Source organism: Onychomys torridus, chromosome 5, assembly GCF_903995425.1.
Source record: "Onychomys torridus chromosome 5, mOncTor1.1, whole genome shotgun sequence".
Classification (NCBI taxonomy): Eukaryota; Metazoa; Chordata; class Mammalia; order Rodentia; family Cricetidae; genus Onychomys; species Onychomys torridus.
The window spans coordinates 17,625,476-17,769,654 of NC_050447.1; the positions used below are offsets into that span (position 1 = coordinate 17,625,476).

Consider the following 144,179-nt stretch of genomic DNA (forward strand, 5'->3'; position numbering starts at 1 on the left):
CAGAGCAAAGACAGGGACAGAAAATGAGTCCTGATCACTTGTTTGGGATGTTGGCACAGCTGTGCCTGAAGCTAGTCTTGTCCCTGGACTCTTCAGTTATACAAGCAAATAAATTCCCTTATTTTCCCTAAGCCAATTTGATGGGAGTTTTTTATCTCTGGCAATTGAGAGTCCTAATTAAAACAGGAATGGACAGAATAATGTGTTTTGTTAATTTTGTTTTCTTTAAAAACCATCTACTGAGCACCTGCTGTGGGCTTCTAAAGAATTAGAAAGCATTGTCCTTCCAAATCACTGAAGACTTGTGAGCAACAAGGTTCAGAACCACTTCAACTTAGAGCAAAAAGAGACATTTGATTCTCATTTGATATTCCAAAGAGGCTGAAATGATGTACAGAGAAAGATAATTGTGGGGGTTGGGGCTGGGTTTTCTTGAGGGGAGGGGAGGCTGTGTTGGGGCTAATAAGTTTGGCATTTCTTTTCCCTGAGTGAGATGGATCTGAGCCTAAATGCTTAAGTGTGAGAGTTTGACTTAAACTTGAAAGTCTTGGCCAATATTGTGACCATTTCAGGGGGCCATTGGGAAATGGGAAATATAAACAGCTCCTTTTTCCCATTTTCTTTGCATCTGGTTGGGTTTGGTGGACTAACCGGCTACTTCTGAGGCTAGGTCAGACCAGCTGCAGTCACTGTTCTTAGCCTCTACAGAAGCTGGTAAGAAATGCCTGACTCTGTAGCTACATGTTGTATTACTGATGTCACATAAAAAAGAACCCATAAATCATAAAAGCATCTGTTGAGTACCCACCTTGTGCATTAAAGGGACACAAATATGGGAACTAGACATTGTATTCCATGGATTTGAAATTGGCATCGACTAGCATAACAAATTAGACAGCCATCAAGTGCTTATTTGTGAATTCATTGACATACAAAGGGCTGGCTCAGGAGATCAGAGGGTATGAACCCTAAAAGTGTTTGCATCTGGAACAACCTGTTCCTCATTAGGCCAGCATGAGGCCAGATGGAATGTCCACCTGATATAGAGTTACAGTAAAGAAAGCACCTAGGGATTATATTGGGAGATACAGTCCAGGGGTATGGGGAAGGCTCCATTTCTTACACTTGGAAGATTTGGTCATCTGAGGGAACTGCTAGGTCTACCTTTGGAAGCTGTGAGGTGATTGGGTGGGCTAGATTTCCATAGCCTCCCAGATGTTCGCAAGGCATTGAAAGATGAGATGCTAAGGTTCTGTATATTGAACTAAAAGCAATTTTTGCTTACATTCTTAGGCTTCTCTGTTCAGAAGTTGGGACAGCAAGATGAATCAGCAGGTAAAAGCATTTGCCACACATCTTCATGATTTTTCTATTGCTGTGATAAAACACCATGACCAAGGCAACTTTTAGAAGTATTTGATTGGCCTTACAGTTTCAGAGGGGTAGAGTCCGTGATGGCAGAGCAAAGGAACAGCTCACATCTTGATCTACTAGCACGAAGCAGAGATAAAGTGAGTACAGGGAATTGTGTGAGCCTTTTGAAACCTCAAAGCCTGCCTCCAATGATAAGCCTCTTTCAATAAGACCACATCTCCTAATTCTTCCCAAAATAATTTGTCCACCAACTGAGGACAAAGTATTCAAGTATATGAGCCTAGAGAGGCCATTCTCCTTCCAGCCACCACACCAAGCAAACCTAATGATATGAGTTTGATTTCCAGAATACACACTAGAGAAAACCCACTCCAAAAGTTGTCCCCGACTGCCACTTGTTCATATGTACATATGCACACCCATCAATACCCATCACACACTAAAAACAAAAAAACAGATTGGTCATCTGAAAAATCGGAAATTAAAGCAAAGACTGAGTAACTAGCTGCACTATTCATTGTGTTAGGTGATGGAAATAAAAGATTTCCATGTGATTTTCTCAGACTGAAGTTTTCTTGAGCATGTCATGCTGTCACTATATTCTCTCAAAGACCTGACCTTTACACACTGCATCATCAGAGCATATTTTAGAATGTCCTTCTTTACCCAGTCAGTGGTCCAGTGCATATTCAGCTGCCCTTTCTAGGTGTTCAGCCCATTTTCTAATCTTCATCAGGCTGATTGTTAATTACTTTTACCTGTAATTTGCTGAATCACCTGCTTTGGTTTTTGCTGCATATAGTCTGCTACACATCCAGCATTCAGAATGATCTATTTTAAGCACAGATCAGACCCTGGCATTTACCATTTTCCAGTGTTACCATTTCTCTCTCTGAGTAAATCCTATATCCTAATAGTGGACTAGCAGAGTCTATACCAAAGGTTCCCACACAAGCAGGACGTGAACAGAATGTATAGAGGCTTAAAACATACCAAGTCTAAGCAGCACTAAAAACCAATGGCATCTGTGCTTGGAGCTTTCTTTTTTCTTTTTTTTTTTAAGATTTCCAAATGATTACTTTGTATAGCATTATCCTGGAGAAATTTGAAGATACAAAAAAAAAAAAAAAAAAAAACCAACAACCCAGAAAAAAATGGTGTGTTGAGCTCTGTGGACACACAGACCCACATCTCTCAGCCATAGCCCATCTTCTTCTCCTCAAGTCCACCCACATGTGCTGTGTGTGTCAATAGGGATCAAGTTCCAGATCTCACATCCATAACGGTTTAGGATAGAAAATGTAAACATAAATTTAAAATAATAAAATGAACCTGAACCTGAGAGAACTACACAACACACAGGAGTGCACACACACACACACACACACACACACACACACACACACACATGGGGGTGGGGATAAACAAACAAAAAATTGATGACTCCCTTTTTAGCCACATTATAATGAGAGTGCCCCTGAAGAAAAGAGTGAGCAGCTGCTGCAAGCCACCACTCAGCTCCACCCTCCACAATATTCCTTTCAGCCTCCCACTTGGACCTGGTCTACTTTTGTTCCCACCTTTTTTCTCCAGCCAGCCAGGCTGCCTTGCAGGGTCTGGAATTGGACACCAGGAAGCCCTTGAGTCAGTTCTTGTTGCCTAGGGTGTTCTACTCCCAGCAGCCGAGGGACTTGCTTCTTCTTCCTTGCCACTGTTTCGGGGAGCCCTTCTGACGACCCTAGCACACTTGCTCACCATTCTGCCTGCACTCCTGTACCCTCCCTATATCCCTGCTTATTTCTATTTATAACATTTCACTGAGTCCTCAAATACAGAATTAATGAAACTGTATGCCCTATCAGAATATAACACTGTAAAAAAGGCAGCCATGTAAATATTTGCTGAGTGGATGTAGGAGTGAATGACTCAATTGGGTAATATTATGCCTGTATATGAGCCAATGAAATGATGGGGATAAAGGGGAAGAAGTCAGATAAATAATCTATTTCATAGAGCCTACACAGAAGCCACAATATTAAGAAGCATGAAAAGATGAGAATATTAATAGGTAAAGCATTCACAGTGAATTCATAGTGGAAGCTGTAGTGCTTGAAAGAAATCCCTAAATGCTGCGGTTACATAGAGAGGACAACTGTTTCCTTTTATTAGCAGTCCCTTGGGCTGCTTGTACCATGGAGGGAAGTCAGGTTGGTAGGACTGCACCATTGTAATCAAACCGTTACAATGCATAGGCCAAACACAGCAGTTCCTAAATACATATGCATATGTTTGTGTGTGCTAGCAAGGAAAAGAAATGTCAGAGCATCAGAGTGAAGCCTAAATGAGCAAAACCCTAAGCATCCTTGCTCACTAAGCCATCCCATTCTCCTCCTCAGGGGGAGCTGATTCTGGAGTTCATTGTATGCGTTGCTATTCTCGTCAAATCAGAAGCATTGTTGGCCGTTTTCCAAGCCCAGGAAACAGTGAGACAGCTGAGAATCTCTGAAAGGCCTTATCTACAGTCAGGCATAAAGATACTAAAGCCACACTTCACTACTTTCCTCCTCCAGAGCCAGAAGGCCACATGGAAGCATTCCCTTCAGGAAGGCCTACCTAAAACAGGTTATTTCCATCAGGGCTTGCAACACTAAATACCAGTCTCTAACATAATGAAGGAGCTTATTGTCACTCTCTCACATCTAAGGCACAAGATGTCCTGCCTGTTGTGGCCTGGCCAAGGGCATTGTCACTAGGATACTGAGAGATGGACTCGGACTAGTAATGTTCCCCAGGTGGTCATGCATTCCTCTGCATCAGAAATCATAGGAACATGAGCGATGTTCCGACAGTAAATAGACTTTGTACCTCACAGTCCTGATAGTGAAAATCAGAATGGAAGCCATGACTGGATAAAGCCTCTAGTTGTCAAAGCCTACCAATTGTCCTATGTCTCAAGTAGAGTTCAGCTCAGGAAGAGGGACCAAATGGAAGCAAGGATTCCTGTGCCTCTCCACGTGATTTTAGAGAAAAAGATCAGGCACTGGAGAGATGGCTGAGTCTGGATGCCCAGCACCCATCCAGAAGACCAAGCACAGTGACTATGCCTGTAGAATCCTGCTGGGGTCTAGAGGTAGCAGGAGCATTGTGGCCTTCTGGACAACTAGTCCTGCCCAGTTTCTAAGTTCCAGGATCAGAGTTCTTGTCTCAAAAAGAAAAAGAAATAATTGAAGAAGTGATTGAAGAAGACATGACTTGGACCTCTGACCTAAATGCGCGCGCGCGCGCGCGCGCGCACACACACACACACACACACACACACACACACACGCACACACACGCGCACACACACACGCACACACACACGCACACGCATGCACCGAATACAAATTAAAAAGGCCACCACTGAAGCCATTTGTTCCAATGCTCTACTGTCTCCTGCTGTGTTCAAGAACAAAGAGCTGTTTTGTGAATACAATTAAAAGAAACTTTTCAAAACTTAAAAGGTGAGTTTTCTTGGGGGCAGTTTTGTAGCTTGGTGGCCCGTGAGGGATATACACTCACCCTTTTTTTCCCACTAGGAAGAATAGTATCTAATGATCATATCTTCTAAATTCATCAGTTCTACCCAGAAAGATGACAGTGAACATGTGCTGATGTGACATCTGTCAAAATTTGGGCTAGTATAAGTGTCCTTTCCTGGTTTGGAGAAACTTATCACTACCCAGAGTGTCCTGTGCTTTCCATCTTTTGTAAATGATAAATATTGCTATCCACATCTCCCTGTTCATGTGGGTGGTCTAATGAGGTTGGCTTCTGAGGACTCACGGGTGACTACAGAGCTTGCTACCAAACCTAAGGGGAACTGATTTCACCAGGAATGCAAGAAATAGAACCCAGACAAGGTTTGTAATTCTGCCAAACCTTGAATGAGTTTGTAAACATCATCATAAAATATGTTACCATGTTTACATCACATCGCTTTTTATTAAGGACTACTGTGGAAGTATGAGCAGAGCCTACTTCTTAAAATATTTTTATATAATAACTATGGCATTCAATTATACAATAGTAATTGTGCCTAACTGTACCAAACCCCAGTCTGTTTTACAACTGCTCCTCACACTGAGCTCACAAACTCTACATAAACACCATCTGTATGAAACATAAAATCCTTTGCTGTTCTAAGAACACAGGCATATCAAATGTAGCTTATTAATTCCGTGGCCATTTTCAGGGCTGATGTTTGAGTCTCTACCAACCACCTCACCCAGATGATCTCCCATGCTGTGTGCATTCTCCCTTTGGCTTATGCTTGGAGTAGCAAGACTCATTGCAGGGACCGTGACCCAGGTGTGCAGAATCTTGGCCCACATTTTCAGTTTTTGTTTTGCATTGAATGAATTTTGTTCTGCAGAGTTTGCTAATTCCTTGTGTTTGGGGAGTGAGGGAGGAGCAGGGAAGATAAGGACTTAAAGCTCCCCAACAGTGGTGCATCCTCAACATCCCTTTTCAGAGTGCTGGCAAGGCTGTACTTCTAGAAGTCCTCAGATGCAGTAATTTTACATAATTTTATTTTTTTAAAAAGAGGGTAACATCTAAAACAAAATTCTGAAAAGTTCTTGTCCAAGACAACTAGGAACTTCATTCAAGAGGCTGATCTAGAGAAGAACTGAGCATCGTTTGCCAGCAGCGTACAGAATATAGATGTAGGCACAAACTACAAATAAACAGAAACATCTTAGCAGGAAGCAAGTCAGCTGAATCCACCAAAGATCATTTGTGCCCATTCTTAAAAGGCATTGTGTTTGAATTGGCTGCTTGTGTCTCCCAGCTTGTGGAACCCAGGCTATTATTTCTGGGCTTTTTTAATGATCTAGAAGCAAATAGGGATCATCAAGATTTAGCATATTTAAATTTTGTAACGTTTTGTTGACAGAAGTCCTGCTCTCCCTGCCAATCAAGATTCTTAGGAGTTAAGCTAAGTAGCTCTTTTGATTCTTTTGCAAGGGGAGGGGGCAGGGTAGAGAGATGATAGAGCTAAGGCAAAGCTGGTTTTATTTGCTGTGTGAGGATACTGTACCTAAGCATGGAATTAGGTTCTGCTTTGGAAAGAGCTGTGGTTGGACTCATGTTTATTGGCTAGAACATTCGGAACATCATTAAGAAGTTGCCAGGTAGGTATGCCAGCGCTTGGGCATGGTTTATGAAAATGTTATTATGGACAAAATGGTGCCATTTCTTCCAGGTAACTGTCCCAACATTCAAAGATGGATGTCTTAATTTGGCATCCAAAAGCACACAAGAGGTCAGACTGTAGGTAGGTAATTTCCTCAGATGCTGTTATTTGTCCCCGGGGGCTCCACGTGCTCAATACCAATTACAGAGGAGAGGATTAAGAACAGGGGAGAGAGGGTGACGCGGAGCACAGCAGGCCTGAGTAATTTGGACTAAGATCTTGTGTCAAATTTGCAAATTACCAATTAAGGCAGGTTTAGGACATGGCATCATTTTCGCTCATTGTGACAAACTGCAAATGAAGGTTCTCTCTACATGTCAGAGGGAAGACAGAAGTGACATGTAACAAGGAAGGCTATCAAAAAGCATCTTTCTTGGGAACAATATATCCTTGGATGCAAGGCAAACTGACTGGAAAGAAAATGTAGGGCAGAAATCTGAAAATAAACCCAAGACCCAGATCTCAAAATAACCATTACAGTGTTGAGTCTAGAAAGTCACTCAAAGACTGTGTAAGTGAATGCCCCGAATATTTGCTCACAGAATGTTCAGGACTGGCATTGCATGGAGGTATGTTTAAAATTCAAGTCTACTCAATCTTGGCAAGTAACCAGTTGCAAGGTAGTTTCAGTGCTTTATTTAAAATCAAGATAATAATAAAATGTGTTGACAAGAGACATATTGCTTTTGACAAGTAAGTAGCTGGGTCAAATACACCATACCCAGCAAGATCATGGGTTTCTCAGAGATGGAGGGTGGTGCAGGGCCGATGTTCACCATTCCCAGGGACACCTATTCCCCCTACTCTCCCACATTAAGCAGATCAGTTCCCTGGGCTCCTTAAATCACGCATAACAATGCATACCCACTTGACTCTCACCATCTTCCTCAACACTTACTCTTATACCTGGGAAGCAATATATACTCTGCCTTGGCATTGGCACAGCACCTAGTGTCCCAATACTTGAATACAAGGCAAAGCCATTTGCCAGAATACAAGCTAATGATAGAAAGACCCTGTGGTAGTGAAAACAATCCGACTGGAATGTATTCACACCAAAATGAAGTGCCATGTGGCACAGTGCCCCACTGAGAACATGGGTTAGGTGGCGCTTGCCCTGGCTTGCTGCTTGCCTAGCCATGGGGAAAACATGGATTAATTACTCTGTTTAGTGTTATGATGGATTTCTGTCACCCATCTACACCCACAAGCACACGTTACACATCCTACACCCTAATACATAACACACATACAGATGCCATGGACAGTCAAGCATTTGACAGCAAATGAAAGGAACAGGACACTAGAGTGAATTTCCATTCTAGTTCTATGACTTTTGTCAACAGATATGGGAACAAGCCACCAGCTCTTCTCTGTGCCTTGGTTTCCTAATGTGTTATGTGTTCACTCCCACTTCACCTGGCTGAGAGATGGAAGGAGTCATTCATGGTAAATTGCTTTGGAAAGCACAACCTGTTATACAAGTGCTAGGGATAACGAGGCACTTTACAAAAGAGCATTATCGTTTGCATCCACACTCCATTCTCTATCTGCGAAGGTTCTTTTTGAGATTAAATTGAGACCATAACCAGCACCCCACAAACCCTAGTGCTGCCTGAGGTTTGAAGTAGCAACAAAGCCAGGTTTTCTTCCCATCCTTCCTTGTGCTGGAGTTCAAGCGACAGGGACTTTTACCAGCAGTGGAGATAGCTTTCTTTTCACAGCACACTCGAAAAATGATCTCTCTTGATGCTAACATAAGGATAAGGCCTATTCTACTGTGGCCACCAAAAAAAAATATGCCTTGATTTGACTTTCGTGGTGGTGGTGGTTGTGCACCTCAAAGAAGAGGGTGGGAGGGAACATGGAGCCATGTGAAGAACCAAATATTGAGGAACATTTTCAAATGGGGAGCCTGGTCAATTTTTCTTTCAGATTTTAATGCCAACTGAATCACACCCTTTTAGTATTCAATCCCGCCTTTCTCACTTGAACACCTTCAGAGCCCAAGTTCAACACAATTCCTCAGCAGATGGTCAACAAATGTCACCCCAAACTCCCTTTCCAGTGGTTTCTCCTAGCTCACCTTCCCAAGAACAATGCATGTTCACATCCCCTGCTTTGCAGTGCCTGGACTTCCAGCCTGAGTCGTCCCCCGCCACCCCCTGCTGCCAGACTGGAGATGTCTCCTCTTCTAGGTCAAGACCTCCATCTTGGCTTCTGACAGCCTCCACAAGCCCCAAAGGCATCTCCTAAACATCACAAATTACATGCAGCTTTCTCCGGTACCCTAGCCAATCACAATGTCTCCCTTTCCTAATGAGAATTTTCATTTTCTCAGATTAAAGAGAAAACCACACACATTTGTTTGATGTCTCTTGTTGGCACATCTAATCATTCTGTGTGGTGGTACCTTCTTTGCCCCAAGGGGGGAAATTGAAAACTCCACTGAAGGATAGCCTGTTATGATTTTTTTAAATCTTTATTAGGGAAAATTTCAAACATATACTGAGTAAACAGAAGGTGCTATTTATCTCTGCCTTTCCTTTGGGACCCATCACAGGGTTCTGCATGCTGTAGAAGTAAATTTAAGTAATTAGGGCCCAAGGCAAATGGAGCTGTCTGCCTGCATATCTGATTCCACATCTCCCAGGTGACTTAGTGTTTCCTCAGTAACACACACCACCACCACACACCTGTAGGCTTGCAGTCTCCACAGATGAAACCCATCCACCTGCTTCAGGATACAGGGAACACGTGCATCTTTGAGGTTAGTTTGAAGGATATAGAGCAAAACTCACATGGTTAAGAATATTTTTTAAGAAAATCCAAGTCTGGCTGAGTAACACCCATGCCACCTTTGAGGACCAACCTACACTTCTGAGAACTTCTGCTGTATCAAAAGTGTAGGTTTTTTTTCACTATATGTTTAGTGCTGACAAAAATCACTTTTCAACTGTCTTCCAGTATCTGCCCACCCCCAGCCTCAGATTCTTAAGTCTGTTATTTTAGAATATTCTTTTAAAGTTGTGCATACCTACCCATTAGTTTTAATACTTTCTCTTCCCACTCGTGTGTGTGTGTGTGTGTGTGTGTGTGTGTGTGTGTGTGTGTGTGTGTGTACATACTACATACTTGTTTGTGTGCTAAGGAGCAATATAATCCTTAAAGTGAACCAGACTTCTAGAGTGATGGATTACATCTCCATGCCGTGTCATATGCAATTAACTCAAATGGACTGTACAGTACATTATTCTGCTAGTGCACAGAAGATCAATAAGTATGAGGGAACTCCACCCCAGCCCTCCACTTTCCCATCCGATTCTAGTAAGTCTGAGACGGATCATGCTACTGTGGTGTGTACACCGCAGCTAAGGCAGGCAGGTGGTGCATAGACACCATTCAAAGTTGGCCTATTCAGTCTCGACTCCTCTAAGGCTCCATTCATGCATAGCAAAACACCATCTGGTCCTATTTTGCCTCCAGCAATCACAGCTGACCAAAAACGATAATAACAGCTGTTGCAAAACAAAAGCCAAACAAAGGGGGTGGGTGAGGGGGAGGAAAGGTTAGATTGAAGTCCAGTGCTGAAAATGCTCTGTGAAGTGAGAGCGGAGAAGAGACCGTTCAGATGTCTGGAGCCTGCTGAGTGGACAGGACAGCAGAGGACTCCTACTTCAACTTGAGATATTAATCCATCTGTCTCGAAAGCCTTCAGACTGCTGTCAGGTGGTAATATTTGCAGAAATTATGCTGCATGGAGGCATTTAAGTTTCTATTCTTTGAGTCAGGAACTAACGACCCCATGTCAGCTAAAAATGAAAAGTCCTTATGCTCTTTCATCAAACGGCCATACAGGTGAACACAGAAAGGAAACACAGTTAGCCACAGTAATAAAATAATATCCCCACAACAGGGGAGAGATGAGGTATGTGTGATGGAGATACGGTTTGGGGAGGGGAGACTCTTGACATCCCTAGAACACTTAAGGAGTCTACCCAATAGGGTACCATGCTTCTCATACTGGTTTTCATCCCCTGGATTTATTTCTGACCTGCTAAAGAAAGAGTACCAAACCTTATTTAGAGGCAGAGACAGAAACCAGTCACTCAGTCAAATGAAGAGTAAGAGCAGTGAATCCTGATTAAAACAAGTTGGTAGCAAGAGTGGGGAACTTGTTACATGATTCCGGTCTTTTGATGTTTTAAATACATACTTTTGCCTGGTGATTAATTTTTTTTTAATTGTAATTCAATCATCTTTTTCTTCCCCTGGAACTGACCATCAGTAGCTTTATATAATTTGATGAATGTGATAAAACTCTAAGATTTACATATTTAAAAAAAAAAGTCATGTAATAACTGCAACAACACCTGCCCCTAACGGCAAACAGTTGCAAACAGACTTCACTTGCAATTAAGCCTCATCACTAGTGACATTTTTTTCCCCGGCAATACTTCATGGGTTTTCAAAATGACAATTATAGAACTAAGACACAATTACTGTCACATGGAGTTTAGCAATTAATTTTGAAGACATTTGTCTAAAGGTCCCACCACAGACTAGCAAATGGTTCTTACTGCCATGTAATGTTGGTTTCCCTTCAGAGGCCCTGTGAGCGAGCCCTGGCTTGCTCCTGATGGGTCTGCTGCAGGCAGCGCACTGCTTTGCAGAGCACAGTTGGCCCCTTGTAGACGTGGTTAGGCACCTTTCTAAGACTGTTTGAACACTGATACCTGTCAACTAATACATCTTATGAAAAGCTCCAATTTAGACATAAATTTTTCTACAGCAAGAAGCCTATAAATTTATAATCAGAATCTCTCGCTGTTCAATATTTGTACATAATACAGAGTATGAGAGGATTATGAAATATTGAAAGCAAAATTCATTATTCATAACCCACAACATACAGTAAATATTCTTTGAAGTACAACAACTTTAAGGAATCCATATTCTATTATTTTTTAGTGTCTTGCATGCAGTGGTAAGGGATGCTGCCATGCACACACTCATTCCTTTCAGATTAGGATTCTAGTCAGGGTTGACACTTGCTGTTTTTAATTTTCATTTTATCATAAGCAGTTTAAGACTGTTGCCAGTGGTAATTTGCAATTTTTATCAAGACCTCTTCATTACAGCTCCTGACAGGACAGATGCTGTAATTAATCATGCAAGACAACCGGGGATCATGGTCACACAGCTCTCAAAGGGAAGCCACCACAGAGCAGAGAAAATGGGGGGGTATGGGCACTGAAATTCTTATTTTGGCCTCAAAATTAGGACCCACCATTTATTTTAATAGAAATAATAACCCAATGGCAGCCAGTTCTAGCCCCGAGCAGAAGATAACTGCTTTCTGCCTTAGATAAATATATTTGTATCTTACCTGTATTTTATTTGTAAATAACTTGTGTCACATTTGTATCTTAACAAATAGGTAATTATAAACAAACAAACAAAAACCCAAACATTCCCCATCTCTTTTCAGGGCCCTGGTATCTGGCTGTAAAATCCAAATTCTTAGTCATGAATATTGTGTTCCCGGTTGAAAAGGGAGGATGATGCTCAGCTCAAGCAGGCCTGGCCGGGGCCATGTTCCCCATCTTAAGGTAGTCAAGGGACCAAAGGTAAAATTTGACATTCCATTTTATTTGAAAAGTGAACAGTGTCCTTGCCCTTGCATCAAAATACAGTCCACAGATTTTACTGAAATGTGTTTATTCTATAGCAAGATAAAAGCATTTTGTTTTAGTTAAGCAAAATACAAACAACTTAATTGCTGCTATCATAACTCATAAAAAAGTATAAAACAGCATAAAAACACAATAAGCAATGTAGCAATGAATGGTTTATGTCCCCAGTGTTTAGGTTAAAGCCTGGTTTAGGAAAACTTTACAACACAGGAGATGAAACTTACAACTTGGAAAGAAAATATTTACATCGATTATTTCAGATGTAGTGTGCCTTTGAAATATTCAAGATTCTACCGGTATTACATCATAATAAAAATTCTTGCTTTTTCTTTTTAAATCTTAACTTCTGTAATAACTGTTTCATTTAAGTGCATTTCCCTTTTAAAAATACAGTGTTTTTATTTTTCGAAACTTGTCACTCAAAACACGTAATATAGTATTCACAACTCTTCTAATTGGAATGAACATAATGGGCTAACAGTGGCCACAGATTATTGTCACAACATATACTGTGGTTTGATTCAGAGAAGTCATGGATACAAAGTAGAAGTAAGTAAATAAGTCAATAATTGAATCTAATCACTTGCTTTTTTTTTTCTTTTTTTCTGGAGAGATTTAGAAAAAAAAAATAAGAGCTTTGGCAAAAGTCTGTGATTTACATTAATTTTTTTCATGACAAAAAATGCCATCAACTATTCACATCATACAAATGTTTGTATGAAACTGGATCTTCATATTTCAGGTAGTTACAAGTGTGCTTTGTACTTAGTATTTATTTTAGGGCTTCAGAAGTTCAAACAGCCTGGGAGTATGGTTCACTCACTTCTGGAGAAATAAGGCCAATTTTTTTCTATGACTCAGAAAGGCCAGTTTACAGTCATCCGTATGTCCCAGGATTCATTAAATGGTTTGATTCACATATTGTAGGTATAGCCTGAATAAATAAAAAAAAGGCAGCACATGACAGAGCGCAGCTTCCTTGTTTAAAAACAAAGTGATGTATAGTCAGCTAAAAGATGCTTCTCAGCTACACTGCAGTTCTTATTGCCTATCTAATAGACACTTGAGAGGACCGTTTTGATCTGTTACACACTGCTGCATAACGAGAGTCAACTCACAAGTTCCAGTCTGCACACCTTCCCTCCTATGCCTCTCTCCTCGGTGCACTCCAATCTGAGTGCCTCATGCACCTTAGAAAATACTGACCTGCGGTAATACTTGAGTCTGTGTCTGGGACTGGATTTGAGGCTGGTGCTGCTGAGAGGCTGGCTGAGGGCTGCCGATGGCAGGGATGGGGGATGTGATCTGGGAGGTGACTGGGGAGTGCTGCCGGGGAGAAGGCTGAGACTGGTGCTGCATGTGCTGCAGTTGCTGCAGCTGAAGATGCTGCTGCAGCTGCTGCTGCAGCTGCTGTTGGTTGATCTGCTGCTGGAGATGCTGCTGTTGCTGCTGCTGCAGGTGCTGCTGCATGTGGTGCTGGAAATGCTGCTGTTGCATCTGCTGCTGAATTTGCTGATGCATTTGGTGCTGCTGCAACTGCTGCTGCTGCATTTGCTGCATCTGCTGCTGTTGCTGCTGCTGCTGCTGTTGCTGTTGCTGCAGCTGCAGCTGATGCTGCTGGGTTTGCACCGAAGAGCTCACCTGGGTGGAGGCTGCTGAGCCAACCATGGCCGTCCCCATGGAGCTTATCAGTGGAGCCCCAATGTTCGAGGGCATATTGGCTGCGATGGTGACCGATGTGACGATCTGGCTCATGGGTAGTCTCATGGTTAAGGGTTTGGGAGCGATGGACCTAGGGAGCGACTGTGGGAGAGTCTGAGGTGAGGCGGGGACTGTCCCATGTTGAGACAGTGGTGTGTTCAGAAGGAGGGACGATGTCAGATTGGTTGATGCCAGAGTCTGCTGGACAGAACGGATGGTCTGGGCTTCTGCTGATTCAGCAGCAGCCTGCACAGAGAGAAATAAAGTTCTAGAATGTTATAATCTACAAATATATACTATATACACTGACTCAGAAAACAGCCACCGCCATTCATGGGGCCCTGTCTCCGCGGCCTTGGTCATGCGACTGTTAAAGCACTTCTTGAAGGCAGAGTCAAATCCGCTCAGCTCCACAGTGAGTCTGGGCTGGTGTGGTGCCTTAAGGGATGGCGCACCCTCCCACTCACTCTCCACACCTAGAGCCATCCCAGAAAGACAGATCTGTGGCCCTGCCTCAGTCAGGAGCCAGCTCACTGTCAGCGTCGACCTGCAGGCATGCCACTCCTTCAATCAAACAGAAGAGTGGGTGGGACTCCATTGGAAGGACCAGTCAGCTACCCGGATTCTCTGATAAAGCTTATCTTTGTATGTCCCCGGGGCTTGTGATTAGTTGTTACACAACATTAACCAGGGTAAAAGACAACTGACACGTATTTTAAAAGCAACAGTACTTCATCATTGTAAACATGCTAGCCTCCCTTCTGAAGCAACACTGTGGAGAGACAGTGGATTACAGCTCTACCAATGCACATCTCCGGACCTCTGAGCATGTGCAGTCACTCACGTAGTTCTCAGTTCTCCTTCTACAACCTGGCACCATGTGCCACTGAACTTGATATGAGACGCTCTGATCTGAGAATTAATTCATGCACTATGCATTCAGAACTGTATTGAGTAACAGCAAATACCACCAGACACCAAGTTGCTAGAAAAATGTCAAAACCCCAATTGCATAACTTTATCACAGTGGCCCCTCAAACATAAGAAAAGCATAACTACATTCTTCAAAGACAGCCAGTGGAAGCCACTCATGACCTTAGAAGTGTTTTGGGTTTAACAACTATTTTCAAAGACCTGCAGAATTCACCGATGAAGCCATATGTGAAGAAAGAACATTAAAACTTCATATAATACAATAACCCATTAAACAATGTTGGTAGAGCAATTCCATTTTGTGACCAAAACACACAACTCTGCAAAAATTTCTTTTACACATGGAAAAGCAGTTGAAATGTTTAACCTTAAAGACAGTTTCACCCTTCATTTTTCATAAAATCAGTATTTTTCTGCTTTGTTTGCTTGACTGGTTTTGGTGGTGCTAGTGGAACCGAGGGCCTCCTACATACTAGGCAAGTACACCACCACTGAGCTATCTCTACATGCTTTGGGGATTGGTTCTTTGAGGTGGGGGGTAGTAGAGGCCACTACAGTGCAATCAAGTATCACGAGACATCTTTAATGATTTTAAATATTTACTTCTGCATTTTTGCGACTCAGATTTATAAACTTCTGCTACTGGAAGGAACCTGAAAAAGGCTCCTATAGAGCCACCCAGTGCATCTGATGGCTCTGGTTCAACACACGATTGTGAAGCAACACGCTTCCATGGGCAGTGTTCTCTTGTATAAAAACCCAATTTAACTGTCACTGCAAGGTCCCAGTTTAGAGGCTTGGGGGAAACAATGCTATGGACTTGCAAAAGTATCTTCATACCTCCAAATGCTCATGAACCAGATTCTCTTAATTACTCTAACAGGATTTGGTTTATATCCATCCTCACCGTGAAGGCAAGTCTGGGAGTCTTCAATTGATCATCTTCTTAACTTTCAGAACCCTAAACAGATCCAGTTCTACAGAAGCGTGGTACAGCAGCCACCCTGTACCACTGGATGCTGCCTCCCTGGAGGTCACTGTGTCACTAACTACTTCACTCTTCGGGTCCAGGTTGAAGTTCTTTCTTCTAAACTCATACCTCAATTATTACTTTAGTTCTTTTCCAACTACCTAAATATAAATCATAGGACCCTGTGCATATCATTTACCAAATTTAAGTCAGTAAACAGTGTTGTAAACGGACCCTTTTGAAATTCTGTCTTTTGGGCGAAGAGTCATTAAAGTACATTTGGAAATAGTTGGGAATCCTGACTCTAGTCCCAATAGTGTAAGTTACCCTTCTAGGTCGGCCACAGACTGCAGGTTCCTACTTGTGTTTCTATGTCCCTTTCAGATAGTGGTTCTCGGTTTACATTCACACATGGTCACTTGCTCACTCTCCAGGGTCACCTATCCTTGCCTCTGGGTACCCCAAAGGCAGACTGGTCCACTTGAGCAGGACACACTGCTGCTCTCCCCAATGCTCCCACCTAGTCATCAACTACACCTCTATATGGTTGTGTACACAATGCCCACAGCCCCCAGAACCTACTTTCCATCCACGGCACATCTGAGTTCAGACTCAGTGTATCTGCCAGTGTGCATCTTCCGGAATCTCAGAAAATGTGTTCTGCTCTTGCTCTGATAAATGTTTTCTCTCTAATGAAGTGGGCAGTGTCCCGAGAGCTGTCAACAAAGGCAGGAGGCCCTCTGTTGATCGGATTCAGAAGAGCCGCCAGTGGTGGATTGTCATACAAAGAAGAAACAACTCAGATGAAAAAGAGAAGAAAGGGACGAAGCCCTTTCAACGTGGCTTTGAGGCCTTATGGACTCGAGATAACAATACTGATGAAATGGAATTGGCTTCTCAGAAGAGAGGAGTCTGCTGCAAAAACCTACTAGTCCGAATTATTCGCCCCAGAGCCCATCTAAATTCTAGAAAGGCAAAACTGGTAAAGTAATATAGGAGCTTAGCTCTGGTGTGACTCAGATATAGAGTGCTTGCTTGGTGGGTGTGAGCTCTGGGTTCAGTCACGAGGATGGCCACAGAGATGGACAGATAGAGCACATATTCCTTTTGGATCAAGGGGATAATGACCTAGACAGGAGCTGCTCTGGAATATTAATGCCTTGTAAAATACATCACTGTATATTCTATGTATAATGCATGTACTTTGCGTCTTAGTATTTGGAACAGGATTTTATTTTAAATAATCATGAGACTTATTTATTTATATGATGTGAAACAAGTGGTCAAAAATGCACCAATGCTGATTACGATAATGTAACCACCAGAGAACTTACGGTATGTTCAGAAATGCCTGACAAGCACACCTCTAGCTTCACACCGAGGACATTAACCCACCAGATCTGATTCCTGACATGCGCAAAGAACAAGGGGCTATTTAAAATAGATCTATATGGCTACAAACGCAAATAGAAAGAACAGCAAATCCATTAGCAGTAATTCAGTCTCAGCAGCTTACAGAAGCCCCTACTGTCCACACTATCAGGTGAGTAGTGAGTGTCTAACGGAGCACTCTTAGGGAGCCACACAGAAGTTCCCAGCGCCCGAGGATGGCTCCCACACTGCAGCAGGCTTACCTTAGAAACGAGGCTGGCCCGGTAGGCAGCCAGGGCCTTCAAGTATTCTTTCTTGGCAGCTTCTGTTTTCCTTTTATATACCTATTAAAATAAGATCACAATTAGCACCACCCTGAGGCTATAAATTCTTTGCTATAAAACTGCTGCACAAATTAGGTCACATAAACAGAACTCACCTAAAAACCTGGTCTCCTTGGCTTTGGTTTTTTAAATGTTTCACACACACACACACACACACACACACACACACACACACACACACACACACGTTGAAATAAAAAGCCCTGCCACCTACACCAATGCCCAAGTTTGATGTTTACAGTTGGAGGGGAGAATGATCTCAGGTTACCACTGAAGGCCTCATACTAGACCATGAACAAGCACCAAGGACCAGCTTTCTGCAAATGGCTTAAATTCTAGCAAGGACTAGGTTTCTCCATCAGTGTCAATGTCCCCTCACACGCTCCCCCCCCCCGCCCCCCGCCTTAAACTTCACCAAATCAGAGCTTTAATGACAAACTACAGGGGCTGATGAGATGGCTCAGCAGGTAAAGGTGTCTGCTGCTAAGCCTGACAGAGCCCAAGTAGAAGGAGAGAACTGACTTCCTGAAAGCTGAAAGCTGGCCTCTGACCTCCACACATGCTGTGGCCCCTGGTACAAAACACATTCACACACACAATTAAACAAAAGAGAAAAGATGGAGCCATCCCAATCCTAGGCTTCTTTTGGAGAAAAAAGGAGAAGTGGAAGTCATAAATAATAAGAGATGGGAGACTGGCATACAGACAGACGTAAGAGAGGAACCTACATACTGGTGCGTTGCACAAGATTTGGGCTGCATTTTTCTTAAATGATCTGATGGCTGGCTGTTAGAACAAAGTAAGAAACTTTCCAGAATATGTTAAGTTTGGGGTACAGTTTCCTAGTTCCGTAGAATTGCATTTTGAGAATAGAAATTGGTGTGCTGTGTATGGTAATACACTCACGGCAAGCCAACAGGCACATTCAAGAGTTGCACCATCCCAGGGAACAAGGTACCAGAATGAGTTCATGATGCGCACCCCTCCACTCCTCCCTTCTGAAGCAATCATTCTGTTTTAGCACTGATAGAGTCTATTCTTCCACAGATATATAAAACTATTAAAGGTAATTGGAGTTTTATGCAAGCAGGGGAGGACCAACTCCAAAGGAGCCTGTTCTTCCCTTCATTTGTGCTGAGGAGTTGAAGAGAGGAGCAGGCCCCCGAGGAAGTATCTCCCACCAGCATGGCTAATCTCTGAATACCTCTCACACTACCTAGTTTTAAAATGAACTTGGAATAAAATTTCAAATGCCCAGTGACAATAATGAGACATGCAGAGGCAGCTTCAAAGTTTGGAAACACACCAGGATAGCACAAGGATTCAGAAAGATGATCAATGGAAAAGCACCCAGGATGGAGCTAATCCCTTTATAGGGCCCTTTCTGAACAAAGGGGAAAATTCCACATTATTTAAAATGAAAAGATTATCATCAAAAGTTTATGCTTGCAGGCTACTGCCCACATTTCTTCCAAATCTCCTGTGAACCAATTTTGAACATGTAGCCATAAGTTGACTAGAAATCAATATGAGTTGTTCGGGTTTTTTTACGTATGTTTTAATTCCATAGCTTAGATGAATGGGCTTTCTTAAGAAGCAAACATATTAGATGTAAGATTATTCTGGTAGCTTTTTGAATATTTGTCCATGATAGATGCTTGTCTTACCTGCTTTTGCTCCTCTCCAAGGCTGTCCCACATAGATGCTACAATTTTGGAGACCTCTCCAAAGGTTGCATTGGGGTTTTGACCTTTAATTGCAGCCTGTGTGTCTCTGAAAAACAGGGCATATGCTGACACTGGCTTCTGAGGCTCATTGGGATCTTTCTTTTTCTTTTTCTTTGGAGTCTTGGGCTTCTTGCCAGAATCTGGGGCCGTTCTTTTCTCTCCAATGGCCTGCAAAGCAGGAAGAAAATACACCGCCTAGAATGAACTTGCAGAGAATGCAGCAAGGCTTCCTCCAAGCCACAGTCACTCTTTGAAGGTTTTGTTAAGGATCATCAACAGATGAATCACCACCAAAAGCGGGGGAGGGGCAAACTTGCTTAGAGTTAACTGGACAGCAGAGATTAGCATTTAGAACACTGATTAATGAGACCCGGAAGTAGCTTTGGTATATTCGCAACATATGCTTTCCATGGCAATTATGAGTAATGAAAGCCAGAACACTGTACCACGCTACGCTATCTATATACAATGCTACAGACGCACACATGAGCCCAATAGTTCAGAGGCAGAGGGTTTACAAGGAAAACCTAATAACATTTTGGATGTAGATCATATTCTGATATTTTAAACAAGGTCCCCTGCCGCAGTTACATACCATCTGTATGAGTGGTCAGAATTGATTTTCTGTATGGCTGATTTTTTTTTACAAGAAGGTTGCTGTGCTAATGAGCCTCTGGAAGTGCAAATAGAAATTAGCTGTAATCACTACACTTGCACAAGAAAGGAAAGGTCACCTTTATTTCCTAAAATAATAACTTTCTAAAGGATAAGATACCGAGAAATATAAAAATGTCAAAACCACTTTAACTGGAGACAGAAAAGAAATAAATACCCATCGTAACATTAACAGCCTGTAAAAGAACACCAGCTGATACTTAAAATCACCAAGACTAAGGGGAAAGCTACAAGAAAGCTATTCATTACACAGGATAAGTAACTCTGAATGGAACAGCTCTCAACAGAGACATGGTCACAGTGTAGACTCCAAGTCAGAACCCTACATATGATCTGGGTAGACATCCAAATTAACACACAGCCACACTTCCTATTCATTTTGTCCTATCACTTGATGTTTATTTACTATTGTTTATTTTTATTTTTATGTGTATGGGTGTTTTGTAGGCATGTATGCTTATACACCACATGCACACACTGCACATGGAAGCCAGAAGAGGGCACCAGATCCCTTGAACTTGAGTTACAGAAGGTTGTGAGTAGTCATGTGAGTGCTGAGAACTGAACCTGGGTCCTCCGCAAGAGCAGCAATTGCTCTTGACCACCAAGCCTTCTCTGCTGGCCCTATCTCCTGCTTTTTATTGACCACATTATCATCACAGGGATACATCATAGAAGGAAGGTAAATTACTTACCAACCTCAGCTTTCTCTGGCCTAGAATACAGTACAAGCACACTGAATATATTTGTCGGTGGTTATTTTCATCAAGAATCCTCAAGTGTTTGGCAAAATCTGTTTAAAAGCCAGACTCAGGCCCAATGAACAATAATTGACCCAAGTTACTAACAAATTAGATTTTAATGATCTTGAATCTTAATTCAAATATTACTGGAGTTTTATAACTTTCTAAGTGGAGGTCATTTGGAATTTACTCCAATTACTAAAAATTCTTAGGGAGGAACATAATAGCAGTAACTTTTCTTGAGAACACTGAATATTTGAACCTTTGGGAACTACTGGCTGCCTTCCAGATTGTACTGTTTTTAAGTGACAGCCACATCTATAAAGCATACAAATTGGACTCACTTCCTTTCCTACTAAAAGGTCAGTCTTCATAACTTCCACAGTTAATTTGATAATTCTGCAGATGCCACAGTCTTTTTTTCTAAGTTTTCAGAGTAAGCAAGACTTGTTTAATTCTACCCAATGATCTAAGGCTTGATGGGGAACCAGACACCTTCCAGTTAGACATTTTATGGAAGCCAGGTTTTCTCTCAATGCAACAAAGATAAAACAATACAGCTTCAAATGGAGTCTAAGTCTAGCAGTGCTAGTGTTAACAGTATGCTTATTTCCCATGCAGTTCTTCTTCAGTAAGGAGAAGTGGATCATGTCCTCTGTAAAGTCATATTCAAAAGTCGGCACGTTCTGAGGTCACTCTTGGCAAAGTACAATTTGTCCTAACCACCCTTACTTTTTAAGACTAAACTAGAAACGAAGAATTCCACAGTTTAAACAACAGATCAGGATAAAGGCTCTTAAAAAACAAAAAACAACAACAAAAAAAAAACCATGAACACTTTTAGTAGCTGACTTCAAAAGGTTGAGAATGCTAGAAAAATATCTTTGACAAAAAGTTATATAATGATCACTTAATCCTCATTTCTCAGATAAATGTGACAAACTGGATTCTTGGCCTTCACATAAACCTAGACCCTCACTTAAAGTGGAGTAAGGCAGGGAGGGGTCTTATGGACAATTTCTGTTTGACACAGGACCTGAGTGTAGTCAAGTGAAGGGAAGGATTCCAGCCAGATCTGAAAAGTCAGAGCTGGCTAAGCAGCCACAGCCTAGGCCTCTCTTCCTTCACCACAGGCAAGTCTCCATGAAAAAGGCTATCACTAACTCTGCATTGGTCAGCTCTGTGCCCAGCTGGGTGCTGACCAGACACCGTACAACCAAACACTCCACTTTAAATTCCTTTGCCTTCTGCAACATCATTCTAGCCTCTCTCTTTTCCTCATCTCTCCGTCTCTTCTTCCCTTTGCCAGCTAAGATAATGATGTCCAGAGTTCTGGCTGTGACTTACTCCTTACATTGTCTTACACATGGTCTCAGACTCCAAAGTTCCAGCTCCAAAGGGCTTGAGGTCCAGTCTCAAAAGCCAGCACCCCAAACTCCCCCCACTGCAGGCCCAACCCATCCATGCTGGCTCTCAGGCCAAAATACACTTTATCCTTTCCACTGTACCATCATATTCGTGATACAGCCTCTTCAGCACCCCTCATTGACCTGGTATTCCATGCCCTTCTTTCCTCTGATGAAAATAAACAAGCCATCATGGCAGGCTCTTCTAATCCATCTCCTTCTCTCTTGACCCTCCCTGTGTACTGTTTTCTACAGACGGCCAAAGTGTTTCTTCTAAAACATCAATCGGATTATGCCATCCCTGCACACAAATGATCAGTCCTCAATTACCAATGGAAGACCACACCACACACTGAATCCATTTCTTCTATTTCTGTCCTCCCCTGTATCAAACTTCATGGCACACATAAATGGAGACACACTTCCCACTGCTCCTCATTCTTCCCTGAACTAGGTAACGCTGGCCCCTCTCTTCTGCCTCACAAACTTTTATGCATCCTCTCAGACCTAATTCAAATACAACTTTCTCAATAAAGTCTTCCTTAATTCACCCTCCCAAGCAGAAGGGATTGTAATCTCTGCATACTGGTGGCATCAGTTAGGTCACTGATCATACCTGGAACTAGTCTTAACATTGGTACCCCCACCCCAGCTTCTTAGAAGCCTTTGCCCCACTAAACCTAAGAAAACTGACAAGCACAGAACAGGTCCAGAACACACCATTAGTAAAAGCATAATGGGTAATCTCACATAACATGTACCATCACAGTGCTCATTTTCATTAAAGTTACCCATTTGGGCATTCAGAAAAGTCACATCTGCAATCTATGTGTATTTGGAAGTGCATTCTCCAGGACAAAAGCAAAGGCATAGAATGATGCAAACCCACCAAGTGTCCATCACTGAGAAATAGCACTTCTGAAATGCGGCCAGCCAACAAAGGGATGAAACTTGCTCATATCAGCAACAGAACCCAAGCTTTCGAATTTCTGAAGAATCTAGAATATTCAGAAACCTAGGATAGACCCTTCCATTTGCAGACCAGGACAGTTAAGCCTCACAAGACTTAAGGGATTTGCCTAACGTCTTACAGCTCTTGGAGAACTGATCTCCCAACTTTCGCTTCAGCACCCTTTCACCAAAAATTGTGTGTGAAGAAAAAAAAATTAAACCACCATCAATTGGAAGATTTCTCCAAATCCATGAAGAAAAAGGAGGTGATATCATCAATGTGATCTATAACATGAGCAGGTGCTGGTCCAGCTCTCTGCTAGGCTCCATACTAGGCCAACTCTAACTTACCCTGTTTGCTTCATCAGCATCCTCTTCATTGATGGAGCTGGAAGGGGAGGGAGTGGCTGATTTGCTTGCTGGAGGTGAAGGAGATGTGTGGGGTACACTGGCCCCTCCCAAATTCAAGCCCAACTGTGCACTGAGCTGAGACTGGTTGATGGTGGTCAGCTGGGCAGGAGGCATGATCCCAGAGCGAGCAGCATCGGTCATATGGACAATTGACCTCATGATCAAGGAGGGATCCTGGCGGTACTGTGACACTTGTGTGTGGCTCTGATCCTACAAAGATAAGAGTGGAGGGGAAAGAAGTTGAGTTTTCCCAAATAGCAATGAACTTGCAAGGTTAGTGACTCTGTAGGTAGGTCAGAGCCTTTGCAACTTTGACAAGATATTCAGATGCACACCACAAAGATGAAAGGCCAGAAAAACAAAATGCAAAGATGCAACCCAGCTGTCTTGCTGTTGTATGGTCCTTGGATCACTTTTCTTAAAACATGATTTTCCAAAGGAGACCAAACCTTTAAGGGGTTCACCAATGAGTCTGTGTTCTTCTCATACTCAGCATAATTCCATGACCCTCTAGCCCACTGCGTGCGAGGAGGACCCATCCTCTGGTTTACCCTTATGGAAATGTAAATTCCCAGAGGAGAATTGCCAGGGAGACATGGAACTATGGCTTCACAGAGCAGAATCTGTTGGTGGTAAAGAATTCTTTCCATGCAGCCGTGTGCTTACCAGGGTCATCGTGATTCTGAAGGATCAAGGGCATCTGGAAGTCGGTCAGTGTCTTGGCTTCCACACCAGTGCTTTCATTTAAACCCACTTTGTTTCTGTTTTCTTTTGTTGAACCCACCATGATTTAATGTCATAATACTTCTAAAAATATTCAATAATAGCAGGTGGGGATTGCCCCATCAGCATTAGTTTACTGTGAAAATGATTTCCCTGACTTCAGAAGTAGCCTGCCTTGTTTGGGGAGTTATATAAAGCCATTAAGGCTATTACTGCCTCCTTCTCTTTCCTTCCTTTTTAATACCAAAGAAGGCAAAATAAAGACATGCGTTCCCAGCCACTTCTTTCAGACCTAATTCTCTTGACGCCAGGTGACCTGGAATCTTATTTTATAGACCAGGTTAAGGATTCCTCACTGTCCCTCTTTGGAGTCTTTCTGATAAGGCCTTTTTTTTTTCTTTTAAAATAAGCAGAACTGTCAATAGCTACATTGAGCTTTCTCAATTACATAGTCTTCCTGCCACTAACCAAGCAGCCATGGCAAAGAAAACTGGCTGTATAAACGATGACCTCATCATGCTACAAAGTGTTAGGAAGCTTTTTAAAGCAGCGAGTTAGATTGGTGTGTGCTGACCTAAGGCTGGGTTTCTCAATATTGGCTCTACTGACACATTGGACCATATAACTGGAGGTGTAGACTGTGTCCTCTGGGTTCTGTGGTACCTCTGCAGCATCCTCAGCCTCCACACACTAGAACTAAGCAGCCTCCCTCCCCTTTGGAAATGCTTTTGGAGGACAACATCACTTCTGTGTGGTGACTAGTGAGCTAAAGTGACATCCAGGATAGGAAAAGATAAACTTGGGGATAACTGTAGGAAAAAAAAGTCCCTCTTTATTTCTTAAAAAGTGACCTTACCTGTTAATAATGGTGACAATACAGGCGATAGGATTAGAGCAACAAGAAGGGGTCTTAACTTCTTCATATAAATGTAAAATGAATATATAAATATAAGACACAACAAACAGACAGGCAAAACAAGTGAAAACTGGAACACAACTCAGGCAAAACTGAACAGAACACAAGACGGTTCAGTCACAGTAATGCTCAAGTTTAATAGTTTTTGTTCTGTTTTGTTTGAAACAGGGTCTCATGCAGTTCAGGCTGACCTCAAAAATCACTATGTAGCCAAGGCTAGCCCTCAATGTCGAATCCTTGACTCAGTCTTCAAAGTGTTGAGATTGCAGGACTTTTCCCCCTCAGAAACCCTTTCCTTCATGTTCTTTTGAGGCACCACCGTCCCTTGTTCCCTTACTTCTAGTCTCAGAAATAGGTAATTGATTCATGCCATTTTAATTGCCTCGCCCACATATCTTCTGGGATGTTTTCTTATTCTTTTCTGCCTGGAAGTTTTAAAGTTGTTTTCAAGCAACTTCTGGAGTATACTTAAATACATTTAATTTTGACTGAGTAATAATACCTCAGTTGCTGGGCGGTGGTGGTGCACACCTTTAATCCCAGCACTCAGGGGGCTGGGGCAGGTGGATCTCTGTGAGTTCGAGGCCAGCCTGGGCTACAGAGTGAGTTCCAGGAAAGGCACAAAACTACACTAAGAAACCCTGTCTCGAAAAACTTAAATAAATAAATAAATAAAACCTCAGTTAACAGGCATGGCCATGTTAACTAAGTCTGATTATGAAGCTTCATCCTCCAAAGGAGTCACCTGCCTCTCACTGTTGCAATGCCTGTGAAAATCAGCCCAGACAGATGCCTACTGACTGGCCACCAAAACCAGCATTTGATGGATTCTCATCAGCAAAATGGCAGCCAAGAACCAAGCGCTCCTGACAAAAGCTCCCTGTCACTCATACCTTTACTATGGAGCTGGCTGATGGGGCTCTCCTGCTGGGGGACTGGCAAGAAACCCTCCATGAGTGTTTCCTGGGTGCTAGCATCTGGGCTATACTCAGCATGTGTTGTTTCCTAATTTAACCCTGAGACTGGGTGTTATTACTGTACCAATCCTTAGACAGACATGGGTGAGTCCTGGGCCAATAGTCACCGGCTAGCAACTCTTGTTCAATAGAAAAATGGTGCTCTAATGAGCTATGCTGCCCTAAGGTTGGATGGCGCCAGCAAAAAGTAAAGAGAATGGGCCCTGGGATCTCCACCACCACCATCCATTTGTTTTCTAAACTGAGTTCTCTAATTATATTTCATTTAAAAAGACAGTGTTCTTCTGCAGTTGGGGAATTATTGTGAGGAATATTGGTGGCAAGGCCAAGGCTTTGCCAAAGCATAAGTCTTCGAACCCAAGAAGCTGTTGACCCATTTTTCATTATCTCCCACAGGACAAGATACCAAGAACCCTCTGGAATGTATTCAAGGACTCTCCAATTCACAGAATCTACTCATCAGAATGTGCCAATATTCCTCTGGCTCACAACCACCCTATCACAGCTTCCTATGTTGGAGGATTCTCATATAAGATTAGCAGTCCTGGTGCCTATAGACTACCCAACTGACTCACAGTGTAAAGGGTCAAGCTTCTGTAGGGCCACCAATAAGTAACAACTGCTCAGAAGACATTGAGCCTCATCAACCCCCATCATTTTCTATTAAAAAACTAATCTTTTAAAGATATCTAGGCTGAGGATGTAGCTTAGTACTAGAGTGCTTATCTACCACAAAAAAAAGAAAAAAAGAAAGAAAGGAAGGAAGGAAGGAAGAAAGAAAGAAAGGAAGGAAGGAAGGAAGGAAGGAAGGAAGGAAGAAAGAAAGAAAGAAAGAAAGAAAGAAAGAAAGAAAGAAAGAAAGAAAGAAAGAAGAGTTCTTAGGACTCCAGATTTAAAAAAAAAAACCAGTCACTTCCTTTTAAAAGTTCATATTGATCATTTAATGGGCACCCATTCTGGTGCCCGTTAAAACTAAAAACTAGGGGGTTGGAGATTTAGCTCCATGGTAGAGTGCTTACCTAGTAAGCGCAAGGCCCTGAGTTCAATCCTCAGCTTTAAAAAAAAAAAAAAAGAAAGAAAGAAAGAAAGAAAGAAAGAAAGAAAGAAAGAAAGAAAAAGAAAGAAAGAAAGAAACCTAAAAACTAAAAAATCAAATGTGATTCTCTTACACGTTCAACAGAAAAGAGGATGGTGCATCCTATTTACTGTCACTAAGCCCAGGACAGAAGAATTGGTATGTACTTCTCCAAAAGAGTTCGTAGCTTTTCCCAGTAGGAATAACATAACAAGGAAATGCATAACCAAAAACAAAGCCCAATGAAACATAACATGTTTTTATAAATCATTTCCTCCCTATAAAATTAGGCCTTGAAAGTCTTATCAGTGATCAACTTATATGAGCAAAATAAGCACTGGACTGTAAGAGATCTCTGTTAGTAACACGATTTGAATGCCAACAGCCTTCACAACATCTATCTATCTGTCTGTCTGTTTATTTATGTTGTGGTTCTGGGTTCAAACCTAGGATCTCACTCAGTTTAGGCAAGGGCCCTAGCACGAGGCCATATGTTCACACAGCTCTTGAGAAAAAATCATGTTCCAGGTCACACTGAGGGTGACAGCACAGAGCATGCTCACGGATGCTGGGGGTAGAATTAGCCAGGAGAGGAGACACAGGCCAGGAGCGGACAGAAAACAACGGGCCAGGGGAGATGAGGCAGGAGGATGGCAGGATTCCTCCTTGACGAACAGCCCCAAGAGCTAAGGTACAAAAAGAGACAGAAATCAACAGCTAGGGAGAGGAGCAGAGCAGAGTGATGTGTGGAGATGCAGGGCTCAGAGCAGGATGCAGCCCTGCACAGCTGAGCAGAGGCTGCCAACACATGGCCAGAAACAGCGGAACCCTTAGGCTGCGGGGTGGATATTGGCTAGAAAATGACAGATCTGACAGACTGGTTCAGGACATCTGGATGGCAGTGTACAAGGATGGCACTAGACATTCAATAGTGTCTCCTACCTCGTACAATTATTCATTCCAATAAATATGAACTGACCACTCCTCGTGGGCAGTCCAACTCCATTAACTTGAGGTGTTCAGTATAAATATTCAGGTAACCATCTCAATCTATGTTCTTAAAAGAACTCAAGGATTAATATCCAACTGTAGGTCACTGGGGATACTCGGGGGTCCTCATAATCTCTTATAGGAAAGCATTGCTGGCCATCTACGGGCCTGAAGTACCATACATCTATATGGCTCCCAACAAAAGGGTCGCTGCTCTGAGGGGTGCTCCTGCCTGTACCTGGTCAAAGGGTCTCTTCATTTTGTAACCAAGAGGCTAACCAATGGCCATTTTCTCAGCAGTCTCATGTTTTCTCAGTTTGCCAAAAAAACTGCCTATTATTAAATGTTAAACATTTAAGTTAATTGTTTTTTAAGATTTTATTTTTATTATTTAAACTATGCATGCGTTCGTGTGTGTGTGTGTGTGTGTGTGTGTGTGTGTGTGTGTGTGTGTATGTGTGTGTGTGTTTAGGAATGCACACGTGAGTGCAGATACCTGGGCAGACCAGAAGAGGGCATTGGATCCCCTAGAGCCAGAGTTACAGGCTTTTGTGAGCCACCGACTATGGGAGCTGAGATTCAAATTCCAGTCCTTTGCAAGAGCAGTAGACAATCTTAACCACTGAGCTATCTCACCTGACATCCAACCAAACTGCTCAAATGTGGATAATTTGTATTAGTAAAGAGATGTCTCATCACTAAAATAATAAAACACTCAGCCCACAGGTGCTGAGCCAAACACCAGATAACTACCAAGAAGAAGAAGTCATAATGTAGGGTCCGTAAAACCTAGGACCTGCCTAAGTTTATGGCCCAAGGTCTGTTTTCCCTTACGTACAGACAAAAGAAAGGTGTGAAAGAAGCATTATCTCCCAAAAAGATTTTCGCCTTGACTAACCAACGCCAAAAGACAACCGAGAGAACCTTCCTGACTATGTAAGTCCTCACTACACAACCATGATTGCAAATCACACACAGGACTATGGTGGTCCAAGGGGAGGGGCCAGGTGGATACAGTGTGCTCTCACTTCCTGAGTCCAGAAAACTCAAATCCCATTCATATCTCAATCTTGTTCACTCTTCAGTATTGAGCAGCAATTTATCTTGGAAGAAAAAGAAATAATTCCCTTAGTATTTATTTTTCCCAAATGCAACCTATAGACTTTTACATTTATTTTTTCCTTTAAATATTACATATTATTTTTCTATCTTACCTACTTATACTCAAGAAATAGTACTCCTCCCATCTCATCATAGAAGACATTTTAAATTTCATATGCAAATGTATTTGTGTCTTCTATCTGTAGTGTCGAGTAAATATTCTCTATAACAACTCAACATCAGGTTTTCACACTGGAGGACAGCATCCAATTAAGAAGCAAATAACCCAAATATGAGGGAGTGTGACTAAATAGATTTCCACTGAGCCAGTTTTTAATCAATATTTCCTGAGAACTGGAATAATTAAACAATTATCTGTAATAAATATGACATTGTATTAAAAATACCAGAGTAACTACAAATATGAAATATAGGCCAGCAATTTTATGCTCAATTATTTAGTCATGTCCTATACCAATGTTAAAATTTTATTTATAAATTAACAACAATCAAGCAAACAATTATGCTCAGCCAGTAATATTTCTAACCCCATGGACCATGAAGCAAATGCCACTAAGCAAGCCAATGAGAATCACAGAGTCCTATTTGACTAACTTTATTTTTAAGATTTATTTTTCTATGTTCAGTTATGTGGGGGTTGGGGAGTATAGGCACATGAGGGCAAGTGCCTTTGAGGTCAGAGGCAGCCAATTCCCTGGAATTGGAATTAGAGGTGGTTGTGAGCCATCCAATGTGGACGCAGGGATAGCAGGGGCAAACTGGGATCTTCTGTAAGAGCAGTATGAGCCCTTAAGGGCTGAGTCATCTTTCTAGCCCCCATCCCACCAACTTTCCACATCTACACTGTTCAATTTTACTTAATCACCACTCTTAGGTTTATGATCTCATACATGATCTCAGGTTTACAATTTACCAACAATAAGTTCTATGCAAAACAGTCTCAAGTCTCATTTTAATTAACGGTTACTTTGCAAAATAAAAAATTTTAATTTTTTATCAAGCACTGGATGGCATGTCACTCTGGTCGCCATGATGCTTCTTTGTGTTAGCTGAGTCAGTGCCAGGCTTATTTCCTTTCATCCTGTATTACATTTTTAAGGAGGAATCCCAACTGTTTACACTCTAAGTTTCCTTCCCTTCAATTTAGTGCAGCAACCAATAATATAATGAATATTATAAGTCAAGTCTTATAATGAATAAATACGCTTTCACTGTCCCTTCATTCCTTCAGATACCGACGAGATAGAAGAGCTCCAGACCCAAGGCCAGGCCACAGATGCCAACAAGTAGCAGCAGGTTCCAGCCTGCCTGGAGGGGTGGGTTAATGGAAATCTGGCAAAGGCCACCTACCATAAGATGGCAAGTGCTGTGACAGTGAGGATCTGAGATAAGCACAGAGTGATTTTTCCTCTAACACATACTGCACCATCATTCAGGCTGATCCCGGAATCTGAACTTTATAAAATGATGCCTCTGCAGTCCCCCCAGCACTGATAAAGTCTGGCAACACTTAATGGTAGATGATACAAGCTACAAAGAAGAGACATGGAAAAAAGTTGACCATATCACTGTCGAAGAACAGCTCCCTCTAAAACTTACCAATCAAGTCAGCTGCCATGCCCGACATTGTACAACAGCCAACTGCAATGATTAGTTCTGAGCACATGCCTACTTTTACAGATAACCTTAAGGCTGACCTTAAAGGCAGCATTAGCACCCATACGATGAGGGTCAGTGGTATTTACAGGCCAAACAGAAAGGATGTTTTAAGCACTGGATGGTTCCAGGCTGTCTGCTTCACTGGGAAGGGCAATAGTAATGCATGTGTATCTGCTATATTTGGCAGCTGGTCCAACATGGAGTAACAGCTACATGCTAAAAGGTGTCTTTCGTGATAGCCATCTTTAAGCATTCAGACTGTGAGTTTTGATATTACAGGGAGGAGGCACTGATTCTTTTTAAAAAATAATGTTATAAGCAGTATAATCCATTTCTGGTTATTAATAATCAATAGAGCTTAGTAGGTGCTCCATAAGTTTTTGCTAGTGATTAATGTACTTTGATTTCATAATTCAGACTTTTGACAGCTGAGGCCTTGTCCACTAAAGGTGAGGGATCTGCTACTTTTTCATTGTTAACTAACAAGGAAAATGGCCTTTGACAGCAGTTCCGCTTAAAATACACAGGCTCAGCGATCATTCAATCTGTATGAGAACTCGGCAGTCCCCAATGGCTGAGTGGTAACCATCCTCTGGAATTCAGTAGCTCAGCCTCTGTTGACAATGGCAATGAACATGTTCATAATAATAAAAAGGGCTTGTTTTAATAGAACGTTCCACACATTAAACACATTAATGACCCATGAAATAACTGTTTTATCTGTAGCACATTAAGCGACATTACTAAAAACAATGTATTAATTGGTAGTGCGCTATTTCTTTGAATGTAAGTTTTTTCTCCTTTGAAAGTATAAGATAGCAGGGAAATCATTTCACAGACAAAAATAACTTAATCAAAATTAGAACCATGCTAACTGTGTGAAGAAAGAAAAACTCGTAAAATAAGCTCGGTAATTTTAGACATGTCATTGCAATACACCCCCACTTTTCCGATTATACATGCTATCTACCTGGGTTTCGAGTTAAGCATGTTATTATTAGCATGTGAAGTGCTCAGACTCCTTAGCCTGAGTCTTTCCACGGCTTTTTTTTTCTCTCACCTGAACAGATCTAGACACTTCATACTCAAATGTGTTTCTGTCACCCCCCCCCTTTTCAATTTTCGACCACTACCTTTGATGCCTTACAGCACCAACACAGCATTTTACACACACACACACACACACACACACACACACACACACACACACACACTCACGCTAACTATCACAAATAAACCCAAAGCAACATCAAACACAACACGTAGGCCCTCTACACAGGAACTATAATGCAGGCAGAAAATGTGTGTGAATTATCAGTGTGTTTTATAAATTCTCTTTGGGGGGGCATACAAAATATCAAACTAGAGACAATTACTTCACTGTCTGTTTCTCAGATATCAAAGGGAATTTGGAATTCATCAAAGCTAACCTTCTGTTATGTACAACAGGCTGAGCTGAAAGGAATGTTAACAAGTTCAATTTTCATTCAATCAGCAGTACTGCTCTCCGAAATGTTTCATTGCAGGAAAGAAATAAAAATAATCTATATGGTAATTATGAGAATGAATCCCCCAGTAACTTTCAGCTACATGAAAGGTCAGTTCTATTCAAGATATTTTATCAGCCCCCTGCACATACTCCTGTCCTGTCATTTTAAATCTGAACAGCATTTTATTTTCCCATTTACAGCTACCTGCAGAATTAAGTACTTAAGCCAAATAAGAAAAAAAATAGAAAAAAAAAAAAGAAAAAGAAATGTTGAATGCTGGCAAAGGCTATAATAGCATAGAGATAAATCGTTCATCTGCTCTCTCTCTCAAGCCTCTGGGGCTGCAGATTTTTCTTCTCCTGGTGCACTGTGGGTATTCAAAACTTGTTCAACATGATTTCATTTCATTTCAGGCACTGCCTGAGAAAACTAAATTACAGAATCAATCATACAGAAGGTCAGATTGAGACTTCATTACAAGTATTGCATGCTTGCATGAATATCTTTCATTTATGACTGACCCAATATGTCACAATAGCTGTCTAGTAAAAATAATCCACTTTCTGAAATTGATGTACTACTGATGTCGGTGCTACTCAGCAGGCTGGGCAGATTATGGAGAGGTGTTAAAAAAAAAAAAAAAAAAAAAAAAAAACCCAACCTTTCGAGCTTCATTGTCGGTTTTCAGAATTGCAATCTTTTTTAGATTAAAATAACTTCCAGATGATCAGCTAAACTGACAATAATGCTTAAAGGTAACAAATTTTTAAGTAAAATCTACTGTTGCTTCCGACCTGCCCAACCACATCCTATTTTAAAACCTCTGTGTCCACCACAAGCAAATCAAGGTTGTTCTTTGAAGCTCCAAATGCCCTGGACATTCGATTTTTCAGGAGTTCTCTTTTGATTACCAGAGGGATATTTGCATATTCTGAAATGTGCATGCTAATCGTCAGACTCTTGACTTTCCTCCTTTTCGAGTCTGCTTTCTGTTTTTAAATATAATGGCATAAATTTAAGGACGATAAACATGTTGTGCTTGTTGCCAGCAATAATGCAGCTAATCAGCACTGTGACAAACTGGCAGTCTTTCTACAGCAAAGCCGACGGAGCTCTGAGGAAAAGCTGGTCCGATATGACATAAACAAACTGGCTTTTCTTCTTATATGATAGGCTTAATTCACCACAGCAATCCTTCACAGACAGCCATATTCATTTGGATAATAAAGCTTGTTACACAAGGTATGAAATATCCCACGTGCACTTGGATGCTGAATGTATGATGTATACAGTGTTATTTATTATTTCTGTATTGACCTTCCTACAGAAAATCTCAGAGGAGGCTTCTATGATGTAGCCAGGAACTCAGTGCCCAGAGGGAGATAGAGAGGAACCTTGGCATAACCTATTTTTAACCATGCCTCTGGCGATTCTGAATTCAAGTTTACAGGTGAACATGTCAGGAGTCCACAGAACAAAGCCAACGACACATTGTATTCATCATAAATCTGTCCTGGTACATTTTATTTTTTCCAACATTTGTGATTTAAAATCCCATGACATTTTTCAAGGTGAAATTCTAGTAGAATTTCCAACAAGATTAGTTTGCTTCAAGCCAAAATAAATAGCATTCAGGTTGAGCGGAACTTCAAACCAGTAACCATAGCCGTGATGAGGTCCATGTAAACACAAGAGCCTGCACTTAAAGTACTTATACTTAAAAAAAAAGAATCGATGGAATAATTGAACTGCTTTAGTGATTAGCCATACATTACAAAGAAAAGCATTAAAAATTGAGTCCTCGATTCCAATGCCAGCCCGGGAAAGCATTGTCTTTAAGTGTATGTGAATATCATAATTATTTTATGATTCCATCTTTAGTTCTTTCCAATATAGTAAATTCAATTGACCATGAAATGAAATTTCATAGTCAAAATGCCTCCTTTACACTTTTTTATAGCAGCAATAACAGTTTTATAGCTTTGAGGCAAGGTAATTCATCAGATGTTTAATTTAAAGGCAGATTCTTATATTACTAATAAATATTTACCAATTTAATAAAGTACACATTTTAGCATATATTATATGGGCTTTTAAGTATTTCTGCAACTTGAATGAGCCTGGCTGAGCATCTATAAATATGGCCAGCCATAGTAAACTCCCTCAGTGACTAAACACCCTTTTTATCTTTATTATTTTTCAAGTACATTACAAGCTAGACTGTAGAGGAAGATAGAATCCTCCATTCCAGTGTCAAAGGAACAAAAACGTAACAAAGTCCACAGGAAACAATTATTTGTGATTTCAGGGAACATTAATGAATACTTAATGACTATTTCCTGCCTGCTCAGTGAATTCTTCTCTGACCAAAAAAAAAAAAAAAAAGTAAAAATGAAAACCTTCGTGTTCAGCTCAAACACAAAGATCACAGGCAAAGAAAATTATGTTGCTGAAATCCTATTTGGGAAAGTAATCTCACATTTCAGAAAGCACATTGAATCTTTGCACTGTTAATCCACTACATATTTTGCAATCATATGCTGTTATCTGGGGAATTAAAAATGAAACCGATAAACATCACTGGCATGGTCTTAATGCACAGAGAAATATGTAAACAAGCAATAGGATTTGTTTTTGTTATACCAACACATCTGTCTCATTTTATCAGGGTTTGGGGGAAAAAGAGCCCTATAAACTGTTAATCTTGTTTTAAGACAACTGGTTAGTACCTTACCTCCACAGACACAAATGCATTATTATATACTGTGCTGAAATAAAAAGACACAATCCCAGCAGAAGAGTTTAAAATACTTGAGCAGATTTACTCCGGCGATTGCTGACTATAATTGCGCACTAAGAAAAATAGAAATAAAATTATCCTGTTAGTAATCTTTGCTCTCTAGAGTGCCTTATTGGATGTTTGTGACAATAAATAACACAATTAGGTGTATTTCACACAGTAACTCAGGCTGTTACAAGTAGATTTTCCCCTTTCCTCTGTATCAGTTTGATATTTGATTCAACAGAACAAACCATGTACCATACACATTATGCTCTAATTAAACAAGTTAAAAAAAAACCTGGGCACCTAAGATGGGCTTCCATATTTAAAGGCTTGCCTGAGTAAACTCCCACTTCAAGCACACCTCTACATTGAAACAAAGGCAAGGGAAGACCAGCCACCTCTAAAGCAGTGAGCAGTCTCCCTAAAGTTCTAAAGAGAAGACTCTTGTGGGCCATGAGTCTGGCAGTCAATCACCCAATACCAGATAGCGATCTAGTATTACCTATGTTTAAAGGGCAATCAGAGTATATGAGTGTCCATCAGCAGACAGGCATATCTGTGAAATAGCCCTTCAGCTCCATACCATGTGAGGACAAATGACCAAGAGTAGTCATAGGTAACGTAACGACTGGGTTGCTTACCATATGCAGCCCATTGCTATGAAGTACGCCATCTTGCTCCACCAGGTTTCTTGAGATTGTAATGGAAGGAAGATCCAGGCTTTGAGGGGGAAACTGGGGTGTGAACTCATTTCCCTGGGAAGGCAATGGATCGCTGAGAGCCTGAAAGGGTAGCAGTACATCGGGCATGCCCAGGGTGGGGTCCGATTCTGGAGGAGGCGTGATTGGTGGAATTTCAAACTCTTCATCCCCAAGGCTTGGTGTGTGGAATGTCTGCTAAAAGGAAACAAAATGCAGACACCCTCACATTCAGTTCCTGTATTTTATCCCTCCTTAGAGGGAAAAAGAGAGACTTCCCATGAAAACATTGCATATCTAGGCCAAATATTTATTTCTCAGATGAAAACATTTTAAACACAGATTTCCATATATAAAGTTTTGCTGATCATTCTGATTAAAGATTTAAGTCTCATTATCATATGGTTTTAATGGAGTATCAGTATTAACAGTTTTTTAATGCGTACTTAATTAGCAACATCTGTCTTTGTTGTTAGTTGGAGCATCAGCGACATTAGATTTGGCTATATAACAAATTGCCACTTTATTGATATGTTAGTGAAACAGCTCAAATCGCTTACACGATCCACATGCTTCATAAAACGCTGACGATTTTGTGGCATGCACACATACACAACATTAACCCAGGAGTGAACATTACACGTGTTTACTTTCTGCCACAACCTATAAAACAAATAATACTAAATTTGTGGTTTGGTTTTTAAATTTCTCTTTATTGGCATATTCCCAAGTGTGCTAAATGCTTGTATGAAGATTGTTACTATGTCATGCAACATTTTCTGTAAGGACTATTGTGGCTCATATTAAAAGATGCTGGTGCTTTTATTGAGACTATAAGGAAAATTGTTTTCTTCTACATGAACATTTCCATATGCATTTATCAGAACCCTGTCTACCAGGCTTCAACTTCTAAAGACTACCTAGAGAGCGCAAAGCCATACTGATGTAGCTGCATTAAGCATATGACATGGGTGCTGTCTGTTCACTTAGCCAAGGTTATATCTTAGGACCTATGTAAATCTTAGTGCGTTGATTTTCATGAATGATGCTAATGTCCTTACAGGCTGTGTTTTAAAGTGAGGTCTTGGGTCGCCTTGCATTCGAACTACAGTAACCATCTTTCCTGTACCACAATGGGTCATGTGGGAGAGAAGCGAACCAATATCCAGGACTATTATTGTTGTTATTATATATATATATATATATACACACATACATTTTGGTGAGGCAGAGGGTTTGGGGGCCACTCAGATACCTTTTTTTATTCCTAGCTAAGAGGGCCACAGATGTAGTTCATTTATTATTAATAGTATTTGAAAGACTGAACTGGCATGGGGTAATTGGAGTCTGCTATTATTGATAAAAAGACCTAATTAAGAGCTGAAAAATCACCATTCTTCAAACGCTTAATGACGATGCTATATAACTACCTGAAAGGAAAGAGAAACAAACTCAATGTAGGGGTAGGGTTCAAAGAAAAGCATTTTTTGCACACAGAACCTGACAAGCATTATTTGCAACTCATCAGAAGGAAAGAGCTAATGAACTGAGGGAATTGATAGCATGGCAAGTGGCCACCTTGAGGACGTGGTTGACTCAATAATGTAAAAACACCACAAACTCGTAGAGCATTTGAGAGCCAGAATGAAGCAGTTGATATTCTGACATGGGCATTCTTGCAATGATACCCCACCCCCATGTCAGCTTCTTACTGTGGTACCCTGAGTTCTTAGCAACAAAGGGATGAATTGGCCACAAACGCGGTTGGCTAATGAACGTAACCCTATGGCTGCATTCGCTGTTATTTTGGCACTAATGTGGTCTAGTAACAGATGCAACTGTAATTTGTGACTCATTTGCTACCCCATTACTGCTTAATGAAATCTAACATATCACATTAACAATACGGATAAACACTCATTCTTGATATGTGGCATTTGGCTGTTTTCATTACCACTGTAATTAACACTTGAAATATTATTTCAATAAATATTTAAAGTACTTTAAAAATGGTCAGAGTAATCATGGCACAGAGAGAAAACATGAAGCTAATGTGTGAATTTCACACTTACAGCACCTTGGTCCCCATAGTGTTATTTGCAGGACATTGTCCATGTGAAGAAAACTGGTTTCAGGCACGATAGGCTTTACAGCACGCCAACCTAAAGTCTTCCAGAATTAGTTTGCACTCATTAAAATGTTAAAAAAAAAATACAGATAAATTTACTTTTAATGCAGTGATTGGGAAATTAGATGAGGGCTATAATGTGGCACATTAGCGTTCACTCCGCTTTAGTTTTTGATCATGGAAAGATGCAGTGAAACCATTACATAAGACCTTAAACTCCAGTATACAGCATATCTCAGGCCAGGCAGTTAAAATTAAAGAGCTTTTCAATTTTTTTTTATTTTTGTTAAGGAATATATAGACATGTTATATATAATGTGTCCTCGTGCAAAATTTTTTAAAGACACATTAATTTTAAGTTAGAAGCTATATATGTCTACACTGACCTAATAAAACAATGCAGTGAAATATTAGTGCAATATGTAACCAAGGAGATGCTAAAATCTTAACTACCTTTAAAGAGAGGTAAAATATTACATATGAAGTCTTCCACAGAGAAAAGAGAGATAAGACATCAAATTTAATATTAAGTACTGCAAATCTCAAACATTGTTTTCTGAAAGAATACAAGTCACCACAAATCCCATCAACAATGAAGGACATGGACTTTTGACCAAATTAATCATTTAGCGTTTATGTGATCAATTTTTACAGATATTGACTTTCCAGTGTTTACCTTGAACACGTTAAAGTAGTATGTGCATGGTTAAATACCATCTGTACTGAAATGTTCAAAACATTTGTTCCTTTTGATAAGAATGCAAATCTGGAGAACTGTTGTATCAACATATAACAGCCGACGTCTGACACGGTGAATTATCACAGCTGGAATTAAATTGTTTCTGAACAGCTGCTGGCAGCACAGCTTTCATCAATGTTTGATTCAAATGTAGGGGAAAAAAAATCCCACAGAATGAAACATCATGTTGTCCTTACAGATGGGGTTTGTGTTCATTATCCCAAACAGCACAGCAGCCAGTGCCAAGCAAACACTATTCCTGTCTCTAAGCTGTCTTCTGGTTGGAAACATGATGGTCACCGGAAAATGATTAATCTACAAAGACCCTCACTTCTCGAGTCTCCACTTACACTAATAATTTTTAGACATTAATTTCTTTCGTATCACTTGCTCCCCTTTATCAGGATCATTTGCAAAGCCATTATTATTTTCGGTCCTCTGGGGTCAAGCTAGTTCACACTCCTATATTTGAATGTATTTGGAAAAAGACTTTTTATTGCCTGAGCCACAGAGGAACTGTTCCATTTGGATCCATTTCATACTTCTGTTTGTTCTTGTTTGAAATGTTAAATCTCATACAATCTACCCTTTCAGGAAAAGGTTTTCTTTTTCTTTTCTTTTTTTTTTTTTTAAATCAAGTATCTTGAGGTGTTTTGTTTGTTTGTTTGTTTGTTTGTTTTTGTTTGTTTGTTTGTAAAGCATGCCAATGAGGCCAGACAAAGGTGGAAGCCTAGTAAAAATAGCAAGAAGATAATGTTATCCCATGTACAACCACAAACTAGCACAAAACAGGAGTTAATATGGCGCTGCATGGAGAGCCCATCACCCAGAATTCCAGCTACACCCAGCGACAATCACATATTGGACCACATCTATTCATTGACTCAGACACTCAATAATTTCTCATTGAACATCCACTATTGTGGTCACTATGCTAGGAGGTGGGGTTCGAAATACTCATTGTACATCACTCTAGAAACCATAACCCTGTCTGCCATACTTTCCTGAGCCATGGCAATCAAGGAAGTTACCCTTAGAAGGCTATGAAGCAAAATACTTTCTATTCGAGTTTCCAAACTAACTAGTTATCTGCTTAGACATTCAGGTGTGTGTGTGTGTGTGTGTGTGTGTGTGTGTGTGTGTGTGTGTGTTTGTGTGTGTGTATGCACATGCTTTCTATTACACATTTATTACTGTTTGTGCATGTCTTTTTTCCATCAAGAGACTCACTTAAGTTCCAAATGTTAACAACAGTCTGTGGACAGTGATAAAGCCTTGTGGAGTTATTTTCTTTTCCAATAGGCTTTTCTCATTTTCCTCTAGAGTTGTTACCTTGCGCCACAGGAGAGAAAGAGAAATTCCATGCCTTGCTTTTCCCTTCAAGCCTATTAAATTATCTCTACAACACATAAAACATGAACAACACCCACCTCACTGGCAGCGAAGAAGGCGTTGTTTGCCTCAGCCATGTTCATGTAGTTAGTATTTCCAAACTAAAAACAAACAAACAAACAAACAAAAACAAAAAAACATTAGTTTATGTTAATGGAAGCAAAGTAAAACCTGTGGTTGTTTATTTAATACTAAGAAGTGATTTGGAAAGAAGGTCAGTGTAATGGGGTTCATGGGCCAAACTAGAAATAGGAAACTGTACCTTCTGTCAGTCAGTTCCTACTGCCGCTGGAGTGCGGAGCTATGCTGTCGATAATTCTAGAAAACAGTTGCATTTCTCCCCAAGACTGTTAGTGAAAGGAGACCATTACAACCGTTTGGCTGTCTGGTCACTAGTGTGCTGTTTATTAAGCTGGCATTTGTCAGAGATGGGAAGCCAAGCAGTTCCCAAGAAAACCCCTTGGACATGTCTTAAAGCATGCTGGAGTTTCATCCGTCACTTTTCCAGAACAGGTGTCACAAGTGTGGGCAGATTAAAAATGTGAATTAAAGGGATACAATTCAATTTTCGAGACTCAAATTCTATGTTCTGGTGAATGGGGTGTGGTAGGAATGTAAATAAGTAAGACTGAGGAATATTTCTAAAATCTCCAAGTGGGGCTTACTGCCATATCTAGCTCTATCAGAGCTACTGAAAGCTGTGTTATTTAATCTCTCCATGTAACATTAAGTGCAAAGAGGTTTAGAAAATAAGCAGGATCCTATGAACACAGCAATTTTGACTTCATTCCCTAACACAATGGCCCGTTCATATCATCACAAACAAGACTGTATCAGCATTTCAGACCTAAGCTCTCTACTTACAGGGACCTGTTATCAAAATGTAAAACTTGGATTTGGGCAGAAATATATTTTTAGGTTCAAATGGTCTAGGTAGGCATATTTCGTTGCTTTCAACATTCTGCTATCAGTCTGGCAATATGGGAAGGCTCTGTGGGCATAATTATCTGGAGCTGTGTTATTTTCATGATGTTTAAATGGTAAGCGAACATCCTTGAATAAAGTATTCTATCCATTTCATTTAATGCATCAAAAGAAGCACAGGTGTGGTCTCCAAGGGGTGATGTGTATATAGTTATTTTCTAATATATATTAAAGCTAGCAATTACATTAAAGTAAAAGTGTAATTTTCCCAGGAGATAAATAGGTAGATCAAGGGGTGGTTGGATGAATGGGTGGTTGGATGGGTGAACAGATGGACAGTGTTAGAAATAGATACATAGATACTCAGATATATATGTAGACTGATAGAAGGAACAAATAGAAAAGAGATAGGCAGATATGGAAAACACATGTAATCCCTCTCAATACCACTCATGTCAGAGAGGCTCTCGGTCGGATTCTGAACCTGCAGGAAGCAGGATTGACCTGCTACATTTTATCACATCAGGGAACCAGGAACTAAGCAAGATTTACAGGAAAAACTCTTAACGGCTGCAGAGTGCTGTTAAGGTCTACAGAGGCAACAACAACTACCACACAACACTTGAACACAACACAATGAGCTATCAGACAGGCTCTCCTCCAGCACTCCGGTTCATTTGGGTGAATGTCTTTAAGAATTTCTGAAAGGTGTACTCATTAGCCCTTAAAGAAGACCTTTATCTGGCTTGTCTGAAGGCATGTGGTTTCCAAAACATACGCTTGGGTGCACAGATGAACACACACGTCTCCATTTTTCTACAGTGTGAAAAATATGTCAGAACAAAACCCCATAGGCTTCTGTTGTACTTTTTTTTTCACGAAATGCTCAGGCCTATAATCAAATATGACCCATATCTGAATCTATATGGTCCATGTTCCAATTCTGCCCCTCCCCCAACTGCCTGACAGCCAGTATCACAACTTTAACATTATTTAAATGTTGGCTTTGTTGGGGAATTAGAAATCCATTTAAGGCAAAGAGCTCATTATCAGAGAGTATTTTTTTTAAGATTAAACTCACTTATTATCTAATAGCACCTAGAACAACAAAGGAAAATAAAATGGCCATTAAACTAAAGGCCTAAACAATTCAAAAAAAAAAAAAAGAAAGAAAGAAAAAAGAAACAAATTAAGCTCAGAGTGAAATAAGAACTGGGTTAGAAATCCTCTTCAGAACAGTTAGTATGCGAATGTAATTACTGAAGAAACTACAGCTAATCAGCTGTGAATTGTATCCATTAATTAGTATTTGCCCTGGAGAAATGAGAAAAATCAGTAACACTGGTACCACAGCAGTGCTGATGAGCCGCACGCGGCCGAGGAGCTGCTGCGTTTAGTCAAGCAGGTGGCTCCAGCGGTCCACATAATTTGAAAAGCTCTCACCTGGAGGGGGGAGTGGGAGCGGACAGAACACTCCTTGCCTATCTCTGGTATCTGCATAAGGCCTTAATTAATGGCTTTTAATTTGGAAGCACTTGGTGACTGGGAGGGAACAGTTATAAATCATTTCAAGTAGAAGGAAGGGTTTCTCTTCTACCTGGGGTAGAATATGTCCTGTTTAAAAGGTGCCTTCAGATGGTGGCTGGTGGCAGGAGATGGCTTTTCTTCTGCACAATAGAGCTGTAGGGATGTAGTTACACCACCAACAACAACAACTACAAACCCATTCTTTCTCTGAAATCCCCATTTCACAGAGTGCTGTGTATTCTTTACCAGCTACATCCAGCCATTCCAGTAGCCAAAATGAAAGGAGTGGTACTTAGGAATTTCGTTTTCGTTTGCCTGTTTGCTTGAGACACAGGCTTGTTGTGGAGTCCAGGCTGCCCTCAGACAGTTCCTAATCATCCTGTCTCTGCCTCTTGAGGGCTCAGGCTCAAGGAGTGTGCCCCATGTCCTTCTATTTGTTTATCCATCTGAGAGCGTGGCCTAGGGGTCCTGCTTTCTTTTTCGTGTTTGAGAACAGATGGGATTCTGAGAGGGAAAGTGTTCCTTTGGGGTAGAACACTAGCATGCTGACCTAAGAACAATTAACTTTGAGTTGTGTACAATTAAATTGAGTTTATGTGCTAAACATTATACTACACACACCCTCCAGGTCTAGGAGAAAGGAGCCTTAACTGGGCTCCCCACTGCCATACACCGGACTAACCATGCCTGGCGTATTAGAAGCAGCCCAGTATTTGTTGAAAGGATAAAAGGCTGATCCAATCAAACCTAGGTGACCCATAATCACCCCTGTTACCCAAGGTCATCTGTCAAATATTTTAATTAATAAAGAGTGATACCCGTGGAAGCCTTCAGTACATATTTTTTCATTTCATTTTCCAAAGTGGGACTAAATGCAATCCATTTGCCCTAACAGCCAGCAAGACAAGAGTTATCATCATACGTATTTCTTCTAGGTCAGCCGACCGAGGATTGCAAGGGTCAAGTTACCTGCACCAGAGGATGTGAGCATGCATAGCTGGCATCCCCCAGCCTCACCCTCTGCATTCCTCCCATGCCAGGACCCATATACACTTTCACTTGGTGATCAATTCAAATTTTAAACTTTACTAAATCTATTATTCCAAGCTGGAATTTCCCAGAGTGTATTTTAGTGTTCCCCAAGTCTATTACAATGTTCCAGAAGGAAAGGGTTCCATAGTCCAATGTATTTGAGAAAGTTTTTTGTTGTTGTTGTTGTTGTTGATGTGCCTCAATGCCTTCTATGAATCTAAGGTCTCTGAATTCTTGGTTTGTTCAATCTACAAATAACTATCTGCCACCTGTGCTAAGGCATTGTGTTAGGCCCGGGGACACAATGGTGACACAAATGGAGTTCTCATGGACTACTATTTTTTTTTAATGGAGGCCACAGATACCTTCCCTACCCTCCAGCCCACACCATCCAAAAGAAAATCACTAACCTGTTGATCTCTCCTTTTTTTTTTTTTAACCTCACAATAACCAAGCTCTTCAGGAAGCCTTACTGCAAAGACATTGGCAATGCTATTCTACACTCCCCCACCACCACCACTCATACGAAAGCTAATCCTAAATTTACACTGTAGCAAAATCTACACACTTAAAAATCAACTTCAAGTTTCTAACTTTCCCATCCTAGGTCACCTTAACTTGGTCTAGCTCCAAATTTTTGAGCTTATAGCCTCCACTGACATTCCTCCAGAGGCCCCCTACTCGGTCATATAAAGGTCTTGATGCCTTCTCAAGACTAAAGCAAAATATTCTGAACAAATAAGATGAATAAGGAGAGGCACTTAATTACTGTGACAGGCACATGAAAACATCACCCAAGAAAACATCTCATTCCTGATGTCGTAACAAGAGTACACGTGTGGGACTTTTAACCTTCACAAGGAGTACAAGGAGTAACAGTTAAGGCCTTATCGACATTGACAAACTCCATAGATGCTATCCCAAAGACATCATCCCCAAATATATCAGTATAAAGGATAACCAAATGACTGTGCACGTGGAGACCCTGCCCCTTAACGGGCTCAGAAAAGAGCCCCCCACTCAGAGGTGGGTTTACTTCTGCTGTATGAGGAGGAATACGGCTTCGGCAAACACCATTTATGAAGAACATCAATTTGAAGGGGGGCTGTGGGATTTTGTAAAAATGCATCAAAGAACATCATGCCCATGGCCCATGTAACTGTGTGAAGTGCCACAGTAAATTAATGCAGATTGCAAAGTCTGGCTTAGCTAGCCACAAGCTTGGGACGAAATAGAACAGCAGAGACAAAACCCCATCTGGAAGCACAAGGCAGATCCTTGGGCTTGGCCAGTCCACAGCATCGCCTCCACCCTTTTGAAGAACTGTATAGACTTCTAATAAAGCAGCATTAGCAATGGGATCTCAAACAACAGCTAAATGGCACCAATAGATAAATAGTTTAAAAATATTTTAATAGCTAAAAAAAAAAATAAAAGATAATCCTTCAAATTCTCTTTCCTCATTAAACTTGTTAGCAGACAACACCATCCGATTTGATGCCTCACCCAGACATCTGTCGAGTTACTTACACAAACAAACTGTAGTTATGGACCCCATGTGCCAGGCCTGGCCATGTGACTGAGCGGGCAGCAGGTGAAGCCCACTCCCTCTGGATGGTTCTGATAACTATACTCTGGGAAAGGTCTGATGATATCAAGCTGAAATCCCACTGAGGGTCAGGAGCTCACAGGGAAACAAGGCTGACATGAGAAACGGAGGCAGTGCAGATGTCCACCATGGGCGGATCTAGAGCACCCTACCAAGAAAGCAAGAATGATGAGAGCACAAAGACCATCTACAGTGTCCCCAAAGGTTGGGGGCCAAACAGAAATATGGAAAAAGACTTAGCCACAATGCAGAAGTGATGTGCATGGCATAGACACTTGTGCATCCCTAGCTTTTGAATTCTGGTTCCAGGCTAGGTTTGTAAGCATTCCTGTCACTGTGACTAAGCTCCCTGACAGAACAGCTTGAGGGAGGAGAAAGGAGGAGAAACTCATTTTGGCTCCTGGTTTCAGACTGTGAGGGGAAGATGTGGAGAAGCAGAGCAGAACACATCATCATGGTCCAGAAACACTGAGAAACAGGAAGTGGCTACTAACAAGGGCCTGCCCCCAGTGTCCTACTTCCTCCGTTTAGACTCCACCTCCTAGAGTTCCTAGTACACAACACACAATGGGGTACCAAACATGTAAAAAATGAGCCCGTGGGCAATACTTCCTATTCAAACATAAAAACATTTGCAGTATCCTGACTAAGCTGGGATGTTTGGTAGGCTTGGTGTCTTAATTGCATTTTCATCTTAGCATATTTTCAATTTAGAATATCCAAATTGTGATGTTTTTGAGCTATGATATTTTTCAATGTAAAGTTTATCTGCAAAGGGCATAACTACCTATACATATATGCACACACAATACTAGAAAATACAAGTATATGTACATATATGCAGAGAAGCACACACATATGCATAATTCTACATACACACATATACATGTGCCTTTTGACAAGCTGAAATTGCCCAGATATCTTCTGCTGAACACCAGAAAGTGTAAGGATTCATATATTCAACACTTCGACTTGGATGTCAGCAAGCATTTCAGGAATATATCCAATGCTGAACCCATCTGCTCCCCCAAGCCTGACTTTTGCAGCCTTTTCCATCTCCTTCAATAGAGATCTGCCTCAGGCCAAGTCATTCTTGAATCTATGCTTTTTCTCCTTTCTCCCATCAAATTATCAGAAGATCCTGTTGGCGCATCTTTCTAGTTAAACTCAAGCAGACCACCTGTGTCCACCTCCATGGCAGACCACCTGGGTCCACCTCCATGGCAGACCACCTGTGTCCACTTCCTATGTCCACTTCCGTGGCAGACCACCTGTGTCCATTTCCTATGTCCACTTCCGTGGCAGACCACCTGGGTCCACCCTATGACCCAGCCCTGCCTAAGCCCATTGTCTTTTGGCTGCAGGAGCCTCCTAGCAGGTTATCCCTATTCGATCAAACTTTCAACAGACTACACATAACACTGCCACAGAGGCCTTTGTCACCCCTGTTTAAAACTTCCCAGGGCCTTTCCATTGGCTCAGGGAAGAGAATATATATTTGTAACGGCCTCTGCTTCTTTTCTGGCACCATGCCAACATCCTCATTGTTCATGATGGCCTCCTTGATGTCCCAGCAACAACCCAGACCTATGCCCACCTCAGGGCCTTTACACTGGCTGGCCCTTTCATCCGGATCATTGTCCCTCCAAATGTCCCCATGGCTTATTCATTCCCTCCTTCTGAGTCTTCTCTGGATGCCCCTTATCCAATGACAATCACGTTTCTGTACAGCCTCCATCTCCACCACTCTTGGTCCTTCTTTCCCTACTTCAGCATTCCCATAGACACTTCCAACATCACACAGTCCAGTCACCGCTTCTTTCCCTCCTCTCCTAGAATATAAGACCAGTGAGGGGACCATGGTGTCTCTTTGTTACGCAACAGTCCTATTGCCAAGAAGAATGGTGAACAGTAGATGCTCAACAGATCTGTTCTGAATGAGCCAATGAACTCCTGGGTGAGAAGCCACAGTATTCTCCAAGCCCCTTGGGCCTGAAATTAAAAAGACAAGGAGGACCCACCACCATTGCTGTCCCCACACAATATCTACAAACAAAAAAGCAGAAAGACGGAACCATACACTCTAAGAAGTAGTGCTCCAGACTCTAGAGACACCCATCTGGAGAAACACTGGTTCTGGAAAGACACTATGGGGCTGATCTGTAGCCACGCTTAGCAACAACTCAGTGCATTTTCAAGCAGCAGCAGGGAGTTTTTAGAATACTCAAAATGCAAAGATATGATGCATGCCTGATGGGACAGAAGTGCAATCAGACTCATCCCGGACCTGACCGTTACAGGGTGGACTGAAATGTCACTGTGCCTGTGAGTGCAGACAGTTACCGTGTCCACTCCAAAGAAAAGATCCATATATTTAAAGAAAGGAAAGATTCAGTAGTTTAGAAGGGTAGGGAAGGCTGTTGGGCATGGAACCACCGGTGGCAAAATGCAGACTACTATGACCAGATGCTCTCAGGCAGGCAGAATGCCAAGAGAAGGGGCCAACCATCTGATGTCAAAGGGGAAAGGCTTCAGGTATTCAATTTAATGGCTGATTTTTTTCTAATTTGAAATACTTTCTTCTGAAGAAGTGTTCTTTGGTCTAAATCAGTGCTATTCAAAAGGTGTAGCCAAGGACCAGAGACTAATCTAATGCCTGCTCCTGCATGCAAATTACCTGACCTCACCATGGACTGACTGTACCAGATCTTAAGGCCATGGGGCGCTCGTTTAATATTTCCCCCCCTCAGGGACTGTACAGCATGTCAGTATTTGCCTAGTTCATTTTAGACTAACATTTTGAATTTAAAAAAAAAGAATGAAACCTCCTTTTTTCCTCTCCCACCCTACATTTTTGTTTGTTTGTTTGTTTGTTTTGAGATGGGATGCCAATGTGTAGTATAGGCTGGCTCCAAGTTGGCCATTCCCCTGTCTTAGACTCCTGAATACTGGGCTAATAGTTGTGTCTTACCATGCTGGCTTTCAAGATTTTCTAAGCCTCTAGAATGAGCTAAGGGAGACGCTGGGTAGCATGTTGTTTTGTTGTCATTTACAGCGATACAGGAGTTTGTCACCTCTCACCTTTCCCACTTACAGGAAAAGGTCACCATTTGTGAGGTGGACACCCACCTAACTCTCTTACCCTCACCACCAGGACAGCCAGAAACATCCGGAGCTGTATGAAGAAGGCAAAGCAAGTCTGCTGTCAGAGTTTTAGCGAGTGGCGTGGCCACACAAGTGGCGACAAAACCTAAACATATGGGCGCAACTCAAACACAGAGGCCTTTGGATTCTCATGATCTGGACGCATCTGAGTTTGTGAATCGCACAACCATCTGGACAAGTTAACAGTGATGGGGGGAAGGACATACATAAATACACACACATATGTGACCAAAGAGATGAAGGTTTCAGATTCGAGGGAGTTTTCAGCCAAAGTGGAGCAATCATTGGGCTGGCCAATACACCCTCACCCATATTTCCAGAGTAGAAAACTGGGAGACTAGTGTCCTTAGACACACTACAGTGAAAGTGTCAACAGTTACACAACCCTGTGAGCAGGTTTTTTTCATGGTCCATCTATGTGCCTCCCTTTCCTCCCCCACATCTGAGTACTCACAAGATGCCCATTACTAGGACTCATATGGGGAACGTATTCCCTCTGTGTAGAGGATGAGAAGGACATATGGCTGTTGCTTGTAGAGGGAGGACAGTGTGGCTGAGTTGATGGGCAGGAAAATAAGACATCAATGGGAGGACCAAACCAGCAACAACTGGTCATCAAACTCAGGGAAGAAAGAGTCAGAAGGAAAGAGCCACTTAAGGGGGAAAGACTTGAACTCAGGAAGTGGGCAGGAGGACAGAGAGCCCCAGGCAGGGGTGAGTGAGGTGGGCAAAGCTGTGGACCTAATCACACACAGGGCTTGTTTAAAAATCAAAGTAGTCAAGTGAGCAGGGAGAGGGCAGGCAGGCAGGCAGGCAGGGGCAACGGAGGCCAACTTTAGTATTCTTAAACGTTTTCAAAAGGGGAGGTCTTTGAACCATTCTGCTGGGAGGGGGAAGGTACCTCTCTGTAAATGCACACTTGCATATATACATCTATGTACATCAATAATCTGAGGCACACAAAAGTCATATTGAAAGAGACCACAAGGCTGGGGACATGGCTCAAGGGGAGGTATCCTCCTACCACGTGCAAAGGCCTAGATTCTATTCTTAGTACGACAAAGAAAAGCAAAAACAACACAGGAAATCTCCAAGGCTGGCATGAGGGTGCACGTGTCAACAGTGCCCATGGACAGGTGGCAGGGAGAATGAAACAGGAAACACTTTACCACCAGACTGTCTGGATCCCAGACCCACCAAACTAGCTGAGGGATAAGTTCAAGATCCTAGCCAAGCTATGTGCAACTAGGTACTTGTACCCTCCATGGACTTCAGTTTTTCCAACTATAATACCCAGTTAAGAGGTCAAAAGCCTGGTGAGGCACTGAGAATTAAATGGGCTAATGTATAAAATGCCATCTTTCTTAATCATGCTAGTAGTAAGTGGAAAAGCCCCAAATGATCAAGACTGACTCCCGTGGCCCCTGTGACAGCCTAAGAGAGTTCACTACTTAAAAACTCCAATGGCAAGGCTGGGGAGATGGCTCATCAGGAAATTCCTTGCCACCTGGGCTCAAGCACCACGGATCTGAGTCCTGATATGAGTAATCACAGCAGGGGGGGGAGGGCAAAGAAAGCCACCTGTCATCCCAGCATGCAGGAAGTTGAGACAAGGAATCCCTGGAGCAAGCTAAGTAGCCAGGCTCGTCAGGATGGCAAGCTCCTGCTTCAGCAAGAGACCCTGTCCCAGAATAACTCAGGGAAGAAACCCAACATCAACCTCATGCCTCCACACATACACTATCACACACACATATACTCACGTACGTACATGCCACCTACACACATAACTTAAAGCAAAAGCAACAAAACAATACAAAAAATAAACATGACTTCCCTGTGATATCCAGATCAAAATGCAAATTCCGTTCCAGAGTAACAAGCTGCTACACACTCTAGCTGCTGGAGCCTCCTTTAGCTCCTTCTTAGAGGGCTGCTCTTGCCAGCCGGCTCCAAGCACATTGCCTCAGATGTTCCCTGGTCCCTTCCCTGAACCAGTGTACCTACTGCTCCTGGCCTGGATCACTTTCCCCTTTTCCTTTATCTAAGCTTCTGCCCTATATCCACCCCTCAGCGAGGCCTCTCTCTAGTGAAATCCCCTGCGTCCTGCACACCCAGCTTCACTACCCATCCCATGACTCCACTTTCTGTCTTGTTGGAGTCAAGGGTCACTCATCATAAACTGACTCTTCTGCACTTGATGTCTGCTTAATCCAATGGGGGTCTGTGGTGACAGTGATGTTTCTTTTCACCACAGGGTAACGTCTGGCCCACAACAGGTGCTCAGTGTATGTGTGGAATAGATGAACAAAAGGGTGGACTAGAGAGACCTCAGTTCAAATCCCAACTCTGCCATTTCAAACTGGGCGCCATCAGGTGAGCCTGTCCTGTTATCTTTATGATTTCCTCATTTGTAGGGAAGAAAGGGCAGAAGTTTGTGGGAATGGACTGTGTCAGGGGAATCAGGGCAATACCAAACTGCCAGCCAAGGACCTCAATCAGAAAGAGCCGCCAAGGGGGATAAAGGAATTCAATAACCTGAGTAAAATGAGGTCTCGTTGAGCTACTTTATGTAATATTTATTAGTAGACCATTATATAAGAGAACACAATAAATACTATGCTAAAAATAAGTTCTGATTTCTGCCCAAGACCCTGCTCATGGGAAAACAAGGTACACTTCTCCATGTTGGGAATAACATTGGGTATGTATGAAAGAGCTCTCCTTGGAAAGCTCGGGGGGAGGTGTACTGAGAAGAATCATGTGGGTGAAGTCTTAATGAACCTGTAGGAACTTGCCTGGGAAGTAAGAGCATACTTGGAGAGAAAGATACTGAGGAGAAGCTCAGTGTCATAGTGGTAGACGGGGCATGTCAAGAGATGGGAACACAGCATTCATGGCAGAAGCAGACCTGGTACAGCAGCCTGTGCCTGTGTACTAATGCAAGGGCTGAGCCTCCACCTCGGCAGGGATAACGGGAGCTGTGTGCATGTCTGTAGGTGCAGAAAGACTGAACATGGAAAGAAAAGTCTGCCCACAACAGAAGAGAAAATGCAGACTGTTATTTCCAGATGTTAGGAGTATTCAGGAGGCTGAGGCAGGAGGAACTGCTAGTTCACCCCAGCCCGGGCTATGTAGCAAGATCCGATCTCAAACAAACAAACAAACACCCATAGTACCTATTCTGTGCCTCTTCCATAGTATTTGCAAATGAAAGGGCCTCTCCCAGTGACAGCAAAGGATAGAAGAAACATGTATGATCTGATTTGCGTTTTCCGAGGCTCGCCAAAATTACAGCAAAATCTGCCATTAGTCCTGAAGGGAAAGATAGCTGCTGGGTCTGACATTGCTACAAGAACTAGGAAGACCCCCATCTGTTTGTCCTAGAGATGTGAAGTTTACATGCAAACTTCTAAAACCAGCAGGATTCTTGGACTGAGAAAGAAAGGGCTGTGACCTATGATAAATATTGGCATCACTGCTAGGAAAAACTAGTTCTCATCTACCATGGGCACTTAGTGTAAATTAGTTTTCAATAAATTGTTCCACTGTGTGCACACATATCATCTTTAAAGATGCTCAGAAAACACCTCCTTAGAAACACTATCTATCATGATACCATCCCACCCCTGGCTGGACTGGATTCTTCTTTCTTCTCCTCTAAGCTCCAAGGCAACCTGTGCATCACTCTACACGGTGTTAAAGTAGTCTATTGCAGTGCCTGTCTCTCTGTTGGACTCCTTGAGGGCAGAGGCTGAGCCCATCAGAGCCAGGCCCACAGGAAGTCCTCAAATGATAATGCCCCAGCCTAGGAGTGGTTAGGGATGTTACTAAGCCACTTATTATTTTCCCTTTCCATTGAATGACGAGTATGAGTCAGTCCACATCAAAGTCAGATGAACCGCTGCTATTGTGATATAACAAAGTAGAAATGAAACGTCAAAGAAGATAAAAATCCAGGTTATTTTCCTTCTACTGTCAGACTTGGCAGTTTCTCCTGCAATCAAATGATTAAGGAGCTCCAGCAGTCAGGGGGGCGGGGGGGGGGGGGGGGCGGCAGGCAGATCTCAGTGAGTTCGAGGCCAGCCTGGTCTACAGAGCAGAGCTATTACAGAGAAACCCTGTCTCATAAAGCCAAAAACCAAGTAAGTAAGTAAATAAATAAATGACCATTTTCTGTAAAGAAACAAAGGTCTCTAAAGGAATATTTACACCGAGGACCCTTAGCAAGTATCCTGGTCATTATTTCCTGTAGAATACGAAATTTCAAGTTATAAAAAGAAATAATAAACTCAGCAAAATGAATCTCTGTATTTCTAAATGAAGAACTAGTTACAAATGTCTTTAGTTCAGTGACTCAACTCTACTAACCCATGGGAAGCATCTAAATATGATTTAGTGTGAGTGCCAGAAAAGCATCAATGGCTTCCTACATGGTCTCCAGTCATTGACCTCTGAAGTCTAAGAGTTGATGTTCTGTAGCCCCCATCTGTTCAGCCGTCTAAACTACAGACATGTAGATAACATACAGATAAAATTATATAATTTTATATATTATAAGTATATATATATATATTAGCGACTCTCACCAGGAGCAATTATGTTCCCAGAAAGTGTGATGTGTCTGCTGTTTACTTAGAGGGTGGGAGCGGGGAAGCTGCAGCAGAGCTTCAGGACCATCGTGTCCAGATAAAGAGTGGCTGAGAAACCCAGACCAGGACCCCTCCACCCAGCAAGCATGAATAAAAGACGAAAGGTAAAGCATTAAAAAGATAAATATTACAGAACTATCGTTTCTACGCCATCAGAGCATCAGTGTTCTTTCTCAGGGTGGGGACCAGGCTGATTCTGAATATCTCTGTTCATAAGATTATTGACTACAATCAAGGTGAATGTGTTTTAAATATGTAGCAATACGGTGGTCAGCTATGAGATTTGTGTATAAGTAGCCACTGGCTTTAATTTCCTTCCTGATGAGAATAAGTCCAGAAATAGAAACAGTTAACACCTTCTTCTAAGACTAACATTTTCCCCAGAAGATCAATAAGCCCATAAATCCTTCATGAAATATTTTAAGTGACTCAGTGTGTTTATTCTCCAGACTTAATCACATCTGATAAACCAAAGATCTAAGGCTTCCTTAACTGAAAAAAAAAAACAAAAACAAAAAAACAAAAAACAAAACAAAACAAAACAAAAAAAAACCTTCAATGACAAGCTCACAAGCATATAGAATATAGAACGATGTCTAATCATTTAAGCCCAGCAGGATTACACCAGGTCCAAGAATGTCTATAATTCAAGGCCATGACTTCTGAGAGCAAGACTCCGATACTTGGCTCACAAATTTTCAGAATCTGGGCAAGCACAGGTACCACTCTGGTCAGAAAGCTATCAGACCAGGGTTCCACTGCGTAGTTGAGGAACCTCCTTCACACACACCACAAGAATGCCACGGTTCCATACATCTTCCTGTAGTTTTTTGATGACTCAAGTCCTAGAAGAACACCTTTTTTTAACCGGATAGATGATGGCACTGCCTTCTCATTATCACCGTTCTCTTCTGGACCACGGATGTTTGTTTGTCTAAAACGTTTTAGTCGGGAGGGCTCACATGAGACAATAAATCCACTTCTGATATGGTCTTAGAGCAGATGGGGGCAATCACAACCCCTCAATCAACCATTCCCAAATATCTAAGTTAAGATTTTATATCTTGTATTTATTTTTAAAGGTAGACTTTTTGAAAAGTAGTTTGAGCATGAGGCTAATCATTTCTTAAACATAACTATAAAAATAAAATCTCTTCAAAGCAGGGTCACTGGCTTTCATCTTGAAGACAAATAATGAAATTTGGCCAAGTTGTACAGTGTTAATCTAGTACACAGCTCAAATTTATTTCGGCATTTTGTATAAACAACCGTGAAATTAAGTATTCCTAAATAAGGGCTTTTTCTTCTAGGGGTCCGGGGCACTACACACTAATACATTCAAGATTACCTTCACATTTCTTTCCATGAATCCAAAGGATGTGATTACCCAGCAATCTGTGAGCAGCTCTTCCTAAGTCACCTATCAAATGTACTCACTTCAGCAAAAACTCAATTCTCTTCCAGAAGAGTGACAGGACTGGACAGGGGCAACCTGAAGTAAGCTGTCGGTGCAGAAGCGGCCAAAGAAAGAAAAACACAGGAAAAGCATGAAACAATCACTGGAGGCTATGGGTGATACTGCATTTGAGCTCAAGACTATGAACACCACTTTTAAATTGCTGTAATACCATCTCTATTATATTACGGCTACATAGAAACATATTTGGGAGGAAATTCCTGCCTGGCAAGCTCCTTGGCTCTTACATAAAAGGTTTGTTCCTTGTTTAGAACCATTCTTCTGTAACGCGTGCAGTGACCACTCATTCCTAACAAAAGGAATTATTTTTTCTTCTAGTGACTAGTGGAGGAATACACACACACACACACACACACACACACACACACACACACACGGCACATAAGAAAAGTGATTGCACATTCCATGATGCTGGTTAGTAACTGAGGGAAAAGTTGAAATCATCTATAAAGCCAAACTATAAAATTCTTTGGCCATAATAAAAATAAGTTAGAGGTATGATATTTTAAAGAACAGCAGCTGCCTTCGTATCAAGAAAGTAAAGCCTGTCCGATAGGACCCCTGGGATTTGTAACAGATTCCATGAGGGATGTCCATCTGGCAGTGGCCACAAGCTGTTCCCTTCTACGCTACCACACACGCCACTCTGAAAATACACCCTTGCTGATCAACCGTGCCCTGGGGATAACGCTGACTGCCCACGGCATTTCACTTGTACGTTTTGATGACTGTATCGAGATTACAAAGAGCTGAGGCTATCAAAACACACAACTGAAAACTACATCACACAGGCACGTGACTGGGAAGTTTGCCACAGAAGGCTTTGGGGTTCTCCACGGGTGATGACCCCTCTTAGGGTAAGAGGAAAGAGAGAAGTCAGAGGTCTTCACCAGACTTGAGGAAGACACCGAGAACTGCAGTTGCCTCCAGCTCAGCTGACACCTCCCTACAGGTGCCTTTGGGAACAAGAGTGAAAATGAAAGCTTCAGGCTCCAATGTCCTCATTGTCAGGCAAGATGCTAAATGATGTTAAAAATCAGACAGAGCTGGTTTTTGTTTTGTCTGGAGATTTATTTTTACGTGTGTGTGTGTGTGTGTGTGTGTGTGTGTGTGTGTGTGTGTGTACAAAGACAAGGGAAGGTATTGGATCCACTGGAAGCAGAATTACAGGTGACTGTGAGCTGCCTAAAGTGGGTGCTGGAACTCAAACTTAGGTCCCCTGGAAGAGCAACAAGGCCCTTAACTCCTGAGCTGTGTCTCCAGCCCATGAACTATTTTTTAAATACAGGATTGTTACCTTTCATCAAAAAGATGAGATTTTGTTCCTAGTGAGGGAACCTAAAGCCTGTGTTTTATGTGGTCACGTGGAACTATATACAGTGTGGCATTTATGACAAAAACTGAGCCTGACATCCACAAACTAGCCTCAAGAAAGGTGATGATAGGAGTTCCTGATAATAACATGGAGGTTCTGAAAGCAGTCAGTTACTGAAGCAGAAAAATGGCTTTTGACACTAAACCAAATGTAACATATTTTAAGTAAAACCTCAGGTTCATCAAGCCTTGCAGAGTCTGATTCTGTAAGAAGTCTCTCTTAGAAGAGTTCTTTCCCAAGAGTTATCTCCCATCAAAGTTAAGCAAGCACTCTAAAAATGTCTGTCTTCTGTATGTTAAATTTATTTTGAATCATTCTGAAAGGGTCTGAAGGACAGAAGAAAACGGTCATGATGTAATCAAGAGGCAGATTCAAAGCCATAAGTGATAATATATTTCTTCCCTCTTTTGCTTTTCTGTTCTATGCCTTCTAAAATTAACACTTATCTATCACCAGAAAAATATGTGTCTACAGTGGGTCTTCCCAGAAAGGATATGCTTAATCTCCACCAGCCGGAAGCAAGGAAGTAAACACCAGTCCTGAAGACAAAAGCAACAGATTTTACTGTCCTTCATTTCCTCCTAAGAAGGACAACAACACATAGAGTCTAAGAAGCTCGCTCCAGTGACAACACATAAGAGTCTCCAAAAGATGGCTGCTGACTTGCAAGAGTTCCAACCCAGTCAATACAGAGCAATTGGGCATGAATGAACGAGAGTAACTTCACTTGTAGAGTGGGCCATGACGTCAGGGTGGAAGGTGAAGTAGACCGGCGGAGAGCAGGGAACAGAAGGTTCCATGATGGAGCCTGGGTTCAGAGGACGGTAGTGTGCATGGGTGAAATGAGACAGAAGGGAAAGAACCACAGAGATTGTCTCGGAGTTGCCTGGGACCCAGTTAGGGGGTGGGGGAGTGGGGAAGGGACTGCCAGCCAGACTTCTAGGTTTAGGGCTCCAAAAGCTGCTGTGCGGCAAAGCCATTCAACAAAACAGGAAGCTGGGGCGTGGTCTCCAAGACAGACGCATTTTCAACTCATCAGAACTGAGGCGCTGAGAGAAGTTTACAGTTCATAGGAAAGTTCTAGATTCACTTTTTCATGTGGGACTCTTGCAAGACCCACAGGGACGGGGCCTTCTGTGAAGCCTCAGACACAAGTGAGGCTGAGAACTGGGATTTCCCAGAAGCCTCAGGGGATCGTCTGTGACCTCCTGGAGTTCATGGACTCAGTGTTGAGGAGCTGGGGGAAGAGTGACTAGACATGCAGAAGGAAAGCCTAGGTAGGTGGTATCCCTGCCACTAAGAGGGACACCAAGAATGAGCAGAGATGCTGAGTGCTACCAAGCCCGAAGAACAAGGAGACCAACACACGCGTGCCTGCCAGACACCATGATGTGGAGGTCACTGTCCTATCACAGAAGCAAAGAGTAGAAACACAAGGAAGCACCTGAGACCACTGCCCTCAGGGAACTGTAGAACAAGACAGAGATCCACACAAAACCAGACCCACAAGAAACCATGCAAATACTCAGTTCTAGTTTTGTTGGGGCACCAAGAGGGTCCCTTGTGGCAAAACAAGTTTGGGTATAAAGAAAATATGAACTTCTACCACAGAACCCTGATTCCGATAAGGAAACAGATTATAAACATTATGCCCTTAGCATATAAATAATGTCTCAGTAGAGAACATGAGTCAAAATTTTACAAAGGAAAATCCCCAAGACCAAATGGGCAAATTGATTTTCTCACACTTCAGCAGAAGATCTATCATCTGGGATTAGTGAGAGAGCTTGCCCACCAATGACACATGACAACGGTTATACAGCCCATGAATTGTTGGTTTCAGAGGTCAAATGCAGAGTGGGACTCCAAGTCTGCTCCTCTGTTCCACATCTTGTCCATCACCAATAGCTCAGAAGCTACCAGAGCAGCTGAGTCACAGGATAAAAAACAAACAGCATCCATACATAGGAAGGAAAGGAGGTCTTCTCCATCATAATGTGTGAGCACAAGCTTCCCGGTGTCTTTCACAGCTAGGAAACACAGCATTTCACAGGGCAATGTGGATCCATGCCACCTCACACAAGAATAGTTTGAAATTAAAAGCATGTGCACCTAGCAAAAAACACCCCTGATCCCAGACTGGATTTTACAGTGAAAGTTAATACATGAAAATGTTAACTAGAAATCTGAGGTTACTTTAAACAGAATTTGGAAGCATTTCTCACAAAGCAATGAGTTTTGATTGGCAATGTTTGGTCACTTTTAAATGGCCAGTTTTATCTGTGGAGCAACGAGAACTCCTACAAGCCCATGATGTTTGGAAGCAAATAAAGAATGACTACAAGTGAAAGTCTCCTTTCTGAAAGTTGGAAAAGAACAAAATTCACCCACATCGAATCTTTTCCTATTCCTGGGAAAAAAAAATAAACAGAAGGTAAAGCTTCTAGTAGACAAGTTCCAGATGGAACTCACTGTGGTCCTTTCTGCATATGAACTGCTCTGGATATGTATGCTTGCATTTATTTCAGCTCTTGAATATATCTCACAGCTCCTCAACTTCAGCCACATCCTCCATCTGACCCTCCTCCTCTTCCCACATCCCAACACACCTCTGCTTTCCCACCAGTGGCCTCCTCTGGAGGACCAAGCAACCATCTTAGTCCAGTGCTAGCCAACTCTTCCATTAGCTCAAATAGGCAGTTACTCGCCTTTCTTTAGAATCTTCCAATCTTTCTTCCTCTCTCTTTCATCATGCCAGACCATGTTAATAGGTAACTTTCCCTATTATTACACCCCCTAACTAGACGCTAGGAGCAAAGAGCATCATGGCCCCAAGGACGTGCCGCTGAACTGACAGCATGTAATGACTTTAACTGTGAAGACAGTATAAGTATCTGGATTTCATGTTTCATTCCTTCATGAACTTGAAAAAAAAATTTACTGGGAGACAAAATGCCAACTTAAGGAAAAAAACAACAAAACAAACAAACAAAAACAAAGACCACACCCAGGAAAGCAAAACACAGAAATTGGGCGCTCAAGCTGGCATATTACTTGGTTCCAGAAAGAGATAAAAATCTTAAAATTGACAGCTGACTGTATTATTGAGCAAATGGATTCTCATGAAATCACATACATGTGAATAGATATCCACCCCACACACACACATACACACTTACTGATCCTAAGAGATCAGTATCCAAAAAATGTATCCCTTTCCTCATCATGAGGTCTCTGATTTCAGCAGAGTCTCCTCCACACCCAGCAACCCTTGTAACTGTCCCATTTCTTCAGTCCTCAATGGCCTCTGTCTTTCACAAAGGTTCCTGGCTCTAATTCCTACCCATCTCATTACCAAAATCTCAGCTCCTCCTGTCCAGATCACACATGCCATCATACATGACGTCTTCAACTGTCTTTTCTTCCTTCACCAGGGGAAATGGCCTACAGCCTCAATCACCCTACGGGGTCTATAGTCATCCCCATCAACTCAATTCTCAACTTCTCATTTCATTCCCTCTGGTGTATCAAAATACCCCAATTCCATTCCATCTTAAGTTAGAGCAAGTGTGTGGCATGGTGGCTTGCCTTGCAATCCCAGCACTCAGAAGGCTGAGGCAAGAGGTTTCCCAGGAGTTCAAAGCCAGCTTAGGCTTCACACCAAGTTCCAAACCAGCCTGTGCCAATGTTAAGACACTGTCTCTAAACAACAGAAAGGTATAGGGGGATAAAAACGGCAGAGCTATTAACTGCTCCTTAGAAAATTGCATAGACACCTTCCCCTGCATCTCCATCTCAATAATGACCCCTTCCTCCTCTGAACTTTCAATCATCTCTGTTTAGAAGACATGTTTTCACTTGGAAGTCGACACTCAGTATTCTTGAAAAGTCCCCCCCCCCCCTTTTTTTTTTTTGGTTTTTAGAGACAGGGTTTCTCTGTGTAGCTTTGTGCCTTTCCTGGAACTCATTCTGTAGCCCAGGTTGGCCTTGAAATCACAGAGACCCGTCTGCCTCTGGGATCCTCCTGAGTGCTGGGATTAAAGGTGTGCACCATCGCCACCCGGCTCCCCTTTGCTCTTAACACACACTCTGGAAATTCAACCCATTGTGCCTCATTTGCCAGCAAGACTTGGCCAGTCTACAAAACTTTCAATGAACTAGGTTGCAACCTCACACCCACTCAGCCCACACAGAGCTTATTCTTTCCAGTTTGGGGCATGTTCCTCTCAAGCAACCCATTACTATCTTTTAAATATCTCATCCAAACCACAAGCAACCTTTTCCTCTCACTCCTGCACATAAAGCGATTCCATTTTGCCGATGATACAAATAGACTTTAGTCCTAGGTGTCTGTTGGTTGTTGGGTTTGGTTCGTTGAGACAGAGTCTCACTATATAACCTAGACTGGCCTTGAATTCCTAACTCCCTTGCCTCAGCCTCCTGAGCACTGAAATTATGAGTGTGTGCCACATCCCTAGGTCCTTCATTCCTTTGTAACGGACCTGACAATCCTAACTCACCTTTGGATCTGTTTATCTTCTTCCGATCCACTGCAAGTACAGCTGTCTTTCTGGCTGTCATCTAAACGATATTCCATTGTGCCATAAGAAATGGTTAGTACTGAAGAGGTGGAACATAAAATCCTTTTCATCCCAAATGTGACCACTCAGTATTTTGACATTAACCTTCCCACCTGTATGTATACCTTCCTCACCCCCCCTCTTTCTCCTCATCCTCTCCCCCAGCCTTCTCCCTTGCCCCCTCTCTGCAATATAAATAACCTTAAAGTTGTTTATAATCTCAAAACCTTAAAAGGTTTATACTCTTCGAGCAAACCTGGGATGAAAGTGTAAGCAGGGTATACTGTTTAAGGTATTTCACAACTGTTCTCCTCAGTAGGCCTTCTAGATATCCAGTTGCCATGACATGGCTACAGAATACTTGTCTTAGTCTGCTTTTGTAGGCAGCCTTCCAAACTGGAGACCTGGTCATGCCCATCCCTGTAATTGTAATGCCCAGCCTACTGACCACCAACTCCCTTCCTCATTGGGATGAACATCTTCACAGAGGACACCAGCCCCAGTTTCTCCCATATATTATCAACCTCATCACCTCTGCTTCCAAGGCCCTACACTGCTTGGTACTGTGCCTTCCATCTGGCTATCTAACAATCAGCTCTCTTTCCCACACCCAGGCTTCTCCACACTGGAATGTAATTGGCTTTTTAAAAAATGTCCCCTAGGTGGCCTGAGTGTCTCCCTGCACAACTAAAGACTTGTGACATGCTCTCAAATTTGTGCTCAAGGAATGAGATTTTTTTTTTTAATTTAGCTATGTTGTCAGAAAAGGACTTACTGTATGCTATTTCTAACAAGAGCTCACATTTATGAAGAGCTGATTGTCAGTGGACGTGGCCTTGCTTTCTCTTCCAGGGGTGTGACTTTATATGTATTTGAGGCATTGTTGCCTGATTGTTTGCCTCACCCGTCGATTATAAAATGATAAACGTCACAAAGGAGTTGTGTCTCTTCTTGTTTAGTCTTTTGCTTTCAGTATTAAACATACTGTGTAAAATGTGTGTAAGTGCTAAAGAAGTATTTCCTGCACAATGAACAGCAGACCCTGTGAGTCACTAACAGTGTATGCCCATCCCTGGGGACAGCAAGCAGAACAGAGATACTTTGGTTGGAGTTCCACATCAAAGACCAGGACCTGACAGGTTTCAATATCCCACTATAATTTTCTGAAGGTTTCTAGCTTGTCATGAAAGAAGGAACCCATGACCACATGTTCAGAGCAATGCACCATGCAACCAGGAGCAGAAGCAAGCAGCTGGTCCAGGAGGACTCCAATATGAAGGGCTGATCCTTGCAATCTGACTCCAAAGTTGTTCCTGGTCTACTGAATCACATCTCTCAAAACAAATGTGCACAGTGGATCTCAGTATCAAATTACTGTGCAACATTTGGGGGAAATTTTCGATGGTACTGTTACTGTGATCCTTGAGACTACAAATAAATGTATCCCTTAACTTTTCGTGTAGAAACTAAATTTTCCTACCAATTCTGGAGCCTACGGCCAACAGCCAATCAGAACAAAGGCATTCTCTTCCCTTTCCTGTTCAGCCAGATTGGGCTCCACGTTAGCAGACAACACAAGGCCTTGTCTCTATTTCTGATTTGTGGGATGATGAAAGCATCTTTATTTTTGCCCCTCAACACAGACTCTCTCAACTTCCAGTTTCTTTTCATGAGTCATGAGACAGACTTGGGGGAGGGGAGAACCAAAAAAAGATCACCTAGCTCATTTTCTGTGAACAATCAGATTAAAACAACTTTTCCCGGAAGGCGAAACAGGTGGGTCTTCTCCTTGACAGTCACAGGTAGGTCTTCTCCCACCTTTATATTCACAAGTACAGCAAGTAAGACACTGAGTAGACTGAACTCAGCTTCTCTTTGCCCACTCAGCACTCAAATATGTGACCCACTCCAGTAGGTATCTGAAACCAATGACTTCAAACTAAGACAAAGATACCTGGGAGCAGACATTGCAGAACAACTGTGCACAATCATGGCTAGAGGACTGCTGCGTTCCAGGCCAGCCTGAGCCACATGAAGGGGTCCTGTCTCAGAGCAACAAAGCGACAGAATAAAGTCCAAGTGAGAGATGTGAGACTGTCTAGAAATGTACTTTAGACCCTCATGCATATGCATACAGGACCACACCCCATACTTACACAGAGACACAAGCATCCTTACACATACACACACACACACACACACATACACACACACACACACACACACACACACACACACACACACACACACCTACTTCCTTTCCAAAATCTAGCTCTTTGGGGGAAGAGCTACAATTTTTACTTGAATTCAGTATGTCCATACACTGAACTATAAAATGAAAGTAGTCGTGGTGAATTCCCAGGAGAGGTTAAAATAGAAATGGGTAAACACACTGCTGATGAAAAGCAACAGAGCCCATTTTATACCAAGTATCAGCTGAGAAGCATTACCTACTGGCAAGAATAGAGAGAGACAAGTGGCTATAAATATTTGACAAACCTGAACACTCGCATCTGTCCTTCCTAAACCCCTTCTCCTAAGAAAATGTGCTGGACATCTCATCTTCCCCAAACCTGTCATAGTTACAGAAAAGGCCTTCTTATCCAGGCAGGCTTTGTCTCCACCTCTGGAAACCAAACCTTTCTTCCTGCAAACTTTCCTAGTCTCTCTGGAAGAAAAGTGGTAATTACTTCTCAAAACCCGGCCAGCACACAATTAGCCAGGCCGCTCCTCAGTCCCCACCCCACCCTTGATGTTCAATGTTAATACAGCAGATACTGTAATTTCCCTGTGAACACCTGCTGGTTAAACATTCATCTTCACCAACATTGAATGCCCTGAGTTTCATATATTAGAAAAACAGATGTTTTCTAACTAATAATCCTATCCCCACTAAGATCCATTCACCCACAACTCTTAAGAAAAATTTTGACTTCACTTCTTCCAGTTCCCTGAAGAACTCTTTAATTTTGACAAATAAATGTGCTTGTTACTTGTGGCAGGTATGGCTTGTTCTTTTCTGGAAGATCACTCCTCTTTCTATGGTGCTGGGTCTGTTCTGTCTCCAGGCCCTTTGCATCTGGACCAGGCCACAAAACTAGTTCTTGCCGAACTCAAAGTGAGCGAAAGATGAATCTCACTTTGGGTCCTAAGAAGCTGAGAGGCAGGCGTGACCCCTCTGACTTCCATTCCTTCTTCCACTCAAGCTGGGTGTGGACACTTAACAAATGGTCACAGATTTAATGCCAGCACTTGGGAGGCAGGGGCAGGCAGATCTCTATGAATTTGAGATCAGCCTCATATATAGAATGAGTTCCAGGGCTACATAGTGAGAACCTGTCTCTAACTGTAATCATCACTCTTTATCAAGGAACTTCTCTCTGCAACAGATGAAGACCATTACAGAAAACCACAATCCATCAAAATGCAGAATTGTAGAGCCCCACTCAACCCATACATCTACACGAGAGCTCATGCACATAAGGCACAGGAATCCCTGCAGAAATGGGGGAGGGAAGATTTAGGAGCATGAAGAACAGGGAGTTTACTGTGCAAGTATGTCTCCTAGAAATTTCAAAAGTAATACCCACGAAGTCTCATCAGCATGACTGCTTAAATACAATCAGGACAAGAATGGGGTGAGCAGACATGTTAGGAGGGAAAGAGGAAATCTCCTGAGGCCTCACCAAAAGTTTTCCCCAAGATAGGGGGTTATCTACTATCCAATGGTCAGCCACGAAAACATACACATACACATAAAAATAACATTATATGGACTGAGCAGGTTACACACACACACACACACACACACACACACACACACACACACACACACACACACCAATTAAAGAAAAATGCAGCAATGAATTGAAAAGAGCACAAATGGGAGGCACATGGGAAGGGTGGGCTGGAGGGAGGGCTGGAGGGAGGACAGGGAAGAAACAACGTGATTATATCATAATCTAAAAAAAAATTTAAGATCCCAGAGTAACTAGTAGCCTCTGTGCCTCCTCACAGATATCCAGAGCAACACCCATGACTCTGAGCAGACAAAAAGCACACTTCCGTTACATTCACTGGCCATACACCGTGTGTCTATCCATTACCAGTGGTGGATCTGAACCACTGCCCTCTCTTTACTCTTTCCTACCTTTATTTCTGTAGTCATCTCAAGAGTTTTATACATCTTAGGTCATCCTTTGTTTTCCTTGCCCTTCAAATTTCCCATCAAGTCCATTTCTCTAATTAAAACCCCCACTCCTCTCAGCACTTAGATGCTGTCCACGGTAAGCTGCACTCACTTGCATTTGGTTACATCACTTGCTCCGTCTCCACCAATCAATATTTATTCAGCACTCTAGCACCATGCAGTTACTTCAGCAGCCTGAATGGGGGACACTAGAGGACAGTGGTTTTCACTTTGCATATTATCTTGAGACAAGCCATCCACCTTGGTCCTGTGCTAGTGGGGAGAAGTGACACAGTTTTGTGTATTAATTAACTCACTTATTACACTGTCCTCAGCACCCTCCTTGAGTGGAAGTGAACAGGTCTTCTGTGAAGATGTCATTCTTGTAAGTAAACAAGAAATATATCCCTACTATGTTCCTACTGCCCTCCAGGTTGCAAGTTCAAGGGCAAGGGTTCAGATCCTACCTACCTGCTCCTTAATACCTCAAGGTGTGATTCCTTGATGCCATTTCTTCACATTCCTTTCCTTCAAGGGTTAAGAACAGTCATGTGATTTCCCAATAATGACCACCTAGCAGTTTGCCCATGAAAAACAAGAAGGCAGCAAAGTTGTGTCTCGGGGCCCCTTTTCCGGGTCTCGCTAGGCCTAGACTAGAGTTGGAAAGACACACGCCAGCAACAGCAGCACATAAAGACCTTGCAGTTTATCTCACCTTGATGCTGACCCTAGAGGAAAAGTATTACCTTCCCTCCTGTGTACAGGTGCAGATTCTAAAAGAGGCTGGGGAGCATCTTGTTCAAAACTCACCTAGCACATGAACCTGTGGTAGGTCCAGGATTTGGAGCCAGTGTGCCTGGTACCAGATGGTTAGCTCTTAACGACCCACAGCATGAGTGCACACCCATGCCCTTCCAGAGGACAGCTAACAGACAGATACTCTCCAAATTCTTGCAGCAGGGTACTTGATCCCGAACCAAAACTCATCTAGAAATTATCCAATTTAAGTCTTGAGGGGCAGAAGATTGCCTCCAACCTTCACCCGGTACATTGAAACTCTGATACTGTGTTTTCTTTCATTTATTCATTAGAGTTTTAGTAGAAGCAGTCCTGAGCATATTGCCACCCCCCCCCCATCAATGATCATCCTGGAGAAGAGCCCCTATCCAGTTCCACTGAATGCTGTTCATGGGGTATCGGATTCTACCTATCGATTTCGCTCATTCTTTTCTGACTAAAGACTTCTTTAAAAGCCTAGGTAAAACAGTAACTAGGAGCTTAAAAAACATGTAAAATACCATATAATCAAGATTGTTTAAATGTATAAAACTGTCAAGCAGATTATCCTTCATGCAATTCAAATGAGCCTTTGGGAGACAGAATGAACTGAGGGCAAACAAGAGCTTAACTCTAAAAGACAAAGAGTTGGCTTCTATCAAGTTGACACTTCCAGATAAGACGCTGCATTACACCAGGTTACACTCGCAATAATACGTTTTGATTGGCATATCATTTGCCACTAACTACTGCTTGGCTCTCACTGAGCACAGGCAACATACTATAAACTGTTATGAAAGATGTCTTTGTATTGTTCAATATTTACAGAATATGTTATTTTATAAATGCTCCAGTTGGCAGAGGTTAAAAAAAAAAAGCCCCTCCCCCCCGAAAACCAAACACAAAACAAAAAAAGCATTAAAGTATTTCAGATTAAAATGATCCTTTTGCCTTAAAAAGAAGTGCTTTCATCAGACAGGTGACAATTCTGTTCAGAAAATTTCACACCCAGACTCAGCAAATGCTCAGTGGTAAGAACAGAATTGCTTTGTTCAGCTGCACACACAGAATTCGGCATCGCCTGTTTGTGTGTCCCTGAATATCCTCTTTCAGACCCCACTTTCATGGAACGCAAAATCAATTTTCTTTTGGACAAAAAAAAAAAGTGAGATCTGATCTAATGATTTTAATCTTTTAAATAAACATGAACTGAACTTGGACTACAAGCTCTTCTCTCAAGAAAAGATCTTTGTTCAGAAAGGTCTCTTTCATGATGAGAACAGCTAGGGCCAGCGACTCGGTCCAACCTGGAAAACATGACAAAATACACATCTACACTGATGTCCCTTTGAAGAAACAGCTAATGTTTAGACATGTACATGCATACATGCAAAACCACAACCAAATGGTCTTGCCCCAAATGCAGACTGATGTTTACTTTAATTTTTGAAGCAAATTAGGTTCTCCAATTCAATTTTAAACAAATGGAAAATGAGAAACAGAAAACTATAACATAAAAGTTTTATGGCTACTTCACTTAAAAAAAAATAATAAAAGAAGCACACTCGTGTTTATGAAATAGAGTCTCTTAGCCTCAAAAGGAGAATCATTCTAAAAATCACAATCCTTCAGGATCCTCACAGACACCTCCCCAGCATGGCCCTTGCAGGCTGTTTCAGCCCTGCTAATAGTTATTGTTTGTAGCACTGTAACTAAGTACATTACCAACCAGTTGTTCAATCTATATAAATTTAAGAAACACACATTGCCAAGGAGTGACTCATACATCAGTCTATTATATGGTACAGGACTGACTGTATTAAACAAATCACTCTGCCTACAGCTGAAGAATGGGAGCTATATAGAGAGCAGGGGTTATTGTCTAATTTAAATCTTGGCTCGCTTCCCAGTGCTGTACAAGATTCCAATTTGTGGAAATGTTGCTCTTTGCTACTGCCAGAAAGGCTGCAGAAAACGGCATTGGGAGCCTTCCAGAAATATGTCTGCAAAATGCCAATCAACAAGTCACTGAAGATTAACAGTATGACTGTACCAAATTAATTTAAATTATAGAAACATATGGCTAAGATGTTTGCTTTGCACTTAAGACAACACCTACTTCACAAAGAGCTAGGTTTGTTCCAGGGTATAAAATAATACCCTAACATCCAGATTACTGCAAAATGTGAACATCGGCTGATAAATGGGGAGCTAGCTGTTTTCACTGAGGCTATCGTTTTCAATATTGAGGGTCTTATCTTTCATATATTCTAAACATATGGGAAAATACTTTTTGTAACAAGGTATTCATTCCCACAAAGATACATAGAAAATAATCGACATTATTCAGCTACTGAAAACAATTTGCTCGCTCTCACTCGCTCGCGCGCTCTCTCTCTCTCAAATTTTAGGTTTCTTGAGATCCACGGTAGATCCCAGAGGATGGAGCAATCCACTGTACATTACTCCCATTCTAAAATATGATATTAGAGTAAGAATTGAATATACAGCCAAGAGAAATTCAGCAATTATATGACCAAATCATGAAATTCAAAAGACAACACAATTTATACCCTGCCAGCTGCTCTCAATATGTGTTATATTCATGCTGCTTCCATTATTTCCATGGGACTCTTTAATATATACAATCGCGTCATCAGCCAAAGGGGGGGGACCAATGGCACTTCAGGCAGTAGTTACACACTGGTGTGTGCTGTATTTCAACCAAGTAGGAAGGGAGCTGTTTCATGTCTCTCTCCACTGCTTTTCTATTATTGCCTAGCTAATGGAAATACATCAAACAAATGTCCTACACAAGCAGTAAATATTAAAGTTGACCTATCCATCTGGGAAAATGAGAACAATACTGCTCACTTTTAGCCCAAATATGACACTGATAAATGAAGCGATAAGATTCCATCACACTTCCAACAACCTGGGCTGGGAGCCCCTGCATGATCCTGGTCCTGGCAATTTTCTTCATTCATCTTCATTAGGCAGTCACTTGACCTGCCTCCCAACATCCCTGTCAAATCAAAACCTTCGGGGGGCTGTGGTAGCCTCTAATGATGTGGCCTAAATATGCTCTTCATGATTTAAAAAACAACAACAACAACAACAACCCAACAAAACAAAGTAGATGAAGGCCTTGATGAGCAAGGGAGAAGGCACAGTTCCTCTGCAAGCAAAGAGGCATCTGTGTTCCTCATGATTAAAAGAGAAACCACAGCACAAAACCAGTCCACAGAGCAACCCTGTTGCCAGCACACTGGCCACTGTGGCAGGAGAAAGCCTCCAGGTGTGCACACAAGTACCCAGAGCCATCAAAAGATAATTACGTATTCAAACGAAGGATGTTCGCAGGGCCTTATCACAGATGTAGAAATGCCTTCCATTTCCTTCCTCAATCACAGTTTCAAGTGAGCTGGAACAAGAAAGGAGGACATTCTTCCCCCCAACACAATGAGCGAGTTTCATCACATTAGCAGTTTTACATTACAGTCCCATTATTTTCTATTTCAACGGCATAATAAGAGAGGTGCTGATTTGATTATTCCATAATAGTGAAAATGAATACCCATGCAATATAAAATTGCTATTATAACACAAAGCTACTAATAGGATTCACAAGACCCCTTGGAAATTAGGTTTTACAACTATGATCACAGGGGTAAAATTGGAAAGCCAGTAAACAACAGAAGGGAATTAGGTGTTCCACACCAGAGTCCCGGTGATTCAGACAGCTGCTTGCACGAAGCCAGGCAGCATTTACTTTAAAATGACCTGCAAAACCCAGACCTTGTGAATTACTAGAAAGACATCCCTTCAAGATATGTTAAGTAAAGCATTGTTGCACAATGAGGCAAGCAGTACGCTCCTGTTGACTCGAAGCTGTCCACCTCTGCACAGACAGAGCCTCTAGTACTGGCAAATGGAGGGCTGGTCAGGCCGTATTTCCCAAACAAAAGAGATTATGTCAAATTTTACAGAGTTCAAAAACAAACTTATTAGTGTTTCCTGGGCACGAGAAGTCAGACAACATCACATTTTACCTTTTGTATATACATTTCTTTTTTGTATGCATGCATTCTCATTTTTGGAGGAGGTGGTACTGTATGCCAAAGAGAAACGACAGAGTATATGAATGAGGCAGTTTTGCCCTGTACATATCACCTCAGCACAGATGTTGACTCCTGGCACAGACTTCATCAACACTCCTTCATATAAACCAACAGCACCACACTGTGATGCCTCCCAGAGATGTTTGAAGAGTTTCAAAATTCTGCCCTCTTTCTCAAGTTGGGTACCACAGGGGTTCTTCTAAGGGCCTTGAACATCTGTAATGCTGGTTATGCCAGGGCTCTTCTACAAAACTCCCCAACCATTGATGTGTTTGCTTTCTCCCTTTCCTTCCAGAATAATGCAAAAACCCATAATACAATGATGATGATGATGATGATGATGACATAATATTTACTAAGTAGCTTCTAGGTGATAGGTACTATACTAATCATTTCCCATTAATCACCCCTTTTTATCCCTGAGAAGACCCTTATGAAGTAGAAACTATATTTCATAAAATCTATGACCCTGTGGATCATAAGACAGAATTTAACTTCAGACATGTTAAATTATGAAAAACTATATGCCCAAGTAAATAAAATACAGTATTATTTTTACCAGCCCCATCTGCACCTATGGAATCAATGGCCAGACAGCTTAAGTAACTAACTGGTCTAGTTATGAACAAGAGAGTCTGCATCCAAATTAAGAACGGTTCTTAAGTCTTAAACTTAGCCAAGTAGTCTTTGGTAACTTTCACTACTGTGGTGGTTTGAATAAGTATGACCTCCACAGACTCATAAGTTTGAATGCCTGGTCCATAGGAGGTGTGGCCTTGCTGGAGTAGGTATACCCTTGTTGGAGGAAGTGGGTCATTGTGGGGCTGGCTTTGGGGTATCATATATGCTCAAGCTATGCCCAGTATTTCTGTTGCCTAAGAATCAAGATGTAGAACTCTCAGCTCCTTCTCCAGCACCACATCAGCCTGCATGTTGCCTTGCTTCACATCACAATGACAATGGACTAAACCTCTGAGACTGTAAGCCAGCCCCAATTAAATGTTTTCCTTTATAAGACTTGCTGTGGTCCTGTTGTCTCTTCACAGCAATAGAAACCCTAACTAAGACAACTAAATTATCTCAACTAAGTGATTAATGCTTGCATATTTACATGTGCCAGCAGAGGTCAATGTACTTTCTATATTCACTAACGCCTCACAACAGCCAGAGAGCCAGGGCACCCACTATACTCATTGTATAGAGAAGTGAAGAGGGGACTTTGCCCAAGGCCATATGGTGATGCAGATAACAGGCTCTTTGGACCACACTGAGCCACTGCAGTGACATTCTAGAACTGTCTCCACCTCCAGCACACAATCTATACCATTCCAATTTGCTATAGATAAACACAATTTGCTATAGGTAAACACAATCTATACCATTCCAATTTGCTATGCATAGGTCAAACCATTCCAAAAGATGGTAACAGAAAAAGGATTACAGAAACATCCAATCATTAACATATTCTGCACCCGTCTGATGAAAACCTATAGAGCTGTGTGAACCAAACTAGGGAAAGTATTGCCTAGAGCCACTGAGTTGAACAGGCTCCTTTTAACAACCTTCATACCTAAGATGATCTTGGCAGAACAACTAGGTAAGCAACTAAGGTTCCCTGTAACACCTTCCTAAGGAAGCCTTTGTAACACTTGCTGCTGGCCACTCCCTGAGGTAAAGGGGCAAGAGAAGAGGATAGGAGGGCATGGAAGCTTCCTGTCATCCAAACAGCCAGCATACTAGACTGACATCAATATGGAAGAAAACCTGCATATTACGGAGTGGCTTGGCAACTCACAACTTCTCACACCCTGCATGTCTGTTCCATACTAAAAGATACCTCCAAGCCCACCAGACAAATAAGCATGTCCTGAGCACCCAGTTTTGACCGGGAACACACACACACACACACACACACACACACACACACAACAAAAAACAAAAAAAAAAAAAACCCAAAAACACCTGCAGCCATCCAGGAACATTTACATTTCAATGTAAAACAGTGTCCTGGTTAGTGGTTGGTCAATTTGACACAAACAGGTCATCTGAGAAGAAAGGATATCAGTTAAGAAAATGCCTCCATTAGATTGGATGGTGCTACCTCTGGGGAGGTGGTCCTAGACTGTACACCAAAGCAGGCAGAGCAAGCTATGGGGAGCAAACCAGTATGCAGTACTCCTCCATGGATTCTGCTTCATCTCCTGCCTCTAAGTTCCTGCCATGAGTCCCCTCATGGATGGACTATACACTGTAAGCTGGAATAAACCTGTTCGTGGTATTTGTTCATGGTGTTACCACAGCAACAGAACTCTGGCTAGAACAAGCAGGAAAAATCTAAGCTGAGTGGGAAAGTCCTTGTCTTTCCATTGTAAAGTTCCACCTCCATCTCTAAGTGTCTTTTTCCTTTCATGTGGCAGGAAATCCAGCTATAGCAAGACAACCGGCAACATGAATGATGCATGTCACACCTCCAAAAGTGGGTCCTCAAGGAGAAAACAAATTTCTGTCAAAATAGCAAAGCCTATTTTCACCAAAACCACAGATTGAGAAAATACCTCAAGAGCTAAAGAAAAATTACCATTGGTTGACCTGGTTACCACATCTAATAAAAAGAAGAAAAGTTTTTTTCAGAAAAATCTTTAAATTGAAATTGAACTAAATTCATAAGTCAGAATGAAGAAATCTAGAAATTTGTTTCAAATACAACTTCTAACAAAACAAAAGAGTATTTTTAAATGTTATAAAATCCTTTTATGACAAACACGAATTTGATATTATGCTGATAAGGACTGAACCTCAGAACTCAACATCTGGAAGCCAGATGTGGTGGTTCATACCTGTAATATCAGCACTCGTGAACTTGAGGCAGGAGAATTGCCGTGAGTTTGAGGACACTTTAGGCTATGCAGTAAATACCAGATTAACCAGGGCTACAGAGTGAAGACCTGACTCAAAATAACAATGAAAAAATCCTCAGTGTCTGTGAAACTTTTAAACACACTGTCAAATAATATCACTTTTTGCAATAAATATAATTTTGGCTTACTGATAACAAGGTTTCGGGTAACCCAGGCTGGTCTCAAACTCTTGAAATTCCTGCATCAGATTCACAAGTGTTGGGATCACAGTTGGGCCCCATCACACATGGCTCTCAAGTACTACTTTAAACCAGAGGCTAATAAACTTTGCCTTAAAGATGAGGCAATGACTTCTCCAGGTTCTGTGGACCATCAAGCCTTTAAGAAAGTAACATAGAAAGTAGACATTATATAACTGAGTGCAGGTATATTCTAATAAAACTGTATTAATAAAATGAAACGGGCAGCCATCCCTGAGCAAGTTTGCTGGTGTTGGCTTAAAGTAACTATTTTTCTAAAGATGGTATTGATTGTGGTCTATCACAAGAATTCTGTTTGCTCATTAAAGAAAACTGACAAGCACAATAACCAGGGTTATCACCAAATACCCAGCACAATGCCAGCCTAAGCAGATATTCACCTTAATGAAGGAGTGAGGGAGATGGCAAAAATGTGGCCTTACTTTCCAGATTCAAGTATAATGCTTTACAAAATAAAAGGAGAGCAGGGAGGAATAATTAGTGCTTGAACTGCATTCATGGGTTCTCTAGAGAAAAGTCTATATAATCTCCACCCCACAACTCCCAAGGAATAACAAATGAAACGCGAATAAAAAGAGCTATTTGGTGAGGGCTGAGAGCGACTCTTCTCTGTGGGTCTAAGTGTAACTATTTAGAATGCAGAGACCATTCCAGAAACCATGACTATCAAAATGCAGAGACCAACCCATCATGGGGTGTCCATCCCACTAGATACATGCACATCATGGTTCAGGAAACACCGTAAAGAGAGCAGAAATACTGTAACAGCTGGAGGACCATGAAGTCTGCTGTAAAATTGGGTCTCCTAGAACTGATAGCGGCTATACATGATACCTCAACAACATGGTTGCCTAAAGAAGACCTGAACAAAGGCATCACCAATAGATATGCTATTGTGGAAGAGGTAACTCACGAGTCCCTCCCCCCAAAAACAAACAACTACAGGAAACTAAAGACAACTGAAGGGGAAAATTTGTCATCCACACTGATGAGCCCTTTAATAGTTATCCAATACCACGTTATCATCACTGAAATCATGGCTATGCATGCAACACTAAATGGACCCAGTAGGTGCTCTGTGTGTGTGTGTGTGTGTGTGTGTGTGTGTGTGTGTGTGTGTGTGTGTCTGTGTGTCTGTGTGTCTGTGTGTGTGTGTCTGTGTCTGTGTGTGTGTCTATGTGTGTGTGTGTGTGTGTGTTAGTATGTGTGTGTAACAATACTAATTAAAGAAAAAGAGGCCATGAATTTGAGAGGTAGTGAGGGAGGGAGGGAATTGAAAGGCAGAAGGGGAAGGGGAGATGGTGTTTATTTTAATTTAAAAACTTAAAAAATTTTAAAAGAAGTATTAACATTATTTGAACAAAAAAAAAAAAAGACTACAGCAACAACACTCACACTATAAATAAATTACCCAGTTCTGATACTGTAATTCAACACTCCAAAAACAAGTATGTCATAGAATTCAAATAAGTTCATCATGGCAGGTAATTTAAATAAATACATTTAACAAACACATCACATAACATAGATATCACTCTGAGGTCTGCTTTTGTGTTTTTCAAATCAAGGAGTCCTATTCTGGTATCTGTTCTCCCACAGAACCATTACCTTCACATTTATTACTACATGAGATATTTAATAAATAATAGGTCATGATAATCCAAGATTAAGATGCTTCTTTTAGAAAAATGAACACGAGAGCAGCATATGCCAGCTATGCCTGGTTGTGCACGTGTTTGTTGCTTGGAGAAGATGAGGATGCTCCATTTGTTCCTCTTTGAAGATCACACTTGAAAATAAGGAGAAATGGGAAATGGCCATACACAAACGGATCTTCACACTGCCACCTGGGAGCAAAGTCATCTCTACACTTTTTCTGCTCATGTGACATGTCAAAGCCAAGATGAGGTCTAAAGACTGGAAGAATGCTTTGTTTCACATCACTGATGACTGTGGATACAGGAGGCTCTCAGAGACTGATGGGATGGACAAGTCAAGGATCAATGAGGGATGGAAGGGTAAGGCAAAGGGATCGACCCAGGGAAGTGGCCCAAAGTAATTCCTACATAATGATGCCTAAAATGCATCCAAAGGCAAACAGCTTTTAAAAAAGGAAGGCAGGTATGATGGGGGACCCTGCCACTCCCCATTTCCCTGTCCTCCTCTCAGTGGCAACACAGCTAGGAAGCAAAGCAACAAAATGGAATCAAGCCCTGGGTGATCTGTTCCAGCCACACTGGCAGTGAGAATCCCCTGGCTAACCCTGTCCTGTAGAAGTGACCTGTGTACTGCTGTGCTTCTTTCTGGAGCTATAACTTCTGGATGCGGACTCCAACCTAAGCATTAAACACAGTCACTGGCAATCTCAAAGCCCAAGGGCAATTCAGATTATGATAGACCACATGACCAGATTGGATTTCATAGAGATGATGGCTAGATTTTGCCACAAAAAAATAATAAAATAAAAGACCCCACTACTAACTGCTTCCATTTCCATCCAATAAACTCTTCTTTCTGGAGAGTATGGAACAATCAAAACTGTATCAAACCAGCTAATAATTTGATACACAGTTAAGAACTCAAAACCCCTAGGATAATCTCAACCTTTCTTTCAGCCTATCTGTATCCTGGGTGATGAGTTCTAACTCACCCTTTAATTGATGCTTCAGAATTCCTGTCACTACCAGAGAAGAGCCTACATGTTAAACTCTGAAGCTCTTTTACATACAACCAAAAATTTTGGAAGCAGCAATTAAAATTTGTTTTCAATGCACAAAGCTCCTCTTGGTATCAAGTTCTCTACAGTATAATGTCTAAAACCTAGCAAAGTTCCTGATCCATCTTTGTCTGGGCATAAAAAGGTCCAGCTACCTGTGAGTGCTAATTCTGACTGTCAACTTGATTAGATTAAAAACCACACAGGGGATTAGTGGAGGACACCTTTGGGTGTATCTGTGATGTTTCCAGAAACAATTAGATCATGAAAGCTGTAATGTAGTCAGTAGATTAATCCCTTGATGGGTTCATAACATGATGACATTATTGGGAGATGGTGAAAGATGGGAGGGCAGGGCCTATAGGAAGTAGGTCAGTGGGGACATATTCTTGGGGCTAGAACTCATTTTTTCTCTTTTCTCCACCATACATTCTTGCACCATGATGCCCTACTCAAGCTGCCATGGGCTGAACCCTCTGGTTTTATAGTAAATGAGAATCAAGTCTCTATCCCTTAAGTTGACTCTTATGGGGCTGGAAAAGTTAACTAATACATGGCTAAAAGACAAAAATAAATAAAGGAGATAAAAAGAACTGTCCCAACAAGTAGGATCAAGTCCAAGGTGGTAAAGAGAAAACGACAAAAAGGTAAGGTGTAGTGGCTCATACCTACAATCTCACTCTCTACTGGCTGAGGCCAAAGGACTGTCTAGAGTCAGATGCCAGCCTGGGTTGCAATATGAGATGCTGTCTCAAAAATAAAAGTCAACAGAAGACTCGCAGATAAGAAGTAAAAACACAAGTGCAAACACACATGTGATGATATATAGTCTACCAGAGTCTTCATCTCCACCCACACCCTATATGTGGTAGGCTGTAATGGACTATGGCCCACCTGGGAGCATTTTAAAGAACTAGCAAAGGCCTCAAGGATGCCGAGAGTTCCTGAACAGTGATGTATTCATAGAACCAGAGGAGCTGGCCCTTACCATATATGATTCATCATCACAAGTACATTGGTCATGTACATAATCCAAACTCCTCACAGGGTGGATGCAAGGTACAGGTGAGAAGATTGTCACTCTAGGCTGGGACAATGTTGAGATCATCAGAGAGGACTCCAATAACAACCAGTTACTAATCAGCATCCCAGACATTAGAAAAGACAACTAAATACATGAGTGGTCTTTGGAAATCTCACTCTTCTTAGAATGTATTTCTAAATGCCTTTCAGCTAAGAAGTTCTAGGTTTGATGGTTTGTTTGTTTGTTTGTTGGGTTGTTGGGTTGTTTTTGTTTTGTTTGTTTGTTTGTTTGGTTGGTTGGTTGGTTTGGTTTGGTTTTTTGAAACAGGGTTTCTCTGTGTAGCCTTAGCTGTCCTGGAACTTGATCTGTAGACTAGGCTGGCCTTGAATTTACAGAGATCTGCCTGCCTCTGCCTCCCGAGTGCTGGGATTAAAGGCATGTCCTACTAAAACTAGAAGTCCTAGTTTTTAGAAGATAGTTCTGTTGGTGTTGAATTCCCAGAAGTCACAGGGCTAATAGGTTTAAGTAGCTGGAAACCTTGGTTAGAGTCTTTCAGAAATATCAGTTCTAATCCAACAGTTCAAAACATCCAACAAAGTAGCTATCAACTCCCAGACTTCCAGTTCACATTATTTAATGTTAAAATACATGACACTTCCTTATTTGAAACAGAGGTACACATATACATGTCCTATATGAAAAAAAAAAACTTTCCAAAATTACAGAGTGAACTTGATAGCTTTCCAGCTCATGCATTTTACTCACAGAAAACAAGAGAAGTGTCAGAACGTTCACAGCAGACACGGAGTCACAGGCATCTCCAATTCAATAATTCTCTTAACTGCACATTTTAGTAAGCAAAATAAGTCAGTCAAGAGCTATGACTACAAAAACCTGATTTGAATAAAATTAAATATACTTATTATTTGCAGATCAGTGAAATAAAGGAATGTCACTAATTGCTCAAATTTCTGGTCTGTCCAAGAGCTAAACACTGAAGATTAAGTGTTGAGAAATGTTTATATATGTCCATGATCTTAACTACATTTTACTAAGACTAATGCTTTCTTATTTTTGTTTTTTATTATTTCCAGATTAGATTATTTGAAAGTGAATAATGTCTTCAAATCTTGGTCAATGGCAAAAGAAGGTCCAGGAAGAGAGGAAAGTGAATCTGTTGGCTGAACAACCTTACAATTAAGCTGTGACATTAACTGTAACATTGTAACATTACAAATGAGCTTGAAGTTTATTAAGGACTGTGCTTAGTATTTGCTCAAACTACTGAGACTGTGCATTTGTGATGAAGCAAAGACTATGTAATCACAGATTTCCTGTAAGTTTCCATTGCATGTTCCTGGTGATATAATTCTAGTTGATTACTCATACAAATATTTGGAGATATTATCATGAAACCCAACTTGGAGAAAATATGTAACACAGAAAGATTCAATTCAGAAATCCAGATTAGTATAACCACTCCAGAAAACAATTCAGTACTCCTAAGTGAAGTACTTACTCTAACACTCACATGCTCACTCCTAAATAAAGAGAAAATAGAAATTTCTGAACGAATGCTAACAAGGATAAGCAAAAGTCCACTGACAAAAATGATCAAGAGAATACAACCCAGCTGAGCATAGGGGCACATTGCTTTAATCCCAGCACTTGGGAGGCAGAGGCAGGTGGATCTCTGTGAGTTCCAGGCCAACCAAGACTACACTGTCACAAAAAAACCAGCAAGGGAAGCAAGTAGAAGGAATGATATACTACCAATTAACAAAACATGAGGTTTAGGTGTGAGGCTAGGCTTCGACATGAATAAGGCAGAAAAACTGGTGAGGAGGAAAGAAAACAAAACAAAACATACACACAGGATGGCTCTACCCCAACAGAGACCAGATCCATGAAGAATCAAAGAACATCATTGAGGAACAAACACATATGAGATCAAATGATAAAGAAAAATAAGAGAATAATAAACCTGAAAGTCAAGAAAGTGACCTTTTCTAAGGTGTGGAAAGATTTAAGTCACAAGTCAAAGGCACAGACAGGGATTCGCAATTACTGTCAGTTTTCACTGAAGCTGAGTGTGGGGAAATGGGAGGTCACTGTACTGATCTTTAAATAGCCTCACTAGGTAAACTGCTGTACCTAAAAGCTTTGTAATTTAAATTCATGCTACCATAGTTTGGATACCCAGTGTCACCCAAAAGTTCATGTGATAAAGGTGTGGCCCCAATCTGTGGCACAATGATGGAATCTTTAAAAGGAGGTAGGGCCAAATGGGAAGAAGTAAGGTCACAGGAGCTTAGTGCCTTAACTACCTCTCTGTCTCACAGCTCCCACGAAGAGGGCAGGTTTCCTCTCTGACATGCTTCAACAAAGCAGCAACAGGGCAAATCAACTGTGGACTTCACTCTCTGAAACCGTGAGCCAACACACACACACACACACACACACACACACACACACACACTTACGCACAAACACACACACACACACAAAGTGGGGTATGAAACACTATAAGAGGATGCATAGGCCCAACTCATCAGCAAAAGAAGACTGTTATCAATCAGGTATTTCAAAATGGAACACTGGAGCATTTCCAGAAATCTTGATCACTGTGATGTTCTCTCAACCCAGGATAAACCTTCTGAAGGTTCCCCTCTGTGTGTCTTTCATCTAAGTTTCAAGTATGCATAGCATTTCTGTGAACGGCCTCTGTGAGCATGCTGGAAGCAAAGACTGCAAGTCAAACTATTTATATGCCTTCATCGCTGGTGTGAACACTCATTGCTGCAGCTTTATTACAAAGAGCGGCTAAAAGACTTTTTTCAAGCTAAGAAAAAACAGGGCTATAATAAGGTATCTTCCATTCGTGGGTAAAAATACTTCTTCTAGAGAACATAATATAATTAGTTTCTATTCCAAGTCTGTCAGTGTGCACTGTTAACCTCTGACAACTATACACGAACCTTCTAATTAGCATGTTATCTTTGGTGCAATTAATAACTTGTACCTCATGTTATAGGCAAATTAAAGTTTTCCCACTAAAACTAAATTTTCCAGCATAGTTCTAAATGTTTTGCCATTTAAATGAAGTTTTAACATTCAGACCTCGTGTTCCAGTTTCTCCAAGGCTAGACAGCTTTTTACTATCAAGGTTCTTTCAAATATTTTACCTAAGACAGAGACTCTCATACGAAATTCAATTTCACACTTGCCAATCACACATGCCCACACACAGTTCCTCCAGATGATGTGGCCTAACGTGAATGCATGTGTGTGTGTGTGTGTGTGTGTGTGTGTGTGTGTGTGTGCTTAAATGCATATAATCACATTAGCTACAAAGCACTGCTTGAAACAAACTTTCAGCACACCAACTTAAGTATGTTAAATCTAATGACTAATATTCACACACCTACTAGTGCCATTAACTGTAAGTCTAAGATCCACAGTAATGTCCAGCCAGTACAGTAATGGCCAGCACCATGGTATTCAAGTGATGAGTCTAAAAGCCCTTGGGATTACTCTTCCACAAACAGAGATATTTCTACTTATAACGGCAAGAGTGGTTTTCCTAAATACAAGATCACCATATTCTTTCAATTCGTGGGGACATGACCATCCCTTGTTCCTCAAAAAATCTGGTTGTATTACCAAGGAAAGATGAAAGCTTTTGCATAAATGATACTACTTAGATAATAAAAAGTTAAAGTGTGTTGGTTTTTTTCCTTTTCCTCCTATGACAAGCATGAGCAACCTCAAAATATTTACATCAATAAAGTGATTACAGTAAAGTAATGGACAACATGTAAAGATGAATGAAGAGGAATCAACATAACGTTCATGGCCTTAAGGAGCCAGAGTTCATGAAGAAATACACACATATGTATTATAACAAAATAAACACAGATTTGGGGTTGCTAGACTTAATCTAAAATAGCTATTTGAATTCATGACCTAGTATCTAGATATGTCTAATGATATATATATATATATATATATATATATATATATATATATATCCCTTTTCTAATTCTTTACCAGAAATAGCTCGACAGGAAGTCATTTCTTTCACCTTTAAATTTTTGAATAGGACTCCTAGCAGCCAATTGTTTTGTTCTGTTTAACTTTTAATTCTATTCTCTAGTAACAGGAATTGGAACTCCTGGGACAATTGCTGATTCTGTGTGTAGAGATGGGAAGAAACAAAGCAAGATCTGAAGGAATGTATGTGATTCTCAGAAAAGAAAACATGCTGTAAGGAATGGCTGAAGAATGACCCTAAGAATACCAAAGAAAATGACTCAAGACCCGCGCACATGGGCTGTACTGGGACTAAGTGTCCCCTGAAGAGCACCAATTATAATCTACATGAACAAGCACAGCCCATGAAAGTCTGGGAGCCCAATGAAAGGTAGCAACTGTATGGTATGTTTTCCACAAAAGCATCCATGATACAAAAGAAGAGCGAGTGTAAAGAGGACACTCAAAGGCACACATTAGCAGAGTGAAGGTGTTCAGATTTGGGTATTCGGGATTTCCCGTTCTTCTTTATGAAGAACATGTTTGCACTGTCTTTCCTGTGTGTAAAGAAAGAATAAACACAGGGAATTCTAACCCAATCAGGTCAAGTGAAGTAAGAAGATGTGAAGCATGGCCCTCTGGCCCCAGGAAGTTTGACAACTCTAATCATTTAAAGTTTGCTGTGTTTCAAAACAAACTACTTTTGTGTTAAAGCATTTCTGTCCTAATAATTTCAGGGAATTCTGAATTCCCACCAGCTGACAGGTGACTGACAGGTGACAGGATGAACTTGGACCTCCTGAGAGGTGGGTCCATAGTGAAAAAGTGAACTCCCAATTAGATGGTCCAGGTTCCAGCACCACTCTGCCTAGTCCCTAATCTTAAACAATGATAGCTCTGGTTCTCTCTCCATCCTGGGGTAGTGTGATGAATGGTCTGTGGCTTGCATTTGTTTGACTGTGTTTGGCAATTCATCTTTAACCACAAAAACGTGTATTTGTTCACAAAAAGAGCAAGATGCTTCTTACAACCACACTCCAGAGATCAGGGCAGATTCTAGAGAAGACACATAAATGACTCAAGGTGATTTTGTTTGAGCTAAATGAAAATGATTTAAAAAAAAAAATGCCCCAGAAACAATTACCAATGTGCCAGGAGGTTTCTATAGAGAAAAGAGAAAGCTGGTGGATTGAATATTCACTGGGCTTACAAAGATTGCAACCCAAATGCAGAACTTCAGAGCTGTCCCACCAACTCGAGCCTCTGTCTCTAACTTACCACACACATCATTACTGCTCAACACATCCATTCACAGCACAAATGCCAACTGTATAACCGCATCCCGGGTACTGCTCTACACGCCTGTGTGCACCCAAAACCTTCAGTCCATGCTGGATGAGTCAGGACAGTTGAGATCAGGTAAAGGAATTAAGATTGTGTGGCTGTAAAGGTGACTTGGTAAGTAAGACACTCTTGACAAGACAAGGGGAAGTTGCACCATTGAACTGAGACATAGAAAATAGAATGCTAGCCTCACAAAGAAGAGGCCACAAAAGACATTACTGCCAGAAGAAAGAAAGAATGAGTGGTAAAGTTTAAGTCAGGACTATGCTGTCTTCTTAAAAAAAAATAGAAAAAAATGGGGTGGGATGGAGAGGTGGGTGAAGGGAGGGGATGGAAGAAGGATGCAAGCAAGCAAGCAAGCTAAGATGGCTTCTCCAAGGTGAATACCAGAGAATGTTTAAGAAGACTGGGGAAGGATGGAAGGGGCTAAAGAACATGGTGTGAACTAGGTGAGCCCCTTTCGTTCCTCAAGGCCAGGACAGCTAAGAGAAGCACTGTCCTCCATGAAACAGATGATGATAAACTAACAATCAATAATTCCCTATGTTCTGGGATGTTTTGTTATGACAGCAGGTGCTGCATGGTTCAGTTGCAGTGGTGGAGTAACTATTTTTTGTATATTCAATATACGGACATCCCTAATGCTTTCCCCATACTTCCCAAACATTCAAATAACTGCAGTTTTTGCAAGAGTAATGCCAGGTTTTAAAAGGTACAAAAATACAAATGAAATGGAAGCTGGAAAATGCATGGAAAACCAAAGCTTCCTAAGTCACAGTGGGATAATGCAAAAAGGTTTCCCAACCAAGAATCTGCCTGCCCCCCAGTCAACGTTAGTTCCAACCAGAAACGTGAAATGAAATTTGGGGACGGCTCTGAAACTAAAATTCCACTCTAGCCCACTGGCTACAGTTAGAAGATGAAATGTCCAATCTGCAGTGTGAGCATCTAAAATGTAGACTTTAAAATACAAGGAGGCTCCTTCCTCAGCTTCTTTGTCTCCTTACAAAATTTAAGCAAATTGTGGGAACTCTTAAAGCTACACATTCATGATTAGTAATTCATATGCCATTCCTCAGCAAGAAGCCCACTTTTGAGCCTTTGCCCACACGTTTCTCAATAGTAATCCACAGACGAAGATGTGAAACTGACAACCTAAACATCTGAAGGGGAAAAAATAAATCTGTCTCAGTAAACATAATTCACCACGACAGAAAAAAGAAAGCAAGAATTTACACGTGTTTTCACGTGTTCTTCATCTATTAACCTCACCATGGACCTCAGGCTGACATTGCCATGCAAGTCAAGTTTACAGGAAGAGTCCTGCCTGTGCCTTGTCCTTGGTCCTGAAGATTGGATAGATAGCTTGTGAGGCCCACATTCTCTGAGTTGTTCTTGATTTGAATTTTCCAGCATTATGCACTGCTTTGAGTGTCTGGTGTGTTTTTGTTAGCATGGAATGGAGCAATCTGTGAGGTTTTTTTTCCCTCTGAGTGTAGATAGCTAACTGCATGGACATTTCAATGATTTTTGTTTGTTTGTTTTTTCGAGACAGGGTTTCTCTGTATAGCTTTGCGCCTTACCTGGAAATAGCTTTGGAGACCAGGCTGGCCTCGAACTCACAGAGATCTGCCTGCCTCTGCCTCCCGAGTGCTGGGATTAAAGGCATGCGCCACCACCACCTGACTCAATGATGATTTTTTTTTATCATGCTTCACACACATATTCCCCCTCCTCTCTCTCTCCAGGAATTAGGGTTTTGGTGTTTCTTGTCCTCCCTGACGATACATTTCAGTTGGAAGGTAATAGTCCTTGTTACTGATTTACTCAGCAGTCAAACACAGCACCAGATTCCAGAGGATTTTCTGACAACCCTAAGGAATCTAAGAAGCTAAGTGACCCTGCTCCTCTGTCTGAAACAGGTAAGCCAGGAGAAGAGCTTGAAGGTGTTTCCATCACCCTCTGACTTCCTTTCTGTTGGTACTGAGTTGACCTCTAGCAATGCACACTAGTTTTTATTCTGTTTCCATCAGCATGGAGTGACAGTAATATGTCTTATAAATTATGAATATCTTTCTTATAGCCATAGTCAAACAAACTTCTCAACCAATAGTTAACTTCCAGTAGAGGGTCACTAATAGCAGGACTTTCCCTTTTCTTTACCTTTTAAAATCTGCATTAAAAAATTCACATTAAAAACTTGTATTATTGATTAAACACACACACATACACACACACACACACACACACACACACACACACATGCTTTACATATAATTCAAACACATACATTTAAAATAAAAGAACTCTCAAAGAATTGATGACAAATTTTGGATCTGAGAGGGTGAGTTCATCTGGTCCAAAGCCTTGATACAAAGGTCATATCATTTGAATTTCATAAGGATGAATGTTAGCCAGCGAAAAATTAACATTAAGATACTTAGATTTCAAACCATCTTATTTAATACTTTTAACCAACTGTCAGGTTTGAGGAGCTGTGTCTGTATACTAACTACTGTAGCTTTAACTAGCTGGACATGGAAGCAGGCCCTCATCACTGTAGAATTCCAACTAGCTGTGGAAGAGAAATCAGTGTTTCCTTCAACCACAAACAGACACAAATGCAAACCTTTAATTAACTACAAGAGAAAGGAAGTGGATTGATGACTCCGATGTACTTAGAAAGATCTAGTTCATGCAATGAGAACAATGAAGGAGAATCAAACAAATCTTTTTCACTACAAATGATACAAAGTCTTATCCAACACCAAATCTCTGACACCTCCTCATCTTACCAACAACTGTACCAAATATAGTAAAATATTTGAAAGCAAAACACATATGCTACCCACTAAAGGCTTAATGGCCTACGCCACCCTTACATAGTAATGGACTTAGTGTGGTTGACTTGTGACAAAGGCTTATCAGGAACTAACAGCAAAAGGACACAAGGAAATGGTGATGATGGAAATGACTTACCAAATGGTGCACTAATTGTAATGTAGGTCAATGATGACCAATGTACCAGGCTCCTCCTCCCACCACACACTTCTAATGCACTGAATCCTCAGAGTAACTGCTACGGAGCACCTACTGAGGTCATGACCTCTCAGAGAGCATCAAAAGCCAACATACCATGAAGTGTTCCCAAAGCAATGCCCCTAAAAGCCACACACCATGGGGGTGGAGAGATGGCTCAGTTGTTAAGAACACTGGCTACTCTTTCAGAGGACCTGGCTCTGTTCCCAGAACCCACATGGCAGCTCACAACTGTCTGTAACTCCAGTTCCAGGGGACCCGATGCTCTCAGCTGACAAAGAACACATACATGGTACAAATACATACATACAAGCACCCAAACACTCATGCACAGAAAATAAAAATAAATACTAACTCTTAAAAAAAAATACACATATACAAAGTGTTAGGGAAAAGAAGTACACTATTTCAGTCTGGGGCTGGAGAGATGGCTTAGCAGTTAAGAGCACTGATTGCTCTTCCAGAGGACCTGGATATTATTCCCAGCACCCACGAGACAGTTCAAAACCACATGTAACACCAGTTACATGGAATCCAGTGCCTTCTTCTGGCCTTCTCAGGCACCAGGAATCATGTGGTTCACACACATACATTCAGGCACAGCATCCATAAACATAAAATAATAGTTTAGAAAAAGAATTCAGTCTGACACCATCATATAGAACAGAAAACAGATTTGCCACCCCGCCACACTTAACAGTTACCAACTCTCCATCTAACTCAGACTGGCACTGGGGGCGGGGGCAATTCCAGGACTATCTTAGTTCATCACCTCTGGACACCACCACCCCAACATGCCCTTGGTTCCCAGACAGCTTGCCTTGATCCAGCTTGGCATTCATTTTATTTTAACAAAAAAGGAAAGGTGGCCTCCCCCACCCATGCCTGTCTCTACAGCAGAAACAGGCAAAGGCCAGGTCCAGAGGAAGTGCAGGATGTGTTATGTCAGGACATTCTTCCTCTTTCACCTTCCTCGATGATGGCCAGCTTACCCCAACCTTTAAAGAGAGCAAGGAAAATGACTCATATTGGCTACTGTTAACAGAATTTTTAAATTATGAAGAAGAAACTACCAATGTTATACACTTCAAAAAACAGACCGTGTGTCCCTTTTTCATATTTTTACTCTTTTTATTTGTGTATATGCATGAGGCTCCATGAGAGTTTAGGTGTACCACATGTGTACAAAATTAGATGTCTCTTACCTTTAAGCTCAGTATTAAATCCTAACTGTCTTCGGATGCACCATCCTATAAGTCACATAGTCAATTGAAACCACTGTGACCTGATCACACTCAACACACCAAGGCCACTGGGAAAGGATAAAGCAAAACACGAGAGGAAGAACAAAATGATAGTTTAAAAATAGAAACGTGTCTAAGAGTATCAAAAACATCTTATTTAGGCCATCAGGAACCTTTCTCCCAAACCCCTAACCAAAATACACATGGATTTCTGCTTTAAAAAAAAAAAAAAAAAAAAAAAAAAAAACTTGCACACAGAATACTACACGTGCTTTCAATTTGGTTTAATAAAAAGTAGGGCAAAGTAGAAAAAAGCAGGTGCCTGCGCAGATGGAGTGTGCTAAACACATGTAACACTTTGATAATGTTGAACCACCCCCTTTTTTTGGAATTTTAAACATTCCCTAAAACCTGCATTTTCAAACACTGCTAAATATTTGGAGTCTAAAAAGATGACATTCATTATTTTGCACAGTAACACATCTTCAAACATTCCAGGCTAGTTTTGAAGAACTGCAATTGATATCTTTTCCATATATACTTAACCTCCTACAGATTTATTTGATTCTCAATAATTACTGCTCTCTGGTAAAAGGCATATGTTATTACAGTACGTTGCGCTCCCACAAGCTGTCCATTCAGTGTATTTTAATAAATCTCTGCCAGAGCTGTATAAATTTGATCCTGTTTAAATTTAATAAGGATCAGAATATATCAAAGCGCAAATACCCATGGGAGAAATAGATATTTTGCATAGTTATTGAATGGCCTATTCAGGGTTACAATATGTAAGACCCAGACCATCAACCTTGAATTAAAAAGAGAGATTAATGTGTTCAAAGCCAGCTACTTGTTAAATAACATATGAAATTAGTATTTAATAAAACATTTTCTCTATATTGCTGCTAATGGCATCCGTCCTAACAAAGCCACAATATCAGTATTATTCTCATACAGAATTCCAATATTTACCAGAATTGTCAGCAACATATCTTCAATGTCTACATTAACTTTAGCAAAACGCAGTACCACATGGAAAGTGGGGGAGGATCACCTCAGAGTTAGCCTGGAGTCGGGGGTTAATGTCCACTTGAAGAAGACAAATATTAAGACTAAATAAATAATTTTCTTGATTTATTTCTCCCACAACAATGAACTGCTTCCTCTAAACATTTTTTCCTCTGGCAAGAAGACATTTCTGATTTGAATATAATGTCAATGATCTAAATTCACGGTTTATGGTTAGGCAAATTCTTTCTATTTTTCTCTCCCAAAATTTACACTTGAGTGTGAACACAAAGGACAGTGACTAATTAGCCTGGATTTAGAAGCTGAAAGAAGGTACAGAAGGGCATGATGTCAGTCACCAGGAAATCCTTCCTCATAGAGAGGATGAATTATGGGGCAGCTATTACACCAAGAAGATCAAAGAGACCTGTCTCAGCCAAAGCATATAAAAACAACCTCCTCAATCCCTAGCTATACGGGGCAGACAGATGGGACTAAACTGTCCTCTCTTATCTGCAAATATTTGGAGACCACATGTTATTTAAAGCCTGTCAGACCTACATTAGTCTGTGATGTCACATTCAAATCTACAACTAGTTTTTCCCAACCACTTTCATCTTATTTAAACTAGAGGCATAATGGCTAGTCCATTCATCAAACAGACTGATAAAAGACACTGTCAGGTGGCCCACCGGGATGCATTAACCAGCTTACCAAAGGATTAGGTCCTGCTATCAGATAGGTGGCTATCTGGTAATGAGGACTCTCACCAGTGTGCTTGGCTCCCTGAGCTAGGCAGGCCCCAATCACACCTCACTGGATCTTCTATGCATATCTGAGTCTTTCCTGTCTTCCCTCCCTCTGCTGGATGGGGACAAGTGAAAGAAGTAAATTCTAGCTACACAAAAGATGAAGGAGATGAGATGGTGGGGAAATTATCCATCTCTCACACCGAGAAGATAGGCTTAAGAATAAATAGATAATGGTTCTTACAGGGAAGAAGTGGCCTCGTAGTGGACAGAAGCAATGTACTAATCCGTAACTGCAACACAGATGAAGACACAGTATGTCCAGGGTGCCCAATTCTATGAAGGACTGATAAGCAAAGCCCTGGTAAACGAAACCCGAACATTGACTGCAGACTCCCAAGAGTAATTAGTGCAATGAAAGTTCCTGATATAATTTCTAAACATACTTTTAGCCAACTAGCTCTTGATTGAATTGCTTTGCTTTTACAATGAAATTGTGGGCTTTATTGTGCTGTCATTGTTCTGACAAACTATTTTAAAGAGATGCTTGGCAGTAGGGTTGCTCCTTATCTTATGCAGGACAAAGAATGTTGTCTCTCAAACAGGACGTAACCACAACAGGCTGTTTACAGTGAGCAAGAGTGGAGAAGCACTGTTCCCAGTCATGTTTGCTCTGTTCCTGTTACATGTAGCTCTTCCTTCAACATTGGTGCCCATCAATTTCAGTAATTGAAAGACCACCTGCATAGATCTGGTCACTGAAAGCAGGTCCACAATCCGCTCCATAGAAAAACTTGAGCCAAATATGTTTGGCCCTTGAGAGACTTTAAGACTCAAAGAAGTGATAATGGAGTATGAGACAACCTTATATAATCTCTCTAGTTGATGCTTTTGCAGCAAAATGTCTAAATGCTCACATGCAAAAACAAAAATAGTCCCACAAGCTGGCAGAGATGGCACAGTGGGTAAAAAAAAAAATCTGCCACACAAGCCCAATGACTTGAGTTCGATTCCATGGGTGCACAAAGAGGCAGATGGAGAACAGTCTCCACAAAGTTGTCTTCTGACCTCTACATGAACAACATGGCAAGTGCACTCCACCCACACATGCATTATATACATACACAATACTAATAGACAAATGATTGTTTTTTTAAATAATTTTTTGATGCAAATGTGATGTTATGAACTTTTTTCTTCAAAGCATTAATAATGTTAAGATTATAGATAATTTTTGTGAGACCCTTTACTTCTCTTTAACTCAGCCACGTGAATAAAAATAAATGTGTATTTTTATTCAGAAAAGGAAAGTTCATAATGTGAAGTGGAAAACCAACATGGCCAAGGCAAAGTCGTTTATTTAATTCTAGCAAACCACCAGCTGCAGGGGTGACTGTAGCTGAAACCTGCCTGTGCTCCCCACCCCCTCACCCTGGAGCAAAACCACTCTGTTAAAAAGGGAGATTAGCGAGTTGGTAGGTGTTAAAGACATGTTAGCACCAAACAGATCTTCTTACTGGTGCAATAAGAGGCTGAAAAGGGAAATGAAAAGTTTTCTGTGTGGTTAAAAAACACACTGCATTAAAAATCCAAGCCAGGCCCTACTGACAGTAGAAACCTAGTATTGCCTTCCAGTTTCTAGTAGTGTCTTCCAGTTCTACACTGCATATCAGCTTCTCTGCTAGATATTTGGAAGCAAACAGACACCATTTGTGTTCAGCTGGAGGAAGTAGTATCAATGGTGTAAGACCACGAGGCTCCAGGACATGCTTCATTGTATATGTAGTCTATTTATGGTTTGGACATAGTTAGTCCTCATTGAACTTATGTTAAAGTATGACTGTCAGAGTAAAGTGTTGGTAGGAAAAGCCACTGAAAGTTGATTAGGTCATAGGGGCTCTAAGCCCGTGAGTGGGTTAATATCTTCCTTGTGAGACTAGGTAGTTCTCTACAGACTGGATTCCTTCCTACAGAAGTAATTAGTTCCTGCAAGACAGCATTCATACTCAGCAAGCCCTTTGTCACAAGTGCTCATTTTTCTCACACTCACTTTCCTTCCATTCCCTGATATGAGCTGCAGCAGCACGCAGCCTACCCTGGGAGCAACTGCTCCGTCTTTGCTCAGTCTAGCCACTGAAACCATGATCCAAGACAAAGCATGTTTCTATTTAGTCTCGGATGTTCTATTGTAAGAACAGAAAAGCAGCTAAGGAAAGGCCCACAAACTCATTGTCTCATCTACGGCTTTGCGTGCTGAAATTACCATCATCGCTGGAGTGTGCGAATGTAGAGGTCAACTGCTTACATAAGTTCCAGTGGATACAACAGATTCCACAAGGAACTCTGATCCCTTCAGATGTCTTGGGATAGTTTAGGACACTATGACTCAAACTGTGATACAAGATGGCAGCACCAGCATCACCTGGGAACTTATCAGAAATGTCAACTTTTGAACTCCACCTACATCTACAGAATCAGAAACTCTATGGGCCCAGCTTCTGTCAAGTAGGTTTTAGCAACCACTCTGAGCCTCTGGAAAGTTCTAAAGAAAAGCCTGGGTGAGAGACACATCAGGGGCACACCCTGTGGAACCAGCCTGCTGGCTTTAAAGCCCCAACCTACTCAATGATTTGAGTGTCCTCAGATAAACAAACAGTCATGCTTCTATTTTGTCATTTTTTAAATTCATAGTTGTTGAGGATTAAATTTATTACTACACACAAAGTACTTACAGGAGTTCCTAGAGACATCCTACAAATATTAATAACATTTCACGTAACACTACTAAAGCCTTTACCTTCGTTGTTTAGTGCTTAACATGAGCCTCACAGGCTTTATGTCCTAATGAGTTAGAATCTTGGGTCCACTTCAGCCAGTGTAGGCAAATGGGCCATAAGTCATATGCAATCCTTACAGTTTCCAGTTAGAAGCAACAGATTTTTTAAAAAAATTATCTGGGCATGGTTGTGTATACCTGTAATCCAAGCATATAATGATATGAGGGAAAGAGGATCAGGAGTTAGAGCCAGAATCCACTACACATTGAGTTCAAAGCCAGGCTGGGCAACAGAAGATCCTGTCTCAAAATTAGAAACAGAAATTAAATATGAAAAATATAATAGAAATCAAAATGTCTGGTTCCCATCCTGCAGAGAAGCTCAATACCTCAGGAAGTGAACAACTCAAAGGCTTCAGAAAATCCTTGAAACGGACCAGATTCACTATGCTTCTCCCTCTCCAAGTACATATAAGAACTGCTGAAAGACACAGGGCAAGCTGAGCTGCCTAGAAGAGGCTCAGACCAGGCAATACCGACTTCAAGAAGCAAAGATCTGAGCTACCTGGAGGCGGTTGAGATAGACCAAGCCCCCTGGAAAGGATCCTCTCCAGCCTGTTGAGCTGCCTGTAGGTTGTACAGTGCACTTAAGGTTTCCAACATTCGTGAGCTCTCACACATGCTGAGGTAGGCTTTTGGTAATGCAACTGTCTTTGAGTCACTATTCTCCTGTAAGTAACCCCTCACCCATATTCCTGTAAGTAACTCCAATAAAACTCACTGGTTCACGAAGTTTGACTCTGATGGTATTTGTACCTTGGTCTGTTGTTGCTTGCCTATCTGGAGGGAGTAGACATTTGTCCATATCTCCTCAAGAATGGTAACAAAGTCTGGCCTCTGTTTCCAACTACCATAGGGAATACTGTCTTACAAATCCCAAGTGTGCTTCAAAGCATAATTTTCTGTCATTCCTTTATGCAGGTACATCTGGAATGCTTCTGATAGAGAACACAGTCCTTGGCTCTGGGGATTAACTAAGGACCAAAGGAGGCAAGACTCTCTTGTTGATGTTACCTGAAGCCTTGGGGAGTCAAACAAACAAATAAATAAAACACTACGTTACCAGAGAGAAGAGTGGAGCCAGGAGATGGTTGAAATGTACCAAGCAATGGGAAAGGATTCAATCTTTGACCAGCTGGTCCCTGAGAATAGAACACTGAAGAAAAGATCTGAAGAACATGTTGAAAAATAGGGTTAGGGAGAGAGGGCAATAAGCCAGAGCCTGGAGGTGAGTGGAACATTTCCAAGTGATGGTGACAACAAAGTGAGCATGTGTCCGAAGCCAGAAAAGGCCCAGGTGGCAGACATGAAATTTAAGGACACGCCTTGGGCTTTGAGGGAGCCACAGAAGAGCCCTGAGCAGGAGGGAGTGTGACAGACTCTTGTATTCTGGAGACTAGATACCTACCCTTAGTTGTTTTCAAGTCCATGAACACAAGGCAACTAGAGTCTCCTCCCTCCATAATTTCAACCCTGTCGCTGGAGGCCTTGGCCAGCTGAGACAGACACTAAATCAAACAGTGAAAAGACTGACTTACCTCAGTTTATCTAAAGGAATTTATGGACTGCAGGCTAATATTTTATTTCACTGGAATATTTGTATTTATGAAGACATTGTAATGAATGATACTTTCTTTTTTAGTTCATGAAATTTTCAACATAAAAGAACTCTGCATCCTATTTTGAAATCCATTGTGCCATTTTTATTCTGCCTGTATTTTAATATAGCATCAATATTTAACTACTCATTAAATGAAGTGTGACTTTTATAGTGAAAATGTCAGTCTTTGCAGTTCATTAAATTCATTTAAAGTATAGCAGTTTGAATTTTTTTTCCCCTGGAAGAATAAAAGGACTATGCGCTGAAGGCATAAACTTTAAATTTAAGCATGTGTTTTCTTTAAAATTAACATTCAGGATCTGTGACATTATTCATAAGACTGAGGGACTGTTTGCATTTTCCTGCATTTACTTAGTGACTGTCGTCTTTTATAGAGTAGAGAGCTGTTTATCACAGTTGGATATGACCAGTGGAATGTCACTGTGGACATTAAGATGTCATAAGCGATTATGAATCTCTGGAATTCTGCATGTAGTATTAAAAAAACATTATCTTGAACTATGAGCATCAGAAAAAAATAAGCCCTGCAAGATATGAAATTTAATAACTCGCAGAATCCAATAGGGCCTAAAAATGGTCTATTTCAGTTTTAAAAATAATTCTGATAAGACATTCGACTGCCTGAAAGAAATGGATATATTAAAATAGAATTTGAGGAATGTATTCAAATGAATTTTTTAGATGTTTGCAATTCTTTCTTCCCAAAATTACTATGATTTACACGGGAAAAGCAGTAAATGCAAATAACTTCCAATCACCACTGTACCTGTGCATGGTGACAGTCTCTTAATGAGGACTGAGCAGATCCTGGTACTCCCTGAACAGGACTAAGGGAAACACACTTGCATGCCCTCTCTTACCCACAGAAAGTAAAATAGGACAGTTCTTATAAAAGCATGGGCACTTCTTTCTTCCTTAAACAGCCCATTTCTCATGCCTATTCCAATTCCAGCTACCTTTCCAAACAGACATCTGAGTGGAACATTTGAGTCACAGGGTGATTTCTCTTGTTTTAGAAGGTAAATCCTTACCCCGGGCACATGCCTATAATCTTAAGTACTTGAGAGGCTGAGGCAGGAAAGTTGGTTTTCCAGACCAGCCTGGGCTACATAGCAAGACTCTCAAACAAACAAACAAACAAACAAACAAACAAACAAGGAACCCGAAAGAAAGGAGGAAGAGGAGAAGGAGGTGGGGCTGATCTTTATACTAAGGCATGACCTTTCAAAACCTCAGTCACCTTCTATAGTTGTACTATCTAAGCCCCACTGTCAGCCTTTTGACCATAGCTTGACGTTATTTTAGCATATTCATCCCAATTTTATTCTCATGCTATGGTGGAAACCTCCCAGGAAGTCTCCAGAGCTGGATTAATAATCACAAAAGAAAAAACTCTACTTGGTTTATACTTATTTCAAAATCTTAAAAAAACAAAGCAAGATAAATGCATTAATCCTGACGATCCCGCATTGTGGTATCCTACCACAGTACATTTAATCAGATTCAGTAGATAAAATGAACCAAAGGGCTTTTGAACAAATGTAAAAACTGGTGACTGTTTTGGAGGCAGCTGTCCACATACCCTCTTGGAGTTAAGACATGCTTAATGTGTGTGTGTGTGTGTATGTGTGTGTGTGTTGGGGGGGTGCTCATTTTCTTCTTTCTCTTTTATCCTTTTCTCTGAAATCTGTCAAGGAAATAGAGAACTTATCTAGACCTACCAAAACTATTGAGGTCAAGGAACACAAACAAAATGATATAATCAAATTCCACTCTCGGCCCCTGAACACGAGCTGAAAGAGTGTATTTAGACATCAGTAACTTCAATGACAACACACAAAGGGAAATACTAATTTCTAGCAATAGCTACTATCAAGCATTTCCAAGTTGATCTCAGCAAATCTTTGCTATCAGAGATGGTGGGGGCATGTATTATGAAGGTAATAACTAAGGGGAAGGCTTTTCCCATGGCTCTGCTGCTCTGTAGTGCTTGGAAGTCCACACATGTCCTATGGATCATATATAAATGTTCATGTTCTTCCAATAGTTTCCAATACTTTTATGTTCTTGCTTTAATCTATATATCTCATAATTCTGCAGGACTATTCATGTTGTCCTAAAGTAGTTACTGTTTATAGGAATTTCCCACTGCTTGTAAGTCATTCTCCAACATTCTCACTGGCTTAAGTAGTCTCATACTTTTATACCTAAGCCTGTAGTTTCCCAAGTTTAATTACCCCAGAACAATCTGGTCTCAACAACCAAGTAAAAGAGGAGGGTACCCCCTCCCCATAAATCTATTCATCAAGATTCCACCAAGCCTGGAATGTCTAGGGAAAGCTTCAATAATCAGGGGGAAAATGAGCTGCAGAAACTCAAAGAGAATGGAATAGCCAAGGCAGATTAGGAAGCCAGGAGATGAGGGCACACTGAATTAAACATTCTTAAGCAGACTTACATACATAATGAATTGGTCAATTCTGCCCAATGTTTCTGAAAGAGATTACCCTCCCAACAAGGCAAATGAGTGCTCAAGGATGCTAGCTCAGATGGATTCCTGAACAAAATAAGTGTTAATCACTTTATCTCCCCCAATCTTTTTTTGTGAAGAAGAGCAACTTTTCATTTCCATAAAGCCTTGAAATCGTCCTCTGGCGGGGGGGCCGGGGTGTGGGGCTGAGGGCTGGTTAGAGGATGCTGACAAAGAAGTCCCTGAAAGAGGGGATTTCCTGACAATAAAACCCTGATCAGAGCCAGAGAGGGGACATTGTTGTCTCCAACACTCCCCTTTCCTCTGCGAATTCCAGGCATAGTAGAGAGGGGAGGGTCACAGTGTCACAGAGACAAGGGCTGGAGAAGGATCTAACAGGTATGCTAGGCAACTCACTTCTTGGGAGACTCTGGACCACTACTTCTTGGAATTTGTTCTTTTAGACGCATTGCTTTGAGCTTAAGACACCATATCAACTGTGGCCAAAAATGTCCAAGTAGCTAATAAACTCAGTAAGTAAAGAACCCTGAATGTTAGTGTAAAGTTTTACACCTAGTTATATGCTAAGATTCTCCTGCATGCTGGGCACAGTGCACCAGGCAGAAAACAAAGTCCATGTGGTCAATGGTTCTGGAAATTCACAGATGGAAGGGACTATACATTGCCTCCCAAATTTCAGTGCTCTCCATGCCAAAAACAGTGGTAATTCCGTGAATTTCTGAAGAATAAAAGAAGAATGAATCAAGTTAACCAAGATTCCTGATCTTCCAGATGTGTATGGTTCTTAAAATGAGAAAATTAGTAACAATAATTAATAGATATATTGGAAACTAAGCATGCAAGTAATGAACAGGAAACTACAATCCATGCTACGTCACTCCTACTTACTAGTCAACTATAATCTGTGTAATTATTCATCCAAAATAGCTTTGTGACTTAGTTTATGCACCCAAAATATAGGTGGACCCAAACTGAGCCAACTCCCTGTGGATAAGCAAATTACATTTCCTTTAGTGAACACAGACTTTCTCTTTCTTGGTCCATTCTATTTGCACAGCTTTGTAAGCCCAAGAAATATTTTTATTAACCCAGAGAGAAAGAAGAAGAAAAAGGGTAACATTTGGCAAATGTCAAGACAAATGTAGATTATTTTAGCCAATCCAGTAGCCTCCTTCCCTGGTGACCATCTCATCAGAATGAGCAATGGCTTTCTTGGCTATTCTGGGAAACATACAATGACGGAGCCTCCTTTTTTCTCCTTTAGACCCTAAAAAAAAAAACCTGTCCCATATTTTGATACATTCCCTTTGTAACAACAGAATAATGCATCCCAGCTAGTGTTTTCTAAAGGACACTACTAGAAAGCCTCCCCTCCAAAAAACAATCTTAAAAACAAAACAATGTTTCCCAATCAGCAGACGTTTGGCAGTGTCTAAAGATGTTTTTGACTGTCACAATGGAGGAAGAGAGGATTGGCCTCCAGTGGGTAGAGGTCAGGAATGTGATCCAACACCCTACTATATCCTCAAAGAACTGTCTGCTGTAAATATCAAAACTGTTCAGGTTGAGAAACCTTGCCCAAATGAAACATTAAACAAGACCACAGGGTTCATCTGTCAGTACTCAGGATGAAAATCCTCCAAATAGTTCCCCAAAACCTTGGGATATTGTGAGGCAATGTATCTCCAATAGTCTGTGTTACCTTTGATCTACATGTGAAGACACTAAGCTGATGTTAGCATGACATGAAATAATGACGACAGTAGTTAACATCATCTTGGATGTCTTAGAGTAATAACCATAGCATTATCATCAATGGAGTGCTTCATAAGAGTTACAATCAATATTCCAATGATTCTATGTTGTAAATACTAGTGATTGTCTCTAGATGTGAGGGGGCTGATCACGGGGTACTCTACGAAGCAGTTGTTCTAGGAAGTTAAGTGTTGTGGACAAGGGTAGAATCTATTTTGCTCACCACTGTTTGTCCAGACCCACACAGTAAAATCTCTGAAAGGCTCGGGAACATGCTAAAATCACCAGTAGATGGTTGAACCCTGGATCCAGCTGGCAGCCTATCTAGTTCTCCAGCCAGGCTCACACCCTGACATCATCCCATGCTCTCTATCTAAAGCCACTAAAACCCATTAGAGAACTCGGGGCTCACCTCTGATAAGGAGAACCAATAATAACCTAAGGAGGGAGTCAGGCTGCTTTCCAATGTTACTGAAGTTAAATTTTCAATTTCCACTGATTAAACAAAACAGTGACCCCCTGCCTCCCAACAATGGTCAAGTACATTTGCATTACCACGAGTCACTTGAAAGCTATCTAAGAGGGTAGCTGGCTGAAGAACTGGTCAACTCTTTCTCTTCAATTAACAACTGGCACCAGGCAAGGTACCTGAAGCCCAGGGCAGTCTTTTCTCCAAGGGAAACTCTGGACCCTCAGGAGCCAATTCTTAGATCATGGGATGCATGTGTGAATCTGTCCACACTTGATAATAGAACCTCAATGCCAGGTCCATCTTAGCACTATCTTTAGGTAGAATTCAGACAGATACAGATGCAGTGAGGTCTACTCTCAGGGATTAATACCTCCTGGGTGATGTGAAGGTTCAAACATTGAAAACTCAGTAAAGAGACACCAATTTGTACATTTGATCATACCAGTGGAGGCTAGAATTCTGAAGGAAACACCCAAAAACAAACTTCTGGAAAATGTCACACACTGAGCATTATATTGTAGTAATAAAGACACCAAAAGAGGAATGAATAAATTGTGCTTCTTTGTTTTTCAACATTGGAATGGGAGGCTTTATTTCCTTCTCTGATGGGGAAATTTGATTTTAGAACAATGTAAGTATCCTTGACATTAAACAAACATGTATCTGCTGAACTTGTAGGTGCTTCAACTATTTACCTGAATGTTTGATTTTTGAAAAGGGGGTGGTACTTTTAAGAATCAAGGCAAAGAAAACTAAAGTAGGACTCTAATAAAATGTGATGGAGAGATGGCTCAGTGGTAAGGGCTCTTGTTCTCGCAGAGGATCTGAGTTTAGTTCCCAGGACACAGGTAGTGGCTTACAACCATTCCTAGCTCCAGTTCCAGGGGATCTGAATCCATCTTCTGACCTCTGTGAGCACAAGGTACACACATGGTACACATATACGACATTCAGGCAGAACACTTATATACATGAAATATAAGTTAAATTTTAAAAAAGAAACTAATAAAATCTAGACTGCCAGCCCATAGGAAAGTGTCTCCTAGCATCCTGAACTACGTGGGTCTTCTGTTTGACTCCAATATAAAGACAGAAGTGAAAATGACAAGGTCAATACACCCCCAAGACAAAACAAAGTGAATTTTCTTCAGATCCTCCAATTAAAGATTTCTGAGTCTGTTGAGTCATTCTCCAGGGTCACTGAAATATAGTGAGACACCTAAACCAAACAATGAAGGATGTTCAAGAGCCTGCTACCCATGTGATCCCTTAAAGTAAAGTGAACTCTAACCAGTGCACTATAGTAAAGGAACCCAGTGCACAACCCACCATTGGCAGGGTCAGTTCTGGAATCTGGCGGAGACCCCTCATTGAATTTTGTTATCTGATAAGTGGATACAATGTACCTTCTTCACACTACTGCTATTTCTTAAAGCAGACTTTTTAAAAATATGGTCTGGGCAGTAGAGATGTCAAGATAATCATTTCTGATAAGAAACTGAAGGATAAAAATTCTGTGGCAATAATTACATGATGGCAAAATTCATCATCAGAAAAAAGTTCTCAGAACAATGAATTCTAATGCACTGGAAATTCTGGTTGGCTGCTGTAATCCACCAGTGAAATCTCATTTGCCATCAAATGTATTTAACACTGTAGAACTAAACTCATTTTAACAGACAAAGCCTTCCAAATTTCCTCTCAACAACTAGATGTCACTCTTTGTCCTTTTCTAGATCTTTATCATCCATCACTTTCTTTTAGCCTTCTCATTAACCCAACAGATTTTCTTCCTCTTGACTTGAGGAACCTTGAACTTGCTCCAGCTCCACCCTCACAGGCATGCAGGCCAGAGCACATGGAGCATAGGGAAGGCCGACCGTCACCTGCCACTTCATGTTTCCTGGAAGCTCTAGCGTTGTCCCAGTCCCTGACGAAGAGAAGCCAGGTGTCCAAAGCAGCGCTGTCATGACCACAGTTTTCTACAAATCTGTGATTGATAAGCCATAAAAGTCAGCAGCTTCTGGTACATGATTTGTCCCCACTTACAATCAGAAACTTAAGACAAAGCCCAAAATGGAGAAGCCATTTGAAAATCATTGACACAGAGCAAGTATATTTTGCCACCAAGAGAATTACTTTCTGTAAACAGTTGGGCTTGTAGGCAGAAGGACAATAGCTATTTCAAATTAATGTTTTCAAAAACAGTTAGCATGTCTGAGCAAGGTGGAAAATTATAAAAGCAGGTAATCCCGGCTTGTGGTGACTCAGACAGGTAAGAAAATTCACCAGCTACTTGCTAGGGAAGTTGAGACTGGTTTACTGTGATACGTTTGATATTAAACATGAAACCTCTCCAATGACAAGTTGATGACACAGCAGGTTACTGTATCAGCCAATGCTCCCTGTAGCTACTATGCACACCGGATTAACAAAAGCGGTACATAAATAAATGCCTTAAAATGTGATAGTTATAAATGTACTACAAAACTGTTACACATCACAGCAATGTCCAGTTGCCATATGCAACAAGGTATAATGTAAATCAATGTGGAATGATGTTGAATAAATACCACTGACAGGAGACACTGGAGGATGCAAATTAGAGGAAGCATTGCTATGAATAAATGCAGCACTTTAAGTGTTTCTAGAACAATGACAGCCTAGACTATCCTTGTGAGGCCAGATGACAAGTAGAACACAAGTTTAGTTGGAGGAGAAGGGAGGGAGGGAAGGAGGGAGGGAGGGAGGGAGGGAGAGAGGGAGGGAGGGAGGGAGGAGGGAGGGAGAGAGGTAGAGAGAGAGAGGGAGGGAGGGAGAGAGGGAGGGAGGGAGGGAGGGAGAGAGGTAGAGAGAGGGAGGGAGAGAGGGAGGGAGGGAGGGAGGGAGGGAGGGAGGGAAGGAGAGAGGAATTCAGTGTAAAGAGGCAGAAAGGAATCTGAGGCTAAATTGGAGATAGAGACCTGAGGCCTGAGGTAGATTACAGAAGGGTCATAGTTCTGCACACTTTTGGAGACAGGTTCTTGTGTAAAGTACTTTTGTTTCTTTGTCAACCATAAATGGACTCTATTTCCTCTCCTCTGGAATATGGGCTAGCCCAGTGATTCACTCTGGCCCACAGAATATGATAGGTGGTTGTGTGTGATAGTTCTCAGTCAGGGCCCGGCCCTCTTATGCATTCCATGCTCTCTCAGGAAGCCACTATGAGAACAAGCCTCACACTGTGGTAGGGGATGGCATGCCAAAAAAAACCAAGGTCCCCAGCCGATAGCCAGCTGCCCTCCAAAAATGAAGTGTCCTGGCAATCCTATAGTGACTACATAAGAAAGCTCAGGGGAAAAGAACACCTGCCCTGCTGAGCTCAGCCTAGATGGCTGACCTACAGAATCATAAGCCAGTGTATGCTTAGAAATGGTTTGTTACACAGCCACAGATAACTGATACAAATACCAGAAAGGGGCCAAAGAAAGGCACAGAGATCCCTACAAAGTTTTGTTGCTGTTGTTTGTTTCATTTTGTAATACAGAGGCAAATGAAAACAAAGCCAAGGTTGAGAAAAGTCACTGTCTCTGGGAAGACCAGAAAACACAGTAGACAAATGACAGAGAAGCAGCCATCTGATGCATCCAGATATCCAACATCAGGATCTAGGAATGTAGGGAGAAGGGGACACAGAGAGACAAGAGTGGACACAGGAGGGTCTAAGTTATAACGTAGAACTCTGGGGCTTAGAATAGTATGTTCCCTGAAGGTAACATTCCATGCTCTGGCAGGAATTAGGAAGTTTGACATGGCATTGAGAGCTCACTGAAGGAGACAGTATTAGTCCCAGTAACTTCAAGAAGAAGAGAAGTGGTCGGGAGTAGGGAGGAGGGGGGTGGGATAAGAAGGTCTGGGCGGGACCCTAGGTAAAGATTACTTATTTGAGCAATTATTAAGAGAAAAGATACTCAGGAGGGAGTCACATAGGTGGCTGGCTAGAAGCCAGGAGAACCAACAAGTGTGGCAGTCAAGGTTACAGGGTCAAGATGGAAGGAAAGGACTAGTGGGTTCAGTGAGGTGAAGGGACATTCAGGTCTGTGGGTTTCTCCATACAGGGGGTTTGGGTAGATATGTGGGTACAGGAGTTAGCAGAAAACTGGGTTTGATCAAAATGTTCCAGAAACTCAGGCTTCAAAACAAACCATTGAGTGGAGAAGGATTACTGCTCAAAGCTTTGTCACCTATACTGGGACTTGAGAATAGCACTATAAAACTTGAAGATATATTTTTGAAAAGAAGAGAAATGTGGGCCTGAAATATAGGTAATCAATTAAAATTAGGACATGATGATTTGCAGTTTCTGCAAAGAAAAACATAAATTACTGGGTATTTTAAGCAGGCCCAAAATAAAATGCCCAAACTGAAGAAAGAACTGAAGAGCCATCCATCTTGGCACAATGCACCTCTCACCGAGGGCTTTCCAAGAAGCAAATGGCAACAACAAAAATGTGTAGAAAACTGGACCGCTGCACACAATCTCAATTTGGAAACACCTAAAGAGTGGGTCTAGGGCCTCAGCTAGAACTCCTTCCCATTTACCTGCTGATCTCTGTATTTTCTCATCTACTTACTTCTTCCACAGCAATGGGGTGGTTAGCTTGATCACATGGCCAGCAGCAGTACAGACTGCATTTCCTGAGAATCTAGTCATGACAGATGGACAACTGACTCAGTCTGGCCAGTGAACTCTAAGCAAAATATTTGTACAGCAGCCTCTGGAACCTTCCTGTACCTTTGGCCTCCTCCTCCTTCCTGTGGGCCTGACTACTGGCAACTCAACCCTAAACTAGGAAGACAAGACTCATGTGAGTGAGAGCACCCTGGTTCCTAGGCATCTATGAAGCCTATAGCATCCCTACACTACTTACTTCTAGACTACTAAGGTGAAGGGAAGTAAATGTTCAGCTCTTTTAATCCAATGCTATACAAATTTCACTTCTGTTCATTGGTTTTTCTGTAACATGTAAGCTGAAGCCTGACTACATTCCCCTGGGCATGCACGGAGGCTACTTTTTGCTTGGTCATTTCTCAGCCAACTTCGTTTAAGATCAGTTCCTTCCATTCCTGTTCTTCTATTGTTGCTACGTCAGCAAAATCCACCATCAAAGCCATCTTCAAGTCCATTGCTCTGTTCTTGCCATGAACACATAACGTACTGATGTAGAAAGGCTTTGAAGTGAATCCTGACAACCACAGGCCATCTCCTTAAAAACAGGACAAGTGGGAGTTCTCATCTACAGTTCCATTGCCTAGATGTTTCTATCATGTGGTAGGTCCAATATATGTAAATTCAAAGATTAAACTACAACCAGTTCTGTTGAACAGTATTTTTATTCATATCTTTTTCATGCCTTATCACACTTTCCTTAGCGTGCTAAGTACTGTTCACAGAGCCCCCACCCACCCCGCCCCGCCCCGCCCCCTTAAGGAGCTCAAATTCCAATGAGAATTTAAAAAAAAAGAATAACAATAATGCAAGCAATTAAGTTCTACATTAGGGATAAATTACATAGACTCATTAAGGTCCTAACTGGAAAGAAGGGGATAGTGTATTTAGATACTAGAGCAATACAGATGGTTAGACCATACTGAAAGATGACATTCAGACATCAAGGGGTCAAGGAAATGAAGGTCTGTGGAGAGATGGTTCTAGACACAGCAAGATGAGGCAAAGGCTGGTGTGGTCCGGGACACACAAAGCAAGGTGTACAGTGAGAAAAAGAAAAACAGAATTATGCAAAGATAGATCCTAGGCTTGTCAATCAGCACGCAAAAACATCAATATCCACTTCTGTCTGTCTTTGGGTATCTCTTCCTCCTTCCCTATCATCTTTTCTTCTCAGCTATATGTGCAAATATGCTACTTACACCCTGTTGTCTTCCTTTTCTTCCAAATGGTTAGCAAAGCTCACCTTTGACCCTCCACACTAACCCAGTGCCCTTCACTCAATAGCACTCTTTCTGGCTCACATTCTCCTCCATCTTTCCTCAGACATTCTCAGATGCTGTCTTGAAAATATATTCTCATTAGGGCCCCCTTCAAGACTCATTCTCTGCCTACATGCATGTCTATAAACATTTATGTATATACACATGTGAATGTTCTCAAACACATGCCTACATAAATACATGCATGCATGCATACCTACATAATACATAAATACTTCAGTTAGTACCTACTAAATGAAAGCATGGACTTTCACCAGACATTCTAGTGCCTCCCTAACCTGGTCTTAATGAAACACATCTCCTTCCTCAGGAAGAGAAGAATTCATCTCCCTATTTATACTGTGGGGCCAACCTATGCAAGCCTCTAAACGGACCCTTGCCTGTGTTTAAGTTCATGCAGCAAACTCTACCTGGAATTCTCTCATTCTCTCTTCTTTCCTCAAATTCCATTTACTCACTTGTCTGCTCTGAGCCTGAGAGCCCCCATGAGCCCTTCCACCTGACTCCACCATGCCTGTAGAACCTTCTTCGTTAATGTGTTCATGGGGCACTTTCACTTACACCATCAGCCTAGAGAACCTCTGTCTTACAAATACATATTCACACACACACACACACACACACACACACACACACACACACACTTCATGAACACCTGCCCCAGCCAAGCTAGAGACTTCTTGAAGGCAATCCACATCTATTCTCAGTCCAAAACAAGAAGTTTATACCTAATACAAATAGCATATATATGTATAAATTATATGTATATTATACATATACAAAAATATATCTGATATATATATATATACAAATAGCCAAGACATGTATGTGCATATGTGTGTGTATAAACACACACACACACACACACACACACACACACACACAGTGCATTAATAAGCACAGGCTCACTCTGATTCCTAGAAAGAATAATCATCAACAGGGTAATGCAAATCTTCAGCTTCATCAACTGCCACCTGAGTTGGCATCTACACAAACACTCATTTCCACCCTATATCCGATTCCAGTCTTGTAATAGCAGCACTTTGCTTTTTCTCACAGGAATCAAGGAGGCTCCCCACTCTTCAACCATGTAGGTTACCACATGCTCTCAAGGGAAATGATAGGTGAATCCCCTCCTGAGATGCCACACGACTCTGGGCCTGGGGCCAGAGTCTATTCAATGAGACTTGATCCAGGAGCCACTGATGGACATCTTCACAGGCCCTGCAATCAGAATGGCTGGTTTGCAAAGCCATACACATGAAAGTAGAAGTGATAGGAAAGTCCTCTGGTGTCCTTTGGGACTCCGGATCTAGCTATGCCTGAAACATAACTGACAATCCCAGCTGCCTTAACTCAGCTGCGTGACTTTCCCACTTGCAACCCAAAGCATTTTTAAATAATATAATCCTTTTAACCATGTCTCCATTAAACACTTTTACTAGAAGATTTTTTTAATAAGCCAAGCAAAAACGGCATGTTCTTCATTAAAGAAGCAGGCATGGAGGGGCAGCAGCAGAGAGATCTGCTGGGCAGGTTTTTTTATGGGTCAGTATTTCCAGATTTACTCCCAACCTTTTCTACAAGGAAAACAAAGCAGGCATGTATTGTAAGGTCTGCAAGTCAGCTCAGCATTTTGGACTTCTGTTATTACTTCCTACAACAGTTTTAGAGAAACTGTAGGAGCTCCATCATTCTAGAGTGAATCCTTTGCCCATTTATAAATTAGCTGCAGGTATGGGGAGCAGAAATCTCACATTCTTTTTTTGTTTAGTTTTGTTTGTATTTGTTTGTTTTGTTTGTTTTTCAAGACAGGGTTTCTCTGTGTAGCTTTGAGCCTTTCCTGGATCTCACTCTGCAGATCAGGCTGGCCTCGAACTCACAGAGATCCACCTGGCTCTGCCTCCAGTGCTGGAATTACAGGCATGCACCACCACCACCTGGCTGAAATCTCACGTTCTAATGCAGTTATTAATCCTACATCAGTTTTAAATCAGTTCAATCACCCCCATCGTCATCTTTAGTATAATTATTCTCTATAAACAACTGAGTTCATAAAGATGAGGCCACATTTAAAATGACTATATTTGGATTACAATGGCCAGGTTGAATATCTGGCACCTCTAGAAGCATAAGTCTCACATTACTTAAGTTTGTGGAACCCCAAAGTGTCTTGATATTTTAGAGACTTCGGCCTCCCTGAGGAAGAGATTAAAGACACAAACCGAAGAAACACAGGCTACGAAATGATCTACCCCCCCCCCCCCAGGAGAAGATTAAAAAAAAAAATACCAGGAGCTCAGGGACACCTTGAATAAAAGCCTCCACAACTTATTTTTAAACATAATTTTTGTTCCTTTTCTAAGTGACCATAATATACCTCCAAATATATTTGAATTTATAAGCACACTTAGCAAAAAAAAAAAAAAGCTATCTCTCTTTAACAACCATTTGAAAGAGATTCTCTGAGACACTTAAAAACATCATTTATATCTCACAGAAATCCACTGTAAAAGTACACTCATAAGAAAATGAAATGTTTTCCTTCATAAATGGCTGATAGTGTTTTAAATTATTGCAAAACTCTAATTAATAATAACTATTTAAAGGTGTTTCCTACCAAATAACTATCAAAAGTATAATGGTGCATCATCAAGCTGATACAAAGCTCTAAGTACTCTGGTTCCCCCACAATGACTGTAATAAAGAGCTGGCTCACTGGGCAAAGGTGCCTATCACACAAGCTTGACCATCTAAGTTCATTACTTAGGACTCACTCACATGGTTGAGGGAGAGAATCAACTCCCACAAGTTGTCCTGGGAACTTCCATGTGCACAGCAGGGACACACAAACACATACACAAAAACAAGTACCTTTTTTAAAATCATGAGGTTGGCAGGGCTTTCAGATGAGCATACTTCACACAGTACTTCCTAAAGGACCGCCTCACTAAGTGAAGGGCTGTGTTACAGCATCTTACCAGCCCTTGAGTTGAAAGTACATCCCACCTCCTACCTCCTCGCTTTCAAATAAATTGAATCCATTTCCTTTACTTTTTGCATAAATAGGAAGACTCCAGGTTTGTTTCCTCACTCTGAACTTTTTCTTGAATCCCAGTACCTATGTCGGTAGGAGTATTTCACCATAATATCCCATATCAGCTAGCCTGTGATCAGTCTCTGGGAGTGAAGTCCAAATGCCTGCATCCTAACAAGTTCCCTGGATGACTTGTGTGGGGGAAGACAGAGGAATACTGCTCCACAGAATGGTCACACCACCCCTTCTACAATCTCCTCCACTACATGACTAACCAAGAGGCATACTTGGTCTGTAATTTCTCCAGTGATAGTAACCTTCCTTCACTTGGTTTCTGCATCATGTCTCTCTTGTTTAACGGAATCTCCTTGTAATGAAAGCCTTCAAACACCAAGTCTCGCAGTACCTGAGAGGAATATGGAGGGCCAACCAAACCATGTTGTGTGCCCCTCAGAGTGCTTCCAAAAGATGCCTGGTCACAGACAGAATGCTACCAAATTTGTGACTATTTCTAACACACACACACACACACACACACACACACACACACACACACACACTGAAAGCTACATTTATATGCATAGATTATTTAGGAACAGACAACTAATTGAGGGTGTTTTATTTCTTTTAAATACCATGGTGATTAAATAAAGTAACTCCTCAAGTGGCTTCGGCTTCCAGCTGAGTTTGTGCCCTGAAGGAGGATGGTACAGAAATAGCGACACTCTTTGAACACTGCAACCACATACATGCATCGGCTTAATCTAAAATCCCTAAGATTAGTTTTCTTTGCTTAACTATATGCTTGTCCCTACTAAGCACAGAGTTGAGTTTAGCGTTCCACTGTTGGGGGTGACCAAATGGAGAGCTTATAGGCATCTACTTTGTGACCACTGGGCTACTTTATCCCTTAGTCACTATAAGCCAGCTTGGACTGTAAGTTTTCCAATGGCCTGTGAAAATAGTTAAAGCTGAGGAGAGGGGGTGACCTTTTTAAGCAAGCAAAATTTTAAAAGTACATAATTAAATGTCTATAAAATGCATACATACTACAACTGATCAACATCAACCCAGCTACGCTATCATATCATGTAACATGGAATTTGGGGCATGGTTCATGTTAATGTCTGATATGACGTACAGGGCTACCCAGACCATTTGTGCATGTACTAACTTGCATGCTGCCCAAAGTCTAGTCATCTTTACAACTACCACAATACCCAGGTCTTTGCCCATGTCCACGCCAGCACCACACTGACCACGCTGTTGGACAAGGGAATAAAATGTCCCATATAATTGAACATAAACTACAAATGACTTACCAAAAAAAAATCTTTAAGTTCTATTCAACTTATGAACCAGTCTAAGACCAAAGTTGAAAAGAAAGACATAAGTAGATTGTGATGGTTTGGCACATTTATTTTAATTACTCAATTTACTGTCAGCTTTCAAAACTGTGGATATAGTTTTAAAACTATGGTTATTTTACAAAGTAAAAAAAAAAAAAATCCAGAATATCATTCTCTTCAAAAGAGAACTGTAAAGTATGGATGTACAGGGCCCAAATGTTGTCATGGTGATAGTCTAGCTAATACTGAGCAAGTCTATGACTTTAAATGGGTGGTGTTTTCAGCTTGGCCACAAACCCTGTCCTCACGCAGGTTCACTGCCTGTCCCTATAGATATCCAAGTGTATGACCCCTGCTAGGAACTCTTTAAAAAAGCTATTTCTCTTCTATAATGTGGCTTCAATATCTCATTTTAAGACCTGTCATGGAAGGATATGGATAAGGATATCTCAATGCTTTTTCAAAATTCAACAGCCTCATACTCCAGATCCTAGAAATGAAGTAACTAACCTCATGACAGGGTAAGATACTGATCTAGGAAATATCCATCAAAATCCCTTCTCAACATGTTTTCAGTTCAGAAAACGTGGTCCCCAGGAAGAGGAGCAAGGAACAAATTAGGCTTCAGTCTCTCTCACCCTTCAAGTGAGCCAGAGTAGGGCCCAATGAGATAGAATCAAAGGACCAGCAAGAGTGTGTCTTAATTAAGTAAGGGTGATCAATAAAAACACACATAAAAAAGGAAAGAGTAAGACTTAGGGCTGAGGCCTTCATCTGCATGCGTGCAAGAAGCCATATTTTGAAAAGGAAACAAAAAGTCAGAAGTATTAAGCAAATCAACGAGGTCAGTCGGAGTTCACCATTAACCTGCTGCACTATTTTACATCACACCCATGTTAGATACATGGTCTTATTTAGGGATGGCAGGCTTACAACAACTTCATTTTAATTGGTATTTTATGTATTATTGTCTTGCTGGTAAAATAAAATTAACTGAACCCAGGGGAAAAACTCCAGATTAGTCAGTGGGTCACCAACTCACTTGAATAACATAATGACTTTCTTTCTTCTTAAAATACAGATTTTTAGTCCAATTTGCTAGTCACATCACAAAAAAATAAGTAAATGTTCAAACAGTGGATTGAAATTAAAATGGAAATTAGTCCTTAGAAAACAGACATGGCTTCAAGTTTATACATCAGTGGCTGATTCATGAATTATTAACTGATTTTAATGATGCTGGCTATATTTTATTTGAAGTTATTCTCCTATTTGTAATGACGTTTGAACCCTCCAAACCCTTTCATCCATTTTCCATAGGCAGTATACTTTCATGAGTGCTGACATTTAGAAAGGACGCATATACTGACGGAGTGGGAGGATAATACACTCACATATAATTTATACAAAGGACTCTGGTCATTTGTTAAGAGCAGAAATGAATGGGACCCTATTATTCACGGTTTGTAAATAAATGTGAAGATAAGCACTAGCATTTCACTTGTGGAGCCCTGGCACGGACAGTTCGGTTTCTTCTGAAGTTTCCCAGATGGTCATTAAAACAAGAAAAGGCAGAAACATACTTTTTTGTAATCCATCTTTTCCCATTCAGAAAGATAATACAAGTCTTCGAAAGTCAAGCCTTAAGAAAGATGAATAATTCCAGGTACTTTCGGATGGAATAAACGCATGTCTTTGTATGCTGTTTCACATCTTCAATAAATCTACTCTGCACGGCAAACACCACTTCAGATGCAAGTTAGCTGTGAAGCAAATGCTGTAAACCTTTAATTAGCTCTCACTGTTCTGCACTCATAAAGTTAATACTTCCTCTTCTGTTACATTCTCTGTACAAAGATAAATTATGGGGAGTAAAATTGTTTTTTCTCCACTCCAGAAATTAAGACTACGGAATACTATATTTGACCTGTGGCTCAGCCTAAAGGTACTAACATTTTTACCTGTAAACAAGCAAGGTGTAAAGGCAAACACACCTTTAGAATAAGTTCAATTTGACCCCTCCCAAAGCTGATTCCAACTTTTATAAGTTGGGTCCCCACAGTCCTTCCTACCATCAGATTGCTGAATTACTAAGAGCAAGTTATTTTAGGGCCGGTGCAGGATTCAGAAAAGGGCACTGAATGAGCTTGCTTCCCCACTGCTAAAGTTGACCCGGCAGCTAGACAAATATTGTCTGATTTCAAGCTTTATATACCCGCCCTGAAATAAGCTTCTCAGCTTAAATTGACTCAAAATAACCCTTCTCAGAAAATAAAAGGAGATACACACAAAACACCCACAATTTCCTCAGTCCCTTGAAACCCTTGGGATCCCAGTGAACAGAGATTTGCCATGCATGGCAGTGACTGCCTTAATACAATAGGTTTCCATTTGGATGTCATTCGAGTGTTGCTGATCTTAAATCAGAGAAAGAAGTAGTTACATTAGACAAGGTAATGGCCTCCAAAAATAAGAGCATGCCCAGTTTACAGGAGGATTGCATACACAGGCTGAGCTCTAAGGAGATAAGTAATACCCCACTGGAACAATTAGGCGGATTCTCAGAAACACTACATACTTAATTAGGCTGCCTAAGTCCCTGACTGAGCATACATGGGGGACTTTTTAAAGCATTTAATAACCTGAGTAAATCCAAAATCAGACGACAGAAACCGATCCTTTACTCTGGCTACAGCCTTCGGCCTTTTCTTTCGATGCTTTTTTGCCTTGCTTTCGATGCTTTTGGAAGCGTATGAATGGGCACCACCATCACTGGACTAAAAACACTGAATAAAGTCCCTCTACCCTATAGTTACTGGAAGGACCCTGAGTGCCTGGCTCAGGGGTACCCACCAGGCCACGGAAGCAAGCCAGTGAGACTCCGATGGTCTCTTGCAAAGTTTCGCCCTGGAGTTGGGAAGGGAATATAAACAATAAGGAACAGGATTTTCATCAGCCAGGGGCTCAGCCAACTGTCCGGAGTCTAGATACAATCCCTCCTCTTCCTGCTATCTATTCATTAGTTTTGTATTGCACCTTTCTTTCAGCTGCCTCCGTATTTCCTCCTCCGTTTTCCAAGCAATCATAAACAAACTAGGATCTGAAAGAAAAGTCGGAGGGGAGGGAGGAGCAGGGGGAAGGGGAAAGAAAAACACATTCAAAAGGCGCAGGGCTCTTTCTCTGAATCTCGCCCTCGGGGTTATGTCTCAAAGCTCTGTGGTGGGGAGCTTTTTAGGGAAGGTGGACAAGCCTGGTCCTCGAAGGCCCCTGACTAGGTCCAAGGTCCACCTATGGCTATCTCAGTCGCTCGCTCCTGAAGTTAACGCGAGGAGGGGTGCAAAAGATGGGGTGACCCCGAGGTGTGGTGAGAAGCTGCAACTCTGATGTCCCCAAAAGAAAAAACTTAACCCGCCCTCGCAAAAAATTAATATACGAGAAGCCACTTGAGCTAACTCGGGAGAGGTGAGCACCTTCATTCGGTAGTCCAGAGCACCCTAGAGAGAAGGAAGTAAAGGGCACCTGCTAGGATCCTACAGGTTCGGGCTTCCCAGACCCTGACCCGGCTACTCTTCTGAAGTTTGTTCCTCTCTTCCCGAGAGCCCGGGACAAGCTCCTGACCGAATGGGTGAATTGAGATGAGCTGCGGGAAGGAGATCTCTGAAACACGAGATCCGGGATCCCTACGTGCCCCCTATACACACACACATAGTAGGGGTGCTGCAATCGTGTTTACTAATAACATCTACAAAGAATCACGCGCGAGTCTCAGCTCAGTCCCGGACGCGCTTCGCACAGCTTTGGGGGAGCGGGGGAGGGGACCAGGAGGGCAGAGGGACAAAAAGGTGGGTGGGAAGGGGACAGAAAGAGAAGACAGGAGAGTTGGTCAGAGACGAAGGCGCACCGAGAAACCACCGTGTGGAGAGGAAAGATAGAAAAGAAAGTGCAGCGGGCAAGGCAGGACGCGGGACGCGCCCAGGATGGAGAGGTGGCCCCCGCCCCCGGCCCGGTCACCTTGCTGTAGCCGTAGTACCCCAGGCACTGCGCGAAGTCCAGGCCGGCGGGGTCCCCGGCCGCCGCGGGGTAGAACCTCACATCCATGCCGGGGCCGGGGCCGGGGGCCGGGGGCCGGGGCTGGAGCTCGCCGGGGCCGCTACCCGCCTCCTTGCGGCCGCGCGATCCACCGTCGGGGACGCCCGGCCGGGGGCGCCCGGGGACAGCGCACGGGCCGTGGGGCTAGAGGGGCGTCGCGCGGGGGCCGCCGACGAGCCCCGGGAGCTGCGGCCGCCGTACACAAAGGCGCGGCCACGCGAGCCGCGGGAGAGCGGGAGGCGGCCCGGGGGACGAGCCCCACCGGGACACCGAGGCTGGCTGCGCACGGGCCGGGCGCCCGGGGCGCGGGGCGCAGCGCGGAGACCCGGGGCGGCCGCCGAGCTCAGGTGCGCGGCGAGGCTGGGACGGCGGCAGCGGCGGCGGCTGGCCCCGCTCCTCCTCCCCGGGCTGACTGAGCCGAGGAGCCGCGGAGACAAGGGGCCCGGCCCCTCCCCTGCCGCTCCCCCTCCTGCCGCCGCCGGTCCCCTCCCCGCGCCGCCGCCGCTCCGCCCCTCCCACCCCGGGCAGCTGGCGCGCCGCCCGCCCCGCCGGTGCGCTCGGCCGCCGACCGCCTTCGGGCTCGCGCCCCGCCCCGCGCCCCGTGCAGCCCGGGCCACCGCGCGCCCCTCTCCCGGCCTCTCTCCGTCCCACCCCTTCCCTCCCCGGTCCTCTTTGTCCCCACGGCCTCACCGCTCTCCTCGCTCCCCGGCCTCCCTCGGCCGCCCCACCGCTTCCAGCACTGTCCCTCCTGGCGTCCCGCTCTCCTCCTGTGCGACCCTCGCTTTCCCCTGCCCTAGCATCCCCAAACCTCCACTCTCGACCCAGCCCTCTTTTCCGTCTCTACCTTCCTGTCCTAATCCTTGCTAGTGGGGACCTGACTCCCAGCCCCTCTACCCTGCCCTTATGTCCGGGTGTTCCCGGTGTAGACTCAGCCCAGAAACTAACCTGCTTCAGGAGCTCCTGGTAGCCAGTACCGGGAATCCCATGTACACCTGTGGTATTTTCCAAAAGGGATGTTAGGGCCTGACCTTTCACAGGTAGGCAGACTTGAAGCTTCCCCCGGTTAAGCCGCGTGTCGGGTCTCTTTGTATTTTCTTTACTCTTGTTTGTTTTTGAAAGGCATTTGAGTAACTGGATCTAGGCGGATCACTCGCTCCTCTCCAAGAGAAAATGTCCCTCTTTTCCTAAAAGGTTCTGGGTGATTAACTTGCCCACGCTGCACCCACCCACCTACCCCTCATTCTTTCTTTCTCTTTCTTCCTCCCCTCACTCCCACCCCCACTCCCACCCCTACCACCACCCTCGGCTTTATTGCTCTGAGTTAATTTGAAAGTTTGGCCTTCAGCCTTGGCGGTAGAAAACGTTGGCGGAGCTGTGAGATCTTCTCCCTTTCCCGGTTCAGTTATCTGCGAACTACTTTGAACTCAAGGGAAAGATGTTGAAATATCTCGATTGACAGTCTCTAATGGTGTATGTAGTCCCTGATCGCTTCGCTGGTCCGGGCCTGAACTTTTTTAAACATACGTGGGTTTCTGTATGTCTTCCAAAGTAGACACTCTAGCTTGTGACACCTGTGTGTGTACCTTCACTCAATACTTCAGGAATCAAGCAGGGAAAAATAAACTTCAATTAGGTGAAAGTGTGTGTGTGTGTGTGTGTGTGTGTGTGTGTGTGTGTGTGTTCGTGCTCTTAGCAGAAACCTGTCTGGGCTGAGAAAGCCATGTGTATTCAGGAAAGGAACAACTCCTCACATTGTCGCTGGGTTGACTCTGATTTCCCCCCTCCTGAAAAAGCTTTGGTCTCCTCTCCTGAGTCTCCATTTAACGTTGACAACCCAGCGGCGCTCCCTAATGGCCCAGCGGGTTGCACAAATTGGCAGTGTGCTGAGATATTATCAGGACAACACCCCATTGAGTAAGTTCTTGAAACTCAGAAGTCGAGGCCCTTTCTCTGGGCCACTGGGCGCCTGTGGCCTTTCCACCAATCAGAGCTGGAGGTTGCAGTGGCCACCTGTTGTCCCGAAAGAGAACATCTTTTAAGTTTCACTATGAGTATTTAACAATGGCGGCTAGTGCAGGATCTGACCAAGGGAGAAAAGCAGACTGCTGATCCAGAGAACCAGAAAAGAATTTTCCCAGCACAGAAGCCTTAAAGGGAGCAAGCCTGGAAGGCTGGGAAGAGGAGCTTTTTCTCTGCACACTCACATCCCTCACCTTACTGCCTTGCTCCTGGAGCAATCTGAGCTTGATTATGGAGGATGAGGGAAAGTACAATCAAAGTTGCAGAGAGACAGGAAACCCGAAGTTATAATCAGACCTCCAGGGTCAGGCACACAAATACTCTGCAGTAGAAATCCCACTAGCTGCAGGAGCTGGAATTACACGTGCTAGTGTGTTGCACTCCTGGAAACAGAGAACCTTGCCCCAGAGGCTCTAGAAATTAGGAATACCTGCTTACATCCCATACCACTCTTGGCCACTATTTTAGAAATGTTTCCTATGAAGCCTCTCCCTGTCATGTAGAAGCCTCTGAGAGGAGGCAATTCTCACCAGGCTGCATATTTTTTGATCGTTTAGGAAAAGAGGAAAACATAAATGGGGGGGGGGGGCGTGAATGGGACAATGAGGCCTGGGATGTGCTTGAGGCATCGGAATAGGAGTCACTAGTCATTTGGGAAGTCTGTGTATTTGATCTTTCCAGTCTATCTCCACACATTCAGCAGCTGTCTTTGAGCACCTAGTACATGCCAGCCACTGTTGACACACTTGTGAATAAGAACAAATTCCGACAAGACTCATAAGAGAAAGCTTTTTGAAGGGACTGTGTGTTATATCACAGACAGGCGCGCGCGCGCGCGCACACACACACACACACACACACACACACACACGCACACGTCTTGTCTCATCCAACCACCTGGAGGTCCCGTCATGTTACAGCTACTGCAGCTATTGAGTAAGTGATCTGACAACTTCACACACAGCCTGGAGGGGCTAGATGGCCAGGATATTTTAACAGGAGACTTGAGGGATGAGGTGGAGCACATAGCAAGATGCTCACTCAGCATCTTGAGTACAGCAGACCATGCCTGGTACATACACTGCTGTGAATAAGAGGAAGTTTATGGGAAAGTGGGAAGGGAGGATGAGGGAGAAGGGAAAGAGGAATGAAACACTTTAATGGTGGAACAGTCTCTGCAGGCAGTCTGGCTAGGGTGGACCCCTGACTTGAGTAATCTCCCTTGAGGGGACTTTAAGGCACCCTGATTCCTTAGAGCTCTTGTGTGCATAAGCACTAAAGTTATATGGTTTCATTTAGAACTGATTTGATTAAAGTCTTCATTGCATTGATAGGGACACCTCATTTTAGAAGCTCCAGGGGATAAGGCCTGCCCTCTAGAAGCTCTAGAATGGAGTTTAACAGCAATTGTGGTGTGGTCTATTCTACAGGATGTCCCTTTTTCTAGTCTGTCTGCAGTTTCCTTTCTGAATCCCAGATCAAAGGCTTCCTACTACCAGGTTAGCCTTGAAACTGAAGAAGCTTCTTCAAAAATACCTCTTAACTGTGATTTGAACTTCTGTTGAATAGTGCTAACATTTATTAAAAAGGGCAGCAGAGGGCTGCAGTGGGAGATGGCTCAGTTGACAAAGTTCTTGACTTGCAAGCAGGACCTGAGTTCAGTCCCCAGAGCCCACATGAAAAAGTTGGGAACGGTAGCAAAGTATGTAATCCCATGGCTGGGAAGGTAGAGGTAAGCAGCCAGTCTAACCTAACTGGGTAGCCTCAGTTCAATGAGGCACCCTGTCAGAAAAAAAAAAAAAAAAAAAAAAGGTAGATGGCCATTCTGAGACACCCAAGGTCTCATTTTCACACAGATGCATTTGCACCCCCTCCATACACACACACACCAACACAGATGAAAATAGACATATGTGAACAAATACACACATCATGAAAAAAAATTAGCAACAGTAAAAGAGTCCTTGTGAAGCCAAAATATAACTTCTGAGCATAAAGAAATTCCTTCAGGTATTGTCTATGATTTGGGTCATTACTGTTGGCTTGATTAGCTTGCTGTCTCTATTCACCCAAGAATATTTTTTTAATGAAAAAATAAGCAGATGTTATGAAGGGTAAAAGCAACCTTAAATCTTAACAGAACTCTGAAATTACCCCCTACTTTCTGTGGCCTCAAATTAAGCAAGGACCAGAGAGGACTGTATTAACCCAAACCTACTGGATTTTGTAACCAGAAATCTGACTTTTAGGAATTTCTGAGTCATGTAAACCAGATGAAACAGATACTACTAGACATTATATATGGCTTCGTTCTCCTGCATTTGGGTGGTGAAAAGTCCCATCCAAATATTATGATCCTTGTTTGCAGTATGTAATGTAGCCAAATTAACAGCAGCTCCAAATGGAAATTAACAAGGCCAGAGTTTCTCTGGTCCCTCCTCTATTCCCATAGTAACAGCTAATGTATTATGAGTGTAAATGCCTGGTGGTTGGTTTTGTATCTGAACTTGGCTCCGCGTCATAAAGCACAGGGTCTCTAGCCAGACTGGATTCTTAATCTGTATGTAAAACCCATTGCCACAAAATTTAGGTTTCCTGTCAGAGAATAGGTATTTCACATTCATAGTTGGAATCACTTTCAAATAAACTCAACTGGCAAACATTCTCACAATGGCTGACAAGTACAGGGGTTTGGGAAGATCTGAGTTACAAGACCTTTGCACAACTCCCAAGAGAAACTAGTTGACACTCAAGGGTTTCACCAGGAATTACAACCTGAAAGAAACCTCCAGGCCCAGGGCATTTTTGTTTCAGTTTTTAATAATTCCAAACTGCTAGTTTAGAAATGTAAATTATTTTTATATCTTTACTTCAATTAAAAGTATAGAAATATGGGCAGATGGGAAAAAAGTAAACCTTTCCTTCATAATGAACATATATTCAGTTGTGTTCACGAGGTTACTACTTGCATTACTAAGACAAATTTTGTTCATATTGGTCTCTATACCAGGAGATACAGGAGAACCCACCAAAACTAACCCCTTCTCCCACTGACCATCACTCTTACTAAAAATAGCATCACTAGTAGGTTCTGACAGGGTGTAGTAACCCCAAAAACCTAGCAGGGAAAAGCACTAAGCAGAGAATTTATTTCTAGAAATAGGAACTGCATCAAGTATTTGATTGTAGCCTAAGTACTTCTTCAATGAAGTTATTTTACAAGCCAATACACTCCATGCAATCGACATTTCAGTGTCTCTACCTAAAAAAAAAAAATACCAAAACAACAGCAACAACAAAAATCCCCGCCATCCTGCCTGTTTTCTGAAACATATTCTATTTCTTCTAAAGTGAAAGAGTGACCTCTTTTGCAGGAACAATTTCCAGAGACAGCATGTTTATCAAATGGTTTCTCTGTTTTCATAAAAACAATTTATTTTCACTGAACTCTTCAAGATAAGCATCAAAGGCAGGAAGACTGCACAATGAGGTTTATAATTACACTCCAGAAACAAATCCTAGGTAGTTTTTATTTTGCTCAAGTGAAAAAGGCTTGTTTTTTTTTTGTTTTGTTTTGTTTTGTTTTGTTTTTTTGTCCCTCAAAGAGACAAAGGTAGTGCAGGCTGTCGAGGAGGCTTCCACAGGGGTGGAAATGAGGAAGCCCAGCCAGTTTACAGCAGGAGGCCCCAACAGGGCTGCCCACAAAGCCCAGCTGAACAATGAGGGCTGAAGACCCAAGACTTTCTCTGCAAATGGGTGGGGGTCAGTCCAGTTTTGTTTTGCACTAAGGGATAGCTGTAGGAGCATGAAGGAGAGAAAATCCTAAGACAGATGTACATTAAACCTTCTCATGGCAGATCTGAATAGCACTGCACGTAAATGCATCTCCATGACATCCTTTCTTGGAAAAGCACCCACATTCCTAGTCTCCATTTATATGGAACATTCTCTTTAAGAACCAGAGAACAATAAACTTGTAAAATAATAATAAACAAATAACTGAGAAGGACTTGAATCTAATAATAAGTGTGTTTCTTGAGAAAGGAGAAACAATTGCATTTGATCAGAGAACAACCGAGAACTAACTACAAAATCATCTCCCTTAATTTACATAGATCTGTGCATGCCAAACAGACTAGTGTTTGCTTTTCCAGTAATAGTGCAGGTGCGTCTCCTGCAGGGTCTAAATCTCTACCTCATCAAACTGTTTCACCAGAGTGGGACATGCCCTCTTTCCTGGAACAGTTTCAAGTTTTTTTTCCCCAGCATTCCAGCCACCTGTTTGTGGAGTTCATACTGTGGAGTCCATGCATGCAATTAGAAACAAGAGAATGAAAATAAATGACCTTGTTTGTTATTTATAACAAAGAAACTCAGCAAAATTAATGCTGCAGAGCTTGACCTCATGACCTGAGAGAAAGGGCCACCTCATGGCTTTGTGGCCAACACACAATAGCCTGGCAGCTCCCATTGTCCAGCCACTGTGACTTTTGGATGGTCATTAAAACCGTATATCCAAAATATTAAATGTTTTACAAGTTAGATTAGAGGATTTGCACTCATTTTAAAAAAGCATGTTTAAAGAAGTGAGGCCAGTTAGCCCAAGAGCTTTTCCCTTTAAAGACAGCAAGTAAAATCATTTAGCTTTATCTACTTACTCTGTCCTGTGTCAACATGTTGAAGAAAGGGGAAATATTAAAAAATTTCAAATGAGGACCCTGGGAATTGAAGAGAGTTAAGTATATAATAGAAACCAAACAGAAGAATGATCATTGTGGTCCAGGGAAAACACTCTGTTTCCTTCCTGTTGAGCCTACGGCTGGGCAAGGAAGACACAGCTTCCTTCTTTTAGATAAACACAGTGTGGATGCTGCCCCTGGAGTTGTGTGATGAAATAGTACCACCATGTTCTCTCCATGGCGAATTCAACCATGCACCCTACAAGTTCTCAACAGGAAGAAAATGGCACACACAAGGAAGGACCTAAAGGACTTTGTGTGCTGATGCCTGATCATGGTATGTGATGGTTCAGAAAAAGACAACGCTGCACCTCAGGTGATAAAACTCAGACTTGCCCATGTCCCTACCAGCTGCCTTCCTTGCCTCCTTTTGGGGCCCTTCCCCAGTTAACACCAAAAAGTGTTAGCATTGCAGTATCAAGTATTCAGCCAAGATTGAGTTTTCTACATAAAAATAATCACGTGAATCCAACTCATTGTGTTTTGCTTTCATCTGTAGTAAATGAGAAAATTATGTGACCAGCAAATACCTTTCTTTTATAATTTGTAATCAGCAAATGTTTGATCTGTATGTCCATTTACTAGACCTATGTATACAGGTCAAACAAAAAGTTTTGGGTATAAAAGAGTTACAACATAGAAAAGCTGCCATGGTGCATGGCCCTTCACAGATGCTGTGGTCGTACATCAGTGTCTAGAGCAAGAAAAGAAAAAGATAAATTACATGGTGAAAGATTCAACTTCCCAGTGAACTTCTTTGGGACTAGCCAATTCTCAAGTGCCAAGAAAAGAAGTACTGGAAGCTTTTGAATGTAACCAACCTAAAGAAACCCATAGAGCAGGTCAAAACAATACATCAATTATAGTTTGTCAGAAAATCTGATTTATTTTTATTTCATAACTTTATTTGCACACACACACACACACACACACACACACACACACATACACACAGAGATACATACACACACAATGTAATTGAACTACATTTACCCCCTTTCCCATTCCAACTACTTCGGGATTCTATCTAGCCCACCCTACACACACATACATCCCTTCCCAACTTCATGTCCTCTTCCTTTTTCTTTTCTTTTTTTCTTTTAAACCACTGAATCTGATTACCGCTGCTCCATATGAACAAAGATGTAGAACCAACCACTGGCACTTGGGCAACCAACCAGGGACAATACTCTTGAAAACTTACTCTCTCTCCCCCAGATGCCATAGACTTCTAATAGTTCCTCAGCTAGGAATGGGGTTTCATGAGCTCCTCCCCAGTCCATACTGGAATTCTCTATGTGTGTGTATGAAGTTGTGTATGGGCAACCATACAATTTACATATATAAATACAACCATGAACCATACAAATGAGTGCAATTGCCATTTCATGGCCAGAAGACACTGTTTCATTCCTGCCTTCCCTGAACTCTGGCTCTTACAATCTTTGTGTCCCTTGTTCAAATTCTTTGAGCAGCGGGGGGAAGGTGGTGTAATACTAATGTCCTGGTTACGGCTGAGTACTCCACAGACACTTGTTCTCTGCACTGTGACCAGTCATGTATTAATCACTGTCTACTGGAAAACGAAGATTCTCTGATGAGTATTGAGCACTGCACTAAACTACAGGCATAATCAGTTAAGAAGCAGTTTGATACTATGTCCTTTTAGTGAAATAATAGTCTTAGGTTCTCCTTAAGTCCTGTGAGCTCCCCAGCCAACGGTTCTTGGCCATGTTTATAGCATGTGTTCTCTCTTGTGGACTGAGCCCAAGTCCAATCAGAAAGCCATTGGTTATCTCCATAATATTCATGTCACGGGCATATCTTGCCAGGCCAGTTATTGTAGGTCACAGCTTCACAGTTGGGTAAGACTGGTGATGACTTTTCTGCTTGTATTAGCTACTTTCCGGTTACTGTGATAAAACAATATAATCAAGGCAACTTACAGAAGAATGTTTCTTCGGACTTATGGTTCCAGAGGGCTGGATAACATAATGGTGGGGACAGCTAGGCAGCAGGTTGCAGGGATGGTAGCAGAAATAGGAAACTGAGATCTCACATCTTGAACCACAAGTATGAAACAGAGTGAACATACTGGAAATGATTTGAGGATTTAACTCTCAAGGCCCACCCCTAGTGACATCCTTCCCCCAGCAGGGCCATGTCTCCTAAACCTCCCCCAAACAGCACCATCAATTGAGGACCAAGTGTGCAAATGCCCAAGACGTGTGTGTGTGTGTGTGTGTGTGTGTGTGTGTGTGAGTGAGAGAGAGAGAGAGAGAGAGAGGGAGACGTTCTCATTTAAACCGCCCCCTTCCCAGCAACTTGTGTAATACCTTCTAGGGTTATGATACTAGCCAGCAGGGAAGGTGCTTCCAGGTCAGTGTTAGCTTGAGCTCTTCAAGGGTTAATACCAAAGTATGTGATATCTTCAGCAATGGGGTCTTGTGTTAAGTACTGGTGGGAAATGAGCAGTGGCAATAACTTGTATTGTTTTGAGCAAATCTCTGGCACCCCTGTTGATCAACAACCTAAAAGAGGGATCTTGCCTCAGACGCTCGGGCTTTTTTGTTTGACAACCAATGTTTTCTGGAAGGAATATTATCCTCCATGTAGAGTGATTCCATCTCTACTCTTCCCCTATATATATTCACATATGTATATGAATGAAGCAGAGAGAGCTTACAAATAAACTTACAAAACAGTGGATTTCCATGTGGCTTTTCACACATAGTTCAGTTATCTTTTCCTTTATCCCTGCCTCTCTTCCTCCTTCACATCACCTGTATTCTACTAACACTCATCCTGGAAGATATTTCTTCCCTCACCTCCCAGCTAAGCCCTCTTAACCTGAAAACATCTGCAGGGTCTCACTGTGTTCTCTAAGTACTAAGTTCTTCCTATAGCTGTGTTTCAGTGTAAGTAACAGGTGAGCATTTCTTCTTGCCAGAACTGGAACCCATGCCAATGAGTTTTTAAACACGCTTTCACTGTGCTCTTCCAAGTAGGTGATTCTAAGGGTCCATAAGAGAAAAACACACAACCCTTGTCTATACTAAAGATGACAAGTCATGAGGAGAGTATGGTAACGGTGAAATGACACAATCACCATCCCTGGAGAAACATGCTCTGGCCAAGAAGTCAACAAATATGTTTGCAGAAATTGTTACAGGTAACATGTTGTGGTTGCTTAGAGAAAGGAGAAGTCATCTAGGATCCTGGAAACAAAAAAAGGAAGACTATCAGGAACACATTACAAGATAGCATTTCAAGAGGCAACAGAGAAGAAAGAAGTCCTAAATTAGGAAGTTCTTAAACAGTTACAAAGAAGTCATTTGTGTAGTGGGGACCTGAGGTTCCATTAGCCATCTCTTGGATAGATGATGCCTTAGTATAGGGGGTGACAACTAGAAAGGATGTGTCACACATACATTCCTATCTACCGATCTACCACCCTCATCTCTTACTCTTATATGCTTTCATTTCAGAATCCAAATGTAAGAGATGGTTTTGTGGGACAGATGTTTCATAGGGATACACACGTGACTACCTAACCCAGAGAGGTTAAAGTAATAGATTATAAAGTATGGATATCACCAAAGTCCAACTCTGTGAAACAATGAGTTTTACTGGGGCTACTTACAGGAATATGGGTGAGGGGTTATCTACAGGAGCAGAAATGACTTATAAAGACAGCTGCATCACCAAAGTCCATCCAAGTGTAGTGCCAATTCACCAAAGGTGGGAACCTAGAGCACACTGCATAGCCAAGAGACAGCTTAATGGGTTGGAAAGTGTCCTTTTCAGCTAGCTCAGTTGATCCAGACCTTCTCCTAGGCAGTTCTCCTGGTTTCTACTTTTTCTAAGCAGCTTGGGTGGTCTCAGTGTTTTCTTGGCAGAATGGGTTTTCTGAAAGTGACATTCAGTAGTCTTTATTGTTTCCTTTTGGGAGGAAGAGGCCTAGTTAATCTGATCAGTTTCAGGGACTTCCTGAAGCTATTTTGAGTTGTTTATCCTCTGTCTGAAGGATGGAGTATTTTAATATTGTGGGGAGGGGACTAGGAGGGACTGCTACATCACAGAGGCATTTATATAGGTCCTGTTGGTCTTAAAGTAAAAGAAAAATTGGTGCCTCACAAGGATGCTGTGGTGCTCAAAGTGTCTGTGCACATTAATTCCACTCACCTTTTGTTGGTCAAAGCAGGTCTGACAGCCACATCTGATGCCAGTGAAGTATAAAGTGTAACTTTTCCAGAAGGACTGACCTGTTCAGGGAACCCCCTAATACAATAATCCAGCCAATGACATAAGGTTTTTTTCTTGTTTAAAGAAATTTTTTTATTCATTTTATATACCAACCACAGATCCCCCTCTCATCCCTCCTCCTGCTCCCCCCACATGCCTTCCCCACTGCCACCCTCCATTCCCTCCTCCAAAAGGGTAAGGGCTCCCATGGGGAGTCAACAAAGCCTGGTACATTCAGTTGAGGCAGGACCAAGCCCCTCCCTGGTGCATTAAGGCTGAACAAGGCATCCCACCATAGGTAATGGGCTCCAGAAAGCCAGCTGATGTACCAGGAATAGATCCTGATCCCACTGCTAGGGGCACCTCAAACAGTACAAGCTACACAACTGTCTCCTGTATGCAGAGGGCCTAGTCTGGTCCCATGCAGGTCCCACAGCAATGGCACTAAGTTTTAAAGATACTTCTCAAAATTCTCAAACCAGTAGAGGTTGAGTGTTGAAGGAGAAAGCACTTGGCAGGGTTGGATGTTGGGAATCCAAGTACAAGGAAGAGGAATAAGGTGGGAGAGGGAAACCTAATAGAATCTGGGGGCGATGGCAAATGAGTTACACTTGAAACAAGAGGCTACATGATGGATCACATGAAATCACAGCAGAATCAAACTCGAAAATCTGACCTATATACAACAGACCCACTTAACCCTGAAGAAATTTGGACTGCATGACAGCTGTGTGCTATGTAGATACCCACACGTATACATATCTTTTAGGTATATCTTCATGACATCTCTCCAGGTAGATAAATTTTACTCCATTCTTTCATGTTGAGGAAGGGATGTCACAGGAATGAGATGTCTTGCTTAAAGACAAAAAATAGAATGGTAGATTGGTGTGCTAGCTAGTTTTATGCCAACTGGACACAAGCTAAAGTCATCTTCAAAAAGGGAACCTCAGTTGAGAAAATGCTCCCCCAGGATGGGACTGTAAGGTAAGCCTGTAAGACATTTTCATAATTAATGATTGGTGGGAGATTGCCTAGCCCGTTGTGGGTGGTGCCATCCCTGGGTTGGTGGTCCTAGGTTCTATAAGAAAGCAGGCTGTGGCCCAATTGTCATCTGAGTGACATCATTCAGCAACTGATGGAGGCAGATGCAGAAATCCACAGCCAAACATTAGCCAGAGTTCCAGAATTCTGTGGAGCTGGTGGTGGTGGAGGAGGAGGAGGAGGAAGTAGAGGAGGAGGATAATGGGGTGTAGAAGCCAGAGGGGTCAAGGACACAATGGGAAGGCTCACAAAATCAACTAACCTGTGCTCATAGGGGCTCACAGAGACTGAACCAACAACCAGGGAGCCTGTATAAGACTCACCTAGGCATTCTGCATATATGTAACAGTTATGTAGCTTGGTCCTCTTATGGGACTCCTAACAGCATGAACAGGGGCTGTCTCTGACTCTTTTACTAGTTTTTGGGACCCTACTTCTCATACTGGGTCCATGGGGAGGTGCTTAGTATCACTGCAACTTGATATACCATGTTTTATTGATACTAATAGGAGACCTGCCCTTTCCTGGATGGAGATGGAAAAGGAGGAGACTGAGGGGTTGGAGGGAAGGATGGGGAGGGGGCTGTGGTCTGGATGCAAAATAAATCAGGCTGAACAAGACATGAGGAGCAAGCCAGTAAGCAGTACTCCTCCATGGCCTCTGCATCAGCTCCTGTCTCCTGGTTTCTGCCCTGTTTGAGTTCCTGTCCTAACTTCCTTCAGTGATGAGCAGTGATGAGAAAGCATAAGCCTAACAAAGCCATCTCCCAGTTGCTTTGTTCATGGTGCTTCATCACAGCAATGGTGACCCTAACTAGGACAAGCAGTGGTAAAGAGTCGGGTATTTCCTTTTGATTACAAATGTGCCTCTTCTCCTCCTTAGCCTCTCATAGCCACAACCTGAAAGCAAGGGGATAAGCCACTCTGTACAACTGTAGTAGAATATTGATATAGATATGGTAGGATAAAAGGGTAGATTACTGAATCTACTTTTAAAGAGCAACAACTTGTTTAAAATGTTTTACGTTGCTATGGATTTTAGTTTATTGATGCAAATTTAAAGTCAACTTTGTTATACTATATATTTCTACTCTTGTTTAAGGTATTATGTTTATGCAACTCATTTACAATTGTATAATTAAGAAATAAAGATTAATAATTAGTCATCTATGATAATCAAACTTATAGTCATGTTAGTTAAGTTTTCTAGGTATACATAGATATATTTCAATTAGGTAGGTAATCTTCAAACACTTCAAAGAACTACAGAATATGGCATTTGGAATGTTTTAAAAACTTAGACTTTCTGGAAAATGATACACGTCTGCTCCTGGCAGCACCAATTACTTCAACGAGGATGATGCACATCAAAGAAACCCATTAATGGAGTTTGCTTTCCTTATGGCAAAAGTTAGCCATTTGGTCAAGAAACCATTCTTGCCTGGACTGCTTAACAAAATGTTCTATCGACTGGACATGCAGGACCCATAGGAAAATGACCACTGAATTTTGCCAAATCAAGGCGAGATGGTCTTTCAGGTTCCTGCTTCACAGAGGAGACTACCAGACATTCTGTTGGACACAGGGAGAAGCAACTGAGAATTTCTAGACCTATAGGCTGAAGATGGTTGCCCCAATGTTGCAAAGAGACTTTAGGTGACTGTCCAGGCAGCCAGATGTCTCTGTCATTCTAGATTTTTTAAAGTTGCTTACAATGGTCTTCCTGATTACTTAGGTAGTATTAAATCCTTCTGGGGTTATTGATGTAGTTAAAGACTAAGTAGTTATAATTTTCCTTGGTTATGATAAAAGATAAGTTAGGTATGAAACTTTAGACTCACAAATACAGGATAGATAGAAAATTTTCTTTAATTCTTCCAAACATAAATAGACTGGATACTGTAACTGTAATTCTTGCTTGATAACTGTTTGTTACATATAATTTTACTTTATTAAAGCCCAAACCTTCCTTTTTGATTAGTTAGAAAAGAAGAAGTGCTATGGGAGGTCTTTCTGTATGCTGTGGATATTGTGTTGCTATGGTTGGTTAATAAAGAAGCTGCTCTGGCCTATGGTGAGTCAGATTATAGCCAGGCAGGAAATCCAAAAGAGACAGAAAAAAGAAAGGAGAGGCAGAGGAGATACCAGCCTGTCACCTAAGTAGCATCATGCCAGCAGACCAGTAAAGCTATGGAACACGTGGCAAAACATAGATTAATAGAAATGGGTTAATTTAAGTTATAAGAGCTAGCTAGCAAGAAGCCTGACCCATAGGCCATACAGTTTGTAAGTAATATAAGCCTCCGTGTGTTTACCTGGGATAAGCAGCTGCGGAACCCAGTAGGACACAGGAAAGCTTCCAATACAGAATATCCTTTTTAGGTATGTTACTTCTGTTTATGTTGCATTTGTTTAACTCTGTGAAGCTGTGTTACTGTACCTGCCTAAAACACCTGATGGTTTAATAAAAAAATTGGCCAATAGCAAGGTTGGAGAAAGGATAGGCAGGGCTGGCAGGCAGAGAGGATATATAGAAGGAGAAAGAGAGGAGCCAGAGAAGGAGGAGGACTCCAGGGTCCAGCCACCCAGCTACACAGCAAGCCATGAATAGGAGTAAGAGTAAGATTTACAGAAGTAAGAGAATGGGGAAAGCCCAGAGGCAAAAAGTACACAGGATAAGTTAAGTTAAGGAAAGCTGGCAAGAAACTAAGCCAAGTTAAGGGCAGGCATTCATAATTAAGACTGAGCCTCCATGTGTGATTTATTTGTGAGCTGGGTGGTAGCCACCCCACCCTACCCCCACAAAAGAGCCAAAAAACAAACTACATACAACCTCAAGCAGAATTTGTCATTAAGGTGGTGTTTTTATGAACACTCCATGCACAGTACAATGTCATAAGTGACTAGAAAACCTCACATTGTTCTAGGAGCTGTTAACTAGAAAATCCCGTAGCAGAAATGAACAGTCTTCCAAGAGCTCTTGCCATACACTGCCCAGCTTTTCTTCCTGTCGCTGGGGCTCATGTGAGCAGTCCTGGCCAGTGGGCTGTGAAATAGCATTTGATAAGACAACTGATAGCACATAAACCTCTTCCTTGTTCTATGGTGGTATCCTTGGATGATGTTAGGTATTCCAAATGACATAGGTGCAGGATGCAAGATGTCATATATACCTCAGACTGTACATGAGCAAAACCATATGTCTTGATGACATTCAGCTTTGAGGCATCTTAGGTTGTTGGTTATAGCAGCCTAGTCCTCCCAGCCCATCCTTACTAACAAACATCCTTCTGATCTTATTTAATATAGGAAATTATCATATTTGTCCTTCTCAGACACTCATTCTCAATGCTAAATAAAAAGATAGGGTCTTTCATACTATATCCTAACATACAGTTGGGCTAAAATGAACGATTCTCAAGTTCAGTCTCATCTCTATGCTATACACTTAAGCCACCCATGATTATCTTTGGAAACCAGTGATTGACACATCTTCCTGATATAGCATTCCATCCTATTACCTTTAAGGTTAAGGTTTTATTTTTTTTCCCTGTCCCAAAAAGCAAATACTGTGGTCTTAAGGAAGTCATTTCAAGTGTCTCTGAGCTCCTCATGAATGAGTTCCACATTCTGTCTAATTATCTGCAGCAACTGAGATAACACATGTAATTTTTTAATTATTCAGGAAGACGAAAATCCATACCAATTTTGTGGTTAGTTTTGTGAGGCTACATTAACATAATGGATAAATAACAGGAGTGATGTTTAAAAAGATATCCATTCAGTAACACATCGCTGAAACTTCTCTTGGCGATCTTGTCCATGCACCTGCGGTATGAGGGGACACTGTTGAGTACTTCCTCCAAGTGCCTTCCCTGTTCTCTTCGTCTTACTTCTGCTGCATTAGGGTCCTCCTCTTTAGACCTTGTTTTCATTGCCAAAGGTTATCAGTTCACCATGGTGGTTAACCTTGATTGGGAACTTGATAGGCCTGGAAAGCAAACAGGGTGGTAAGAAAGCACATCCCTGGCTGTGCCTGGGAGGGCGTGACCACAGAGGATGAAGGAAGAGGGAAAATGTACCTTGAATGTGGGCAGCACCATGTCATAGACTAGGGATCCAGACAGACTGGAAGAAGGAAAAGGGAGAAAGCTAGAGAGCATGAGAATTCTCTCCCACTGTTCCCCGGCTGGAAAGCAGGATGCTACACTTCACCATCCCTTCCCCACTATAAAACCTCTGTGAGCAAAATAAATCGTACTTTCTCAACTTGTTTCCTGGGTGTGCCCATACAGTGAGAAAATGTGACTAACACAGCCACTGATTATTATAAATGCACGTGAGGCCTTTCCGGTCCATAAGAACTGTATAAAAGAGTGCAAAAGGTGTATAACAAGGATTCCTTTGCTTTATAGGAAATCAAGAAACAGTAATTTCTTCTCCAGACAATGCCAATGCCATACCTTAAAATTCCATGTATATTGTGTCAGCCTGAGTTGATCCCCTCTGAGGTCAGAGCCATTGTGCTAATTAGAGGATACTGAAACAAACATGCAAACAAAGGAGGTACTTGGCAATGCTCTAAGTTACTGATGGACAGAGCAGTGGCCTCTTTTTGTCCTGATTGCTAGTTACGTGAAATAACACATGACTCAACTTTCAAAATGATTGTCTGTATTTTCTGTTACCCACAACTGCAGGCAATGAATCCCACTTAAACTCGCTCCTTAGTCAGCCAGAGAAGCTATAGAACAATACCGCAATCTGAGTGGCTTTTATGCAACCAAAATGTTAGATATGAGTTAGATCATTGAATTTACTCTGATAAAAAAAGATAAAAAACAGGATAAATTGGTAGATCATTGAATCTACTCTAAAAAGAAAAAGGGGAAGATATAAAAAACGACAAAAGGTAGATTATTGTATCTATTTTGAAAAGAAAAGAGAGAGAATATGGATATAATAAGATAAAAAAGTGAGATTATTGAATCTACTTTTAAAAATGAACTACTTGTTTTAAATAGGATAAGTAATGAAATTTCTTGTCTGAATTTGTCACATGTTAAGGGACTGGACATTGTTATATATTAATGGAGCTTTTCGTCTGAATCTGTCAAATGTTAATGGACTAAACATCATTAATGTAATACTTGACTATATATATTGGATATACTTATTGGATATAGTTTTTCTTGTATTAGTAATAAGCTTTTTTAAATTTTAGACAAAAAGGGGGAAATGTGGTGGTATTGTGTTCCCCAAAATATTGTGCACCCTAATAAACTTATCTGGAGTCAGAGAACAGAACCGCCACTAAATATAGAGGCCAGAAAATAGTGGCACACACGCCTTTAATCCTAGAATTCCAGAGGCAGAGATCTGCCTGGATCTCTGAGTTCAAGGCCACACTGGAAACAGCCAGACATGGTGACTCACATGCCTTTAATCCCAGGGAATGATGGCAGAAAGCAGAAAGATACATAAGGTGTGAAGACCAGAAACTAGAAGCATTTGGCTGGTTAAGCTTTTAGGCTTTGGAGCAGCACAGTTTAGCTGAGATTCATTCTGGATGAGGACTGAGAGGCTTCCAGTCTGAGGAAACAGGATCAGCTAAGGAATTGGCAAGGTGAGGTGTCTGCAGCTTGTTCTGCTTCTCTGATCTTCCAGCAGTCACCCCAATACTTGGCTCTGGATTTGTTTTTATTAATAAGACCTGTTAAGATTCATGCTACATTTGTGGTCTGGTTCTGGAGGCTGAAGTACCAGATGAAGGGGTTGCCAGGGCCCCTGCCTTACTTTTCCTCTTGGCACCTCTGCTCGGCTCGTGGATGGCTGTCCTCTCACTGCTTTCAAACAGCCTTTCCTGTGTACGCACACTCGTTCTCAGTGTCTCTCTGTTCACATGCCCCATTTTAATAGGGTACTGGTCAAATGTTTTACAGCCAGCCCTAAAGGCCTCATTTTAAGGTAAGCACATCTTTAAGGGCTTTGTCTACAGCAGTCACTTTCTAAGGTACAGGAGATGATGACTTCAGCATATGAATTTGGGAGAGACATGTCCAGCTCATAATATTTGTTTATGCCCATCCTTTGGTTAGTTTTGAACTACAGAAAACCCTTATAGAATCAAAGGCTGTTATTCTAGTTTGCCTTCCAGTTACTGTGACGAAACACGAAGCAAAAGTAATTTGGGAAGGAAAAGACTTGTCCGACGTAAAGGTTATAGTCCAGCACTCAGTGAAGCCACAGCAGAAGGAATGGGGAAGAACCCGATGGCAGGAATTGAAGCAGAGGCCACGAAGAGTGAGGCTTACTGCTTTGTTTCCCCCAGCTTGCTCAGCTGCCTTTCTTACACGGCCCAGGACTACCTGTCCAGGAATGGTACTGCCCATAGTGTGCAGGCCCTCCCCCATTGAATAACAATAAAGAAAATGCCCTATAGACATGTCCACAGGTCAGTCTGATTGAGGCAATACCTCAGTTGAGAGTTTCTTTTCCGAGGTGTCTAGGTTTGTGTAAAGTTGACCAAAAAACTTGCTATGACAGTCACAAAATCCGACATCCTAGGACCACTCTCGTCCCCATTATCTTCTCCCATTTTGGTCTCGATTCACAGTCAATGACTGTTCATTCACCAAGAAGATTTGAATGGCAATAAGGTTCTTAGGCAATTCCAGTGGTATGTACATACATTTATGTTGTAGTTAAGGGTACTTAAAGCAAATTAAACAATGCCATACAAAGTTGTCAGATTAGTATTGATAAGATGGAAGTCTTTAGTGAAGCTGCACTTTATTTTGCCCTTAGTTCTGAATTTTTTTATCATTTAAAATTGTAATATTTTGCCAGGCGGCAGTGGCACATGCCTTTAATCCCAGCACTCAGGAGGCAGAGCCAAGCGGATCTCTGTGAGTTCAAGGCCAGCCTGGTCTACAGAGTGAGATCCAGGACAGGAACCAAAACTACACAGAGAAACCCTGTCTTGAAAGACAAAAAAAAAATGTAATATTTTAATAAGTAGATGGAGGCATGAGTTAATGTGGTTAGAAACAAAATTCAAAATCATCTTAAAGGTCTAGAAATCTAGGTAGAATCAAAATTAATGAAAATTGACTGAAATTAATATTAACTTCCAAATTTGGAAGTGTTGGCAGTATTGGATGGCAGAATAATGCTGTGGAGATTAAATTAAGCCTTTCTGTAAATTACAGAGCTCCATGGAGATATGTCTTTCTTTCTGAGACAGAAGCCCTTTTTAATTTGTTGTGTGTTAGTGTAAATTTGGCTCAATAAATGTCTTAGAATAAAATATTTCTGTAATTATGATTTCCCTTTTATTTAACACCAGGCATATAATGAGAAAATAATTTGTGTACGTTTGGGTAATCCAACAACCTGGAAAATCCCTGAGGAAAGAGACCCCTTTCTACTATAGCTTCGTGTGGTCCAACTACTATAGGACATGGCATGTGAGGCACCCTATCTTGTCCTGTACAGGTGAATATCCTTGAGCACATTTCCCCTCAAAGTTAAAGTAAACAAACAAACAACAAACAAACAAACAAATAAATAAATAAATGTTGTAGCCATTTGGGGCCATTTTGTTATGCTATTTTTATGTCTTTGCTTCTTCAAAATAAACATATTACATTCTTTTTACCTGAATAGATAAGAAATAGATCCTTATTCAGAACTGAAGCCCAAATATTGTAAGAGAGAGAGAGAGACAGAATAAAACATGTACAGAAAATGAAACACTATATAATAAGTAATCAACATCAGTAGCTAGATGAGTCTTCTTTGGAGTTCCAATCCAGGGCATAGTCAGCAGAAGACCATGCACATGGTTTTATCACTTGCTTTTCCAATGTAACAGTATTCCCTTCTGTATGTAATGGTAGAACCATTTGTTTGTTATAGACAAACCTGTCAGCTATGAATAACTAGAAAAGCAGGATGACATATTTGATTAATTTTGTTTGAAGACAACGTAGAGCCCCCAAAGGCTGCAAGGAGGTGAGGGCTAAGATCTCTAAGAAGCTCAAGTACAGAGTGGAGAGTTCAACTCTCAAAGTGCTTCTTCCCTTAGGTCCTTGATTAGATTCATAACTGGTGTTCAAAAGATTAGAAACTATGTAGCAATACCAAGGAGAAAATGGCAATTCAGAACCTGCTGTGGTTTGTATATGTGGTGGGAACTGATCCTCCAGGGCACAGTGTTGGGAGGTGTGGCCTAATGAGAGGTGATTGGGTATAAGGGCTAACACCTTGTGAATGAATCAATCTCTTCATTACTGGAACAGATTAGATATCAAAAGAAGGAAATGTTTTAAGGCAGAGGTCAGCCTTCTTCTTACTGTTTCTTGCCCTTGTCTTCCACCAGGGGAGACCATAGCACAGAAGCCCTCACAAGATGCCAGCATCCTTGTATTGGGTTTCCCAGCTTCTAGAATGCTAACAACACATCTCATTCTTTATGAGTTCTCTAGCCTGCAGCTCTCTGTTGTAGCTGCACAAGATGGACTACAGTCAAGCCCACCAAGGCCAAGCATCCTAGGTTTTCAGTTGCCATCCACAAAGGGCTATGCCCCAGAAGGAGGAGTAAACTAGGAATAGAGCAGTTCCAAGAAAACCAGATCTGAGCAACCTCTATCCCCAATTAGTGATCCAACTCTCATGGCTTACTGGGTAGGGTCGAGGGGTGGGGACGTAGGAAGGGGAGAGAAAAATCTTTATAAAAATACTCAGACTCTCAAATTATCTGGATTTTGTTTGGTTTGGGTTTCCTTGTTGTTTTATTTCTCGATATAGGGTTTCTCTGTGTAGCCCTTGGCTGTGCTGGAACTTACTCATCTATAGACTAGGCTGGCCTCAAACTCACAGAGGTCTGCCTGCATCTGCCTCCCGATTGCTGAGATCAAAGGCATGCACCACCATTGCCCAGCTTGATTTTGTTTTTATTTACACCTGAAATCCACTCCTGCACTGCCAGTCATACCTGGAGACAGGATCATGTGATTGGAAATAGAGATGTTTTGGACATACCTAAAGTGTGTCCAAAGGTTGAAGTTATTACACATGAACTTTTAAAAAGCTATGGTGTTACCAGAATTCAACAGCCCAACCATTACTCCGGAAACACAGATGCTCCTCAGCTACAATGAGGTTATGACCTGATAAATCCATTGTAAGTAAAAGACACTGCGATTTAAACCTCAGTACACTTAGTCTTACCAAGCATCTGAGCTTAGCCTACCTGTCTGGAACAAGCTCAAAACACAGAGATTAGCCCACATCCAGGCAAAATCATCTAATCCAACACCTGTTTCATAATAAAGTGCTCGCTATCTTATGTATTTTATTAAATGTCCATGTTCTCCAAATGTTGGCAGTATAGTACCTTGAAGGGCACCTTCTTATTTACCCTGGTGATTCCACAGCTAGATGGGATATGTGGCTTGCTGTTGTCCAGCATCATAAGGAATGTCATGGTACATGTGGCTAGCCTGGGAGAGGATTCAACTTCAAAAGTCCACATACAGTTTCTACTACATGCATGTTGCTTTTGTAGCACGAACAATAAAAAAAAATGATCCCCAACTGGCATAAGTTGTGGGCTCTCTGCATTTAGTACATAGCCCAAATTTGCTCAGTATTTCACCAGGAAATATTTAGTGATGTGTACTAGTAAATTAATCCAAAAGAATGGCACTGGTATATTGACAATTTAACCCTAATACTTTAAAGTGTAGTTTAAGTGAGATTTCTAGAGATCCTACCATAAACCAAAATGATTTAATGTGGTCCACAGGCACTAAATTACATGGAGAAAGTCATTCACTCTTCTGAGAACATTTAGTGCTAAGGATTATGTCATGGAGAAAGTTTCAGCTTAATGCCAACTATCTCCCATACTACCCTAATATGAGTAGAATTTCTTTTTTAAGAAGGAAACCAGGGGCCTCCAGCTTGGCCCATTGGATAGAGAAATGTAATGGTTTCTCTATTCTGAGGTTGTTTAGGAAGATGCCATGGGCTTCTTGGGCATCTAGTATAACCAGAATCTTTTATCGAAAAATGAATGCCTAAGACAAAAAAGGAAAAATATAATTAACTAGAATTCTACCCACTATTCCCTTTGTCCTGAGCTCTATGACCATTATTAGGCTTCTTCTTGTGACTACTTTTTAATCTATGGGGAATGCTTTTGATTTCTGTTATGATCAGAACCTACAATTATAATTTACACATTTAGCTGAAGTAAATAGAAGTGAACTAAAGAAAGAGTAAGAGATGTGAAAAAGACTGTATGAGGGTACATCGTGATGGAGGACAGCATGCTGACTTAAGCCGGAGATGTGGAGTTAGCTATGAAACAGCAGGCTAGGGGCTATGTGCTAGGCTTGGAGAAAGCCTCACGTGTCCATCAGTCAGCATAAATTGTTGAACAGTGACACCAGACACAGACACTTTCCCAGTTGTGGAGATAGGGCACCAAACTGTAAACAAACATATACAATGTGGCCGAAAAACACCGACAGCATGTAGGCCAAACCTCCTCAATAATAAGCTGGTATTTCTCCAGGAAGGTGATTGAAGGACCAATGTTTTGAGCAAAGAATAGAAGAGCAAGGCCAGGCATATTGCTTGAGGCTAGGTCAGGAAGAGACCAGCGTCCCACAAAGAGACCAGCGTCCCACTCTAAGGGTGCCTGGAAAAATGCAGAGTAACAGCTGGGCTCTCTGCACCATCACTGGGAGCATGGGAGGAAGTGTGAGTCTCCTCAGTGGCTCCTCTTGACACCTGGCTGAATGGCTATTTACACAGGCGGATCACCCAGCCGCTCCCCGAAAAGCAAACAGCTGTTTCCTGCCTTCTCAGCTGGCACAGATTGGGGCCCTAACACTGTGTGCCCACAAGAAAGAGGAGGTGTCCTCCTCTTGATTTCATTCATTGGTTCAAGCAAGACATCTTGGGTGCTTCCCAAGGACAGGATGGAGGGGGGTATTGGAAATAATGTAAGGAAAAGAAAGTGGCTAGCCCTTACCTGGTCTCTCCACTCCACTTAGAATCCAGGGCTGTCCAAGTTACAAGCACCTGAGTCCTCAGACTGCCCAACAGCATGTGGGAATGACAAAATAAGTTGAAGAGGCAAAGAAACTTTCCCAAGGTCCAGATCAAGGTGTTTGTAGATTCAAGCAAGCAATATTCAATGTCCCCCCACCCCCGCCTCTCAGTTGTCAATCTGGGAAGCATTTGGATTGATTCTTCTTAATCTTCCTTTACCAGACTTTCATGGTTGAGCAAAGACCATGAGTTCACTCGGGTAAGTACACCAAAATTTAATACAATATAAGTCCCTAAGTTACCATGAGGACCCTTTGGATTGCTGACTGAGTCTTAAGTCTGTCTGCCTTCCTTTCCAGGAGACACCTGCTAATATTATTTCCCATGCTGAAATTATTACCTCCTATAGTTAAGGCAAATGCACATTCCATTTGGCCACATATCTGTTTGCATAACATGTTGTATTTTCCAAGGCTCCTTTTCTCTGTTAAATCTGAAAGTGCTCATGAGCACCTAATGGGACTTAATGGCAGTCAAAGTCAAAAACACCCCCAGATATGATCTCTGCCCTCATAGTCTAGTCTAAGAGTGTGTCAAATGATTGAACATACAAATTCCTCAGCATATTAGATATTCCTGTTAGTTTTGGTCCTCCAAGAGCCATGCGGAAATGGGAATAAACATGAACGAAGTTTAGTGGAGAGATCCAAGTGGGTGTAAATGGGTCTGGAGAAACCTGACAAAGCCATCAGAAAGGAGAGAGGATGGGGGTATTTGTCTTGTTCCATTTTATGTGGCTATACAAAGTATCTGACGCTGGGTAACTTAAAAAGAAAAAAAAGGTTCGGCTAATGACTCTAGTGTCTAGAGTATACAAAGAGTTGTAGGTTGTATCACAGAAGAGAGCAGAAAGGAAAATGGCCACAGAGAAGGAAGCAAGAGACCACAGAGGTGGCAGTCTGCTCTTTGTAGGGCAATTTTTTCTTGGGAACTTACCTACTCCTAATTAGATCTGAATCACCCACCCACCCAAAACAGCATTAATTCACTCCTAAGGGTAGAAACCCTTTGTGCAGATTGCTTTCTGTGGACCCTACCTGTTAATGATTCTGGCTTGAGGACCAAGCCTCCAGTATATGAGCCTCTAGTGGACCAGCCACATCTAGACCTTTGTTTGTGGTGTCAGGCTACAGGGTAGCTCTGAGGAAATTCTAGAAAGGCCACATTTGAAGAGCTGGTTTTCCTTCTGTGCTCTGTGAAGGGCTGTCAGCAAGACTGGACCTTAAAATGTGGTGTAAAGAAGAAAGTGGCTGATTGTGAATGAAGGATCGGGAGTTAGAGGCCAGTAGAGTCTGGCCAGTAGACAAGGACTGATCTGAATGAACCTGGAGGAAGAGTGACATAAAATCAAGTCCAGAGTGTGCTAGTGAGTGTTCAACAACCAACTCCTCAGAGAAAAAGTCTATATTTGTAGGGCTGCTGATTTCACGAAACTAAAAGACTCCTACCCTGGTAGGGGTCAGATTCCAGCATGCTGTGCCTAAGCATGGAGCTGGGAGAGCCATCTTGTGAGATGGCAAAGCCGGCACCAGCTCACCACTGCTGTGTGTGAGGCTGGAATTACTAAATTAGTGGAACTGGGACCTTCTGGACCAGTGCCTGGAGCAGAGCAGGTGCTCTGCTAATGGCTGTTTACCCAGGAACTGTGTGGACTGAAGGCCACAGATGGGAAATCAGTGAGCAGTCGGGGAGAGCTGGGAGGAAGACATGAAACTGAGGGTGTTGACTCTGGGACCACAAGTCAGAGGGAAGTTGTGATTCTTTTGAGCAATTACCTTTTAGACTTCTAGATCCCACATGGGACAGATGGAGAGGAGGGATTTCTGTGGTCTCTGTAACTCCTTTTACAACCCTGGGCTGAAAACAACAGTTTTTAACCACTGTTTTAAAAATGCAATGATCCTTACAAACAAAATACTACAAATAAAACTGATGAAGGAGAATGCCCTTCTGTTGGGGACCATGTTCTGACTTCCTTGAAAGCCCTCCTAGCAGAACAGTGACTCTGTGACTCCCAGCAAACTGTACTTTCCTGTGACCATGTCCTGTTATGGGTCTACTCTCCTAGCTTTTGGTCCAGCCCAAGGCCTGATGCATCAGAGATGGAGAGGCCATACAGGGAGACCACAAAGAAATACAAAGATGCTGAGACCACATGGAGCCCGAGAGAGGGTCAGAGTCCCAGGTACCCAGTGTCCCAGATGGACCCAGGCCTAAATCACACACAAAGATTTAAAAATCATGACTAAATAAGACAGTTGTTGTTTTAGGGCTCAAGGTTATGTTACTTGGGATTTAGATTATGGCAAAGAAGTAAAATTATCTGAAAAGGGTATTGGAAAGATGACTTAGTAGTTAACAGATCTGGCTGCTCTTCCAGAGAATCCGGATTTGGTTCTCAGCACCCATATGGTGGCTGACAACCATCTGTAACTCCAGTTCCAAGGTATACAATGCCCTCTTCTGACCTCCTCGGTCACCAGAGACACATGTTGTAACAGGCACAGATTCAAACAGAATATCTCTACACATTAATAATAATAATAATTAGTAAATAAATAAACAAGGCAGGCTGAGTATGGGGACACATAGTGTAATCCTAGCAGGGAGGAGAATGAAGTAGGAGGATTCCACAAGTGGAGGAGGGGAAAAGAGGAGGAAAGAAAGCTGATGAAGAGTAAGTCCTAGCACTGGGTCCCAGACCCACCAGGGACCTCTGCAGAATAGTGGAGAACGTTCTTTGGAGTCTTCCCATCTAAAGACAGAAAAATCTGAGATATTTGTCTTCTGCCTCTGGACATGACAGTTCTGTTGGATTTCTAGTGAGCCTCACTTAAAGACTGCAACACAGAGAAAGTGGAGCAGAAGAAGCTTGAGTTCTGAGAGCTACAGGCAAGGAGCTAGTGCTTGCTCATCTATAAAGCAAAGCCTCTGGCCAAAGCTCATATGCTAATGGGGTGAGGAAAAAGACAGAGCCAGAGAGGACCCCCATACCACACTGGCTGGGATGACTGCTTACTCTTAGTAGATGTCTTCTTGGAGAACGTGGGAAGTTACCTGATCATCCCACCATGCCTGTGAGAGGAGGAAGAAGAATTTCCCAGCCCTTAGTTACACTGATAACAGATAAGTCCTGGACTGGTTAGTGAGTGAGAGGCCGGTGATACAGGACTAAAGAGAGGAGATACCTCGTAAACCTAGGAATCTGAGAGCTGCTACCTCAGCAAGTCCTTCCATCTCTCCTACCACCTGCAGAAGCTGAAATCTCCAGGACGCCCAGGAGGAAGATGAATGTTGACATCCAGCACCAGGATGGATCTTGAGGTAGTACACAAATCAAATCTGGTCCAGAAAACAATGAGACTAAGACAAAACCAGGTGGGGCATCCTGATGATTCATGTCATGAAATGTGATGGATCACATCACAGAGCTTCACCAACGAGAAGGTTCATAAAACACTTCCACAGGTTGACTCTCAAGGCTGGAGTCATTATCTCAATATTGCTTCCTCATCATTTTAAAGCTGAGGATATTAAAGGATGTTAATGAACACACAGAAAGGAAAAAGAAGATTGCTAAAGCCTGAGTACAGTTCTCTAGAATATCACGTTGCACCAAATGTTGACTCTTGATAAAAATTATTGCAGTTACAAAGTTTGACCTAAGCCAGGCATCTTTCTGACCACATTGCTGATAATGTTCTTTCAACATTAGACCAAAAACACAGTAGCCCAACAACACAGTTAAAAGTGGGTTTGTGGTTTTTTTTCAACCAACAGTGTGCACATCTCCAGAACTCTTGTTTCTGCTCATGTGTTACCCATTATATTTTCTTTGATCATGTGAAAGAAGAGAGAGAGGCCATGTTCACCAGATTCTCAGATAATGTAAGTAATGTGGACCAGTGGTGTTGCATGGCAGAGTTGGGGCTTAACTTGTATTGACAGGCGTGACATTAGGTAACACCAAGTTGTCATAATATTTAAAAATAATAGAATCTGTATTCAACAATACAAATAAGAGTCAACCATGTCTGTCCAGTGTTGGGGAGCTGGATTGATGGCCAATAAGTCAGAAAACCTGAGGATTTTAATTAACCCAAGACTCAGCAAGATCTACCAGCAGAATACTTATTTTTAAAAGCAATTTTAGGCTTGCAGCAATAGGTCTTATTTTCAGCAGAAAGGCAGTGATGATCTTAATAGATTCTGTGCGGCTACACTACAGCTGGAGCGGTGTATGTTCAGTTCTGGGTGAAAGAGTAAGCAATTAGATGCAGGCAGGATTTCAAATGCATGTCACACAAGGAATGGTTATCAGCGCCGGGATAAATGAGAACAAAATGATAACATTTTATAGGAATAATAGTGGCCTCCATCTATCTGACGTGCACTCAGGTGCAAAAGGGAGTCAACATAGCCTCCTTATTCTGCCTTTTAGTCAGCTATGGCCACATTAATGCTGTGCGGGCCACAGCAGCATCTGTTTATCTTGTGTGCATCTACAGGTGAGCTAATTTCTCTGGCCTAATGGACGGAACTGACCTCAGACTCAGGTAGTAGTTTGGATTTCAGATGTGTTCTGTGTATTTCTTCTCCTTCTTCTTTTTCTTCTTTTCCTTCTTCTTCTTCTTCTTCTTCTTCTTCTTCTTCTTCTTCTTCTTCTTCTTCTTCTTCTTCTTCTTCCTCCTCCTCCTCCTCCTCCTCCTCCTCCTCCTCCTCCTCCTCCCTCCTCCTCCTTCTTCTTCTTCTTTTCTTTTTGGAATCAAAGTACCTCTGGGAATAGTTTTCTCATGGAAATGTAAGAAACACAAGAGATATGCACTTTAAAACCCTCTGCAGGCTTCATATTAACCAAGATTAATCCATCCAAAGTCAAGAGGCAGGGAACTATACAGTGTCCACTCTGAGACCACCAGAAGGAAGTTGCATACATTCCTATCACAATAGACTGGAACCAATGATCTCATTTACCCTGTTGAAATTAATAAGGTAAAACTAGAGTCCATGGTCGGAAGCTATGGAAGGCAGATTTGGGTATAGGGCAGTGAACTACTGAACGGTTGTTAGAAATGCCCAAGGATGGGAATTCATGGCCCAGAAGTGGAATACAATACCTCAGCTCATTCCTAGAAGCAGCAGAGACGCAAACCCACTACCATTTAGGAAGTTAACCCTGCACTGGGCACCTCTAACATACCATGGTCCCACCCCATGACCTTCTCCCCTGGTGATGCCATCCTGATTCTCTCTGGGACATTTCTTGGAGGTCCTAAAAAGATATAGCTATTTGGTATCCCTGACAGTTTCCAAAAGGGTTTCTCTCCTCCTAATGGCCCTAATAGCATAGGTGCTGCAGAACGGGCCATCAGCCTCTCTTGCCTCACACGTGGTGTTAGCTCCGAGGCAGCCACCAAGTCTGTAATACGGCACGAAAGCATCACCAAACATCCATCTAGCTCAAGCCATCGTTCCAGATTCATATCTTACCCTTCCCATTCTGTAGTCCGCTCCAGTGCACAAGCTGCCTTTCACTATCCACATACTCTGCTTTGCAGGACTGTGCTCAGATGTACCATTCCATCCTCACAGACCCAGGCCCCAGTACAAACCAGCCCCAAAAGCTGTTCATGTTTCACCCAGAAAGAAGTCTCCCTTCCTCATATGCATAGTCCTAACAAACCGCATCGTAACTAGTGTGTTCATATCACATAAAGGATGGCCTGGGAACATTTAGCACATACATTCTCCAATCCTATTTCATGGTATTCTCACATTATTGGTCTGATAGAAACTTCAAGCAAAATTACCTTATGCGGTAAAGGCATTTGGTTAACTCACCTAGCAGGGTATATGGAATTGAGTGCTTTGGGGGTTAGCACTGCAGTTTAATGAACTCTGTCACCCTTTCCTGCCCTTCTCCATGAGTTGGCAGTATCTCTCCCAGTGGCTGACAGACAGCTGCAAATGCTCCGAGCATCCCACTCTTACACCAACAAGCAGACAAGCATTCTTCATGATGTCTCTCTCATCAGAATCAGAGAATACAAGTTTCCTGCAGACATTTCCTTGCACCTGACTGGTTAATCCTAGTGTCCATGCCCGCACCCCTGGCCTGTCACTTGCAAAAGGGAATGGATTGCTAAGATTGCGGTAGGTCGAGTGTGAGCCATTGTTGGTGTTAGACTGTGCTAAACATAATCCAGGCTCTAAACCATAAACAAGAAGGGAAAATGTGTCCACATTTCATCCCTGCACAGCTCTGGGATTGGATCTGACTGGGGTACCAAGATAATGAGGAAAAGACAGAAAGACAAAAGGACTCACAGAAAATCTGGAATTAGGTGGAATAGGCTTTCTGGTGGAGATGATACAGCACCTCAGTTCAGCATGTTTGTGATGCACACCTGAGCAATGAGGCAGGATTGGTGGTAGTTGAATCATGGAGGCATATTTAGTTCATCTCTATAGATGCAGCCTCTGTAGGGGAACAGTGCGGGGGAGTGCGGGGGTGGGGGGGGGGGGGAGAAAGATACTGTGGCAGTAGATTTCTGCACACACTATCAGCATCCACACATGGACCAGAGGAAGTTTTACCATCCTCTGAACAGGACCTAGAGAAGGCTTTGCCACGTCCATAGGTCTCGGGCATTGGGGTTCTTGGCATGGCCATTCCCATGTCAACAACACACATTCACTCAGGACTTCACTCCCTCCCTATACATTCATCTTTGTTAACCAGTGACAGTAACAGCCCTTTACCAAGGTGCCTCTATGGGGCAGTAAGCTTGCTGAGGGCAGGCCTATATCCAGACACACAGAGGCGTCACAAGTGTGCAGAGGCTCCACAGCACAAGTGCAGACACTGACCCTCTCCTCAACATTGGCCCACTGCTGTCTTGAAGCTACCATAAAGTGTGCAGGTCCCAGTTCCCCTCATCTTGTTTCTGAAGCTCTTCTTCTCTCCGGGACATTCAGGAGAGTTTGGTCTCCACTGACGCTGAGGATTCAGAGGTGTAGGAATCCTGTCAACACATACTGAGTATTTAGGTTCCCAGGGCAACATGTCTGAGTAAAGGAGCTGTGAGTTAAGCATGGCTAATGTCTAGGCTTTTATTTCCCCTTTTATTACCTGCTGTAAGGTAGGATGAAGTGTGAGCACACTAAATAAATGAGAGGTCACACCCCAATCCCAACACCTAGATCCCGTGTGCTTTGGTTTGCTCACGTGAAAACCTGAGGCTTTCCTGGGGATGCTTGACCAACACTAATAATGACTGTGTGCCAGACCCGATTCTAGATGTCTGAGTTCAAAGACACCTCCAGAGCAGGTCAATTGCTCCATACTTGTCAGTTGCCCTCTCTCCAGTCACCTGATGCTTTCAGAACCCTCTCATTGGTTCCCAAAGGCATTCCTTATCTTGAGCGTGGAGTGTGGCATTCTGTTTCTCACATCCTCATTCCGTCTCCAGGTAAATTTGCAAATCTTTCCTTCAAACATACTGAAAATCCCCATGAATACATAACCATGGAAGCAGAAGAGCAGGAGGAGAAGAACAGAAAAATGATGACCTCAAACGGCCTTTTCAGCCTCTCTGTTTTCACTTCAGAATGCTGTGTCACTGGGGAGTGTCCTTCTTGTCATCTCCCCTTCCGAGGAGGACAACAGTCTCCTTTCACTTCCCTTTTAAAGTGACCATGGACTTTGTGCCCTTACCACTGTGGCTGCCTTGTTTTGGCCTCACCAATGGTGTACTGTCCTTATAACGAGGATTCCAAAATGGCACATGAACTTTGTATCCAGCCAGTCACCACATTTATCATGGATACCACAAAACTCTACAGTACCCTGGTCCCCCTACCTTTCTTCTTTCATGAAGGAACAGTTTCTATTTCTACTTTGCCTCTTAAGAACTAGGATCCTATTTTCCCTGCTCTTGTGGCTGCTATTTTCCAATCTTTGCCAGTTCCCATTTTTGTGGGATGTGAGTTCACCAGGATGCCCTACAAGGACTGGGAAGCCTGTTCTGCATGTATTTCTAAACAACCTCTACACACACACACACACACACACACACACACACACACCCTTCCTGCATCAGGACAGTCCATGGCACATCACAGTCATTTTTCAGGGTCTGCAAGTCTTATCTGCCATCATAAAGTAGCATTCTGACTTCTGGCCTTGTTCTTACTCACATCAAGCATGGTTTGGCTTGAACTTAGAGTGCATATACTCTGGATGTTTAGAAAGAATAGTATCATAAGGATCCTGACATGACTTTTCTTCTGAAATATGAGCATAGCAAAGAAATTTGAGATAAGACTACAGTAAGTTTGTTATTGTTTAACTGTGCATAGGTGCATACATAAATAAGTAGTATAGTTTACTGAATCCATAGAGTGCTGATCAAGCTCCTCAACATGTCCTATATGTAAGCTCATTTGATCTGTTTGACAAGTCTCATAGGAATATATGACCACTTAGATTTTCAGAGAAAGTTAAGATTAAGGAAGGCTAAGTTTTGTATGTACAATCACACCATCAGTATATGTTAGAGGGGACTGAACCCAAGCCTTGGCTGCCTTCCAGCTTCACTCACATCTTGTTCTGCATACTGCTTCTCGATGATGCTTCCGTATTTACCTTCTGGTTAATATTTACTCCCTTCTCCCTAGTACATCATGTCAAGGGTGTGGTGCAAGCCTTTCACTTCCTGAATGTTCGTTACTCAGTTTAAGCCAAGTTCCTAAAGGACATTGCAAGCAGCCACCCAGAGCATATGAAGAACCAAATGCTGACTGCAGAGTGCAATCCAGTAGTAGGCAGCCAGTGGCCTTTCCTTTTCTGTAGTTGGAGGCCTCATGAATGGTAAAATGGTCCAACAACCTTCCAATCTTCAGATGAACCAAGTCAACATGTGGGAAACTGTCAAGTAGACAAGGGAGCTTCATGGGGGATAAATAGATTCAAGAACTCTTCTAGATGGGATTATTGGAACACAGTAGGAGCTTGAGCAGAGGAAAATACAAGATTCCCCCACCCCTTCAGTATGGTGGAGAGAATGTAAGCTTTGAGCCCCGAGCCTGTGGAGTGACCTCATCAGAATTCTGGACATGCTTGGTTAGCACCTCAGCCTCCTCCCTGGTGAAGTGAAGAGAATGATATGCACAGGGAAGTATTTATGGAATTACAATATTTTGTATATAAAATACTCTGTAGAGACTTGGAACATTGTAGGTATTCCCCAAACCAAAACAGCCATTGCACGTGGAGGCAGCTCAGGTCCCAATGGCATATCAGGCATCTGGGCATCATGGTCAGCCTTCTTCTAAGCCACAGGGTGAAACCGGTCTTGTTAGTTCTACTACCCGAGTCCAGGCTCCAAGCCTGGAATGCCTCATTCCATTCTATTGTCTTTTCATGTGTT

General features: G+C 42.0%; 1 protein-coding gene across 3 annotated transcripts; it reads right to left on the reverse strand.

Moving 5' to 3' along the window:
* Nucleotides 1-12,241: 12,241 nt before the first annotated feature.
* On the reverse strand, nucleotides 12,242-112,024 carry Tox3 (TOX high mobility group box family member 3). Of its 3 annotated transcripts, none has more exons than XM_036188800.1 (7): nucleotides 111,498-112,024; nucleotides 40,271-40,333; nucleotides 35,917-36,171; nucleotides 23,479-23,748; nucleotides 19,293-19,520; nucleotides 17,545-17,625; nucleotides 12,242-14,253 (listed from the first exon to the last, which is right to left on the reverse strand). In XM_036188800.1, the coding sequence occupies exons 1-7, from the start codon at nucleotides 111,582-111,584 to the stop codon at nucleotides 13,498-13,500; spliced, it is 1,740 nt and encodes a 579-aa protein (XP_036044693.1). In that variant the 5' UTR covers nucleotides 111,585-112,024; the 3' UTR covers nucleotides 12,242-13,497. The 3 variants fall into 3 exon arrangements, with proteins under 3 accessions (XP_036044693.1, XP_036044694.1, XP_036044695.1); XM_036188801.1 differs by having other exon boundaries at nucleotides 12,933-14,253; nucleotides 35,917-36,168; XM_036188802.1 differs by lacking the exon at nucleotides 111,498-112,024 and adding an exon at nucleotides 54,490-54,522 and having other exon boundaries at nucleotides 12,933-14,253; nucleotides 35,917-36,168.
* Between the last annotated feature and the right edge of the window lie 32,155 nt (nucleotides 112,025-144,179).

Excerpts from the sequence above, each read along its gene's own strand:
- Tox3 (XM_036188800.1), bottom strand. The coding sequence starts at position 111,584 with ATGGATGTGAGGTTCTACCCCGCGGCGGCCGGGGACCCCGCCGGCCTG. Across the intron at positions 36,172-40,270 it reads CCTTCTTCGCTGCCAGTGAG|CAGACATTCCACACACCAAG; the intron begins GTGGGTGTTGTT and ends GTTTCCTTTTAG. Across the intron at positions 23,749-35,916 it reads ATAGCAATGGGCTGCATATG|GATCAGAGCCACACACAAGT; the intron begins GTAAGCAACCCA and ends TTATCTTTGTAG.